Consider the following 144,179-nt stretch of genomic DNA (forward strand, 5'->3'; position numbering starts at 1 on the left):
AGCTTATCTAGGGTCTCGTCTTGGTCAAGAATCCAGGCCTACTGATTTGCATCATTTGCGTATGCTAAAGAGGAAAGTAGGGGAAGTAAAAGAATGTAGATTAATCCTAAACTAAGACAAGGAAAATCTAATTAACTTCACTTTTGCTTCTGTATCCTTATTATCCTACCTGTATAAACTGTATAACCTAGGAAAACTATGTAAAAAATAAAGACTGTAAACTAACCATAACTGTAGCAGGTGTGGAGGGAATGGTTACCCCTGCTCCTGCAGCTGTATGCAGGAGTATAATAAAATGCTTTTCTCTGCCCAGTCGGGTCTTGAGTTCTTTGGGCAAGAATGGGCAAATTACATGATCTTCCTAAGGTCAAGTGAAGGGAAGCAATAGGTAGCAAAAGCTTGTTCTAGGCTTACTCCTGGATCTTGCCTTGGGGTGTTCTGTGATCCGTACTGGGGGGGTAAGAGGGCTACTACTTCTGATTCCCTTGGGGAACCCTGTGGTCTACACAGCCTTCTTAAGGGGACACCACTTGGGACTTCTGGTCCTGTCTCAGGAGCATGGTGATCTTATTGCCGTTCTAAAGGGGCCATCACTTGGGTCCTCATTAGGGTCTGACCCCTAGGAGGCCCTGTGATCCTCGCAGATTAAGGGGGGCTACCACTTGGTCTTCCTCTGGGAGTCCTGTGGTCTGTACAGCCTTCCCTAGGGATTATCGCAGGGTTCTTCCTCAGGACTTTGGCCCTGCCTAGGAAGTCCAGTGATCCCCAAAACCACGTTTCTACCATTTCCTATTCACTAATGCATAGTCATTTTCATTGTTTATGCTATTTTTGGTGCTTTCTATTTCCAACACCTTCTGACTCTTTTCTGGAAGAAAACATCCATGATATACAGGCATGAGGCTTTTGATTACCCTGAAATATCTTTCTACCTTTCATTTCTTAAGTCTCAATCACATTTTCAAGCATTTATTTTGCACTGTCTTCCCCCATGCAGACCTTTGCATCAAAGTCACTAAGTATCAAAGCATATGTTGATTTAGTTTAGGAGACCTTAAATTCTTTACAAAATTTTCTCTCTTCAGCTTCTGCAGCAGATCTTAATGAATAAACTACAATTAACTTCTTGGAATTACTGTAATTTAGGATTAACATTAGCGCTCCAAGATATGATGATCAAGTCTTTCCTCACATAGCATTTCTAGCTGCCTTTGTATTCTCCCATTAAAGCCTAAAATATTTTGTGGGACTGCATTTCACCTTCATCTCACCTTTCCATTGTTAACTACTTCAAGGTCCATGTCTTCTGGCCAGCCAGGGCAGGCCTTTGTCTCATCCTCCTTTCAATAGTCTTCTTCTCCAAGAAGAATATAATTGCAGAAATCCTATCCTATTAGCACCTCCAAAAAAGTATGCATGATACAATTTTAAATTCAATCTGCATTAGTAACATTTTCTCCACCACTTTCTTAAGTCTATAAAATAATAAATCAAGCCCTGATTTGTACCACTTGCTGATTTCCTAGATGTAAATGCTCACATTGGAAATTTAGTAATGGGCTATCTTGAGTAGATTCAAGCCGGCTCCAGGATACCCCTGCTCATGGTCTAACCCATTCACTGATTCAAAAGGAAAAACTAGAATGTTGCCCATGATGAAGACCTAGAAGTCTTTTTTGTCTAGAAACAAGCATACTGGAAGGTGAATAACGTGAAAACCAGAAATATAAGTTAGAACCAGACTGTGGAAATACTCAACTGCCATAGTGAAGAGTTTATATTTTTCCCTAGAAGAATTAAGGAGCCACCATAGCTACTGAAAACAAACAAACAAAATGTATCACTGAATTTTCTCAGGTCTCAAAGGGTAGAAACACAATTGATTTAACTAATAAATTTGCTTTAACACATTTTTATTTAAAAATCATTCCGTTTATGCTGCTAAAAATGATTCAAGTAAACAAAAACAGTGAGAGAATAACTACAGCAATGCAAATGAAAAGATTACTAAAGGGAAGTCAAACTGAGTTAATTAAGGTCCCAGAGAGTAGATAATGTTAACAAGTCAAGTCAATATGCATTTGTTAAGTGTCTATTATGTGCCAGAGACTATGCTAGGGGCTAGGGATACGAAGAAAGGCGACAATTGTCCCTACCCTTATGGAGTTCACAATCTGAAACATTTCCCCCTTCACAGCTGAGAAGCAGAGGACTATCAGGAAAAAACAGAATATATACAGTCAGGGATGGACACTATCAGAGAGTGTAGTTAATTGTTTTTCTTTATATCTCTGAAAAGTTCAGTCTGGAAGGTAGTCATATGACTTCCATAAAGACAAATGGCATCAACAAGGTATATTTTTTTTAATTACATGTGTGGACATATATATTTACTTCTATGTGTACAATATATGTATATTTACATATGTAGTATCCCAAAAATCTCAATGCAGTTTTAAGCTTTAGTAATTTCAGGTACATAGCTGCTATAAACTTATAAAAATATTTAAAGACTATTTAAATGATTAAAATATTAATATGTTTCTTATTAAAATTGAATATAACCCTTGGCTCAAAACTCATTTGTCTCTCCTCACTGGTGAAGATCAATGCTCCACCGGAAGGCAGAGGTGGTGAGAGCTAGATAGAAGAGGTTTCCTGGTCTTCTGGGTTCTAACTTCAAGAGGGAAGTCATGCCATTCTAGGCTCTTTGGGTCCCTGAAGGGAGAAAGACTCTGGGAAGAAGCTGACATAAACAGGAGCCAACACTTCTAGACTAACAATATTTAAGAAGCAGAAAGATATAATTCTAGCCCAATACTCCTTCTCTCTAAGGAGAGAAGAGTTGTAGCCAGCCTCTGGATCCAACCTCCTGCTTTCTTTCCTGGAAGGAAACAAAGTTTCACTTGGAGAAGGATAGGAGGAAGAGATGTTAGGGATATCTAGTCTTGCCACCCCGAAAGCCACATCTAGACAGATCTGTGTGAATACAAACAACCTACGTAGGCAAAAAAATCACAGCTCTACACACCCTTACATTAACATAAGCACTGCCTTATTCTTCATATAACTCTAGCCAATTTTCAAACTTTATACATAAAAACTTTTATCAGCTGCTGCTCAGTGAATGGTAAGATTGCACTTTTAATCCTAGCCTTAAGATTATCCAAAGAACAAGATCTTAATGTATACGTGACACTTCTGAAGTGACCCCACAAGAAAAAAATCTAACAGAGGTGGATTGGGTAACTGAGATGGCCAAGCAAGGACTTCCTCTATCAATCCACTAGCCTGAAAAAGTATCATCCAGAAAATTCTATATTCCATGCATAATGACATGTCCCATCTTGTTTAAAATTAAAATTAAAAAATTGCCATTCAAATTCATGAAACTGAGTGTAAAAGAAACTTAAATAATTAGATTTTTACTTGATTTTTGTAAGCTTGTAGCATTTACACTTCTGAAGTTATTAAAGCTTATAATAGTACTAAGACTTTTGGGACATCCCGCATATATTTAATATATGTGTGTGTACATACATACACACATGAATAAACCAGGCTCGAGAAAAACAAACAACAAAGAAGCAAGTTCAGCACAGATCCAGTGAGACCCAATTTCAATGATTTCCCACTAGGTTGTTCTCTCACTGAATTTTGTCACACACTTGTACTAAACTATTGATGTATTTTTTTAAGAACTAGGACACATCCCCATGGTCCATAACAGTCAGACAAACTGATTCAGTGGCCTAATTCCATTTTCAAGATTTGAACATCCTGTATTACACTGGTGCCTGCTGTGTCTCTCCCTTCCTTTTCACTGCTGCCAAGCTCTTCTCCATTTATTTGGCTTTTTAAAAATTGGCATGTGTGGCTTAGAGCACAAGCATCTGTGAAGGTAAATTCACTGTCCAAATAACTACATACATAAAGCCACATTTTCAAGAATCTGAAAAAGACAGATTAGGCTCAGCTAAAAAGTCCAATCAAGGTTCCATCCTGAGCCCCTCTTCACCAACTCCCAAGGGTTCAATTATCATCTCTAGTCAGACTATTTGTAGATCTATATCCAATCTTACTCTGTCTTCCTAAGCTCCAGGTAAGTATCACCAACTGACTGTTAAACATCCCTAATTTTATATACTGTAGGCATCTCAAACTTAACACATCCAAAACAGAATTTACTACCTTCCTCCCAAACTCGCCCTTCTTCTTCTGAGATTCCCTAATACTATCAAGGGTACCACCATCATTTCAATCACACAGACGTGTTTGATTTCAATCACTATCTGGAGGTACTGGGGATAGGAGGTGGGTTGGTAGAATAGTTTGGATGTTCCCAAATCAGAATCAAAAGGAAAATATCCCCTAACCCACACCCAATAGTAGAGGGCCTCACAAAAGTGAAATCTCCTTTGGAAAAAGCCAATCCAAATACCAGTAGAAGAAAGGAGTGGTGAAAGCTAGCAAAAACATCCTGAGGTTAGTCTCCAGGCTATGAAGTTAGCTGCTATTCCTGAAATGCTGCTGTGGTGGCCAGAAACGCCTCAAGACAGTTTACTTATTTACTGCCAAGTAAACAAAAGGTTTTCCTAAGGACTACCAAAAAATAAATTACTCAGTAAACTATCTTTAAACTATTTTGCTAAAAAGGTAGTTAGCTTGCTCCTACTATACACAATCATTGCTAAGTCTTATCAATTCTACCTTAGTAACATCTCTTATACAGGGTGTCCCTAAAGTCTGGACTCATAAGCAAAAATGCATATTTTGAAATATTTGGAATATTAATAGACCTTAGCTCCCTTGACTTCTTTTTCTGGGGTATGTTAAAGGAGAAGATGTACTCAATGAAAATCACAGATGCAACACACTTGATTGGATGCATAAAGAGTGAATGTGCTAAAATTGACGGCAGTGTGGAGTTATTGCATCGAGTTCACATGAATCTTGCAAAGTGCATCAACCTTTGCATCAAAAATGATGGAAATCATATTGAGGATGTTATTTGTTAATATTCCAATTAAATAAAATGTTGTTGAAAATTTCATTTCTTGAAAATATGCATTTTTGCCTATGTGTCCAGACTTTAGGAACGCCCTGTATATGCCCCTTCTTTCCTCTGACACTGTTTTCACTGTGGTGCAGGCCTTCATCACTTCACCCTTGGATTATTATTGCATTAGTCTTCTGGTTGGTCTCCTTGCCACAAATCCAGTCTATTCTCTACTTGTCTATCAAAGTAATCTTCATAAAGTTAATATCTGGCCATGTCACACCCATATTCAATAAACTCAAATGAAGTATTCACCATCATTAATAGAGAAAATGGTTTAGAATTGGTTTATTTTTTTAATTTTGTATATTCAGTGCCTGACATATACGAAATGCTTAACTTAATGCTTATGGATTGATCATCAAAATCTTGAAAAGTCTTTTGTTTGAAAGTTTTTTGTTGTTGGTTTTTTTTGTTTTGTTTTGTTTTTTTGCTATATCATCTTGTTATCTTTTCCTTTCTTCTAATTTGACATTGATATTGACCTATGTTCTAATCAGTCAGTGATTGGAACACATTAATAGCTGATTCAGAAATGACTCTAACATCAATAACTAACTCATTTACTGTGTGTTAAGATATTGTCAGTTTCATTTTTTGTGATTGTAACAGGGATTAGCCCATTTGCATAGAACCTCTGATAGTGTCTCCATGTAAAGGAGGATGAGGAGCCTATTTTTGAAATAATGATGATGACATGTAATAGCAATGCCTAAAAGAGATGTTGGAACATATAACTGGTTCCGATCTGCTAACAATGTAATTAAAAGAATTGGTTACAGAACTGGTACTGGGAGCACCTTAAAAAATACTTGATCTCCCGTGGCCATTTACTCTTCAGCTGACCTGCTCTTGGTTTAACTCCTTCTCTGATGGGATTTCGTGAGAGACAATGCTGGAATGGAAGAGGCTTTGGACTCTCCCCAGTGAAGCTAATGTGGCCTCATAAAAAGAGGCCCTGATCCTTTGTTTTTCTCAGTGTTTGTTCTTTCATTTTAGGTAAAGACTAATCTGGAGACTCCAACATTATGAGTTTCAAAAGGTCAGGAAATCACGTGAGCCCCTGGGATTCCAGGAGTTGGTATCCATGCCAGGTTTTTGCAGCCAGACCAGAACTGATGTCCTAAGGAGAAAAAGTGACCTTTGGGACCCATTCTAGACATAACTGGGACAAGGATTCATATATTGGTCATGCTGCATCTAGATATCAACTTGGTGGGACCAATGTTAAGTAGAACCTGTGCGCTAATAGTTTGCCCATTCTCCCCAGAGACTAACGTGAATAGGGGAACCCCCCCCCAAAGTGTTGGAGGGAATTGTTTGTACTTTGGACTTGTTATATCTTTGAAGTAAATATCGCTTTGCTAAAGCTAATTGAAGTTAAGTCCTTAAATGGAACTGGGACGCTAGTCAGTCGCTGGCACCTAACAATGGGAGGAACACAACCAATTGGTGCTTAAGCTTATGGCATTAGTGAAGTTATTTCTTAAACATCCTAAGGTAACTTAGAACTTCAAGAGGGAAATGTAGTGGCTTTGCTCCCAGAGACTGAGACCAGAATATACTTACTACAGGATGTTATTTAATGTGTGTTATTTCTATTTCAATATATCCTATTATCCCCATGAAGAGAGTATTCATGATATATAGACATGAGAATTCTGCATAAACCTTTGATCTCTTTTGTTTGCTGGGTACATAGTAGGTGCTTATCTACCCTATTACCTTTACTTGGTCCTGAGTCATTTCCTCAATTTTTTTTTTTGCTTTTGTCCCATATGCACATCTTTGCATTAAAGTTACCAAGTAGTAAAGTATATGTTATTTAATTGGGAGCATCTCATCTGATTCATTTTAGAATGTGTCTACTTATTCATCATCTATCAGACCAGATAGAAAGATAGATAGATAGATAGATAGATAAAGAAAAAGCATTTTAAGCACTTACTATGTTCCAGACATTGTGCTAGAAATATAAATGCAAGCAAACAAGACAGTCTCTAGTCTCAAAAGCTTACATTCTGATGGAGGAAGATGAACACTTGGAGGAGAGCTGGAAAAAAGGGCATGGGTTTGCTGAGGAGGTAGAGAAGTACAGAGAGTGAGCTGAAGTGAGGATGAAGTATGGCTACAATCCACCCTAAAATGGCAGTCAGGAAAAGGAAGCCACCAATCAGAAAAGCAGGGCCTCAGGCAAAAGCTTCTTACCTACAACTCAGAGACCTAGAGACTTTCTTGAAACTGAGGTAGCCTTCCCTGAGAAATCCACATACAAGTTTTGTAGGGGTAAAAAAAAAGGTACTATGAAGTTCCATTTCAATCTCAATTCAATATGCATTTAGTAGCTACCTACTTTCCTAGGTGCTGAGAATACAAATATAAAAATGACACAGTCCCTATCCTCATGGAGCTTATATTAGCGACCTTATCAGGTAGTTAACTCTGAGTGAAGACCAACTGCCTTTGTGTACTACTTTCTCCGGCTGCTATGGACACAAGCTTTGACGTTCAGCCTAAGGCTGTGATAAAAAAAAAGGAGCTAGGCTTCTAACAACGCAGCCATAGACACTAGCAAAATGCCCACCAAGGTCAACATACTCCATCTCGCATTGGCTGATCAGAATTTAGACATTTTAGCTTCATTCCTGCACAGAATCAGTAAAATGATTGACATCTTTTAGGCGCTCAGTAGGCCTATTTAAACTGCAAGGTTTTTACTCCTTGATAAAGTTTCAGAACTTTCACAAATTTCTACTACTCCTGCCTAACCTAATATCTCTCTACCCACTCACCTGAACTCTAACCCCTTATAGGAAATGGGGTGGTAGGTGAGGAAAGGGTGGCACCAAAATCAGAGAGAATGAAATTTAAATAATGTAGCTATCAGGCAGATAGGAAAGGTTTTTTTTCATTTTTAAGTTATTGAAAGGCCTATGGCTTCTGCAGTAGAATTGAAGAGATTGGGAGGGTGTTTCTTCCCCACTTCTTAGCCACAGAAACAAAACAGCAATGATGGTATAATTTCCTCAGTAATGGTGGGTGTGTGGAGAAGACACTCAGTCTCTACCAAAACTTTAGGTACCCTAGGTTTATAGAGAAATTGCAAAAGTGTTGCATTTTTAGCTTACCATAATACTTCAACACTTCAAAGTGCCATCACTGTGTATGTACCCTTCACTGATACAGAGCAGAATTCCTCCATTCCTTAGCTGACAATTCTTCATGAGTCTAGAGTTTTAAAAAAATGCCTTGTAAGTTCTGATGATGAACTTCTTCATCACAGCTAGGCTGGTCTTCAGATGAGACACAGAGTCCATCCCAGGGCTTATCTCCAAAGCCTTTCTTGCTTGGTAGGACCTGTCAGAGTTGGCACTGCCCAAGCATTGGCTCTGAAAACTCAAGAGAAGGACTTCAGTGGAATGTTTTCAACAATGTTCAGAAAGCTCTCTTTTCTCCCCCAATAAAGAAAAATTATCTCTAAGGCTTCTAACCAAGTACATCTCAAAGCATTAAATGTACAAGGAAAAAAACTGACATCTTTATACAACTTTATTCAACTTTCTCTGCTCACCATCTTTTAAATCTCCCAAGGAAACTCCAGCACACCTGCTTTTTCACGTAATAGCAGCACTTACCCAGCAGGTACATTTAGAGAAAGCAATCTATCAGCACACTAATAACAGGCCTGACAAGGAAGGAAAAAAAATTTTGCCAGTCACCATAGGAACTGTTGTCTCCAGGAAATTAAAACAGTGTACCATAGTGTGCACTGGTGTATGTCTCTTTACATCCTTGTTTCTACCACAGGCGATAGCTGCTGTCAATCCATAAGTGTTGTACCATGTGTACAGTCAAAAACTGCCTTAGAGGAATACTGCATAGAAGGATGCTGGGCTAATGACATGGTGATATCAAACACAAACTTAGATAACTCATACCTACTTTCCACTTGGCCTAAAGAAGTTGTAGAATCATCTCGTAGAAGATGATCCACGGTAGGGAAGCAAAGATAAAAATATTTCAAATTGGGATCATTTTTTTTTCAGAATGAATTTTTAGGATTAGACTTGGTCAGGGCAGCTTACCTCTTGCCATGGGACATAATTTCTGTCACTCTGGACAAATTTCCCAATGCCACTGGTTTACGGAAGTGTGCACAAGAGAGAACAAGGAAGACATGAGAGGCTTTGGTTCCCAGCATACTCTTTCTTCTTCTTCCCCCCTACCCATTTTTTATAGGTAATAGGCTTTTTTATGTCATTCTCCCCTCCCCCCATTAATGATAATAGAAGTTGTAAATAGTTGAGATCGGAAGATGAGTAGAATCCCAGAATCATTAGAAGTTTGTCATCATACTAGTTATGAGAATCCTGAACATTTCCAAGCTATGCCACCTTCAGTCTTGCCATCTTGCTCATCCTCTTCATCTGCCTTCCACTTTGACTCTCCTCCCTGAGATACTGGGCTTTGTTTGGTGAACTTCTGCCTTTTTTTTTTCTTGGAACCAGGTCTTGTCACTTCCTGGTCATTTCCAAACTGTAAGTCCACACACACATCCCCCACCCTTCCGCCCTTCTAGCTTCCATTTATGTGTTGTCTTCTCTCATTAGAATGTAAACTTTTTTAGGGCAGACGCTGTCTTTTGCTTGCTTGTATTTTTGTCCCTAGCACTTATAGCATAATAATTTCTTAATAGGTAGCACAGTATATGGGGTCCCCGGCCTGTAGTCAGGAAGACTAATCTTCCTGAATTCAAATCTGGCCTCAGACACTTACTAGCTGTGTGACCCTGGGCAAATCACTTAACCCTGTTTGCCTCAGTTTCCTCATCTGTAAAATGAGCTGGAGAATGAAATGGCAAACCAGTCCAGTGTATTTGCCAAGAAAATCCCAAATGAGGTCATAAAGAGTCAGACAAAACTGAAACCACTGAACAACAAAATGTTTAATAAATGCTTTATCATTCATTCATTAATATCAATAACTAGCATATACATAGTACCTTATTAACTTTGAGTACTTAGAATGGAATTAACATCATCTAATATGAAGTCCATTCCCTCTATTAAATGCATTCCTACTATACCTATTTTAATGCATACTGCTCTCATTAAAGCCTTTAGGTAACACTCATTACCAAGAATATTTAAAAATCACAAAGAAAAATTTTCCAAATGTTCTATTCAACAAACATTTATTAAAGGTTTACATGTACAAAGTACTATTTTAGTTAAGGTCTTTGAGCTCAGGGAGCTTACAGTATAATTGGGGAATGGGAAGGAAGAAAGACAAATAATAAATAATGGTGATACAAGGGAGACATTGGTGTGTACAAGTGAGGAAAGGTCCAGGAAATGTTTTAAGAGAAATTTGAAGAGGAAGAGAGCACTTTCCAGCCATGAGGATCACAGTAGGCAATGCTGGGGTAGGGGGGAGATGGTACACTAATTATGGCCTGACAATCAACACCAAGAACACAGAGGTTCTCCACCAGCCAGCACCACACCATCCCTATGCTGAACCATCAGTTACAGCAAATGGAGAAATTTTGAATAGTGTGGATAAGATCACTTGCCTTGGCAGTATACTTTCTAGGGATGTCCACAATTGCCAGAGCTAGCTCAGCATTTTAGAGGCTCAGAAAGAAAGTGTGGGAGAGAAATGTTGGGCTGCATACCAAAATGAAGGTCTTACGGAGCCATTGTGCTCATTCGACTGTTGTATGCCTGTGAAACCTAGACAGTATGCCAGTGCCATGCCAGAAATTTGAGCTGCTTCCATTTGAATTGTCTTAGGAAGATTTTAAGATCACCAGGCAAGATGAGGTACTAGACACTGAGGTCCTTTCTCAAGTTGAACTGCCAAGCATTCAAACTCTCCTGCAGAGAGCACAACTCCAATGGGCTGGCCACAGCCTGAAGGCCAAATGCAAGTTTACCTAAAAGGCTTACCTAAAAGAACTCACACAGAGGTCAGAAAAAGTGGCACAAGCACACTCTCAAGGTTTCCCTGAAGAACTTTGGAACTGATTTGTGAGACATAGGGGACAGTGGCACAGGGTCACCCACATCAGAGAAAGCACCTGTGCTCCATGAGCAAAGCAGAATCCACATTGTTTAGTTATTTTTCAGCCATAGCCAACTCTTCATGTGACCAACCCTATTTGGGGTTTTCTTGGCAAAGACACTGAAATGTTTTGACATTTCCTTCTCTAGCTCATTTTAGAGATGAGGAAACTGAGACAAACAGGGTTAAATGACTTGCCCACGGTCACACAGCTAGTGTCTGAGGCCACATTTGAACTCAGGTCTTCCTGACTCCAGGTCTAGAGCTCTATCCGCTGCACCACCTAGCTGCCCAGAATCCCAGTAGCACCAAGAAAATATGAGATTTGCAAACCTGGAGACTTGTCCATCTAAAATGTTCAAATGAACTATTTGTGACCAACCTATGGTAGAGCATTCTAAGCTAGTATTGGACTGATCAGCCACAGTCAAACACACGGTACCTTGACCTCAACATGATGTCCTCTTAAAGTAAGAAGGATAGACAACAATAACACTTAGAATTATTAGGAAAAATTTTCCTTACATAGAGACTCAATCTGCCTCTAAAAGTTTCATCCATTGCTCTACTTGTGGTGAGGACAAATAGAACAAATCTCATTTCTCTTTCATGTTACATGCCTTCAAATGTAGCTGTCACATTGCTATAAGTCTTCTTTTCTCCAGGCTAAACAACTCTTGTTCCTTTGATCAATTCTACATGTGGAAAATCAGAAGTGATTTGCAAATGTTAAAATTTTATAATAATTATATAAAATATATACATATATATATGCAAATACATATGGATGTATGTGCACATATATGTGAGCTATTTATTTATATTCTACCTAATCTGAGAGGTTACTTTCTAAGTTCCCACCAGATTCTTAACTGGGTATCACGTGACAATCCACTTTCTGCAATAGGAATGTTAAAATTTTCTGCTATTACTCAATTCTTCTAATGTAAGTTCCATAATATTCCAACATTATTCAGTTGTTTTTGATGGATCTCATGACTCTTCTTGACCTTTACTTTAAATTTGCTATCAGTCTATCAACATATTCTTTTATAGCTCATCCCTTTGACATTCCACTAAAGCTATTGACGTTATCCCACTCTATCTCCTCTTCCCTCTATTAAGTATGGGATGCACTTAAATAGTATATTCTTTCTCACGATTAAGATATGGAATACTTGTAGCAAATGTTTAATGATTTTTTTTTAAAAAACGCTTGACATTTTTCATTTTTTGTTTTTATCTATATTGTCATAAAATCGGTCTTTAATTTCATTTTATATTTTGTAATTTACTGATATTTAACAAAATACTCATTGAATCCCTGATAGATTCCCTGAAAACAATTGACTTGTCAAATGACAAAGCTTCTTCTCACACTTACTCCTCCATTTTCTACAGTTTAGAATAGTTTTGCTTAGTAGAAAGCAGTATATTTTGAGTTATAGCAGCTTGGTTGCATTCCCAGTTCTGTATTTTAGTAGCTGTGTGATCTTGGGCTAGTGGGCAAGTGAATTAACAGCTGGGCAGCTAAGTGGCCTACCCCACAGCGTACTGTACTTAGAATCATAAAAATCTGATTTCACATCCTGCCTCACTATATTACCTGGGTGACCCCGGATATGTCACTTAAACTGTTTCAGCCTGTTTCTTCATCTGTAAAATGAGGATAATTGCATATAACATCTCAGGGTTGTTGTGAGGACCAAATGAGAGGTTTATAAAAATATCATATAAATGCTAGTTATTACGTCCCCTTCTCCTACTCAATAAACTCTAGTGACTCCCTAGCACCTCCAAAATAAAATGCAAATCCTTTTTCCTACCTTTCAGTTTTCTTAACACCTTACAACCTTCCAGTGCCCGGCTGATCCAGTCATTAACCTCCTGCCTGTTCCTCACAAGACACCCCTTCCCTATACTCTAGGCGTTTACACTGACCTGTACTCCATGCCTAGGATGGTTCTTTTCATCTCAGTCTTCTGGGCTTCCTTTACGTTATATTGGAAATTTAAATAAAATACCACCTTCTACAAAAACCTTTTCCTCATCCCTCCATGCCCCACCAAGATAATCTCCAATTTATATTTCGTTTTTACATTTGTTCTAGGGATGCACCAAACCCCCAATACAGTTGTCTGCATATCATCCCTCCGACGGCCAAAGAAATAATGTCACAGAAGTGTAAGTGGTAGAGGCAGGATTTGAACATCGGTGCTAGATTGTAAGCTCCTTGAGGGGAGGAACTGTTGTTTGTTTTTGTTGTTTTCTTTTACTTTCTCTGCATCCCCAGTGCTAAACCCAGTGCCTGGTGTATAATAGGTGACTTGACTCCTTCATTTTACTGGATTATCACCCAGTTCCTCTGACTTCAAAATCCAAGGTTCTTTCCCTCGAACTTCGCTGCTGCCTGAGAAGAATGAGTCTGATCTCGCAGGTTTCGGGGTGCGATCAGAGCGCCCCTGTGCGGAGGACAATCTATGCGTGCATTAACGAGCTGGGAGGGTGACAAAGATGACCGTGTGCGGCACAGCTGCAGAACATTCACCGGACGGTCAAGGTCACTTTTAGAGGCGGTGTAACGGTCCGGGTTTAGAGGGACAAACATAGGCGCATCAAAGCCGAGATTGGGTCCGGGATCTAGAAAGGCCGATGCCAAGATGCGGCTGGCTCCGAGGCTTTGGGGAGGGGCCAAGCTGTGTGAGTGGTGGGGGCCCGCGTGCCAGCAATGGAGAGAGACTCGGAGCCAAAGAATCGACTTCAGATTCTTAATGGGCTGGACAGCCTCCCGGGGCCGAAAAAATGGGGCTAATCTGCACCAGGTGAGGCTCGGGGGAGACCCTTGCTCGCCCGTGGGTTCCCGAATAACTGGAAGTAAAGGAGGAGAAGGGGAGAGGAGGGAAAGGAAGGTGTACTCCTCGTGGGTTGAAGGGGAAATTGAGGTTTGCCTCGATACTACGCAGGCGCAGGACCTACACACCGCTCAGCCCGGTGCCTGGCATACAATAGGCGCTTAATAAGGGTTTGGTGCTGTAGATAGGGCTCCTCCGGGTTTAGTAAACAGGCACTGGCAACCTCGCGTGGGAAGGTTTTCCCCGGTGGGCGGTGTCGAGGCCGTGCAAGATTCCGCCGTCTCATCCCAACTCTGCTCAGCCTGGCGAGGAGGGACGGGAAAACAGCGACTCTAAGGAGAACTCCAAACCCAGTGGAGAACCTAGGGCTCCAGCTCGAGCGCAGTCAGGCCCGTGCGCAGCCAGAGAGCGGAGATCTCGCGATAAGAAAGAGCACGAAATCTCCCGCCCCGAGGTGGGAAGGGGCATTGTGCGTGCGTGCAGGGGAAGGGGGGGTGGTGGTGGAAACTGATGAACTATGAGGCGCGGGATGGGCCATCTCAACGTCTAAAAGACAAGGCAGTTAGAGGCACCTTCTCCCCGCCAGGCTCGGAAGCCGCTCCTATCTCTTTAACAAACTGACAACCAGGGGGGTGGGTCCCTCCGGGGCGGGCGGACACTCCCATTGGCCAGAGCGGGCGAGGAGTGGGCGTAGGTAGAACGCTTCTGCTGTTAGGGTCCGAGACTGCAGGTGAGGGGGTTAGGTGCTTCATCCTTTTCTTTACTAGGAAAAAAAAATAAGGAAAAAGAGGGTGGGGAATGGGGGAGGGGGCAGGGAAGGTACTGGAAGAGAGGCTGGCTTGGTCCCAGGTGCGGGTGTTGAGGAACCCCCGTGGGCTGCGGGCGAGGCCCTTCCCGGGAGATGCCCCACCCGGCGGTCCCTGCTGGGGCCTGCCTGACCGAGTGACTGCGACGGTGGCCGCCCCCCAGCCTCTGCCCGCTCCAGCGCTCTCTCTTGCCCCTGTTTTACAGGTTCGCGGCTGGCGTCATGGCAGAAAGGGCCTTAACGAATCCCTATCCAGATTATAACAAATCTCAGACCCTGGGATACTTTGACTCTTCGGGGAGGGTGAGTTTTTGCTTTGTTTGTTTTGGGGTGAGATGCAGTGGGGGTGGGGATGTCATTCTTGTCCTGCCCCTTTCTCCCCATCGCCCTCGCCAGAGCCTTATCTCTGCTGTTAGATTTTCCTGCTGGTAAGTTAAAAAGAAAGAGAAAAGATTCAGTCAATCAATTTATTTAGTGCTTACTACAGAGGCAAAAGACAGCCCCTGCCCTCAAGCAGCTTACATCTAGTAGAGGAAACGTCAGTCAATAAACACTTATTAATAACCTGCTGTGTGCCAGGCACTGTGCTAAGTGCAGGAAATAAAAAAAGGCAGAAGACAACCCCTGCCCTCAAAGAGTTCACAATCTAATGGAGGAGACAACAGGCAAAACAACTATGTACAAATAAGCTACATGCAAGATAAATAGGAAGTAATCAAGAGAGGGAAGGCACTAGAAATGAGAGGGTTTGGGAAAGGCTTCCTGTAGACAATGGGATTTTATTTTGGACTTAAAGGAAACTAGGAAGATCAACAGTCATGAGGGGAGAGCATCGAAGTCATGGGGGGAAGGAAGGAGATGTATTAAGTACCTACTATGTGCCAGACACTGTGCTAAGCACATCCCCTTTCATCTTTACAACAATCCTGGGAGGCAGGTGGTGTTATTATCCCCATTTTACAGTTGAGGAAACTGAGGTAGCGGTTAAATGACAGGAAGATGTGAAGGCAGCTTTGTTGAGCAGTGAGTGGTACAGTGGATGTGGAGTCAGGGAGCCCTGAGTGTAAGTGCTGGCTGAAGATATTCTGTAGCTGTGTGACTGGACAAGTTACTTAATCTTCTGCAAGTTTCCTCATGAGTAACATTCAATCAGTCAGTAAGCATAATAAATGATGGCCATCCGCATAATGAAAACAGTAATAGCACCTATCCTCTGGCGTTGTTAGGATCAGGTGAGATTTGTAAAGCACTTAGCACAGTGTCTGGTACATACATAGTATGGGTTTTCTTCCCTTTCCTTGCCCAGGATCACAACCAGTAAAAGTGTCTACAGTGGGATTTGAATTCATGTCTTCCTGACTCCAAGTCCAGAGCTCTGTGCACCTACCTAGCTGCCTCGAAAAAAGCAAAACAAAACAGAGCTAGCCTTTTTTAAAAATTATTCTAAAAGAAGGCTTTCCACCCTAATTCATGTAACAATAGATGGATTTGTCATTTGCTTTATAAATATGGAGGATTTTTCTCTGGGGAAGCCTGGGGCTTTTATTTAATTCCTGATTTGGAAACCCTCCCAGCTATTCAACAATTTGTAGTTTTAGCCTTGCCCTTGGTAGCCCCCATCTTATATGTGTCAAAGGTAAGACTTGAACCCAGGTTTTTTTCATTCCAGGAGACCCCTCCCTAAGTCCCTCTCCTGTACCCCCTCTGCCCCTCATTCTCTGCCTTTTGTTACCTCTCAGGTTTGGAAAAGGTAGTGGTATTGGTTTGTTTTTTAATGACAAGTGGGAGTTTTGTTGTGTTTGATGACACCCACAGCTTTCATTTTTATGATTGGTTATTATTTTAAGTTTATATTCTGATGAAAACACAGGCAGTCAATAAACATCTGTTAAGCACTCTTACATTTCAGGCACTATGCTAAGCTTAGGGGATATAAAGAAAGGTAAAAGACAATCCTTGCTCCCAAGGAGCTGATCCAGGCCTGATGTGGTGGTTGTCATTTGTTGGGGATTAAGACTGAAAATCTAATTTTTTAGATTGACCTGAAATTTGGGATAAAGGCTTAAACATCCTTCCTGTCCTTCAGTCTTGTGTAACATCTCCCTACTCATTGATGAAGAAATTGATTAGCTAAATTTGTAGGTACTCTATGAGCTACTTTAATTTACTCTAAAATCATACAAAAGTGAAAATTGAAAATGTGTGGGGAATTAATAGTATATATATATATATATATATATATATATATATATGTATATGTATGTTAATGCCCTAAGGTACTTCTAAGAGTAACCAGTTTTAAGAAACTAATCCAAAAGCATATTTACTTTGGGGAATTTGTTCTTTAAAAACACAAACTAATTTTAAAAAACTGAATTTTGTTTTACCAATTAGTCCTCTAAACATCATATATTCCAGTACCATACAACATTAGAATTTATTGACCTCTAAAAACCTTATAGATCACATAGCTTGTCAAGTTAACTTTGTAGGACTCGGGTACCTTTTATTAAAACACATACATGGGTGCAATAAGTTTCATATCTAAAGGTAACTGGTGTAGGAAGATGCAGGGTGGTCCGATGGAGATCTCTTTGTCATGTCTCTCTCTGTTAGGCAAAAGAGATCTCTGTTGGACCACCCAATACCTCCCTACCTGAGTCTGCCCCCCCCCAAAGTTACCAATGATCTCTTAGTAGCCAAATCAAGTTACTTTCTCAATCCTTTTTCTTCTTGACCTTTGACAGCCTTTGACACTGTCAGCCCCTCTCTTCTGTGTACTAGCTCCTTGCTAAGTTTTCAAGACGTTTTTCCCTGGTTTTCTTCCTGTAACTATTTGATCTCTCCTTCTTAGTCTCCTTTGTTGCATCTTCTTCCAAATCACTCCTACTTATTGTGAGTGATGCCCCAAAGCTTTACACTGTGTCCTCCTTCTGTACTATCTTGCTTGATAATCTCATCCCCTCACACAAGATCATTTATCATCTCTATCCATATGATTTACAGATATATATACACACTAGTATCTCTCTTGAGCTCTGAGTGCACATTATTAGCTGCCTTTTGGACTTTAGAACTAGACATCTCCAAAACTCTTATCTTTTCCCCCCAGACGCTCTCTTCTTCCCAACTTTACTAATACAGTGGAGGGGACCATCATCCTCTGAGTCACTCAGGCTCATAACCTCAGTGTCCCTCATCTCTTTACTTACACTCACAACATATATCTAATATGTTGTCAAATCTTGTCATTTCTATCTTCACATCCCGGTGAAGGTCCTCATCTCCTCTCTCCTAAACTATTGCAATATCCTTCTCTTTGGTGTCTGCCTCAATTCTCTCTCCATTCTAATTCACGTAAAGAGCAGATCTGACCATATTACTGAGCTCCCTCCTCTTTCTTCCTCCTTACACACTATACTCCAGTGGCTCCCTATTCCCTACAAGATCAAGTAGAAAGTCTCCGTTTTTTTCCAAGTCCTTCACAACCTAGTCTCTTTCTGCCTTTCCAGTTATCTTACACTTTACTGCCCTCCTCATGCTCTGTGATCCAATTAACAACACCAACTTGTCTTCTTCATACCTGACACTTATCTCTGGATTTAATATCTTTTCCCTATTCCTCATTCCTGGAATGTTCTGCCCCTTCACCTCTGCCTCCTAACTTCCCTGTCTTCTTGTAATACTCAGCTTAGATCTTATCATATTTAGGAGACCTTTTCAAGTCCTATCAACTATAACACCTAAAATGGATTCTCAGTATTTGGGCAGCCATGCTGTGCTGGTGAAAGGACTCTGGATTCCATTTCAAATAAGGAAACACTGGCAGAACTCAGGATGTTTAGCCCACAAAAATCTAGACTTAAAAGGGTCTTCAAGGGTTTAAGGGGCTAACAGGTAGAAATAGGGTTGGGGTTTTTTGTTTTGCCCCAAAGGACCAGACTAAGAGTACTGGTTAGAAGTTGCAGAGAGTCAGAGTTAGGCCCAATAAAAGGAGAAACTTGCTAATACTTTGAGCTGTTAAAAAGTAGAATGGGATGCCTGGGAGGTGATACTGGACAATTGCCCTCAATGAATATCTTCAGGTGGTGGCTGACTGAACTCTAGTCAGCAATGCCTGAGAGGCTATACATTGTTAAGTACAAGTTGCAACGAGAAGGCCTTGTAAGACTCTTGCATTACTAAAATTATTTGTGATTCTGTGGTGCATTAAAGGAAAGGACTGTGATTGTGATTAGGGTGATGAGGTTGGATTTTAGTCTTTAAATGTCCCTGCAGTGAGAAGGTCTTTCAATCTTCTTGAAATCTCATAGCTCTGTTTAGCAGCTTAAGACTAATTCTGAATCTAGGCTAACTGTGTGTTGAGACACCGCAAAAATAGGTCCTGACTTGTTCCATAAAGCTATTAAAACATTGCTTATGTTACATTACTTCATGCCAGAACCTTAGCGCTAAAGGCCCTGAGGATGCAGGGTGTGCTATAATAGCAAAATGGTACCTCACATCCCAGGTTGTCTTATGTGTAAAATGTTTTTGAGGAGGAAAGTGGTATTCATAGTTCCTTTGATGTTATGTATTTAATTTTATGCTGTGCTACCATTTTATTTCTTTCCATTTTTACTTTGCTTTACTTCTAGTATTTCACCACAATAAGTTTGATTCTAAGTCACTGAAGGCTTTTTTTCTTATTTCTTAAAAAAAAAAAGGATTTAATAGAGCACATTACTGTTGTGCTAAATCTAAGGCAGATTCCCCAGACCCAAAACAATAATCACAATTTATTACACAATACCCTTTTCCTGACAGGCCACAGAGAACAAAATCAAACAACAGAAACAGTTCCAAAAACATTAAAACAGAGGGAATCAGACACCGGAGATCTGCCCTCTTAAACATGTTAACTCCCAAATTTCACCTTAGGCACATAAATAGCGGAATGTATCTAAAAAGGGATATTCTAGGAATAAAAGAAAGTACTGGCATCCTTATTGACTCTTAAGCTAGTCTTTGAGAGTTTCTTCAGGTTATTTATTGCCACAATATTAATTAATAACTTGCTGCAAATGAATACTATTTTACATCATAGAATCGCTTTATTATACATTATAGGCCAGGCAGAAAACATATTTCTCTAACTGAAACGTCCCCATCCAGTCTTTCTTTTTCTTGAAGTGAGGATGATAACATGTATGTTGGATAGGTGCATGAGATTTGATGTACTCATCAGCATATATTCTCATAGACTTTGTGTGACTACGTAAGTCCATTTCATCCCAATAAATATGTAATATTCTTAAAGCTTCTAACCTGATAGAAACTTAAAAGATATTTCTTATCTTAGTGAAATGTAACATTGGATAATCGCTCCACAGAAATGTGAATAATGCAACAAAAAAAGTGATTTAGGTGTGTTGCAACTGCTAGTTGTGTGGCACTGGTACTTGAAATTTAAACGAGGTCAGTGGTTTATTGCACTTTTTTCTGCCATACTACTCTTAACGAGTTTTTAATAACAAAAGTATTTAAAATGTACCTTTAGGGGAAATAATAATGTTGCCGTTTGACTCAGAACATGGCAGATTGGAAAACCACCGTTAATGCCTGTAATGCTTCAGTTTTTAAAATCATTGTAACTTAGTAGTTTAATAGACTGTAGAAATAGGGAAGATAATACATGAAAAATTAAGCTGTAAAGTATTCCCATTTTCTGGAAATTTTTTTTATTATTTTATCATTAGCTTTTTGTTTGGTTTATTGAATCTGAGAAACCTTTGTTCTATTGAATTAAATTAGAAACAAAAAGAAAAGGGCTATTGTCCGTGTCTCAGTACTGAGAGAGTATGATGTAGTGGAGAATAGAAGAATCCCAGCTTCAACATTTATTAACCATGTCACCTTGGACAAGTGGGAGCTTCTCTGAGCCTTTGTTTCATCATCTGTAAAATAGGGTTACTGAAACTTGAACTCTCAATGGCAAGAGTTCTTGAAGGGAAAGTGCTTTATAAATTGTTAAGTGCTGTCATCATCAGCAATAAGCATTTATAAAAGATTATGTGCCAGGCACTGTGCTGGCGATACAAAAAAATAGCAAAAACACAGGCCCTGCTCTCAATGAGCATATGTTCTATGAAAACATGTTTTACTTGTATTATACACTTGAAACTTTTTAGGAAGGCCTAAGGAAGTTACGTCAGCAAGGCCCACCCAGAATGGCAAGCAATAATGGAACTCTTGAGTAATTTAACAAATAATTGGATGGTTTGGACAAGCAGAAAAATGTACTCCTATGGGAAAATCAAATGTCAGCCTATTTATTTGGAAAAAGTTCTCTTTAAGTGCCCACCATATGCCAGGTGCTCCAATGGGCTCTGGGGATACAAATAGAGAGAATGAAACAATCCTTACTCTGAAAGAGCTTACATTCTAATGGAAATACATACTTAAATACCATCTTAAGGTTTACATATATAATCCTACTTGATCCTCATAACAAATCCTGCAAGGTACATACATTATCTTTATTTTACAAATGGGAAAACTAAAGCAAAGAGAGATTAAGGGACTTCCCCAAAGTTACATAGCTAATAAGCAGCGGAGGCAGCATTTGAACTCAGGTCTTAGACTCCAAGCCTAACACTTAGTCCATTACATGGCCAAGAGAATCAGTCAGCCTGTATTTTATCACATGTGTATTTTTTTGCCTTTTTTAATATTTACAGCTTACTACTGAGTTCTCACAACGTATAAACAATAAGATTCGAGAGCTTCTTCAGCAGATGGAAATGGGCCTAAAATCAGCCGACCCTCGGGACTGCACCACCTACACTGGATGGGCAGGTATGAAGATCTCACAAGGAGCTATCTTTTAAATGAAAAGAAAAATATTTGCTGATCATTACTGTCAAGTTGCGTAAGCTGCTAGTTTACTTCTTGCTCCCTTTTCTTTCAGAGAATTTTTATTAGCAGATCATTATCAATCTGGTGGGCAGAGCCTCAAAGAATTGTCACTTTTGTTGGAAATGCATGTGTGGACAACAGTGATAAAAATCATAAGCATTTATGGAGCGCTTTAAAGTTTACAAAGCACCTGCCTCTCAACAATCATGTGACAGTCAATGGAAGTCTCACTTATTTTACAGAGATTAGGGAGCCTTCTTGAGGTTGGGTCATTTGTCCTGGGTCACATAGCTGGGAAATATGAGGCAGGAATCAAACCCAGGTCTTTGTACTCCACATCTCATGTTCATTTGTAGAGAAAGCATGCTCTTTAATTTCACAGAGGACAACCACTTTGGAATAGCCTAATGCAGAAAGGAATTAGGATTCAAAATGACCATGAAAAGTCACCTAAGAAGCAAACAATGAATTGTAGTAAGGACACTTAGCCATGAGATGTGGGAGTGATCAGACAGATGGAAATACAGTTAAAGGATACCTTATTAACACAGAACTCATGAGACAGTGGTATCGCACTAGTTGAACCTATATAGGATGGAGGCTCTATAAATTGATCTTTCTATTGCACCTAATGCTAATCACGCTAAATTCTAGGTATTCTTAAGTCTGTGACAATTTAGAAAGCTCTGAAAGGAAATTTACAAAGATGACTCAATGGTTATACAGTGAACCAATGAGAGAAAGTAAAAGTTCTGAAATTTTGCCTAGAGGAAGGAGTCTGAAAAGAAACTTAATAGTCTTGAAAAATACCCATTTTAGTGACCTCATATTTTTCTTTTTCTCTGAAAATAGAAAAAGAAGAAATAGGCTTTTTCAGTATGTGGAATTTAAATTAGGCATGGAGAAGTTGGGTTTTTTTGATACCAAGAGTAATTAAATATTAAAATTAGAATAACTCATACTTGCTGAGAGACACAGTGACATGGGGGGAAAAAGGCTGGCCATAGGGTTAGGAAAACCTGGTTTCAAGTCTTACTTCTGACAAATGCTGGCTATGTCAGTGAAATTTATGATTGTTTTTCTCTTGGTAGTTAAAACAATAAATCAAGCCCAGATTTTGAATTCTCTTCCTACCATATCTAACATTTATGCTGCCATTCCATTCCTAGAAAGAAGAAAATCTTGAAAAAGATGTGAAGGGTGGCTAGGTAAATTTAAGGGTTGATAACAAATAACTTTCTTTTGTAAATCACCAATTCAGGCAGAACCTAGGGTACTAGCGTATGATGATTAAGGGTATCCAAGTAGAAGATGGAACTTCTATTTCATTTTTGATAAGTGGTTTGTCCTTTTCATGAAAGCCTTCTTGAAACCAAAATTGAATTGTCATAGAAACTGAAAAGTGATTTTGTGTCAAGTTAGGAGAGGCTTCTTGGCAAGATTGGATTTGTAGAATCACCTCCGTTTTGTCCATACAATACCTCTTCTCTATGCCAAGTTTACTTCATCTTTGTCTTCCCAAACAGTTATAGCATGTATTGCAGCTTAAATAACAACAATATGAAGCAACTTGTCATGCTGAATATTTGAGTATGATTTCTATTGCTGGGTATTAGTGCTTCATAATGTTAATAGTCATCTAGATAAATTCGTTTATTATTTTGAGGCAAGTATCCTGATGCTTTCTAGTGTTTTGATAAGTAAAATGCTTTGCAGTGCCTGTGTACAAACAACCTAAATTTTTATTATAAGATACAACTAAAACTTGCCACTTATCATCCTAGACAATATTATTAAGTATCTTATTCTTATAAGAAGATAACCTTACTGTTCATACTAAATTATTACCTAGAATTTCATTTTATAACAAAGGCATTCACGGTTGTGCTTAAATATACTCTAAATATATGATTAAATTATGTACCTAAATATTGCTTATTCAATTACTGATACATTTTGTCTTGCTAGAGATCTTCTTAGTCCTTTTCTGTCTTGTGTACCGCACGAGGTCCTGTGTATCTTGTGTGTTGTCCATGTTACTTATTTTTGATACATAATTGTCCCATTTCCTTTTCTGAGCTTGCATATTATTTTAATTTTGAATCTTGCAAGCACATGGCTGTTAGTAATATACAACATGAAACCTACAAGACATTGTAGTATGCCTTTTTACGGTGGTGAAGCCCTTGCTCATCCTCTAAACCTAAGGTGCTAATTTAGCATCCTGTTCAGTATTTGAAAATACTCCACTAGATCTGTAATGACAAAATCATAGCATGTTCTTTCAAGATACAGATCATAATTCATTTATACTTCCTTTTCCTATGCAATGCCTGTTCTTACCTAAGGAGTCTCAAAAGGAAAAAGAGAAGAGCATAGCATTACAGGAGTGATGGCCTAGAAAAAAAGAGTTGGAGGATTGAAGGTCATGGTGAGGACAAAGTACAGAATTAGGGGTCATAAGACAGAGGAACAGATAAAATATTATGATCATATAAAGGAACTTCAGGATTCATGAGCATGGAAGTAGAATATGTGTGAGTAATGGCAAGAATAAGGGTATGACTCTCTGTCTGAAGGTGGGGGAACTAGGAAATTAAAGTCTTTGAGGGAGTATGGATTGAAATCTGGATTTTGAAGTCCCTTTGTGTAAGGACAGAAATTGGGGTGGAAAGAAAGCCTGAATGGCATTGAACTTATTGAGGAGGGAGGGTGACTGTCCTTGCTGTTGGTAGATACCAGCTACAAGAATCTTGATTGGGTGATAAAGTCAGATTGAATAACCTCAAAGGAGCAGAGTTTAGTCAGTGCTGGTTGTATTGAGAGTATCTAGAAATGGTCATGGGGAGCAAGAAGTGTTCTACCACACCCAGGGAGTTAGGTATAAATGCATGTATGACCAGTACTGGAAGACTGGTGAGGGATGCATTGTTATCAAGAAGAGACTAGGTTTCAGTGAGAATCAGAAGATTGAGGGAATAGAAAAAGAAAAGGTTAAGATGAAAGTAAATTTGTTAACTTTGGAACAGACATTCCAAAGACTACAGTGGAAGGGGTAGGTAGATGTAAAGTGGACATTGGTGAGGAGGATGGGTTGGGATGGAAGATGTTAAATAAGTATTTGAGGGGGAATAGGAGTAAGAGAGTAGGCAGGGGATATGGGATGGGCTCTGTACAGTGACAGCCAGGAGTTCAGAATCACTAAGAGAGGGAGAGTCTGGTAGGGTGGACGTATACCAGCATTTCTTAAACTGTGGGTCACGACCACATATGGGGTCATGAAAAATTTGCCAACAGTAAAATGTTTCTGAATGCACAGCAACCAAAAATTAGTTAAATCAAACACATAATGAATCCAAGGTGTTTCTGGCAGCGCTTGCCCATGTTGCGTCAGACAACTTCACTGCAGCCTTGGTTTTGAACACAAAGCATGCACACTTTGCACTGCACATGCCCTCAGGCCGCACAGCACCAAATGGAGAAAGGGGTCAAGAGTGGAAAAGTTTAAGCCCTGAAGTATACTACCCATTATGGAATGAGTTCAGGTACATTATCAGTGAATGAATAGGGGTCTATTGAGGAAGCAGGTGATTCATGTCTTCAAAATCCTCCCTTGAGGCCCAGCCTGTGGCAGGTTGTCATGCCATAAGGCCCAGGGGACACAACTTGTGTCAGGCAGGAGCAAGTAAAGGTCCGGCCTGGGAGAGTCTGTTCAGGAGGCAGAAGCAAGCAGAGGTCTGGCCTGGGAGAGTCTTGGCAGAAGACAGGAGCAGGCAAAGCTCTGGCCTAGGAGAGTCTGGTCAGGAGGCAGGAGCAGGAAGAGGTCTGGCCTGGGAGGCTTTAGTCAGGAGGCAGGAGCTAGCAATTCAAGGTGCATCTGATCTAGAAATAGCCTCAGTAGCACTGCAGGAGGCCCTAGAATGAAGCTAGAAGTAGTAGATCCCACACTAACACTGTGTTTTCTGAGAAGTTTCAGGGATGAAGATAAAGGCCAGAGGTGAGTGTTAATTTATTTATGCGTTGGTAAAAAGAAATGTTTCATATTTTAAAAAATGTTAACTCCTTTTAGTCTCACCCCATATTTTGGACTTCATCTAAAGATTGAATTTAGACTTTTTCAGCAGAATACTAAAAGTTCATGTTGTTCACTATGCTATGTGAAGTAAACTTCAAAAAACTCCCCCATAGACTTAAGCACACTCACTGCTGTCTTTGGTGATGTTGGTGTAGGTCATTCCTAAATACTAATTTTTTAAAAGTAGGGAAAAAATCTTGAAATTTTTACTTCAAGACTGAGTTTTCACACTCAACATCTTCTTGCCTTTTTGGAAAAGAAGCAAAGGATATAATAAAGTGATTAGAGATTTTTTTTATAGGCTTCAAACATACTGCTTTTTCCTTAAGTTTGGCACATTTACATAACTTGTATTTTATTATCGCCCACAATTAATTTAAGTCCCACATAAAAGCTGTGTACCTAGCTTTCTGCCTCCTAGTCCTTTGAAAAATCGAGAGAGCGAATACCAGATGGTTAGAACTTTATGAGCAAAAAATCCATTATTATCTAATGCCCATTTTGGAAGTTAACAGGGCTAATTTTAAGTGATTTTCGTGCCAAGTTGGAGATGAGCTATTTTGTTTATTCTAATGAAGAAAGTAACATATGCCATGCAAGAATTATTGATTTTCAAAGAACTGGAAATCAATAAAATATACAAAACTAAAAAATACTGAACAATTTAATCTTTGATTCAACAAGCACTTTAATATTGTGTAGGACCACAAGATAATCATTGTCAATGTGAGTTATCACTCAAGTGATCAGTGGGAAAAGTATTCCTTAATAGAGAGGTCCTATTGACAGAATAGTGGATATCATCTTTTGTTTTTATTTTTTAACATTTGAGCACCCCAAATTGTGATAATATATTTCAGTTGCTTTTCCTATCTTTGGAGTTTATGGCCTAAATTTTACAAATGGAGAACATAAAGTCATAAGGACAAGATAAGACAGTTCAAACAATGTCAGCCTAACATCAGCAATGTATAGAGCAGGGCCTCAAAGCCACATGAGGCCCTCTAGGTCCCCAGCCCTTTGATTGAATCCGAACTTCACAGAACAAATCCCCTTAATTAAAGGAATTCGTTCTATAAAACTTGGGCTCAGTCAAAAGGCTGCTCCCAGGGACCTAGAAGGCCACATGTGACCTCAAGGCTGCAGGTTCCCCACCCCTGGTATAGAGCTTTCTAATCTAGTCTAATTGATTTTCAAGATTTTATGGTGAGTCAAAATAAGGTGCTCAGGAAAAAGACACAAAAGGGAATCTGAAGGGGTAGGCAAGGGTACAATGTCTTTAAAAGTCTGGGGTGAAAGTTTTTTTAGGATTAAAATTAAACCTTGGAAAGATTCCTATGGTTTGCACCTAAAGAAAATGGAATCTGCTAGCATTCTTTTGTATAATTTTTTCTTCCTAATCCTGTATTAATTTATTCAGTGTGATTGCTGAATAGAAAATTAATTGGGCCAAGACCAGAGCCTTTTCTCATAATTGCTTATGTAGAAAAGGGTTGTTGAGTATCTTCTCATGTAAATCATCACCCAGTAGTCTGAAATCAATCGGTAGCTCTTGCAGCTGTTAATAAGAGATATAGAAAATGAACAGCATCAGCTCTTTTCACCAAAATCCCCTTATGAAATGTGGTACAATGAAGTGTAATATCATACCTAACAATGTATGACATGTGTAGGCAGTAAAGTTAAGATGTTTGTTTTACACTTTAATTCTTCCACATTGCTAGTCTCCTTCAAGTGCTTTGGTGGAGTAATAGGAGAATGATAGAACATATTTTCATCTTCTTCTGGTCTCCAAATCAACTCTTAAGCTGTACCAAAAAGCTTATTCCTCTTCCTAACTACTCCTCCTAACTACCCTATTTCTAATTTTTATATTTCTGTTCCACTACTTCCCAATCACCCCAGGTCATAACCTGAAAATAATCTTTGATTAGTCCTTTTCCTTTATCCATGTCCACATCCATTCTTTTATTCTTCTCTCATCCTTAAAAGTGATCTCTCCATTCTCAGATTTCTCCTAACACGCTGAATTCAGGCTTTCCTGACTCCATGTCTAGTGCTGTACCAGCATGATAATAGGCAAAAAGATAATGAAGTCTTTCATGATTCTCTGGTTATTAGTGCTCTCACCTCCCTCCCCCAAATTACTTCATTATTTATTGTTTTTACTTTGTATACATTGTGTATTTACTTATCGCTGTACACGTTTATATCCAGTAGGATAGAAACTTAAGGACAAGAACTGTTTCATTTTTGTCTTGCATATAGTAGGTGCTTAATAAATATTTGTTAAATTGGCATACATTTCTTTTTTAACTATTAGATGATTTAACTATTAGATGGGGTGTATGGCATTTTCAGGGAGGACTAGCACCTCTGGTGTGAGGGCTTACTAAGCCCTTTTCAGGGCTGCTCATCTACCTTTGGTGTCCAGCCATTCACTCAGCTCTCACCTGTGGCTCTAAGAAGCTGTGTATAACTGCCTCATTTAAATCCAATTCATGCACCGTCCATGTCACTTGTCCTTTTAGAAAACGATGAACAACATTAAATGATATTTTCGAACAGCAACATTATTATATCTTAAGAGATATTTATTCCTCTGCTTTGCAAAATACATAATCTTTGAGCAACTGCCTTATAATGGAGGTCTTAGCTGCTGCTGATACCAGACTTATCTGTTGTTTGTCCTTTGTCTTCTAAGAGGACCAGTGACATCCCCAGGGTGATTTCTTGACACATGTGAGGCACAGTTATGGAAAGTCATCAGCCTCACTCTCTCTTCCTTTGAATTCCAGTGGCAGGACAAAAGAAAAGATGACTGGTGATGGCCCAGGATGCAGTGAATGACCTTGGTATCTTCGATATCTGACCAAGTTCTCAGTGCTCCACGGTACCTGCTTTAGCCACTTTCATGGCCTTTGGTACAAATTGTTCTCATAAGCATATTCCGCCAGGGGGAGTCTTCACACGCTTGGGATAGACATGCCTTTAATTTCACGATGGGTTTGAAGCCTGTCGCTTACACTCAACCTGGTTTATCCCATCTACTGAGACAGTTTAACCAGGGTGTGGCCACTGCACATGCTACACCTTCTTGGAGCCACGGGTGAGACTTGGGTAACATCCACCAAAAGTGGACGAGCAGCCCAGAAAAGGGCTCAAGGCAATTCCTCACATTAGAGGCACTAGTCCTCCCTGGACAGCCCATATACCTCAGACTTCTCTGAAAGGAATGACAAATTGCTGCTAAGTGACTTCATTTTGTCATTTGATTCTTTTAATAAGCAGCTCTTCATCAAAGATGTAATTCATGCTAAACTTCAGCAATTAATCAAACATCCTTCAGCTTTACAACAAGCATATTCATTGCCACCTACCACTACTAGAGTGAGTAAATAAGATAAAGAACACAGAACTGTAAAGGAGGGCATTTTGGAATTCATTGACACCTAATTATCACTTTTTACATTAAGTGCTAGATGCCTGTGATACCAGGGTCAAGAAAGAAAGAGAGGCTGATTGTTATTTTCTCTGTGCTCTTTTAAGTAGATGTTCTTTGCATGCTTGGTAAGGTAAAGTAACACTTGGTTTTCTTCATTGTGTTCTAAATTACTACACCCAAGTAATATCCCAAGCCAGAGGCTGATGAGCACAACAGTTATCCCCACTGTGTACCACTACCTTTTTCTACTCTTCAGTCTTCCTGTCTACTGGTTTCTTTCTTGATGTTTACAACATACTCTTATATCTCCCATCCTTAAAAAAAATCATTTAACCTTACCATCCACTCAAGGCACCTCCCTTCAGCTCTCTTTTATTTTTCCTACAGCCAAACCACTAGAAAAAGCTTTCTCTATCCATTGCCTTCATTTCTTCTCCTCTTACTTCTCAACCCTTTGCAGTCTGTTTTCTGTCCTCTTCATATAGTTGAAACCGTTCTCTGCCAAGTCACTAATGATCTCTTAATTGCCAGATGTGATGGCCTTTTCTCAATCCACATTCTTCTTGACCTTGTTGCAGTATTTGTTGGTATTGACCACTATCTTCTATTTACTTTCCAAATTTTTGCGACATTGCTGTCTCTTGGTTTTCTTCCTTCCTGTCTCGCTCCTCAGTCTCCTTTTCTGATTCTTCTTGATCTCCATCATGTCCCCTAACTCTAGGTGTACCCAAGATTCTGTCCTCACCTTTATCTTCTTTGTATGCTCTCCCTTTTTCTTCTTTTTTTTTTTTTTAGCAATCACAGATTTTATTGTCACTTAACTACTTTGATTCAAGGCACCAGAGATAAATCTTATGCCAAGAATTTCAGTAGCAGAGCAAATAACCCCTTGCTTTGGTTTCCACATTTCTAAAATGTAATTTCATCAGCCTCATTACAGTAAATGGAGCCATTTAAAAATGGATCACTCCTGAATTGCCCTCATACTTCATAGGACTAGACATTAGGAATGTTTAATCAATAATTTAAAGCACATTATGATTATAAAGTATTGTCAGTGTTTTTAATAATACCTAGTTACCTCCTCAAAGCAATGTTTTGAGATTAATGAGATAATGTTTATGAAGGACTTTGTGCTCCTTATATAAAATGTAATTCTGTTCATTTAAGAGAACACGATTCTTAAATTTTGCGTTATTGAAGTGGTTGTCCTCAAGTTCTAGCTGCACTTCTCACAAACATGGTAAGTATACCAATATGTAGTAGCTTGAAGTCGTCTTGAGGAAATGCAGTTTGCTACCCCCACAGAATTTATAAAAATTTTTATATGGACTCTTCCCTCACATTTTTTGTCTCTGTTTCTGGTACCACCACTGTCCCATTCAATCAGTTTCAAATTCTTGGAATAACTCTTTGACAAATCTCTCTCTTCCATCCCATAAACTTAGTAATTTCTTTTGACTTTTAAAATGACTTTTTAATATCTTTTAATATTTATATTGACTTTAATATTAATACTGACTTTTAATATCTTTCAGATTTCCCTTCCTTTCTGTCCCACTTCCACTACACTAGTTCAAACTCTTTCACATTTTCAGTTCAGTTCAGGAAACACTCGTTAGGCATCTATATGCAGAGTACTATGCTAAGATATGAGAAGATTAAAAAGAAAAGAAAACCCATGATCCCTGCCTTCATAAAACTCATAGTCCAGTAATGAGCTTTGATAGTTCACAAATAACAGTAATATAACATTGAACATGATAAAGTGGTCTTCAAAATCCCAGGAAGATCCTTTCCAGTTGTTAGGTTCAGGAAAGACCATGTGAAGCATTTAAACTGAACTTGAAGGATTTTAGGCAGGAAGTGATATGAGGGAGACATTCCAGGCAAGCGGAGAAATTTATGTGTTGTTAAGATATTTGGAGACACCCTGTTTCCCAGAACTAAGGCCCAGCAAGCAGCCTGTGCCCTGAGCTTGGCATAACAACAATCCTTTGTACTCTGGATGATCTCACCCTCTGAAAAAGTGTGTTGCTTTGACCAGAACCAAGTGTTCACTGAGGGATTTATCCCCTCCTGAGAGCCACTGTGGTACAGCCTAAAACCATCTATCACCTTTCTTGACAATGCCTGATGCGTTCGATACAATGACATGTACAAACAGGAAGAACTTGAAAACCTTTCCATCCAAAGGGAATTCTTCCTCGACCTGGATTCTGATCTTTTTCCTAATAGAGTATATATTGATTTAATTTGGAGAGTGTTATCAAATTAATTTCTTCATAGAATTTCTCTACCACTTTATCCTCAGCAACTAATGTTGGTGCATAAACTGCAGTTATTTTGTGGGAATGTTTTTGCTAATAACTTAACACCTCAATACATGATGAATAAATGTTCCATGAAATAAGTCTTAGAGATTTTGAGCATATAGTTAAATACAATCCGCTTTGCCAACTCTTGTCTTTGCCTCTCCAAGTAGTTCCTCTGAGCCATCCTTCCTTATAGCTGGATGTGGTTTCATTTATAGCAAGAATGTCCAGATTGATGTGATTCAGCTCCTCCAACAAAATAAACTGCTTATTGATTATTGGACATTTACAAGGCCAGTAGTAAAATTAAGTTTTCTTGACAATCCAAAAACTGATCTTAGGACCCTCTGCCACCTTCGCCCACCATTAACCATAGAAAAAAAAAGAGGCTGCACAGGACTGGGAATCATTTTTTATTTTTGTCTGTTTCATGTATTGGCCATGGCCAAAAAAAGTGTCATCATCAGGCAAGCCAGGCTGTCAGTGATATGCCTCTCTATGATTAGCAGAGCTTGTTCTTATAAAATAGACCCAGTGTCTTCCTGGGCTCATAATGACCACCTTTTCAGTATTGTAGAACCTGCAGACCTTTGCTCTCTAGCATAGCCTTTGAAAACCCAGGATCACCTCTGTGCCATGATAAGGCATTAGAGTGGGACTCTTTGTTAACTGGGACAACTAAAATGCAGAAAAAGTGTAGATAGTTGAAAGAATTCTAGGCTTAGAGTCAGAAGACCTGGGTTTGATCGCAGATTATATCCCTTATTCCCATGTGACCTTTTGAAAGAACACATCATCTCTCTGACCTTCAATTTCCGCATCTATAAAATGAAAGGAGTTGACTAGATGGTGTTTAAGGTCCCATTAAGCTCTGAATCCTCTGCCTCTACAAAATGTGTTTGAGTAATTTAAAAGTAGTAATCAGGGAGTAAGCTAATTAAGAAGTTGGTAAAAGTAGTAGCATATTTCATCCTAGAGTAAATGCCATAAATTGAATTATATTCAAAATTAATACAGAATTTCTGATTATAGATTTTTATCAACCTCGGAGGGCAGCTAGATGGTACAGTGGATAGAGCATTGAGCTTGGAATCAGGAAGACTCATCTTTATGAGTTCAAATCTGGCCTCAGACACTTGCTAGCTGTATGACCCTGAGCAGATCATGTGACCCTATTTGCCTCAGTTTCTCATCTGTAAAATGATGTAGAGAAGGAAATGGCAAGCCACTCCAGTGTCTTTGCCAAGAAAGCCCCAGAATTGCAGATCACAAAGAGGCAGACACGACAGAAACGACTCAACAACAAAGTAGCCTTGAAAAAGGGAAGGGAAAATATAGTTTAAAATACAAATGCTTTTTTAAAAAAAATAGATGTGTAAATGAAGCAGATATTATCACTTAACATTCCTATAATATTGAAATGTTTCTTGAATAGAGGGAGGAAGTGAAAAGATAGAATCAGGAAATAGCTGCCCATTGTTTCTTTAAGACTCTACTTGATTAAAAGTGGATTGTCAGATCTTCAAGAATTAAGACAAATGTGCATTGAAGAACAAAAGAAGGGAAAAGGATAAACCACATAAAAATTATGCATCCTGCCTAACAGCAACATAGCACTTGATACTAAATCCAAATGACCTATTAAAATGACCTTATTTTACCCTAGAGGAGAGTAAGACTTTTTTTCTCCTCTTTATGTCTCATCTAGAGAACAGAAATAGTGTTTGCTAATGAGGTTATAGATACAAGTATAATATTTTATACTCAAATATCCCGGTACTTTTCCCACAAACTATTCCTTTATTCTCAACAATGATGGGTAGCAGATCCTAAGGACTTCTTGAAGTCCTTACATCTTCAGTTTACATTTGCCCTACAGGTTATCATGATTATATTTGGGAAATTAAAATCCATTTTATCCCAAGGCAACAGACAAACAGTAACCTTTGGAGATACATGATTATTTATTTAAATAGAAGTAAAGTAAGTTACCCCATCTGTAAAATGAATAGTATGGAGTAGATCAGTACTGTCAGATTCAAATAGAAATGGGGCTGTAATGATACTTGACTTAGAAAACCACATATCAGCATTACCTATGTTCTCTTGTATTTTTTTAAATGTTATATATTTTAATCTGAGAATGTAGGCCTGCAGCCTACATTTTGACACTTTTGGACTAGATAACCATGATAGCCAGTTTCAGCCCTAAATCTATAATCTTATAAGTACCTTTTTTTTAGGTGATTGCTTAAGTCTGAATGAAGTTGCAGGACATTTGTTTTGTTTGAGAATATTTGTTGGTCTGTGCTTGGTGTTTAGCAAAGTATATAGACTTTGGAGGAGGAAGAGGAGGAGGAGGAGGCACTTTCCCTACTTCCTTGATGAAAAGCTGTATCTTCAAGTGAACCAAAGCAAATACCAGAGGTTTAAGATTTCCTCTGAAAAAGAGTGATTCTGTGTCTTTAATATTCAGACCTTAGAATTACTAAGATTTTACCAAAGGGGAAATAAACAACTTGATTAACCAGAAATCAAGTAGGCCATTTAACTGTAATTCACTGTCACAATAGCATTTGTACTTGCTGCAACTTTATTATTCAAAAAGAGGTACTTATGGTATTAGTGTAAAGAGAAAATCACAAAAGAGAAGATAGCCTCTGTGAGACATGATCATCTTTAGAAAAGCAATATTGACTCTAGCTTCTGCAGCTGAATATCTAACAGTAGCGACAAATAATGGAGCATCCTTAATTGTGAATGTCACTTATGTAGTTAAATTCATTTGCTTGGAGCAGAAACTGACCAGGAATTTTCAGGAGCTTTCATATTCTTTTTTTAAAAAACATTTTTATTTAAAGTTTTGAGTTCCAGATTCTATCCCCACTCCTGCCCCCCCCCCCAGGTAGTAAGCAATCAGATACAGGTTATTCATGTGCAATTATGTAATACATTTCCATGTTAGTCATTTTGTACAAGGATACTCAAAAGAAAAAAGCGAAAGTAATCATGTGAAAAACAGCATAGCATTCGTCTTCTTAACATCACAACTTTTATTTATGTTAGACTTTCAATCACTAATCCCGCTTAGCCATGCTATAGACATCCACTAGTTAGATATGACATAAAGGAAAACATCATACTGAAGCTCTTTAATGATGCTACATCATACATTAAACTCTCTTTTATCAAAATCCAAATGACAAAAAAATTCAAATAATTACCATTTGTCCCATAGTATTCTGCAGTGAAATTGATGTTTATAATGATGACCTAGAGTGTTGCAAAGTCCTGAAGGACTTTCTGAATCAAAGAGTGATAAAATTGTGTTTAGGACACTTTAGATTTTATATATGTTCTATTCTTTAGGACCATAGCTTTAGAGTTGGAAAAGACCTTCAAAGTCATTGGATCTGAAGTAAGGGGTGGATTAACACCAGTAGTAAGGAGCCTTTGACTCCACATCCAGCAGGCTTTCCACTGTGCTATCCTGTCTCTAATTCTTGAAAATAAGTGAAAAAAGTCTGCGTGTGTTATGTGTGGTAATACTCGGTTTACCAGAATGTAAATTCATTAGATTATTCCATTTCCCAGCCATTCTGGATAATGGGAGTTTACTTTCTATAACTTTGGGTGGCCATGGACAAGTCACTTGATTCTGTGTTTCTTTTTCCCTATCTCTAAAGTGAAGGTCTGCACAAAATTACTTTTGAAGGTCCCTCACAAACCTTTCAAATTATGGAGGTTTCATATGCAAGGAGCATAGGCCCTTGTATTTACTGAACAAGACATTTGACAAGTTACTTGTGACTCCTGAAATAACCAAGTTTCAAAATTCATCTCAAATAGGAATTTCAAGTTGGAATCAAAATATTGAAAGAAACCTTACCTTTTTTTTTTTTGTCTTGGCATCAAGGGTAAGCTATAAAGGGAAGATGCCTGCTGCATTTCATTTCTTTCTTGGATAGTTAGCATTCTGCTTGGTTAGTCTCATAAACTCTTATCCCTCTTCCTTCTCTCCCTTTCTCTTGACACCAAAAAAATAGGATAATACCATTTTCTACTCTCCTTGAGAAATCTTAATATTTTCGTTTTTCTTGTCCATTGACCAATGAACTTGAACAAAACATGCTTCTGGCAAGAGACTGAGGTGAAATAAATGTTTAACTCTTAACTCAGGGTGAAGGGGGTAACCCCACATATAATACAGGTTTTCTTTCCTTAATTTTGGAGTAAGTTTATTGCTCGTAAAAGTGAGGATTTTATAAAGCATTATCTGGGTCCAGAAGTAAGGTACATATAAGTCGGATAGATGGAAATATGAAGCCTCGAAGTTTTCCCAGTACAGCCTTAAGGAGATGCCTACTTTTTAACCCTCAAATCCCTTGCTGTTTCTGTCTAGAAATTTTCAGTTATATAGACGTGATGTGATGATCTTTGTATACGGAACCTCCTTGTGCTGAGAGCAACATACATATCAAGTTTAAGCCATTTCACCCAAGAGTTTTAAACATTGAAGAACTGAGGATTTAAAAACTTCTACCTTCTTATGCTGTTAAAATTTGGTAGGGAGGAATAGAATAGCACATTAAATAACTTCATCTTATTGTGCTTTTTACTGGCCTTGTAATTTTCTGATCTGGCCACATTATAAAGCCTTTGCATCAATAGAACTGGTAACTTCTTTCCCCCTTTCTTTTTGTTTGTTTAAATCATTTTTAATACTTGAAAGTTTCAGTGCTTTTTAATCTCATGAGTAAAATGAAGGAAATAGAAGAGCCATTATTTTAGGAATTTAGAAAGTGCAGCACATGGAAAGTATAGCTAAAGATAGAAACTTGGATCTTAGAAATTTTTATAGAATCCTAGAATTGGAAAAAACTTCCTCTAGTTCCCCCCTGTCCAATTGTCTTCCGTCTTGAGGCCTTTTGTCTATACCTAAACTATAAATTCTGAACAGCATTGTTGTGCTCTTTCACTTTAAACATGGCAAGGTTTGAGAAATGAAATGTACCAAACTTTACATTTAGAGCTTTCAGATAGCTCAAGTTGCTTTAAAAAAAAAAAAAAAGAATTGATGTTTTGGGGGCAATGAAATTGCTGAAAATGAGATGGGAAAGGCCTGTAGAAAGAAACAATTATGAGGCTTGTATTTAATCCCTTTTTATTTTCCTAGACTTCAGTCACGTCAGTTATCTGGCCATGGTGCTTACATTACTTAATTAGGACAGTTGAGACAGCAGTGGGAATAGAAGCTGCCTGCATAGTGAAAAGGTAACAATTTAAAACCTATCACTCTCTCACATGAGTTGGGTGGATGGAGATAAAGCCTATTAAGGACCTCATTCAAGGAGAGAAGCACTTGACATTGATCACTTGTGAAAAGGATTTTTTTTCCTACCCCAAAACACAGTTTCATGTGCTTATACATACAAACCCCAAGCACTGGTACATCTGATCATCAGCTTGTGGAATTACTAACATTGAGCTGCCTTGAAGGAATGGACAAGGTTATTAACTTTGGCAGGAAATGGAAATTTGTCCTCAATATACATGTGAAATTGAATTGTCTGTAGCACGAAGCTTTGGAGATTACCCATGCAAAATGAGAAAACGATCTAAATTTAAAATTGGCCTCAGTACAGTGGAAAGTAATTTTGTAGGCTGAGTTCTTCCTGCATTGAAATCTGTGCAGAGATGGGCTCTATTAATTTAGACTTAAACACAGAACCTGTGTCTTCTTAGAAATGGTTAATGAGACGGAAAGTGTACCATGAGGAGAAAAATGAGAATTCTATAGAAATGCTTCAGGCAAGTAGGTTCTCTACTTCATACTCTTTGAGTCTGCCATGTGACCAGTTGGCTTTAGAAGGGAGGTTCTACCTACTGTAATAGGCATTTGGAATAAGAGAATCCTGATGATTCCTCAATTTTGTATGACAGTCTTCAAAAGTAGGCTAAAAAGAGAGTAGAGAAAGGCTTAAAGACAGAGTCACTGACACAGCTTTTATAATGTCAGTGCTAATGTGGCTGAGTGCCTATAGAAAAGAGCTGGGGGAAGCAGTATATATTTTCCCAGAGAATGAATAACTTTTATGTGTTTCTTAAAAGGCCTGCCTATGGCAAACAAGAATACAGGATAGGAGTAGGGGAGCATAGTATTTCTCTTTATTTTTATGAAGAGAAAAGCATCTTCCTCCTAAAGATAAACTGAGCTCTTCCTACTTGGGCATAAAGCTAATTTTTCTTTTTGTGCTCAGATTCCTGATCATTTGTTCATGGAGTTGGGCTGTCTGTTTAATTACTGACAAGGTATTGAGAGCATGGCATAGAGAGATATGACATTGGATTCAGGAAGACCTGAGTCCCTGTCTAACCTCTGACACATACTGGCTGTGCCCCCAGGCCACTCTCTAAGCCTATTGGTAATGTGCTTAGTAGAGGACATTTCCTCACTCAGAGTTTGCTGCACTGATAAAATTTCAGGTCCAGAGAGGAGAAAAAAGTGTTGATGTACTAGTCACTGTGTTACAAAGATCAGTAATTTTGCCTTTCTCGATGAGGGGTCATCCTGTTGTCATTGAAAGAGCAGTGATCGTGGAGTCAGAAAAGGTAGGTTCAAGCCTCAGCTCTGACACTTGGATATAGGTTCAATTCCCAGCTCTGCCTCTTACTTACCATGTGACCTTGGACAAGATACTTAACTCGGTTTCTTCATCTGTAAAATGAAAGAGTTGGGCTGGATAATTTCTCAGTTACCAAGGAGCTCTAAATTTTGTGGGACTTATTAACACTCAGACCCTGGGCAAGTTACTTAAGCTCCCTTAATCTCAGTTTCTTTGTCAAATGGGGATAATATTACTTATACTGTCAACCTTACAGATTGGCTGTGAGGAATATTATTTGAACTATGGAACATTATTTTAATTGAGTTCTTAGTCATTACTATCATTTAACTCAATTCTTTAATTCAGCTATTTGGCAATATTTATTGAATACCTTGTGTACTAGTCGCTATGGGGATGATCCAAGGATATACAATTAGTTGCTACATTCTGTTTTGACTAAGGGAAGGAAAGGAGGGAGGGGAATAAACATTGATATAATGCTTGCTGTTATGCGCCAGGCACCGTGCTAAGCACTTTACAAATTTTATCCCAAGTGATCCTTCCAACAACCCTGTGAAGTAAATGCTGTTATTTTCTCCACTTTACAGTTGAGGGAACTGAGGTTAAGTGACTTGCCCAGGGTCACACAACTAGTAAATGTCTGAGGCAGGATTTGAACTCAAGTCTTAGTGACTCAAGGCCCAGCACCACCTACCTTCCTGTATCAGACAGCATACCAAAAGACAGAATCAATTGGCCCATCTTTACCTTAATAAATATTTCCTTTCCAGGGATTGCTGTACTGTACTTACATCTCTATGATGTGTATGGAGACCCAGTCTACCTAAAGATGTCCCATGAATACGTAAAAAAGAGCTTATCCTCCCTGACCAAGCGCACCATCACCTTCCTTTGTGGGGATGCTGGCCCTTTAGCAGTGGGAGCTGTGGTGTACCATAAGGTGGGGAATGAGAAACAATCAGAGGACTGCATCACTTGGTAAGTTTCACTGGAGGGGGATTGTCTTATCTAGATATCGCATATTGCACTGATTTTACATGAGTAAGCAGGGTTGAATCAAGAATATTCTAATGACATTACCTTGTATATATGAAGTCCTTGTCTTCCAGTATCCCTGCTGTGATCATCTAAGTAATCCATGTACAAGTCCCTTATTGTAATTAGGGGTTAATGCTATAATTTCTATCTCATAGCAAGTTATCTTGACATTAGTATGCTCAAAGCTTAGCAGCAATTCAGTGACAGTGCTAGGAGCAGAACCAAATCTCTTGACCCCTAGTCCAGTTGGGAAGCTCCCTGTGTGGTCATCACCAGCTAGTTTGGCCCAGGTTAGCAATTACAGTTAAGAAACACTGATTATTACTCTTAAAGTTAGCATGTTTTCCTTCTGTTGAGGCTGAATTACCTAACATTAACCAACAGAGAATACTCTGTGTCCAATGATGAAACAGAAAAACAGAGATAGACTATTTCATTTTCAGCTAAGCAAGTTCAGAATCCTTTGGAAACTATTTTTTTTAGGACTCACTCTTATAGATTAAAAAATAATAAATTAGGCAAGCTCAGTGTCATATATTCCAATTTTAGTATGACCACCACAGTCATACATTTTTTATCAAAATTTTAATCCATCCCCCCCCCCTTTTTTTAAGCATTTTTCTTCAGGTAAGAGTACAAAATGTGGATATATGATAGGAAAATGCATTGTGGTAATAGCTTTCTTTTCTCAGTTTTTAAGACTTTGTAGCAGAGCAAGGGAGTTTATAAGAATTTGGAAAAATAAATTACAGATTCTGTATAATTCCTTCTCATTAACGACGCCATAAATCACTTCATCATGAATCTAGTAGCATCAGAACTCTGTACTTGATGCATCCATTTATCTTAATGCTTTTATCGCAACTAGAGAAAACTTGAGTTTTTTCTACTTATGCACCAAGCTAATTCCTCCTCTGGTCTTCCCTTTTCTGTGTTGCCTCCCTTTTGCTTCCCAGCTAGTATGTCACACAACAATCCTTTTATAAAATAAATTTAGCCCCCCAGCATTACACCCTAACCAAACCCTCTGAGATGTTTTAAAGAGATGGTCTTCTGGGAGTGAAGAATTCTAGAATGTTAACATCATGGTGTGCTACAAGAATATGGGTATGTTGGAAGCTTATATTACTTTAAACAAAAAGTTGCAATAAGCAGCACCAGACATTCCTAGTTTATACTATGCCCATTTTTTCCTAACTCCTTCCACCCAGTGATCTCAAAACATGCCCATTTTATAATCAGGGAAGTGATTTGCTCTTAAATAATTTATTATAGGCAGTTTTGAGTCTTATCTAGAACTTTTACTTTGTGGTTTTGTCCAAAAAGTATAATAGGGTACCTCCTTTATAGTGTGATATGTCTGGAAAAGGCTTCTTGGAAAAATTTGCCCAGATGATTTTCTTGTACAATACAAAATTTCCCCCAAACAACTTGTCACTCTGAAAGATGTCTGAGATGGCAAACAAAATTGTTTCTTTTTTATGTTTTTATTTTTCCTTCAATGCTATTTCATTGCTTTATTCCCTGTAATAAAAAATGTTGTGTTACAATCAATACCACCAGCATTTCAAAACAAATAAATGGAGAAGCAAATATCAGCTCCTGGATTCTGAGGTTTCCAAAACATTTAAAATATCCATTATGCTTTATAAATTCCATTATCTCTTCAGTTTATCACCATTGTGCAAAATATAAAACATGCAGTTAAAAGAAAAACATTGCCTTTAATGATCATTGAACCCAGTTGATGACTTTCGTGACTTGAATTCAAACCCAACAAGTATGAAATAGCTGTTTTCTCCAAAACTGTTACAGTATAATTTTAATGGGATACTATCCTTTATTATAAAGTGTTTAGAGAGGATTCACTTCTTTGTTGAACTTTTTGTAAGGCAGCTAAGTTTGGCTTCATGCCAGTCAGAATTCTAATTCTGCACTGCCACCTATTGGCAGTTACTAAGCTCACAGCCCTGGAAAATAACAGGCAACTAAAAAGTTACTCCAAAGCTTCATTGACGTCTTCCTTGACAATTTGATAGTTTATGTTGGTAAAATAGGAAGGAAGCCAGATTATTGAAATCATTCCTCTGCAGGCATTTAGTTTTTGGTTTGGGTTTTTTTTTTTGGTATTTCATGATATAGAAGGTCTACTAATACACTTCGAATCTCATTGAATCTTTGCAACTACATGTTATTTTCATTTGTAATTCTATAGAGTATCATAGAATCATAGTGATAGAGGTGGAAGAAACCTTAGTAGAGATTACCTAGTCTATCTCCCCACCCACTATAATTTTAGATGAGGAAAATTGAGCTCATAGAGACACATGAATTTTCCAAGGTTACAAGGAACCTTAACGTTGGAACTCGAGTTCTCTAAATCCATTTCCACTGCACCACATTTTATATTTTAAAAATATCTCGTCGTATCTTTATCATGGAACATGGATTTCCATTAGCTTATAGCTAATAAGTAGATTTTACCTTAAAAGTATTCAATGTTACTTGAAAATGTTTTACCTGATTGCATATGTATAACCTAGATCAGATTACCTACCATCTCAGAGAGGGTTAAGGAAAAGGATAGAATTTGGAACTCAAAACCTTAAAAAAAAATGAATGTTAAAAATTGTTTTTATATGTAATTGGGGGGAAATAAGATATTATTTTTTAAAAAGCATTCAGTATTACAGAATTAACAAACACAAGAAAACCTAGAACTACTCACAGAGGGAAAGTATCACATTCTTGAAGAATTCCTATAAAGCTGCAAGATGCCAATTTTTGCTTATAACATTGTTTATATCCTAAAACATGTCTTGCAACAAAGCTGCTAGATTTCGTTTTATTTATAAGTGATCTAACATTTTATGAAAAAATAATCCATATTTTTATAAGGAACTTGCTTCTGTGGAGCTGGTAGGAAAAAAAATGGACCTTTATGAAGTATTTGGATTAAGTCCATTTGACTTATTTAACTACTGTTAGGGTAAAATTATCACCAAAAAATTCATGTGACGTTCTGATGCAAAGGAATAAAAAAGACCTTACGTTCCAGTGCCTAATAACAGCTACAGAAGGTTTGTGTATATGCAAAATGTAAACGTTTAGCTTGGCAACTAACTTTGGTGCCATTTTTTTCTGCAACCAAAAGAATAAGCCCCGCTGTTAGTCATGACTTCCTTAGAGTTCATATAAGATATTTCAAGTGACTGATTTCCTTGAGTAGCCTCTTTATTGGCTTCTGCATACAACTGTGCCATCAGGCCCTGTGTGACATTGGCCCTGTGTGAGATTGTTTTAAAAGGCATTACACCAAAGTTTTTAATGGGAATATCATAGATTCTATTGTTTAAACATGTCCAATAAAATTTTTTTCAAGCTTACTCTAAAATATTTGTTAAAATTACATCTCCATTTTCATACATATGATAAAAATATATTTAAGATTTTATAATACTCAGGTGACCTCAGTGCTAGAATCTTGCCTGTGCATTTCTTTTTGATGTGTCCGTCTTTGTAGCTCTTCTAGTTTCACTCTTAGCCAACAATGATGCCATCATGAGAATTGGCATCACAGAAATGCGTAACTTAGGACGATCTCTGAGTACAAACAGGCGGAATCCATGAAATACAAAATGAGAGTCTTTGACCAAGAAGAGACAATACAATCGCCTAAATTAATCCTTTTATTCGTAGGTAAGAAAACCGAGGATTTAGAGAGGATAAATATCTTTTCCAGAGTAACTGCTAATTAGTGGCAGAACTACAAGACTCCTAAGCCTTGTCCAGTGCCATGCTTTTTCCAGTACCTTACGCTGATGTTGCCTATTTTAATTCTCTGTTATACTTTGAGAATCTTGAAGAAACATATCTGCAATATTGAGATTTGTAGAGTCAGATTTACCTTTTGTAAGTTGGAAACATCAGCAGGTGCCACCTCAAAGAACCATATGATGTCCGTGTTCTTCAGAAAGTGGCAGACTGTCAACTCTGCTGGAGAAGAAAGCAAAACCAGAGGAAATAAGATTTTTTTAATCGCATACTTGGTTTAAATCTGTGGAAAGATATCTACCTTGTCATGACAGCAACAGACAAAAGGGGAGGTGGTTTTCCCCCTCAAAGTTTAGACTAAAAATACAAATGAAGAGTTGTCAGTCGTCTTACCATTGAAATAATAGGATGCTGTATTTCATTTTTACTTAAGTCTTACTCATAGATGAAGTGGACAGAACACAATGGATAGGGCACTGGCCTGGAGTCAGGAAGATTCATCTCTCTGAGTTCAAATCTGGCCTCAGATACTTACTAGCTATGTGACCCTGGACAAGTCACTTGACCCTGTTTGCCTCAGTTTCCTCATCTGTAAAATGAGCTGGAATAGGAAATGGTAAATCCCTCCAGTATCTGCCAAGAAAACCCCAAATGGGATCAGAAGAATTGGGCATGACTGATCAGCAACAACAACATGATGCAATCTTCAGATACATTGAACTACTTCAAGTTTTCAGTATCTAGATAGGCTAGCCCTTAAATTTGAAAAAAGTGTAGGTTATTTAAATCAATTTATTCTGTTTTAGCAGGTAGTCCAGTAGATAGTGTAATAGTCTTGGAGTCAGGAACTCCTGGGTTTGAATTCTGTCCAGACATTGACTTAACTGTCTGACCCTGGACAAGTTATTTAACTTCTCAGCCACAACTCCCTCCTCTCTAAAAGGGGGTATGAGAATCAAATGAGACAATGTGCACAAAGCACTTTGTAAACTTTAAAGCCCTGTAGAATGTTAGTCATTAGTATTAGCACACAACTTGTTTGGGATGTTGGTCGGTTATAACAGGATTTAACTGGATTCTTCTTTAGAACCATTCAGCTTTGGTACTTTTTCTTTTAATTTGGTATGAACCATTTCCTCTATTTTTTTCTCTCAGAAGTTTTACCATCACACAGGGCAAACAATGTTTCTAAAACGATGTGTTTGGAACCCAATTTTCTCAGTTTAGAAAAGTGAGAAGTATCAAGGTCTCTTGAATCTAACAGCATAATTTTTTTTTTAGTTTTTGAAGTTCTAATATGGAGTCAGCTATATCCTTTTTACTTAGAAATTGAAACAGAGATTTTTGCATCTAGGATCATAGATTTAGAACTAGAAGGTACTTGAGAAGTCATATAGTCCAAACCCCTCATTTTACAGATGAGGAAACATAGTCCTTACCTAAGGCCATTTTCTTAATTAACTAAGGACAGCAGTAGTCTGCTTTTTATAAAGGTCAGGGATATGAAGTTGCTTACAAAATAAAATGGTACATATTGTTATTAGAGTTTTATAATAACATCAAATTGCTTTTCATATATATGTTACTTGAATGACAATTGATATAGGAAAATACCCTGGAACCTTGATAAAACACAATTGCATGATTCAGTGTAAGAAAAATCTGACTTATATGGTTATTAACTCCATCCAGGAGGGAAGTTAATTACTGAAATATCAGAAGTAATTCATTTTAAGGCATTTTCATCTTTAGAATGTACATCAAGAACAGATTTTTCAAAAAAATTTAATAGCATTTTCAGAGTCATGTAGGCCAATTAAACCAGGCCTCTTCCCCCAGAAAGAAGAGAGAAAGACACAGAGATAGAAGCAGCCAGAATGATGGAAGTCTTTATCCCTGACACTAAGGAACTCTTGTGTTTTTCTTTTGCCGATCTCTTCATGATTGGTGTATTCAAAGGCACCAGGGGTATGCTTTCCTGAATTTGTTCATTGTTAGTACTTCACCTCTCTTTTTCTGTCTTACCGTAAAACTACATATGCCCTACACAACAGCCATAGACCGTCTTGTGCACCTCCCAAAAGAAGTGAACAGGCTTATGGACAACGCAATTGCCATTTGCTGGAAATGCATCGTCCGTGCGTATGCCCCCACCGTGACAAACCCTGATGAAGTCACAAAGAAAAATGTTATGAAAACCAGCTAACCCTCATTATCAGTGTGCTTACAGAGGACAAGCTTGGAATTATGGGTTCCTTTAACGCCAAGGTAAGCACAGACTGTCAGACATAGCGGAGAATCCTTGGGAGGAATGGAGTCAGAAACAGCAACAGACACATACCATTGAAGAACTGTGCATCTCATGACCTCATCACCAAAACTCTCTTCCATTTACATAAACAACAATAAAACTTCATAGATGCACCCTCACAGCAAACATTGGTATGTAATAGGACTGTATCATTCTAAGGAGAAGAGACAGATAGGATGTGAGAGTCATAAAGACAATGTATGGTTCACAGGGTGCTGGACTAATCATAGACATAGCTTCTCCAAGCTGAACATTCACATTCAACAAAAAAGGTGGCCACAAGGCAAGATGAGGACCAGAAGACTTAATGTCAACAGATTAGAGCACTTCTCTGAGCATAAACAGTTTGTCACTAAGTTGGAGGGAAAGGTAAGCCAGCACGATTGGCAAAAGTGGAGTAGAAAAGGAGCGGGGGACTTTCAGAGATTCGATGTACAACGTCACATTTACTCATTTACTCATCTGGGCCAGAACACTTGCAGATGTCAAGATTGGTTTGAAGGGGAATGGGGAAAATGATGGGGAAATTCAAAAGCTGCTAAACAAAAAACAAGAACTCCACAGGATTTACCAGTGGGATAGTTCATTCATTTCTAAGAAAGCAGCACTTAATTCCATCAGAAGTAAAGTGCAAGGAAAGCTTAGGGAGGTGCAGGATTCTTGGTTCAGTAAGAAGGAAGGTAAAATTTAGTATTACTCTGGTAGTGACAATCCACAGAGTTTTTATGATGCATTATGGGCCAGAGACCTGTGGTGCATCCCAACTACTCAGTGCTGATAGAGCCACATTGATCAGTGATAAGGACATGATCCTGAAGAGGTGGGCTAAACACCTCCATAGTGTTCTCAGCAGACCATCGTCAGTCAGTACTGAAGTCAGTGACCATACAGCTGAGGTTGAAGCTGGTCCCTCTCTAGTCAAACTTCCAACTGAAGAAGAGGTTTTTTAATGCTATCGGGCTCATCTCATGTGGCAAAGTGCGTGGTGCTGATTCTATTCCAACTGAGATTTAGAAGGCAAGGGGGGGGGCTCCACTGCTCTTATTGTATGGTATTGTATGGTAAGAATTCAAGGATGCTTCCATTGTCCAGCTTTGTAAAGGTCAAGGAAACGTATTGTGCTATGACAGTCACATTGTAGTCTCTCTGTTTTAATCATTGCTGACAAGATTCATGCTAGAGTCCTCCTTATTGGATGGATTCTTCACCTGGAAGATGGTCATATACCTGAGAGCCAATGCGGCTTCAGAAAGGGCTAAAGAGCAGTTGATAGGGTATTTGCTGCTGGACAATTCCAGGAGAAATGCCAGGAGCAGAACAGAGGTCTGTACACGACGGTCATTGATCTGACCAAGGCTTCTGACACTGTCAGTCATGAAGACTTGTGGAAAATCATGGCACGATTTGGTTGCCTGAAGAAATTCATTAGTGTTGCACATCACTGTCATGACAAAATGCTTGCACGGGTTCTGAATAATGGATTATGCTCTTGCACTTTCCCAGTCACCAAGGAGTGAAAGCAGGGCTGTGTACTTGCTCACGTGGTTTTTAGCATGATGTTTTCAGCGATGTTGTCAGAAGGCTTCAATGAGGACAAAAATGGTGTCAAGGTCAGTTGCTGCGCTGATGGTAAATTATTTAACTTGAAAAGGCTACAAGCCAAAATTAAAGTGGAGGGAGAATTGATGTGTGACTTTTTGTTTGCCGATGATCATGCACTTGTTGCAGCCTCTGATAATGAGATGCAACCAAGTAATGGATTGATTCTCTGCTACTTATGCTAATTTTGGGCTAACATTCGACACCAAGAAAACACAGGTTCTCCACCAGCCAGTACTGCACCATCCATAGGTGGAACCATTGGTTATAGTAGATGGAGAAATTTTTAATGCTATGGATAAATTCATTTACCTTGGTGCAGTATACTTTCTGGGGATATATTCCTAGATAATGGATGTTGTGTTTGTATGTACACATAGATGATGAGATTGATGCGTGCATTTCCAGAGCTAGCTTAGTGTTTGGAAGGCTCTAAAGGAGAGGAGAGCTATTAGACTGCCTGTGAAACTGAAGGACTACAGAGCTGTTGTGCTGACCTCATTGTGGTATGCCTGTGACACCTGGACGGTATACCAGCGCCATGCCAGGAAACTGAATCACTTCCATTTGAATTATCTTGGGAAGATTCTAAAAATCATCTGGCAAGAGAAGTACAGGACACTAAGGTCCTTGAGCTAAACTGCGAGGCATTCAAACTCTGTTGCTGAGAGCTCAACTCCGATGGGCTGGCTATTTGAACAGCACACATACATTTGCCTAGAAGACTATTTTATGGAAAACTTGCACAAGGCACGTAAGCACATGGAAGTCAGAGGAAGCAATACAAGGACTCTCAGAGTCTGTCTGAAGAACTTGGAATTGATTTGGGCAACACTGGCATAGGACCAACCAGCATGGCATGCCTACGTCAAAGAAGGCACTGTGCTCTATGAGCAAGGCAGAATTGCAGTAGCTTAAAGGAAATGTGAGATGCACAAATTTGGAGACATCTCCATTCCAAATTTTCATGTGGCCTATTTGTGCCCAACCTGAGGTAGGTCAGATATAGTGTACCTTGACCCTGACGTGGTGATGTCATTTTGGTCCTCTTTGAGAACAGAGGACAAAAACCATAGTAGAGATGGGAAAGGGATCTTTATTTCATTGACATAAGGAACCTTTATGTGAGGAAAATCCCTCTGCCAATGCAGATCAGCACCTTCTCTGCATTGTACAACCTTAAGAGAGTTACCTCTTTTAGATAACTACCCAAGTGTGTCAGAGGCAGGACTTGAACCTAGGCCTTGTTAAGGCCAGATTTCTATCCACTGTCATGTTGCCTCTTTCTTGGCCCACAGAGCCAATTTCTTGGGAACAGTTATATGTGGGTTCATTTTCCAGAGCCTGATGAAGATTGGAACCACAGGACTGGTGGTGAAGCATCTCCTTACACTTTCTGTGTAAGTCAGTATTTGTTGTTGGTTTGTACTCAATTCATGGACATTGTAGTTAGCTTAAGGTGTATATAGCTATATCTCTCTTCCTTGAAAGCCCTGGCAGGACTAGTTGCAGAAGAAGTTCTATTTACATGTCTACCTTTACATTCCACTCAATTCCCTTTCATGTATCCTTTTGTTTTCAGCCTTCTCCACCTGAATAACCTTGACCCCCGAGTTCCTGATGAAATGCTCTATGGACGAATGGGCTACATTTATGCTTTGCTTTTTGTGAACAAGTACTTTGGACAAGAAAAGATACCTCAGCACAATATTCAGCAGGTACCCTGTCCTCTACCATTCTCTGTATATTGGCTTTTAAAAGTTTTTTCTTAATCCTCTTGATGAGCTGCTCCTGCTCACTGTTCTTCCAAAATATGACTTTGTTCCTGCTCAGCACCTCAGGGTTTTCAGATACATTCAAGAAACACAACATGACATTGAGAGCTATTAGAGACCCTCTTATATAGAGACGCCAAGTGACAAACTGTCACTTCTTTAAGAATTTTTATCCCCTTTCAGTGGCAGATTAGAGTCAGATGGCTCCTTCTACATGAAGATCTATCTTCTTTATTATAAATATTATTTTCTTCTAACAAATAATTCATTACCTGAAAACATTCAGGAACCTTTACTTTTCAGAAAAGAACTGTGAATGCTTTCATGCACAAAATTGTAATAATATGTACATATACTAGTGTCGATGGCCCTAGTTCCCCCATACTTCCCAAGATAAGCTACTTATCCCATGCCAGGATATTTTTATTCTTATGTCTCAGTTATTCATGCTTGGTTCCCCCCTGCAGGTTTGTGATGCGGTAATATCATCAGGTGAGACTCTTGCCAGAAAGAGAAACTTCATTTCAAAGACACCACTGATGTATGAATGGTATCAAGAATATTATGTAGGGGCTGCCCATGGACTGGCAGGCATTTACTACTTCTTGATGCAGGTAGGAATGGATTAAATTAAGAATTCTCAAGTTGTTTTCTCTGTTTTGCAGATCTTGATTAGTAGCATAAGTTCATTGGTTCCATGAAAGCATGACTTTAGAAGAAATATGATTGGAGGCAATGGGGCAGTTAGTTCCATAATTTTAAAGGGTTGTACCTCTCAAAGCTAATTTTTTATAGTATGCTCTTTAATATTAAAGTCATATAAAAATAGGAAAAAAAGACCTATTAAGGTCATGTATCTCTTTAGAATGTATTGTAGAATATGATATTATTTCCAGCCTAATTCTGTCAAACTGCTTTCCAGTTTTTCCAGCAATTTTTATCAGATAAATAAGGAGTTCTTTCCTAAGTGGTTTATGTTTTCCACTTTATTGGTTAATTGAATTCTGTTATTTCTGATTCTCTCATGTCTAGTCTGTTCCTTTGATCTACCTCTCTTTTTAACCAATACCAAATAGTCTTGATGACTGCTGCTTCATAATATAGTTTGAGGCCTCAATTTCCATGTTTTAAATGCATTTTTAACCAGCTAAAATTTAGACCTAAAAAAGCTTAAAATTGTACATTATAGACACCTTAGGTTATAAATAAGGAATTGTGGAGAGCAGTCTAGGCTAGATTAGGTAGTACTACTTAGATTAGTGAACATTCTTCAAACTCAAAGTCACCAGAGGGAACCCTTACAGCTGGCAGGTTTATGTGCATGGCAGAGCATATAGTGTGCTGAAGGGAGCAATGGTAAGCAACTGATTCATGGACAAGAAGCAGCAGTGAATGGACCCTCCTCAGGACATTTGCAGAGACTGAAATAGAGAGCTAAAAAAAAATCTAATGATATCTTAATGAGGGAGTACATGACAAGGAGCTAAGCCTTTCTTTCTCAGGAACCTTCTTAACCTTTGGTTTAAGATCTGAGAAGAGAAGAGTTTTATATATGGTTTCTCACAATCCTGTGATCCTCAGCTGGATAAAGTACAGTCCACATCCACTCCCACCCTCACCCCCCAAAAAAACAACAGAAAGGGGTGCGGAGCCAAGATGGTGGCTTGAAAACAGGGACTCACTTAAGCACTCCCCCAAATCCCTCCAAACACCTGTAAAAAAAGACTAAACAAATTCTAGAGCTATAGAACCAATGAAATAACAGAGGGAAACAAGTCTGCTGCCCAAGATGGCCTGGATAGTCACTGTAAAGGATCTATTGCACCATGCTGGGAGCAGAGCACAGCCCAACATGGGCCTCACCAGGACAGACCAGGCCGGAGTAGATCTATTGGAGCAGGCCTCAGGGCCCTGAATCACTGAGCTGTAGCAGTTACCAGACTTCTCAACCCACAAACGCCAAAGACAACAGAGCAGGTCAGTAAGAAAATTGCTGGATCTGCGTGAGGGAAGTGCTGGCCACAGCCCCAGGGCAGTGGAGGTAGCTGCAGCAGCTGTGGCAGCAGCAGTAGCAGCAGTGGCAAGTGGCTGCTTCCGGCCCCAGGCTTACACAGTGGGAGGAATCAAGTGGCTGCAGAGTGGGAGTGCAGGGATAGCTTTGCTGGTGCTGAGGCAAGGTTCTCTTGTTTTGCCCCGCTTGGATCTGGTTGGTGGTTCTTGGGGGAGGAGGAGCACTGGTGTGGTAGAGGTTTGTGGTGGCTGCGGAGAGGGAGCCCTCCTGGTGGTTACATGGCAAAAAGGAGTGCCTGCACTCACAGACCAGAGCACAGGCCAGGAGAGGAGGATCATACTACCTCAGAGTAGAAGTAGCTCTGAAAACAGCAGCGCAAAACCCCTGAAGCTTGGGACATAACACTCTCCACTCTGAAAGCAGACATACCCTGACAAAAAGCTCAAAAGTCAGGTATTTGGCTGGGGAAATGAGCAAGCAGCGTAAAAGGACTCAGACTATAGAATCTTTCTTTGGTGACAAAGAAGATCAAAACATACAGCCAGAAGTCAAAAGTCCAAGATCCTACATCAAAAGCCTCCAAGGTTAATACAAATTGGTCTCAGGCCATAGAAGAGCTCAAAAAGGATTTGGAAAACCAAGTAAGAGAAGTAGAGAAAAACTTGGGAAGAGAAATGAGAATGATGCAAAAAAAAATCATGAAAAACAAGTCAATGACTTGATAAAGGAGACCCAAAAATATACTGAAGAAAATAACACCTTAAAAAATAGACTAACTCAAATGGCTAGTTGGAATACTTGATGCCTCTTTGTTTTGAATGAGACTGCTACTGATAAAGGCAGCTCTCTTTTCAGTGAATTATTTGTATAGAGTATTTCACATCTTTTTGTATTAATAATGAAATATATAAAGTATTTCACATTTGTTTGTGTTGTTTAATAACGTGTGGAGAGCAAAAGCTGCAACTGGCTGAGATAGACTGGCATTTAGAGCTCTAATGTCATTATTCCACACATTGTTAGTATAGGGCTTGGTTGTAATATGAAAGACATATGAAAGGTTGTAGTATGAAAGACAAATGAAGTTGATAGGGAAAACTGTGTGTCTGTATTGTTTCTGAGAAGCCCATTATACTGATTTAATGTTCTCATTGGCCACCCAAGTGTCACATTAATGCCAATGAACTATTGTAGATATATTCAGGTAAGTTGTTTTTCACATAAATACTTAAACTAATTAAAGATAAGGAAAGAAACAGAATATTGTAATGAATAGAGGTCTGGCCTTGGACTCTGCAACACCTACATTCAAGTCCTCTCTCTGACATATATAGTTCATTGACCATGGGACAAGACATTTAAATTCTCAGTGCCCTGGACAACTCAGATGAATTGTCATTTTGTATTGATGGAGAAAATTTCTACATCAAAGAGTTCCCTAAACTTCTTCCACACTGACGAAATCATGGTTTAGATTAATATGCATTGTGTAACATGCATGTATATGTAAACCTATATATTCCACAGGTGCAATACTTGTGTGGATTGTTAGTGTGCATGCATGTGCAAGTATGTATGTATTATGTAGTAGGCATGTAGCATATGAAGCACTATACCTTTATTAGGTTACTAAAATTATATCAACGTGTAAAGCTTCCTTGGGACTATGGAAACTGAAAATGTTGTGACTTGGACTTCTGTATTAAATGCTTCTGCTATGGAATTCACTTGTTTTGGTAAATGTCTTAAATAGAGAAAATCGTTTCTCATTATAAGGGACAATCTCTTGAAACAAACCCTGCAGGAAAAAGAAAATCCATATAAAACAAATGAGCACATGTTACTTGAGCATAGTTTCAGATAACAAACCTTAAGGGGCATTCAATGGATTTTGTGTACTCACTTGAAAAAATAGCTAAATTTTATATGTGTAATAAGTCTCAGAACTTAATGCCATTTGGGGATACCTACCTAAGTAAGATAAACTTGGCACAAATAGAATTCACATGGAATGTGAAGAAGAGGATTTTGTATAAGGTTTCTCCCATTATGCTGTCTTTCCCTTAAGACAGGTGAGTGTTTTTTGCCTTTCTTTGTATTCCCAAAGCTTAGCCCAGTTCCTGGCACATAGTAGATTCTTAATAAATGCTATTGATTGACTTCTCTGTGAGTTGCATAGCTTTCCTTAATTAGAGTTTGACACTGGTTGGTGTTCTTGTATAGTTGAGGGTTTTATGGTTAAAGATAAAAGATTTTAGTGAAGATAATGCCCATCCATAAGCGCTATATGTCATAGCGGAGTAGATTGTTAGTAATTAATAATGTACAAGAAGAATTCCAGCAGGTTAAGCAAAAGAATGGAATATAATAAAATCAAATCCAGCACAGCCCTTCAGTGAAGTGGATCATTACAAGGTTGTTTATGCTGTTGAATGCAAATGCTTCCTTCAGTATCTAAGGAAGTGAATTTTTCAAGTATATAGTAAATTTCCTCTTCCTCTTAATTTAGAAATTCCTAAAGTATTATGAATGCCTATTTGGATTTAAAGTATCATTTTGTTTTTTCTGGCATTCGTTCTTTTGGCCTCTATTTCCAAAGGTACATAAGGGCCTATAAACCTTCAAGAAAGAAGAGTATACTCCTTTAAAACTTTCTAAATGAGACTTGGGCTTACGTGTCACACAAAACAGAATGTATCAGTTGACCTCACACTGACGCTGAAAAACAGATCTTCAAGTACTCTGAGTCCTTTTTCTAACTTAACAACTGTGGTTCAAACGTTGATTTTTCCATTTGCAGTTGGTTAACTATTCAAAATTTTTTGATTCTTAATCTAAAAGATTCATTCTACCGGGTTGTCACCTGTCAAAGCAAAACAGAATTATGTTAGTTCGGGGCCTCTACCGTGTATAAGGTCGGGGAGAGAATACTGACAATACCAACTTAAGCGCAGTCTGCTTGGGATTGAGTAGGGAGTTGGAGATATTCTGCTTTTGCTAAAGAATTTAGTATTCTTTTGGTAATCATGAGGTGTTATTTATCCCTCATTTCCCTTCCTTCATTCCATCTTCAAAAGAAAAAAAACAGAGCTTGAATTTATTATTTGTAGGGAAATCAGTGAACAAAGAATCGAATTGAAAGCTGTGGAGTAAGAAAGAGCTTACATCATCTGTGTCGTTGGATCTCATAAATTGCATTTAGGTAGACATCGTTCATTTGCTGTACATGTTATTCTAAGATGAAGTATGTACAAAAGAGAAGATTTTGGTCCTACGTTATGCATTGCTTCCATGTCTGTGTGTTTCCCATCAGACATTTCACCTCTTATTTTCTTAAAATAAATATAACCTGTGATAAAAATGTATCGTGCTTATGGACTTCTTTGGGGTACTTTGTTAAAATCCAGTATCCCTCTTACGTAGCAGAATAGCATGGACAAATCCATGAAATGCTAGCTTCTTCAGGGATTCTTCTGAAAGCCTAGAATCAAAAGTTTTGTTTATTCAGACAGAGGTAAATGTTAAAAAATAAAAAGTACATAACAATCCTTTAGAGAGCTGGACTGATTGCCTAATTAGAAATGTTCCACTCTTCAAAATTAAGAAATAACCTGCAGGTACAAGAAGAGATCTAGACATGGAAAAGCAAAATAACTAAACCCCCAAATTCCTTAATGATACCAAATATCTTTTCTTGTGTTTTGCTTCTGTTTAAAATTGTTCCTCAGACCTCAGAAGAAAAGGGGTTTTTTTGTGGTTGTTGTTTTTAAAAGTAGGATTAATAATATGCCCAGCATTTCTCTTTAACAGTGAAGCTGATTAAAAATGGCTCTGGTGTTTATACTATTGAGTGTAAATGTTTCCTTAAATGTCTAAGGAAGTGAATTTTTCAAGTGTATGGTAAATTTCCTTTGCTTCTTAATTTGGAAATCCTTTAAGTATGTTAATAACTATTTGGATTTAAAGTATCATTTTGTTTCATAGCCTAGCCTTCAGGTAAGCCAAGCGAAGTTGCACAATGTGGTCAAGCCCAGTGTAGACTACGTCTGCCAGCTGAAATTCCCTTCTGGCAACTACCCTCCGTGTGTGAATGATTCTAAAGATCACCTTGTCCATTGGTGCCATGGGGCCCCCGGGGTTATCTACATGCTCATCCAGGCTTACAAGGTACGAGCTTCTTTCTTACCCTTGGAGAGGCAGTTGAAAACAACTTTAAGCTAAAGTATAATTTCAGTAACTAGACAATGGGATTTCTCCTAATATTTTCAGAAACACTGTGCAGATTCCCCTCTTCTTAGAAGTTCTTTACCCAAGAACTGAAACGATTTTTCTAAATGTATCACCTAAGTCAGGAAACCAATTAATGTAAAATGGAAGAGATCCAGGTTCAGTCAAATCAGTGTCACTGCCAAGGGAGACTTTTAAAAATGTCTCCTGGCACACTTCAGTAGCTTAATTTGAGATTTAAAAACACCAGAAATCCTGATGCTCGGGTGGTGCTGAATATACTTGATTGTCCTTCTTACAAACGAGAGGGGAAAAAAGACTACCATGAAGGATACTTAGCATGTTGTACCTAGGTAAGCATTTATTTGTATGGTAATCTGTATTTTATAAATGATAGACACTAATTGTCTATAGACATTGCCAGTTTCCAATTTACTAAATTCTGCATTTTGCAATATTGTCTATAATGCATAAATGCCCAACAGCTACCTTTTTCTCTGGTCCATGCTGTCCCTATTCTTCTTAACTTTGAATTATTGCATGTATAAGCATTCTTCCTCTAGCTACAGAGGAGCCATAGCAAAAAGGAAATGCTTGATGGTGTTTTTCATAAAATCTAGTTTGGTATGAAAAGAATCCTCTTTTAAGGGATCTATTTCTGCTTCTTTGGCCAGAATTTGAGAGGTGGGAAGGATAGAGCAAGCCAACCCCGGTATAGCTAATTATAAGCCCTTTGTATTTTTTTTCATTTTTTATAAAATATAATGTTCAGCACTTTTTGTGTGTGAATCATAAATGGCACTGTGTTCTCCCAAATAAGAAGTAAACACTACAGAAAAGGTTCCTTGCATATACCTCATCCTCATTTCCTAGTAACTGGGCATCTTTGTTACTGAAGAAAGCAGCCATGTGTTCTGTGGAAGGTGACTAATGATGACAGCTTGATGTGAATTAGATAATGTTAATGCTACTTCATCGATCACTCTAAAAAACCTTTTGCAAGTACAAAGTCACAGTCATTTTTAATAAAGTAAGTAGAATCACTGAGTGCTAGTAAAATGAACCACCATCCGTGTAACACATCTTTAGTCATCAGACCTCTCATTGTCTGTGACCCTCCCTCTTGCTCCATTTCTCTTAACTCCCATGTTCCAGTATAGGAATCACACAGCACCCTGGTCAAAGAGGTTATCTACCTTCAATATAGTGATTTTCATTGTCTGGGAACTCTACCTCCTGAGACAGTCTTTTCTGTTTCTAGACAACTCTGATTATTAGAAAGTTCTTCCTTATCTGGAGCCTAAAATCTGCCTCCTTGTAGCATCTACCCACTGATCATAGTTCTCTTCCTTGTGGCTAAGCAGAATAAGCCCAATTCATTTTCTACACGCCAGACCTTCACATATTTGAAGAGAGCAGTCACATCGACCCTCAGTCTCTTTTCTAAGCTAGATGTTCCCAGTTCTTTCAACTATTCCTCATAAAGCATAGGTTCGCCACCCCTATTATTTGCCATCTGAATGAGACCCCATTTATCAGTTTTCTACCTAAAACATGACACACCAAAGTGGACGCAGAGGACCAAAATGGACCAGGGGTGGGGAACCTGCGGCCTCAAGGCCACATGTGGCCTTCCAGGTCCTCAGGTGTGGCCCTTTGACTGAGTCCAAGTTTAACAGAACAGATCCTTTTATTGTTTGTTCTGTGAAGTTTGGATTCAGTCAAAGAGCCACACCTAAGGACCTGGAAGGCCACATGTGGCCTTGAGGCCTCAGGTACCCCACCCCTTGTCTAGTAAAACCATCTCTTCTCTCCTTCTGGACACCACATTTATGTTAATGCAGCTTATATTAAAAATAAGCTATTTTTGACTACCATATCACACTCCTGACTCCCACTGAGCATACAGTCCACCAGAATTTTGAGGTCTCATTTACAGAAACTAATAACTAAGCATATCTTCCCCACCTGCTAGTTTCGCAGTTGACTCTGATAATCTAAGTCTGAGACTTTACGTTTATCTCTACTAAATTTTATCTTCTTTGATTTTTACCTATCATTTAAGGTTATCTAGATCTTTTTGGCTCTTTTTTCTGTCATCTAATATATTTTAGTTGTCAGTGAAATTAAAAATTATCATTTGTAATAAAACTAGATTTTCCTAACTGCCTCAGGTATTCAACGAGGAGAAGTATCTTAATGATGCCTTGAAATGTGCTGATGTGATCTGGAAGTTTGGGTTACTCAAAAAAGGATATGGGCTGTGCCATGGTGCTGCAGGCAATGCATATGCCTTCCTGGCATTATACAAACTCACCCATGACATGAAATATCTGTACAGAGCTTGTAAGGTAGGTACTCAGAACTTCCAGAGAGGAAAAAAATCTTTTCCAGGCACTTTCAAAATTCTGGTTTCATTTTTTACCCTTTTTGGGGTAATCTACAGAAATGAACAGTTAAAAATAGCCTTTTAGAAGTTTATTTAATTTAATTTGCCTTTTAAAAACAAATTATTATGTTTAACAGTCTAATTAGGGCTGGAGATGGAGTTGCTTGTTTGTTTTGTTCCTGTCTTCCTTTGGCAACTTGTTTATAAAGATTTCTGTCAGTCAGGCCCCTAAGTCTAGTTTCGACAGCTCATAGATTTCTCTTTGGGCCACTGACATCTCAGCTTTCCTTGTAGTTCCCATTTCATTAGATCACTATGATCCTCCCTCCAAACCCTTTAGTTTCTTAGATGAATGCTGAGAATTGGTCTTGATCAGAGTTTCATCATCTAAGTGAGTATATATTCTGAGTAATTTGACATGGCTTTTTTTTTTTTCAGTTTGCTGAATGGTGTCTAGATTATGGCAAGCATGGATGCAGGATTCCTGACACACCTTTTTCCCTCTTTGAAGGTATTCTTTTCACATTGCTAGTTTTATTCATAATAGAAATACACATTTGGACCCCCAAGGCATTCCTCTCCACCTAATGTAAGCTCTCTGGTCCTTTTAATTTTTTAAGCCCCTCCTTCCCCACCCCCTTTGCATTTAGTGGAAAAAATTATTGCACCAATTCTTGATTTCTTTATGTCATGAGTCCTGAGCAGATAAACTAGAGCATGCACTGCTGTAAATGTAAGCCAAGAAACTGAGAGTGCTGTAGTGCTTTCTAATGCTAACAGAAACTTGGGAAAGATGCTTTTAATTCTGCTAAGGTCATGCTGTTAATTTCAGAATAAAACTAGTGTGGAAACCTAGAACCATGCTAAAGTAGTCACCTTAATGTAACTCCTTATCTCTTTTGGTTTCTTCAGGAATGGCTGGAACAATTTATTTCCTGTCTGACCTGCTTGTTCCAACAAAAGCCAGATTCCCAGCTTTTGAAATATAAAAGACCAAACACATCCCTACAGCTCACCGTGCAAACACTGGGATGAATGAGCCCATTACTTTTCACCCACCTTTCTTAACTAAAGAGAACAGATTCTGTGTTTAAAATAATTGGTCTTTTCCACACTAATCTTCAGCTCGACTGTGTTTTGGGAAATTTTATTTAAAAAGATCAGGGGAAAAAAAGGCGGGGGTGAAATATACAGTATTTCATTGGAAACACACATACACATATTTCAGAACTTGCAAGAAGCTGCTCACTATTTAAGCTTTTTAATATGATTTAATGTTGATAACAGTTTTCACTACTGTATTAAAAACAGAATTGTAGTTAAAGATTAATACATAACTGTTAGTCTGTAGTACCACTTCTTAAATATTCATTTTCCTTTGGACTGTAGAAAAGATATTATTATAGCCATGCTTCTTTGTGGTTAGCTGACTATCAAAGGGGAGGGGAGCAGAGATTTATTTCCTCTGGAAAACTGCAGAAGCCACAAGCTGGACCAAGGATACTGAATCCTGTCTTAAACTCTCATTGTCTATTCAGAGTTTATTTAGTGAATGCTTATCTTTTTATTAGTGGATATAAGATACATTTGTATGTAACTCCAAAATTTTTAAAATACCTTAAAAATATGATAAATCAGTTTTAAAGTTTTACTTTTATGTTTGGATAAAGTTGAAAGCATGCTAATAAAATACATGTTTATTATTTTTGGCTCTAGAAAAATGTTCTGAATTTTGGAAATTCTTATTAAAAGGTGGATATTTTTGTTGTTACTATGTGATCAGTGAGACACGTTTTTGTTTACTACTATATTGTGAATTTTTCACCCCCCCTGAGCCTTTACTTCCATTTAGCCTTGTAATCACTGTGCTTTAGTACTCCTTGTTAATGCTGTAGAATAGTTTGATCTCTATCAAGTTGTATGAGCCTGATTTCACTAAACAGAGAAGTGCTTATCCCACTTTGTTACAGAGGTCAAGAAAAATCCACCTGGCCAATTACTTGAAAACAGGGCCCCTCAGCACTTGGTAGCTCTGTTTAGCTGTAAGTATTATCTGATGAAGGCAGTCAGATGGCACGGTGGATAGAGCGTCAAGTCTGGAGTCAGGAAGAACTGACCTTGGGCAAGTCATTTAACCCTGTTTGCCTCAGTTCCTCACCTGTGAAAATGAGCTGGAAAAGGAAATTGTAAACCGTTTAAGTATCTGCCAAGAAAACTCCAAATAGTTCGTAAAGAGTTGGACACAACTGCAACAATTGAACAACAACAAATTATGTAATGATTGTGTTCAACACAAATTGCAGAATAATCTTAGGCACCTAGTTTGCACCTGGTTCCAGTCTCACGAACAGACAAAACTGGTTTTCCCGCATTAGGCAGCTGATGTGACTGTAGAGGGTTTATTCTTATGTCTGTGCTAAATTTTCCAGTAAAAAAATAGAAATTCTGCTACACGCTCAGGGGCCATTTTTTTCAAATTGTCGGCTATATGGCATTTTCCTGACCTTTCTCATGGAAATTAAATGAGTGCTACTATATTTGACTGGAAGACTAAGATTCCTGTAAACTGGAAGGAAAGTATCCTACAGCCATTAGCAAAAAGTACTAAAATATAGTGATCCCAGAGCAGATAAAACACAAATCAAAGCTTACAGAGTTGTTAAATCACAAATGAAAACTTGTTTCATTGACTTAATGATAACAAAAATATACACTTTTAAAAAATATTTCCCCAGTACAAAACATTTGTGTTGCAATTCACCATTTTCTGAGTCTTCAGAATTAGGGAAAGAACCATTGGTGCCTCAAAACCCTCCCACAACTCCTGGCTCATTGGCACCCTCCTCTACTGCTGTCTCGATGGGGTAGATTGGACCTTGCCTCTTACTCCTTTTTTCTGTAGCTTTTTACAACTCTTTAGGGGCATAAAAAAACAAAGTTTAGGAAAATAGAATGTACCTATTTGACCAGCATCCCCTCACAAGAACAAAAACATGCTACTTCCATTGAAATCTGGCATTTGAGCTACTCATTGGTTCCTGGTGTTAACATCCCTATTTTTTTCCTTGAAGCCTAAAAATAGCTAATATTAGTGAAAATAATCTGGACCTTTAAATACTGCTGATGGTAGAATCTAAAAACACTTAACTACACAATTTCCTGGTTGGTCCTTCTGTGGATTGTGCAAATTGTGGGTAACCCCCTGCCATGTATCTTTCTAAAGTGCTGTGGATAAGCTTCCTTGTGAAAGGTTTCAGATCAGCTGTGTGGTCAGATAAAGTAATAAAGAAATGTAATGCACATCGTAGCTAATCTGCCTTTGGCTGATTGTCCAGGTTGGAAGAATAAAGCTCATTTGGTTTAGCTACATGTCTGCTGTACTGTTTTTTGCACTTTTCAATAAACAGTTGCTAAAGTTGATTTCATGAAAACTCATTTGCATTTTCCTGGATCTGCATTCTTTGTGTATTCTATGTGGACCTAAGACAGTGATCTAGTTCAGCATGTACATTTAAAGCATTAATATTTATTTATGATATGTGCCTGTATACAGTGATAAGAAATTGAAGTAGCTAATTTTTCATCATGAAATAAAATTGACTTTTAAAAGATAATTTCTGCAGGTCTCTATTGGACCTAGAGTCACTTGAGTTTGCAACCGTTAATCATCTTTAGAGTCTTTTCCCTTCTCTTTTCCCCCACTTTGATGCCAGTTATAATTATCTGTCATTAGAAATCTTCATGGTGAGTAGGATTTTAGGTGAAAATAGTTAGATCTGAGGGTGCATTTAGTATTAATGAGTGTTGCGAATAAATGAAAATAATTTTTTTTCACTTCTACCACCTTAGTTTTCTTTTGTTTCAGATCCCAGAAATGCCTTGCATTCTATGAACAGATAATAAAATTATAAAAATCATCTTTTGTACACCTACAATTATTTCTTCTGGATTTCTTCAGGAATCCATTATTACTTTTGCTAAAAGCATTCTTAATAACATTTTTACTTTGGTACTTCCAAAGTCAAAGCACTCTGTTTCTGTACACATATGTCCTTGGTCTTTAGAAGAGCTATTTCCCTCCCACAAATTGGTTCATTCCCTTCTTTTTTATTTTGTCATTATGTTTTGGGAAGGGCTGGAGACATAATTATTTTAGCTTATTAGTTCTCAGTAAATATTAATATTGCCATAATAATGTGTATTTTGTGGAAAAACTTGTCATAAATCAAACTACTTTATTTCAGTGGCAAAAGTCAGATCAAAGAATACTAGCTTCCCTCCTTTTTCTACACTCTATTCTCTAAGGTATGTTTCTGACCTTCTTCACCTTGGACCAGAACTGATTTTCCAGAAGCAATATTTTTTGAGACAGCAGATATTTAGGGTAACAACTAATTTTATGGGTACACATATTCATTTGATAACTGCATTGTAAAGGAACCTTTACAAGGTTATCTAGTTAATTCCCTCAGCCTTCTGGCCACAAAGAGTGTCTTGAACAGCTCATACATGTGAGACTCCATCCTGTTATTAATAAAAGAAGTTTTAATTCTAGAAATTCATTTCCCTGGTCCTATGGATTATTTCCTAGATAAATCTTGAATTGGAGAGGTACAAGAAGAGAGAAGGAATTGGGAATAGGCTAGGCATGGTTGTAAAATATGTTTTTGTAGTATGAAAGAAGAGCTTTTGTCCTCCCTAGTTTGCTACATACTACTGTAGTAAAAGGCTAGACATTTCAGTGCCACCTACAAATGATAATTTCCAAAATAAATATTAATTTTGAGTCTTAAATTATTTTGTATCCTTTAGCGAGTTTAATTACATTTTCCCAAAATTTTGTTTCAGGTTTTCCCTAACATTTAAAAGATTATGGCTAAATATGTAGTTATACCAATTAATTCTTACATTTGAGAAAGGGATATGAAGCACAGGATGGATTAGGTCATAAGACTCAATAGTGGGGTCTAGAGCAGTGCCCCTTTCTCCCATGACTCAGCCACGGAACACACCAGAGTCCATGTCTCCTGACTTCTCCTCTTCAGTTGATTTCTTCCCCCCATTTCTTTCCTCCACTTGAGAAAGACTTACAGAGGCACCCATTCCCAATCTCCGGAACAAATAAAACTGGGTCCCCAGTGTTGTAGAACTGATTCAACTGGAGTGGATTAGTTTACAGTGATTTGATTTGTTCAGTCTGTTTTCTGTCTTTGCCTTTCAGAAGTCTCTCTTCTCTCTTTGTTTTACTGTCTCCCTAGTAATAACAATCTGAAGAAAAGATCATGATTGTCACATTTCTTTTTTTTTTGCTATATTTGTTACACTATAAATTCAATATTATAAAAAGTTTCATGCGACCTCTGGTCCTACATGCATCAAATTAATAAAAATCTAAAAGTTTAATTCCCTTGGTGTCTCATACCTAATTTCTACCACATTCACCTCCTTCCTGCTCAAAGCTGTCACCTAATAATATGTGAGAACATTGTCAGTTTTACACCAGAGACCATGTTGGTATCATTGGTCTCATTGTATAAACTGTTCAAATACTGTCTTTCAGAATTCTCTCACAACAGCATCCCCAGGCACTTATTTGACAAATTTGTAAGTAATAAGAGAAAACCAGATACATGATAAACAGAGGTGAAGTAATGAAAATAGAAGGATGAATGTACACAGTGCTGCTTATAGTCAACTAGTTCAATTTCACATGTCTACATTATATTAACTTTTCATCTGCGTTCAAATTATAGCCATGGTAACAATAAATCTGCAGTTAATGTTTTATCACACCACAAATAAGTATTGGGGAAAAAAACATTATTAGGCAGTCTGTCACTATGCAGGCAGATACAAGACTTGTTTGATAAATCAGTTTATAAAGCACTATTATAATTGTTCACTTCCTCTCATGATGAAACTTGGACCATAAGGAAAACATTTTAAGGAAACATTGATGGGATTCCCAGTAGAAGTTGACAGTTCCTATTGATGTTTCTTTGAAATATGATTTTAGAAATCACACATACACCTCCTTGCTTATAAATCTCCAATTGCGTGTTAAAATTTTGATTCTTTGTCGTATTTTTCATGGTGCAAAACTTGGTGCTTGACCCTCTAGTGCAAATTAACTTCTAATAACCAATATTAGTAGGGATTAATTTTAATAAGAAGTCATTGACTTTCCATAACCTTTAATATTTCAGCTTTCCCTTTTCCCTCATAAGAATTATGGCAAAATTTACAATCCTTTTGTAATAGAGCTAAGAGAAATGGTACCATCTTTATCCTGTCCACTTATCTCATGAATGATCTTATTTTCTTGTTCTGTAGCTTATCTACTTAAGTTTGAAGATAATCTTGACCTATTGGATGGAGAGAATATGTTTGTAGGCCTCATAGCAACCTTCAAAGCTTTCAGGATTCCTCCCTGGAGACATCTTGGGTGGGCAGATTGAGATTAGAGGGGAAGAAGGTGACACTTGCCCCTAAATGCTAAAAACCCTCCTCTATTCCAGAAATTCTCGCTTTTAATCCCTTTATGAAAAAGTATTGTATCCCAAAGTCCTCTGTCAAAATAGGGAATAACAAAAATAACCATTAAGACCCCAACACAGATTGTTTATAATAACTATTGTCAAAAAAACATCATGAAAGAATAGTATGTAGGGCCAATAAGTTTTGATGATGTTAGCAAAAATTTCTGTTTTAAAGTTATTACCAAGTATGCTGACCTGAGAAAACTGTTGTGTTTGGGTTTGACCCAAAGAAGGATTCTTCTCACTACTCAGCCAATCAAGGCTGGCTATTAGTAAGGACGTTGAACAAGACCCAGTAGACTTCAGCCTATGATCACCTATGGCACTCCAGAATAACTTAAACATTGGATGGTTTTCACTTCTGATGTTAGCTCTTGCTAGGTAATGCTATAGCTTTAGCTTGTAGTCCAGCACCATCAGAGATTCTTTTCTTGCTTTCACGTGGTTCGGGACACACTGTCCAAAAATAAGGTTGTAAAAAGTGGTGCCTGAATGTGCAGTTATAAAGAAATTAGCAAACGTCAGTCTGGAACCAATGAACCATTAGCTTTCCCAAAATCATCCAATCCTAAGCAAATACCACAGAATGTTCCAGTTGTCATCAGGCTTTCCATAGTGCTGCAAGGAATCCTTTTCAGTCATATTACAAATTTACATATTACAGTCAGCATAATGCTTAACAACCCACTAAGGCAGAATTATAGATAATCAGATGCATCAACTCTTCTGAGGTGGAAATCTTATTTGGACCAGATGTGGAATACAAGTGCAGAAAAGAAGCAACTCCAGGAGTTGCCGAAACAGGTATGCATGAGGAGGACTTATACAAAGTCATTAAATAGACAACATAACAAGAAGCCCAGGGACTTTGTTTGCTACACTAAAAAAATTTGGGATTTCTCTTAAGAATTCCAGGAAGCCAATCACTTTCTGGTAACGTGTATATCACAAGGTAGATACCTACCAAATTTGGTCAAAAGTGATGCTCGAATAATGAAACAAGGTCAGTTGATCACAGCACCTGCATGCTTGAACCGATTGCTTCTTGGCACAATAACAACCAAACAGGGAAGCCAGTTGCCAAGCTATGGTCCTTGCTCATTTCCAGTATGTAATGTGACTTACTGTCTCTCCCAGCTACCTCAGGACCTCACAAAACTGCTTCTGTCCCCAAACTACAGACATATCTGACTTGCTTGATTTGGGCAATGTCTAGCAAAATTGTAATGCACAATCTTAGCATCTTCCTTTGGAAACATTAATCCTAAACCTGTTTTGAGGTCTTCATGGGAGGGTATGGAAGGGCTTTATCAAAATTCCATCCATTTGCATTTTAGTATTGCTACTTATACACTGCTACCTGTCACTGTATTTTGAATACTTAACCCTGAAAATGTCATAGTAGTCTGCATTTTCAATTTTTGTTAGTTGTTCACGTGTCTACATAATCATGCTCATGTGCTTCACCTGCCAGTAAGTCTTCTTTATCAATGGAAGTGACATAAAGACAAAAAGTGTGAGTGTTTTTTCTTAAGTATAAACAAAAACAATGTGTAATCTTCTGTTTTGCATGCCAATATGCATTGTTTCTCATCAGCCAGTGAAATGTTTTTGTAGTCCATCTGCTCTCTATGATGATAAATTCCTAGGCCATAGCACCTCCCTACCTGTATATACCAAGTCCCAGAAGGATCTCCATCGGTGAGAAAACACTCAGTGACAAAATTGGAGATTCCTTATGTACTAATAAGATTATTCTGTGTCAGCAAAAATGGTATATGCATGATAAAATAATGGCCCACATTTACACATGGTGCTTTAAGGTTTACAGAGCATTTTGTTCCCAGCAACCCAATGATGGTAGGTATAGTTAAGTATTATTCCCCTTTTACAAACAAAGGAAACAAGTCCCAAAGTTAAGTGAATTGGCTGAGGTCACAAGGCTAATAAATAAGAGCTCCTAAGCTTGAACGCAGGCCTTGGAGTCTTAAGTCCATTGTTCATGCCATGCTCCATCGCTGCGAAGTGGTGAAATCAGCTTTAAATTCAATGACTGGGCCAAAAAAAAAAAAGCAAAAATTAATTTTAATTTCCTTTTTTTCTTGTTAATAGATTATTGGTCATTGATATGCACATGAGGCATCAGTTGCTTTTGCTGAACAGAGTCTTCTTCCTCAACAGGAATGTCATGAGGCACTCTACTTCTGAAGTCCACTAGAATAGTTAATTCAGGATTAGCAGTTGTAGTGAAAAGTGCTGGATTTAGGCCAGAGAAAGCCTCCTCCTGCCACTGATCTAGGTGATCCTGGGCAAGTCCCTTCCGCTCCCAGGGCCTCAGTTTTCTAATCTGTAAAATGAGATGTTTAGGCTAGATCAGTTGGGCCAAACTCAGAACATATCCCTGCAGACCTCACATTGACTTAGAAAACCACAAATTAGCATTATGTTTTATTTTTATTTATTTTGCTAAACATTTCCCACTTACATTTCATTTCTTTTACCCCCAATTACATTTTAATCTGGCACTTTTGAGTTTTGTAAGTCGTTTAACACCTCTGGGGTAAATGATCTCTAAATTCTATGATTCTATGAACTGGGTAATTATCAACAAGGTAGACCTGAGTTGGGAAGGGGAAAGGAAGGGGAGGGAGTAAGAATTTACATAGCACTTTACCAGTGTTACCATGTTTGATGCTCAAAATGACCCTGAGGTAGATACTAGTATTATCTCCATTTTACAGTTAAGGAAACTGAGGCAAATAGAAGTTCAATGACTGGTCCAGGGTCACACAGCTGGTAAGTATCGGGGCCAGTTTCAAACTCGAGTTCTCCTGACTCCAAGCCCAACACTCTATCCACTAGGTCACCTAGCTGCCAGTAAATTACTCAGAAGCCACATGTCTGAAAAGTTTTAGAAATGAGGAAAATCAAATATCACTGTTCTTGTTATTTCCAGTCTTCTATTCCCTGAGTGTTATATAGTCTAGAAGTTGGTTCTAGATCATGTATTATAAATTTACTTCCCACCACTCCCTAATGTCAATATGCATCATCATATAAAAGAGCTTTTCTCTTATGTATACTCAACTGCTTAGTTTTAAAAATGGTATTGGTTTTACTTTTTATTTTAATGGATCCTCTGATAGTGAAGTTCACTTACCCATGTTTCATGAACCTCTGTTTAAATTTGTTCCATACTAATTCAGTAGCTTATATTTGACTTGGCTCCATCTTGAATGTATTTCCTTTTGCAGACTTTTGCTCCCCAGACTAGTTTAATCAAAACCAGTTCTGCACTAAAAGCAGCATTACTTCTGGGGCTAACATAAATAGCTTCTCTCCAGCAGATGTCAGTAGAGTTAAGTTCAAAATGTTTCTTCTTGAGCTTTGCAGGATATCCAGACTTTGGTAGTCCACTACTGATGATCGATCGATTTTATGTATTTGTGTATTTGTAATTTCACTCAGAAGAGCAGGTAATCCTTAGAGGTCATCTCTAATCCCTTCTTCCCTTGGGCTATCAGGGATCAGGACTTGCCAACCCCCAAGCCTAGTTTACTCTCACCATTCTCCTCTGAGGACCTTGCCACCAAAAGAAGTGAGAACATTTTAAAAGAGCTTCCTCTTCTTCCCCGCTCACCATCTCTTCAGACATCTTTTCCCACTAGCACTCCTTCACTCGGGTCTCAGTTGAGGAGGCGATCCTTCTTGCCCAAAACAACCTATATCCTTGATTCAATCCCCTTTTGACTTCTCTGAAAAATTGCCCCCACTATTGTCCTCATTCTCCTGCCTTCAATCTCTTCCTATCTACTGGTTCTTTCCCTGCTGCTTACAAACACACCCATGTTTAACCCCCATCTTTAAAAAAATGCTCACTCTGTTTTCTTCTAGTTAAAATTCTGGAGAGAGCTATCTACCTTAGGTGCTTTTTCTTCTCATTTCTAAACCTTCTGCAGTGCCTGGCTTCTAGTCCTCTCATTCAGCTGAAACTTCCCTTTCCAAAGCTAAGCCTTTTCTCCATCCGATCCTTCTCGACCTCTCCTTCCAGACAGTCCTCACAAGGCTTTCATGGCCTTGTTCTCTCTTAGTTCTCCCACCTGACCAACCACTCCTTTGGGGGCTCCTTTGCTAGTTCTTTCATGTTGCATCTGCGAACCACAGTTTACTCCTAGGCAGTCCCCCAAAGCTCTGACCCAAGATGTCAGGAGGTCTTCTCTCGCTTTACTGCCTTGCTTGGGGATCTCATCAGCTCCCATGGGTTCAGTTATCATTTCTATGCAGATTATCTATGTCTATAGATAAATCGTTGTAGATACACACATATCCAACTCTAGTCTCTCTCCAGTGCCCTAGCCCTGCATCACCCATTGCCTTCTGTACTTCGAATTGGATATCCCCTGGGCATCTTAAATGCAACATGTACAACAAATACAAAACAGAAATTGGAATCTTTCCCTCAAAACCTTCTTCTTTTCTAAACTTCCCTGTTATCATCAAGTTATCACCATCCTCTCAGTTACCCACCTTGCAACTTCATTGTCATCCTTGATTCTACTGCCAAATCCTGTCTCTTCTACCTTCATAACATTTTTCATACATCTTCCCTTCTCTCCACTCACAGAACCACAACCCAAAGGAAGGCCCTCATCATCCCTCACCTAGACTATTGCCATAGCTTTCTAACTAGTATCCCTAGTAACTCCAGTGGCTCAAATACAAGCTCCTTTGTTTGGCATTTAAAGCTCTTCAGAACTTGACCCCTTTCCACTTTTCAATTCACCTTGCTCTTTCATGTACTCAGCATTTCAGCAATTTGTAGTTCCTTGAATGTGACCCTCCGTCTCCTGTCTGCATGCCTTTCTGTCCTTCATGCCAGGGGTATCCTCCCCTCTCCCCTCTCCCCTCTGCCTCTCAATTTCCATTACTTCCTTAGTCCCACCTACTCCAGGCTGCCTTTCCCTGTCTTTCCACACACACACACACACACACACACACACACACACACACACACACACACTATTATGCCATCCTTATAGTCTCTTACTATGTATCTTGTATCTCCCTAGTTGTTGTCTCCCTGATTAGAGTGCAAATTCATGGAGGGCAAGGACTGTTTTGTTCTGGTTTCTTGTCTTTCTTTATATTCCCAACACAGCACAGTGTCTGGTATATAAATGCTTGTTGGCTTGACTTGAGATAAATTTTTAAGATATCCTTAGATGTAAAGATTTTTTTTAGAATGAAACAGCCTTTGATAGTGGTACATGCTTTCATACACCACTGATAGTGCCTCAGTGATCACATCCACCAGACCTAGTACCTGTGATGTAGTTCATCAGAACTTGGTGATGTAAACTCATCATACCTGAATGCTCTCTTGCCATTTCCCCACCAGCCATTTTTCTTTTCTCACTTTCAGCTCAGTGAGGGTTCTTGTTGGCTGAAGAAGACAAGCAGAAAAATAGTTGAGAAGATCTGCCTTCTCTCCGTCATGCATTATCGTCATCCCACCCTACTTAGGGAGTCCTACCATTTCTTTGATCTTCCCCTTTGAGCCTCCACTTTCCCTCGATATTGCTAACAAGTCTGCTGAGTTTGTTCTGAGCTTTCACTGTTGGGATGCTTTTTTATAGGACCATGCTATACTTTTGTTTTCATCCTCCTACCTGCCCCTGCTCTACCTGGGAAGGAGGGGAGCTTCCTAGTTTCTCTGAGCAGCCATTCCACCATCATACTGACATTCTCTCTCCTAAAACTCCACAGCAGTTGTCTTGACCTGCCACTGAACCCTCAGCCTTTACACTTTCTAGCTCTCCACAGCTTCCTGATGCCCTAAGACAACAACCCCTGGAGGCTGGACCCCTATGGCCAATGACAAACTACCTGAACTCATTCCTCAGTGATTAATGTACTCCTCATAATGTACCCCATCATACCTGGTAGGGATTCTAAGTACCTTGCTGCCTTTATTCAAAGCCCATTCTCCATTCCCCCATTGAGCACTCCCTCAATTCTATTTCCTGAAACCCAACTCCCCCAACCCCAATGTATTACCCAAAACTATACCTCCCATTGTGCTCTCTGGAATGTCTTAACAAACTAGACTTCGTCTAGTGAATGCATCTTCTTGCATTCACTGAGACCTGGATCCCTCCTAATCACACAACTTCCCTGACCACCCTTTCCAACATTGATTGCACTCCACTCATGTACTCTGTCTTGTCCACAATGATGTACTGAGAGATGTTGCCTAGTACTTTCCTAGAAATCCAGGTTTACTCTGTTTGCAGCATTTTCCTTATTTATCTACCAGTTTAACAAAAGAGATAAATGTAGCTTAGCAAAAATTATACTTGCTAGCTTTCTGTGAACCTTCCCTCCCCTTTAAGTGCTTACAAGTGATCTTTTTAATAACATTCTAGAATTTTGCTATGGATCAAAGCTCACTGTTTAAAAACTTCATCTTTTTTTCCCTTTCTCAGTTTTCAGTCTGCTGACACCTTTCTATTCTCCATGATTTTTCAAAGATCATGAAGCAATGACAACCACATCCTACATCTGGTATGCAAGTTCTCGAGGCATCATAACAGTCCGAGACCAACTAAGACCTCTCTTCTCACTTATCTTGAGTTTCAAAATGCTACAAACTCACTTTACCTCTCTAGTCCTGGTTCTTCATTTGTAAAATGAGAGGGTTGGAAGAGATGATTTCTAAGGTCCCTTCAAGTGCTAAGATTCTAATTCTATGACTCTAAGGCTATTATTGGAGTGCTAACTATGGTTCAGAGTCAGTGGTTGGAGTTTCATCAGCTCCAGGATACAACCAAATGAAAAAGTTAGAAGGTCAAAGGATAAGTAGAAGTTTGCTACAGGTTGGATGCTGTACAGGCTTCCTAGAAATTGTTGTTGAACTGGTGCCAACACTGGAAACATTTCTAACCGTAGCATGAATCACCGAGGAAATAATGAGTCTTTACCTGTAGAATGAGTCTAAGAATTTTTAAAAAATAGGTTATCCTGAGCAGAAATACTATGGCCTATATTTTATTATACATTACGGAAAATTTTGGATTATAGGCCTGTTTCTTCCACTGACCAGCTACATGACCACAAACACACTTATAAAATAGAGGAATTAGATTAATTGATTTCTGAAGTCCTTTCCACTCTTAAAATTCAACAAATCTGTGATTCATGTCTTGCTATTTTATTGGGTCACAAAATGATTCTGGAAAACTTAGGTTAATTCAATCTGCTTCTGCTAATCCAGCAGTTAAGTAAATGTGATAATTGCAAGCTATCATATGGGGGTAGAAGTGAAGCACAGGTGGGAAGGTACCAATTCCTATAGCCAGTCTGCCACAGCAATGCCAGCTTCAGAGCTGGTCCGCTTTGGAATGCCCTCATCTGTCTATCTAGACTAATGTATAGGATGAGGAGAAATCCCCTTTATCCTTGAATTCAAATAAGACAAAATTGGAGTTTTTGAAAATGAACTTTAAACTAAGGACAACAAATGATAGAAACGATAGTTTACAGAATGAGCATCCCTAGCCTAACTTTAACGTATAGCCAAATATCGGTTTGACTAAAACAGCTTATAAGGCGGTAAGTCCATTCCTTTCCCACCCTCAATCCTCTATGAGAGTTGGATGCTGCAGAATAAATGCTGTAAACAGAGATTCTCAAAATCCTAGCAAAGATAAAATGGGAGTCAGATTGCTTTTAGGTCATGTCCTCTACTCCCCCCCCCTGCCCCCCTGACTCCATGCCCAGTTTTCCCTGGATCCTACTACCTAGAAATGGCCCTTAGCCACTTCACCCTCCAGGACTTCCCTCACTGTGCTTCCAAAGATTTAGCCCCATGGGCAATCGTGTAGGCTAATTACACAGCTTTGGTATTAAGAATATGCCTTATCCCTGACCCATTTTTCTTTGATCTTCCGTTTGCTGAAGAGATTCATGGGGTGGTTACTAGGGTAGTATCATGATGTCATTAAAAGGCAATCTGAGAATCTGGCAGTATGAAACAATGGAAGGATCGTTGGATTTGGAGACCTGGGTTCAAATCTGGCTCTGTTCCCTACATTCTACAACTTTGAACATGTTTTAAATTCTGGGGGTCCCAGTTTCTTCATCTATAAAATAAAAAGGCTCAGCTAGATAGTGTCCAAGATCTCTTCCAGCTCTAAAGTTGGTTCTCAGATATGGGTACAGGTCTAAGAGTTAAGCTTAACAGATGTGTGACCTTGAGAATGCCCCTTTTCACTCTCTCAGCCTCCATTACTTCATTATAAAGTAAAGATAGTAATTCTTGCCCTAACTACTTTACACAGCAGTTGTGAGGATCACATGAAACAGCATATAAAGCACTTTGTAAAGAAAGTGTAACATAAATATGAACTTTTTGGTTATTAAGATTGCTTCTAATGTTCAGTAAAGGCAAGTCTCTTCATTTTCTATTCTAAACTGCCATTTGGAAATAGTCTCTTGAGTAACCATGCCATCTAGAAGAAGGCTGCCATATTTCCTCAGACCTTTGGACTGAATGCCAATGGCACCAAGCTCAGGCTACTTGTATCTTCCTATTTCAAAGCTTCCACCCTCTTTCAGTCTTTTTCCCCCTCCCAAGTTCTTGATTCCTGTCTGAGAGGTGCTCATTTTCAGAGTAATGATGAGGATAAACTCGGTCCAAAAACTGATCCAGCATTTGTCAGCTTAGAAGATGAATCCTATCTGCCAGGGTAGGTAGGTGCTTTCCAAATGATGGAACCAACTATGACATGTTAGCAGACATACTTTACAACAAGGGAAGAGGAAAAGCATTCTCATTCACACAATGGCACTGGGAAAATGAATGAGATGACACCTGTAGGACATGTTTTGCTATTGTTTTTTACCTACTCAGGAGAAAGAAGCCATAGGAGCATTTCATTTGCAAAGTTAACAGTGTCTTTCATTACTATGTTTTCCTAATCATTGTCTCAGTGGATTTTTCATTTTATGGATATCAGTTCCTATTGTAGTATAAATTTTCTTTTCTCTTAGTAGCTTTGAATAGGGATCATCTATTAAGCTTATTGCACACAATTTCTCTAAGGGTAGAACCTTGAGATTTTCCTCTTTCTCCTTTTATATCTCCATGAATAAAATAACCACTTTTTTAAAAAAGGAAACTGAACATTTCTCAGTGGGATGGACATTTTCTTCCTCAGTCACTGAAACCAACCACTACTCTCTGTTAGCAGAAATCTGAGCAATAAGCCTCTTAAGGGAATTCTACCATAGCTCTAATTGGAGATGGTCATGAAAATCCATTTGATTCCAGTCTTTACACATGATATCCCTGAAAAGATGACATCTATTAATATTATTACAAAAGACATTCTTTTTTTTTCCTTTTACACATTTGAAAAAAAAAGGTATCAGTTTTTATTTCTAGTTTTCAAGACTACGCTGATATGTTAAATGGTCTGATCCTGGGCTTTTATTTTCATAAATAAAACCTCCATGGTTAGGAGTGCCATACCACTAAAGGATTTACCATGGGATAATGTACTTGCTAGGAGGACTGTGGACTGATATAGAGGAAGTTGTGCCACAACATATATTTACTTTCACTAAAAGTTTTCTGATTTATATGAGCCAATGTAACTTTCACAGGATACATAAATAACAACTATAGTGAGCTGTTAAACTTGGCTTAAAAAGACACAAGAAGCATTTAGAAGTGGGAGTAACTATTGGCAGTGCTGAGTTGGTCCAACCATTCTGCCTGGCAGTCTAGAGTTATGCAAGACAAGTGAAGTGAAGTTATGCAAGAAAAGACTAAATTAGTTCATACCCTTTGATCCATTGATTCCACTACTGGATAAATATACCCAGGCAGATGCAAAGGTCCAGTCCTCTTTTTGTGATAGCAAAGAACTAGAAACAAAGTGGGTCCCCATCAAATGTAATGGAATATTATTGTTCATAAAGAAATGGCAAATGTGAGGAATTCAAATAAAAGCATGGAAAGATCTATATTAACAGGGTGAAATAAGTAGAAGCAGGAAAACAATAAATGCAATAATAACTAATACAGGTGAAAAGATCATTTTCAGTACTTTTTAAAAAAGAACAATTGATGAAAAATACCTCTTCTCAGCAAAGAAGTGGAAGCTCTCTAGGGGAGAATGTTATATCCACTGTAAGGCATGGTCACTGCTTCAGGTGTTTTTGCTTCATTGTTCTTTTTTACAAGAGAAGGTTCAATGTCCAGGGGTATTGCTTCCAGAAATGGCTGCCATATTAAAATGAAGGAATCTATAAAGCATTTTATAATACCCCCTAGAATTTAAGAAAAACTTCTTTTAAAGTGTGGTTGAGTGATAGTGAAGAATAGAGGGCACTTAATTCTCTACCTATCCACAAGTTTATGAAGTGATACAAAGAACTTTATTCCTTGCACCTGTTTCCCTACATGCCCTGAGATGTTAGTAAGAATAACATTTCCGTTTTCACAAGAAGAAATGCAAGTGAACATAAGCCCTGCTTATTTCAATTTTAAAAATAATAGAAACACATTAGGAAAACACAGGTTGGAAGTTATATTGAACATTGCCTAGAGGGAAGAAGCGCTATGATGATGACAAAAGATGTAAGTGGAACCACAGTACAACCATCCCCTTATCCTCTTACATTCACAATCACCAATTCTGCCTTCCCCAACTGAAAAAGCATGTGATAAAGTAATACAAGCAATGGCCTTAATAGAATGGTGAAAAGGGAATGTGCACTTCCAGCCAATCAAGGGTGCTTAAGCCAGAGGCAGGTTACCCAGCTCCCACAAATTTACCAGCATAGCCTTGAAGTTCATATCAGAACAAATAACTTATCAAGAAGTCCAGTGAGAAATTATAATAACTTCTTCCACTCTGGGACTTCCCAAGAGGTTAGCCAAAAGTGAAGCCTGAAGGCAATAGAGAAGGAGATGCCTGGCAGTAACATTTAGAAACCTCCCAGCTATAACTGGGGACTGCCAAGAAAATATGTAGCTTAAAAGGATTTATTTCCCAGGGTAACAAGAGCAAAGAGCTCCCACAAAAAAAAGCTCTTTGGTAATCAGGAAGCCCTGGAATGGGAACATTGGAAGTTCCAAGAAGTAGCAATGGGTAGTAGCAACCAATGCATAGCTTAGCAGAGGTATGACCAGAACTTTCAAGGCCCAGAGACTCAAAGGTTCCTAGCATCCTGTTCAGAAACACCTTGTAAGTGACAATACTCAGCACTCTGAACCTGAGGGACCTAACCCCAGGAGGTGGATGTCAGCACAAGAAACCAGGAGACCCAGGATGAAACCAGGCAAGGTAGACTACCCACCCAAAAGTGTAGCAAGAGACAAAGCCTGACCCTGGTGCAAAACTCCAATTCAGGAATGTAATCTGGAGACATGAAGTAGCATAAAAATTATTGCAAATATGAAGGTCTACCAAAAGAAGGAAAAAGTTAAAGCATAAAAATTATCACAAATATAAAGGTCTACCAAAAGAAGGAAAAAGTTAACTCTGTAAACAGCAAAGACAATGATGCAAAGGGGGGAAAACGGATTTTTGTCAAGGACTATACGAATATCTAAAAGCCATCAAGCAAGAGCTAAAGAAAATTAAATATAAAATTAAGAGCTCTTGAGGAATGAATTAGAAGAACAAGTAGCTTAAAATGGAAAGCAAATAATGGACATCTAAATGAAAATGAAATCTAAAATAACCCAAACAGAGAAATCAGTGACTCCTCAAGATATAAATATTAGAACAAAATCAATATTGAAAAATAGAAAAAATGTAAGATATCTTTTATTAAAAGACAACTGACCTGGAAAATAGGTCAAGGAAAGAGAATTTAAGAATCATTGATGTCTTGAAAATCGTAATTTTTTTTAAAGCCTGGATGCTATATTTCAAGAACTCATACATGAAAACTTCTCAGATCTATTAGGTACAAAGTGAAGATAGAATCCCCTGAAAGAAACCTCAAAAAGAACAGTTCCAGGAACATGATAGCCAAACCCAGAACTCTCATCAAAGAAATGCTGTACCATCCATCCATTAAGAAGCAATTCATCGGGGCAGCTAGGTGGCGCAGTGAGTAGAGCACCAGCCCTGGAGTCAGGAGGACCTGAGTTCAAATCTGGCCTCAGACACTTGACACACTTACTAGCTGTGTGACCTTGGGCAAGTCACTTAATCCCAATTGCCCTGCCAAAAAACAAACAAACAAAAAAAAAGAAGCAATTCATTTAGGAAGGGAAGATAATCAGGTTCACATGAAACCTGTCAGCTTCAATGTTAAATGAGAGGAGATCTTGGAATACAATATTCCAAAAGGCAAAAGAGATAGTCTTACAAGAATAACTTACCTTGAAAAGCTTAATATAATCCTACAGGGAAAAGGTGGATTTTAAATGGAATAAAAGACTTTGAAGCATGTCTGATGAGAAGACTAGAGCTGAGTAGGAACTTTGATATGCAAATGTGGAAGTCCAAGGAAATTTAGAAAGGTAAGTTTATTTGAGCAATTAGAATAAGCTGTATGATGATTTAGTACTAACATTCTAATTGAGAGAGAAAAACCAAGTGTCTTCATAAACTTAATGTCTTCAAATGGTTTTGATGAAATTAAGTAAGAAAAATGAAGATCCTGAGAATGGATTGGCTTTGTTTTGAGAGTATAAAGAAGGGGAAGAAAAGCAAGAGTAAAAGGAATAAATATGTGGAAAGGAAGAAGTGGGTAGAACATATTATTTCTCATAAATAGGGTATATGAGAAGAATATACAAAGGATGTAGTGGAGACTTAGATGAACCTCACTCTTACCTGAAGTGGACAAAGGAGGATTGAATACACACATGTACACAAAGAACCTAGAGTAGAAATAGATCAAATTCAACAGAATTTTTTTAAAGGTATAGGGAGTGGGAGGGGATTAAAAGGGAAGATAATACCAGGGAGGAAACAAGCAATTTAATTACTGTTATGAAGGGGAAGGGGAAGAGGAAGGAAGGAACTAGAATCTAAGGAAGTACCTTATTTGCTTCTTAGTTGGAGAATGGCTGAATAAATTGTGATATATGAATGTAATGTAACAATATGGTACTATAAGAAATTAGAAATAATTTCAGAGAATCCTGGGTAGTATGAAGTGATGGAAAATGAAGTGAGCAGATCTAGAAGAACAACTTATACAATGACAGCAGCATTATAAAGAAACAATTTTGAAAGACTTAAGAATTCTGTTCAATGTGATGACCAACTGTATCTCCAGAGGACCTATGATGAAGCAAGTTACCCACCACCTGACAGAGAAGTAAAAGACACAAGGTACAGAAACAGACAAACATTTATGGACATTGCAATTGTATGGATTAATTTTAAAAGCTCGACCATACTTATTTATTATAATGAGGATTGGATCCCCTCCACAGGTTGAGGTAAGAAAGGGAGGGTGAGAAGGGAAGTTAGCAAGAGTGATGCCAATAAAAAGAGAGCCACTGAAACATTTTTTTAAAAATACATAGTAAAAGAAAACACAAACAGAACAGTTTACATAACATGTAGAATCAATTATGTACTTAAAAAATCAAGTGGTATGAAATGGAGATTTCACTTTTTCATAGGGAATCCTGTTTTTATATTTGGCTGTGAATGTGGAAATGCTCTTTTTTTTTGTTTTGTTTTTTGATTTTTGAGTGCTCAAGTTTAGAATTAAGTAATTTTTTAAGATGTGTCCATCATGTGTCCAGATGTTTTAAGAAGAGCCTCATAAGCTGTTAGTTGCAAAAGGAGAGGGTATCACCCCAACTGAGGGTCTGTGCAGGTCAAGGAATTAAATTACATCACTTGGAGGCAACCAAGTTCTGAAGGGAAGATTCACACTATGCAAAGTTGAAAGATATAGACTGATAAACCAGAATGACCCTATCAATTTACCCTGAAAAATAGAACTGCCAACAAACCAGAATGCTCATGTCAGCTGGCCAGTATATTCTCTTCCAAGCAGGAAAATCTACTTGAAAAACCAAATTAATAGCAAAAAGTTGCTCAGTGACTGTAGAATTGAAATAAAGGGAGTTGGATGATCTCGCGAGTCTCACCTTGAAAGACAGTGTTGTCAAACCCAGTCTTTCTCTATTCTAAGAATATGTGTGTCAAGCAGGCCAAGATATTTGTGTCTGCCAGTCTGAGGATCCCTTCCCCTGGACAGTACTGGATAAATATTAAGTTCCTATATTATAGTTCTCATTTCCTCAACAATTGATATAGATGCCACCCTTTGGTTATAAAATTTAACAATTAAGAAAGCTTTACCTTTGATTCCCCTGAATTATCCTGAGTCATAACCCCTGACTTTTCATTCAGTTTAAAATATAAAATTCCAAGTTAGAAGGAATTTCATAAGTCATGTTGATATCATTACCCTGGCTCAAAAATTTTCAGTGACTCCCCATTGCTTACCAAGTAAAGTTCAAACTTCTTTCCTGGCATGCAAGGCCATCCACAGCTTGGCTACATTCAGCCTTATATTATTCCTTATCTATTTGCCCTGTATTCCAGCCAAATAAACTACTCTTTTTTTAGTGAACATACCCTGTACATTTCTACATAGCCCTTCTTCACAAGGCTCCCTATGCCTAAAATGTTCTCACTCCCCCCTTCATTTGTTGAATTCTTATCCATTTTTTAGAGTCCAGCTGTAATGCCAAATCCTCCAAGAAACTGTCCATGACCTTCCTCCTTGAACATCACATAGCACTGGATTTTTTTCTTTTCTTTTTTTAAAATAACTTTATTTTTTATTCTTAGTTTACAACATTCAGTTCCACAAGTTTTTGGGTTCCAAATTTTCTCTCCCTTCCTCTCCTCCTGCCTCCCCTGCAAGAGGGTATGTAATCCAATGTAGGTTCTACATATACCTTCACATTAAACTTATTTACATAACAGTCTAGTTGTAAAGAAGAATTATAACCAATGGAATGAATCATGAGAAAGAAGAAACAAAACCAAAAAAAGAAGGAAAAAAAGCAAATAGTTTGCTTCGATCTGTATTCAGACTCCATAATTCTTTCTCTGGATGTGCATAGCTTTTTCCATCATGAGTCTTTTGGAGCTGTCTTTGAACCTTGCATTGATGCGAGGAGCCAAGTCTATCAAAGTTAGTCCTTACAGATACCATGCATCTGTAATCGTGTATAATGATCTCCTGGTTCTGCTCCCCACCCTCAGCATCAGTTCATATGAGTCTTCCCAAGAGGTAATGAAGTCTGCCTGCTCCTCATTTCTTATAGCACAATAGTATTCTATTACATTCATATACCACAATTTATTTAGCCTTTCCCCAATTGATGGGCATCCCCTTGATTTCCAATTCTTTGCCACCACAAAAAGAGCTGCTATAAATATTTTTGTACATACTGGTCCACTTCCCACTTGTGGGATCTCTTTGGGTTACAGCCCTAGAAGTGATATTGCTGGGTCAAAGGGTATGCACATTTTTGTAGCCCTTTGGGCGTAGTTCCAAATTGCTCTCCAGAATGGCTGGATCAGTTCACAATTCCACCAACGATGTAACAGTGCTCCAGTGTTCTCACATTCTCTCCAGCATCTATGATTCTCCTGTTTTGTCATGCTAGCCAATCTTACAGGAGAGATATGGTACCTAAGACTTGTTTTGATATGCATTTCTCTAATCAATTGTGATTTAGAGCATTTTTTCATATGACTATAGATATCTTTAATTTCTTCCTCTGAAAACAGACTGTTCATATCCTTTGACCATTTCTCAATTGGGGAGTGACTTGAATTCCTATAAATTTGGCTCAGTTCCCTGTGTATTTTAGATATGAGGCCTTTATCAGAGACACTAGTTGTAAAGATTCTTTCCCAGTTTTCTGCTTCCCTCCTAATCTTTGTTGCATTGGCTTTGTTTATGCAAAAATTTTTCAATTTAACATAATCAAAATTATCCATTTTGCATTTTGTAATGCTTCCTATCTCTTTTTGGGTCATAAATTCTTCCCTTCTCCGTAAGTCTGACAGGTAAACTATTCCTTGCTCTGTCAAATTGCTTCTAGTATCAGATTCTATTCCTAAGTCATGAACGCATTTTGACTTCATTTTGGTATATGGTGTAAGATATTGGTCTATGCCCAGTTTCTGCCATACTGTTTTCCAGTTTTCTAGCAGTTTTTGTGAAATAGTGAATTCCTAATCCAGAAGCTGGATTATTTGGGTTTATCAAAGAGTAGATTGGTATAGTCATTTTTTTTTCTTTTCTAATGCACTTATGTAGTAACGTGAAGTGTAGTTCTAATATGTAACTTACTAGACTAAGTCAAGACAGGGTAGGAGGACTTCCAGGTCTTATAAGCAACAAGATGGAGTATTAAATATTTTCTTTGATCTCCATGACCTCTCAAACCTCTTCAAAACAGAAATCATGCACCAAAGATAAAGTAACTTCAGCTGTTTCCCTGGTCCAGGGCACCCAGAATCTAAAAGAATGTTTAAAAAAACCATGAAGTGATGCACAGTGACCCTAAGTTCACTCAGCACTCCTCCCCCACCACCTACAAGGCTGCACTAGCAGACCCAAGGACCCAATATGAGCTTGTGAAAAAATCCACTCCTCTCCATCTTCCTAATGCTGTGGGAGACCCCAGACTGTGGAAGTTTGAGCCTTGACAGAGTAGGCAGCAAGCCCATAAATTGGGAAATACAATCCCAGAGCACCAACATGGCAGCTTTCTGCCAGTGCCAGGCAAGAGCGCTAAGGAAGAGAGGGAGCAGGACAGAATGCCAGGATAGGATACCATGTATATTGGAAGGAGGGTGGGGAGAAACATGTACCACTCTACTAAGCCTAGAGAAAAAGCATAGCATCCAGCTGGGGCCAGTTCTGATCACCCATAAGTCACTTGGGGCAGAGATCTGGTGTTGGAGTTGCCCACATGAATTGCCCAGTGTGGGAGGAGACTAAGATCCTCTAAGATCCAGACCCCAAGGCAACCACCATCTGAGGAAATAGAGACAGAAAGTGAATAGGAGAAAATCAGGGAAGGAAAAGACTGAAATTACCAAATATCTCAAGAAGAAGAAAGCTGAAAGACCTTGAACAGTAATAATAGAAGGGAAAGTGCCTCCCAGATATAGTAAACAAATTTAAGCATCTGCGAATAAATGCTGGGAAACAGGAAAATTATCCAACACTTGATGAGACAGAGGACCTTGTGGAATGTGAGAAACATTGAACCACAATATGCTATTTCTAAGTGGTTCAAAAAAGAAATGAGAATTATGTAGCAGAATGTATGGTATGCACAGCAAAAATAATGGGTGGAATAGAAAAAGGATAATCCATAATGTCAAGTCTCTCCAAAGAAAAGAAAACAATAGATTATAAATGCAAACATACGTAAGTGGGGGACAATCTACAAGAAGCAAAAAAAAAAAACATTAAAAGAAAATATGCTCACTCTAAACAAAAAAAAATACTTATCTCAAAGACAAGATGCATAGAGAGAACCTAGGGATCATAGGTCTCCCAGAAGAGCATGACAGAACAAAAATCATTAACACCATGATGCAGGAACGTAGAAAATGAAGTACCAAATGAAAGAATTCAAAGATCACCTTTAGTAACTATGTAAAAGAAAATTATAATGATGTAACAACATACCAAAAGCAGTCCTCAGGAGGAAAAGTATACCCTTACAATCCTGCATTGACAACATAGAAAAAGAGAAGATTATTGAACTGAATGCGCATTTTAAAAAAATTACAAGTCCAATAAATAAACCTCAAACAAACACAGAAGTGGAGATTTTAAAAATTAGAGAGGAAATAAATAAATTGGAAACAAAAAGCAACATAGAAACGGTAAATAAACTAAAATATGGCTCCTTGAAAAGACTAATAAAATTAGTAAATCCTTAGCTAATCTAATTAAAAAACGAGAGCAGAAAATCAAAACAAAATAGCAAATGGGCAAGGTGAAATCACAGCAAAACCAAACGAAATAAAAAGAATAATCATAAGATTATGCACAATTATATGCTAACAGCTCTGAGAACACAAAAGAAGTAGAGGAATACATTCAAAAATGTAAAATACCCAAGCTTTCAGAAAACCCAATAGAGATCTTGAATAACCAAATCTCGAAAAAGAAAATAGATCTAGCTGCAAAGGAACAGCCAAAGAAAATAACCCTGGACCTATTCACAGGAGAATTCTATCAAACTTTTAAAGAACAGTTAGTACTGATACTTCACAAGTTATTCTCAAAAATTGAGAAAGAAAGAACCCTACTAGAATTCTTTAATGAGACAAACATAGTCTTGATATGATCAAGTGGGATTTATACCAGGGATGCAAGATAGTCCAATGTTGGGAAAACATTCAACAATTATATTAAAAAACAAAATACCCAAAACCATATGATAATCTCAATAGATGCAGAAAAAGCCTTTAACAAAGTACAACACTATTTTATGCTTAAAAACAACCAAGACAAAATCCTACAAAATATAGACATAGAACGACCCTTTTTTAATCATAAAAAGAGTCTATCTAAAACCAAAAGCAAGCATCATATGCAATGAGGATACATTAGAACTTTTTCCAATAAATACAGGAGTGAAGCAGGATTGCTCACTTTCCCCACTATTATTTGATGTAATTCTGAAAATGATAGCAGTAAGACAAGAGAAAAGAATTAATGGAATAAAGATAGGTAAAGAGGAACGAAACCATCACTGTTTGCTGAGGATATGATGCTTTACTTGGAAAACCCCAGGGAATCAGCAAAGACACTAATTGAGACAATAGCTTCAACAAAGTAGCAGGCTACATGGTCCTCAAAAGCCAACAGATTTCTATATAATAAGAACAAAATCTAATAAGTAATAATAGAAAGGAAAACCTCACTCTAAATAACTACAAAATGTCTAAAACATCTTGGGATTAACCTCCCAAAGTACACAAAAGACTTGTATAGATTCAATTACAAAGTATTCCTTAAAGAATTAAAGAACAACCTACAAAACAGGAAGAATATCCAATGTTCGTGGCTATGCCATGCAAATATAATGAAAAATAATAATGCTACCAAAATTAGTTTACACTTTTAATGCTATACCAATCAAATTACCAAAATGATACTTTACAGAGCTCAATAAAATAATAGCAAAATTCATTTGGAAAAACAAAAGATCTAGAATATTGAGGGAAATAACAAAAAGAAATAAGAACAAAGGAGGAATGGCACTTCTAGGCCTCAAGCTATATTAGAAAGCAGTAGTCATCAAAACCATCTGGCATTGGTTTAAAAGTAGAGATAGACCAGTGGAACATACTAGACAAAGGAGATTCAGAAACAATAGAATTTAATAACTCAGATAAAGTGGTGTATATAAGTTGCCTGGAGAAAAATTCTCTGATTTAAAAAAAACTGCTGGGAAAACTGGAAAGCATTCTGGCAGAAATTAGGCTTGTACCAATACCTTACATCAGGTTTGGGGAACATGCCACCTTCTAGGTCTTTGGGTGCAGCCTTTTGACTGAGTCCAAGTTTTACAGAACAAATCTTTTTATTAAGGGGATTTGTTCTGTGAAGTTTGGATTCAATCAAAGGGTTGTACTTGAGTACCTAAAGGACCACATGTGGCCTTGAGACCACAGGTTCCCCACCCCTGCCTTACACTATACTCCCTAATACATTCTAAATGGGTACATGACTTTAATCATAGAGATCATACTATGAAAAAATTAGAAGAGAAACAGATTGTGTGACTCTTTCAGCTATGGGTAAGAAATGTATTCTAAACCAAACAAGAGATAGAGGCAATTACGAAAGATAAAATAGATAAATTTGATTAATTGAAACTGAAAAAATACTTCACAGACAACATTAAAGCATCTAATATAAGAAGAGAAGTGGTCAAATGGGAAAAAAAATCTTTGCATCAAATTTCTCTGACAAGGGTTTGGTATCCAAGATATATAAAAAATTAGCAAATATAAAATATGACTAATAGTCATTCCTTAATAGATAAATGGTCGAAGGCTATGAACCAACAGTTCTCAAAAGAACTGCAAAGTAGTTATAGCCATATGAAAAGAAAATGCTCCAAATCACAAATAATAAGAGAAATAGAAATCAAAATAATTCTAAGTTCTACCTCACACCCTGCAAATTGGCAAAAAATGGCAACAATGTCAGAGGTGTTGTGGGAAGATAGGCACACTAACACACTGTTGGTGGAGCTGTGCAATTGTACAAACATTTTGGAAAGCAATTTGGAATTATGCAAATAAAGTTATTAAAATGTCCCTACCCTTTGAACCATAGACTCCATTACTGTGCTCATACCCCAAGGAAGCCATTGATTTAAAAAAAGCCCCTATATACTGCAAAATATTTATAGCAGCACTTTTTTTTGTTTTTTTTTTTTTGGCAGGGCAATCAGGGTTAAGTGACTTGCCCAAGGTCACACAGCTAGTACATGTGTCAAGTGTCTGAGGCCGGATTTGAACTTAGGTCCTCCTGATTCCAGGGCCGGTGCTCTACTCACTTCGCCACCTAGTTGCCCCAGCAGCACTTTTTTAGATAGCTAAGAATTATAAACAAGGTAGATGCCTATAAATTGGGGAATGGCTAAACAAACTGTGGTACATGAATGTGATAGAATACTACTCACTATAAGAAATAATGAATGTGATGAACACAGAGAAGAGTGGGAAAATCTATATGAACTGATGTAGAATGAAGTAAGCAGAGTGAAGAAAACAATATATGTAGTAACAACAATGTAAATGGAAAGAACAATGATACACCAAAAAAATCAAAAGTAAGTGTAACAAAATTATAGAGATCAAGCGCAACTCAAACGAAGAAATATGAGAAGACACCCCCAACCTTCCCCTTCTTGTAGGTGGGAGGTCCCCCCATGTTACACATTGCACAAACTTTTGGACTTTCTCAATGTAGCGATCAGTTGTGCCAACCCCTCCTAAATATATACTATTTATTACATGTATGGGACGGCTCTCAGGGAGGTAGAGGGAGGAGAGATACATGGGATACCATTGTGATGTAAGAAGCCAAAAATATCAATAATAATTGTTTTTACCAAAAAAAATGAGGGGACAGGAGGAAGGAGGCCTTGCTTGGGTGGTAAGAGGGAGTTCCACTGATAAATGCTGCTATGGGTAAAGAGAGATGGTTTGTGAAGGGAAACGGGGACCTTGAACTGGGTATGACCTGGAGAATTTTGTGCTTGAAAAGTCTAGTCACCCTATCTCAGTGGCGTTGGAACCCCTGATGGCAATGGACACCTGGGGAAGAGGGAGAATACAGTCCCAGTGAAAGGATTTTAGGCAAATTAGGGGGAAAAAGATTACTAGGGTAGGTTATAGATCAGTGGTGGGCCACATTACTGGGGATGTGGTGGGGGAGGAGCGCTATTCTCTTTGACATCTACAATAACTGGCATTGTTTTGGAAGTGATGCATAATAGAAAAGGGGAATCTACCACGCAAGCTTTACAGGGCAGTGACAGAAACTGCCGAAGGGGAAACTCTAGAATGGATATGTTGGACATTTTGATTGTGCAAGGACTATAGAGAAAAGAGAAATACCAGATAATTATAGGGGTCATGAATCAGAATGAGAGTCTAGAGTAGACAGGGAAAATGGACAATAAAGAGAGTGAGAGAAATCCTTTTTTTTTTTTTTGAAAAGCGTGCCAAAAAAACACAAAGAAATTTGAATGACTAGGTGAAGCCAATTCAATTCAAATGAAGCAAGAATGAAGATGACAGATGTAATAGTAGGAAAGAACTGAAGCATTAGAGAGCTCGGTGAGGGCAAAGAGAGGTTTAGTGTGAAGGAGGAGGTGGGAGAAGTCAAAAGATAGGAGCTGGTAGCTGGAAAATGGAATTTTGGAATTCATGCTCTTAGAAGTGATGCAAATCTATGTGATGGTAAGGTTGTAGAAATGAAGATCATTAGAGTTTCTGTGCCTCAGATCCACAGTTTGTCAATATTGACAAGTATGGTTAACACCCCACCGTAGAAATCAATAAAATCATCTTCTTCTGTAACCACCAGCTTAGCGCTGAAGGTTTCAGCTTTCTAATGTAAAGTTTTGATTCCCAGTGGATGTAGGAGAAGAAACAGAAAAAAAAGACAAGACAACTTGGCTGAAAAGTGGCAAGGCAACATCTGGAATAGATATTATCAATTTGGCATGCAGCTCGTCTCCTCTGATAAGATTCAATATGACAAGCACTGTTATAAGGAAATAAGCTCCATCTAGTTAAATTAGAATGATTAGGGTCATTTACGCAGAGGAAGTTTAATTTGAATGGATCTAAAAGTTTTGTATAAACCAGAATACATAAGTATTTAATCTTGCCTGAAGCTTGTTTTAAAATTGAAAGTGATTATAGCATAGACCTATAAGGAGTGGAAATATATTAGAAATTAATTTTTAACTGTTTCGCACCACAGACTTATATGTCAGGAAATCAATCCAAGAATGCTTGCCTTCCATTTTGTACGCAATAATAGAAGAAAATGTTCTGCCAAACAACTCATTAACCGTTTCAATATTTGATTGATTCTTAAATGTTAAGTTGATCAACTAGAGTATGCCTTAATTTTTTGCTTGCTTTTTCTAGCCGGCAACTAAACTTTCACTGTGACATGAATCAATATGATTTCAAATAACTAATTTCTTCCATTGCTTTCTATAATTAAGTAGTAGGTGTGGTTGAAAGATCTCAGGAGAGGTTATATAGCTACTGGAATGGACTGAGTATACGTAGCATGATACAAGACAAAGTAGATTTGGCAATTCTCTAACTTGAATGACTAACAATGATAGCCAGACTAGATTTGGGGGCTTGAATTATCTGGCTTTGCTATCAGTATAAATACCAGAGGTCTATTTTGTTCTGTCTCATGTTGTCCGTTCTTTTAGCACTCATCTAGATTTTTTTGTGAGAGAATAATGATTCTGATTAGCTTTGAGTCAGACAAACAGCCACAAGTATGCATCCAATCAGTGTGCTATCTAATGACTAATCTGAGCCTAAGTCTTACTTAAATTATCCCTTTTCCTGGAGCCCAGTAGTTACTGATCCTGAAATGGCCTTTGTAGGCCATTCATCATCATCACCATCTTCTTCAAAATAGAAACAACATCAACTTAACATTTTCTCTGCAAAGACCAATCACTTCCAAACCGTCTTCGGAAAACCTGCCGAAAGAGAGCAGCAAAACTCATTGGCCATGTGTCAACCAGATGGGACCACCTGATCAGAGCCTGAGTGTGCTGGAAATGATTGCGCAAGGGAGACTTACAAGGTAAGAGGTTGTGTGTTTGTCCTTTGTTTTTGAAGAGGACCATGACATCAGGGAAATGATGACATGACTTGCAGTCGACTTTGATTTGAGTGAGGGAGGGCTATGCAAGGTCACCAGCCTCACTTTCTCCTCCAGAGCTATCTGGGTCCAGTGGCCTGAGATTCACCAGGACAATTGGAGATGACCCAGGATGCATTAGGAGTCCCTGGCCCTTTCAGGCTAAGTTCTTTTCAGGTTCTCACTTTGAGTGAGGTAATGCCCGTTCAGTGAATAGGCCTCTAAGAAGTTAATCAAGGGATGGCCCCTTTAATCAAAAACTCAAAAAAAGAATCAAACTAGGAGGGGAAGACCCTCGAGTTCCTGCCCAAAAGAGAAACAGTTACTATTTAATATTTATATTCACTCTGTGCTAGGAGGACAGGGACCTATTGTCCAATCTGAGCACCAGAGTGAGTTGGGTTTAAGGCTTGGTTTTTGAGAAAGAAATCTAGCCAGTAAACCCAAAGTTAAGGAAGCAGCCTTTGGCCCTGGAAACGTACCTTCCTTTGGGCACAGCACCCTCAGGTGAGGAGACAAGGTCAGAGGTATTTATTGAAGGGCACACAGGATCAGCAGCCTGATGCTCAATTTCTGCTAATGCTGCAGTGGAAACCCCATCATTCAACAGATCTCCATCCCCAGCTGTCAGCTTCTCGAACACTGAGGTTTGCTGTGTAGCCTCATTGATATCAAATGTGTCTGTCAAAGGGCAGAATGCTGTCCTACTTTGTCCCATTTCCCTTTTGTTGCCAATTTCCCTTACAATTTCCTTGCAGAAACTGTAGGGAAGCATCCACTAGAGTAGGTCATTTTCAAGAGAAGAGATTCATCAGCTTCTAACAAGTCGCGATCCTGAGCTGTGCCCCACACTGACTCTGTATTAGACCTATGTCCAGCGTATGCAATAATCCCTTGGCCAATTAGGAAAAGTCAATATCATTTCCCTTTTGTACCCATGTGGCCACCCAGAACAAAAAGGAAATGATAATGACTTTCTTCTACGTTCTACTAAATTCTCTTTTCTATTCAAAATGAAGAACAGGGTAACAGAACACTCAAAAAGCTTGTTATAATTTGAGACATTTTGGGAATGGGGGAGTGTTGTGAGTTAATAATGTAGCTGTCTTTGAAGAATCTCATGCCTACAAGTTTTACCAAACTGTGACCTCCTTTAGAGAAGAAATCATGTCTTTATACACCTCTGTAGTCCTCAAATTGTTTAACACAATGTCATGTAGTTGGTAGGTACCAAGTATTTGATAAATGAATTAAGGAATGAAGACCATTTCCCCATTTGTATAATAAAACTATAAAAATCCACCTAGTTAGAGCAAGTAGTGAAACATCCTATTATAAGAATATTTCAAAGGTTCCATAATTTTATCATGGTTGGTTTTCCCTCCCCTGTCAAAGATTACAATCCCTCTTATCACAGTGTAAACTTTTTGAGTTGCTGTGGCCAAAAAAAAATTTATAATTTTATTATATTATTATAATATTATTTATTTATTATTATTTATAATATTGTTATTATACAGTATTATAAAGGCTTAGCAATGGTCACAAAACAAAAAAATAAATTAGTGGAATAAATTTTAATTTTTTTTTTAAAAATCAACACTGAGGCTAACATGGTGATGAACTACTCAATGTTAGAAAAAAAATTAGTATAACTAAGTACAAAACAAGGATGCTTTCACTCCACTATTATTTGGAATAATTCCAGAAAAATTAGATACAGCCAGAAGCCAAAGAAATTTGGGATATAAAATATTAGCAAAGGACAGGCAAACTGCACATGATATGATATTACATTTTTCCTTTAAAAAGTCACCAAAGAAACTAATAAAGATCATTAATAGCTTTAGTAAAGTAACAGTTTACAAAATAAACCCATAAAAATCAGCACTATCACTATGCAGCAATAATACAAATCAAAAATGATTTTAAAATATTATTTAAAATAGTTATAAAATGCAAAAAAATTGATACTTGACCTACCAAGACAGGCCTTATATAAATATAACTACAGAGTATTGTTACAGAATAAGAAGTTAAATTATTGAAGAGATATTCACTGTTAATGGTTAGCCAAAATTACAAAATGATGACATTATGTAAATTAATTTACAAATTTTACCAACCAAATGACAAAAGGATTACTTTATAGAACTAGGTAGAAAATAAGGCTGGAATCTCTTTTAAACTGGCATTACAATGCCTCAAACAGTATTCTACAGGCTTAGCAATGGTCACAAAACAAAAAATTAAATCAGTGGAATAAATAAAATAAGCAAGATCCAGAAACAATTAAATACAATTCCCTGGTGTTCAATAAACATAAGAATACAAATTACTAGGGTAAGGACTGCCTATTCAACAAGAACTGTTAAGTAAGCTAAAAAAGCATTTAATCAGAAATTAAATTTGCTTTATAACCTAAATATAAAGTCAGCTCATAAAAAGAAATTAGAGGAGAACAAAAGACCATACCTTTGTAATACATGGATAGGGGGATGATTTGTAACCACAAGGGAATAGAGGAGATCACAAAAGAGATTGTTTTCATTATGCAAAGTACAAAAGCTAATGCACAAACAAAATCAATGGAGCTATAATAAGTGAAACTTGAGTGAGAAAAATATTTTCATTAGGTATCTCTGATAAAAGTCTGATATCCAAGATAGATGGGGAATCACCAGAAATATGTAAGATCAAAAGGCGTGTTTCAATTGTTGTGGTCAAAGGTTATAAAGAGTTTTCAAAAAATAAAAGTAAATTACAAGCAACCAGATTAAAAATTTCTGCAAATCATGAATAATTAGAGAAAAACAAAATAAATCAAGTCTAAGATTTCACTTCACAGAAGGTAAGGAAATTTGTAATTACAGTAAATTACCAAGTTGATAAAATAGCCAGAACTTTACAAAATTAATAAAAATAGTTTTAGAGCAGCTATGGAAAGATAGGTATACTGCTGCTGGTGGAGCTATAAATGGGTTCAACTGTTCTAGAAAAAAAAATGGAATTATGCAAAAAAAAAAAGTCACTCAACTGTTCATGTTATTTAATCTTTTGATCCCACTACTAGGTATGTGCCCCCATGGAAATAAAAGACTGAAAGAAAAGTTTCATATATATGTGACCTAAAATCACTTTCTGCCATAACAGAAACAAAGTGGGTCCCCATCAAATGGGGAATGGATAACCCTAGCCCATTCCTACTTTTCCAGTCTTCTTATACCTTACATCCTACTATGTATTCTGTGATCTAGTGACACTGACATTCTTGTGGATCCTCACACAAGACACCTCATTTTTAAACTTCAGGCATTGTCCCTCATGCCTGGCATTCTCTCCCTCAATTCTGTCTCCTGACCTTCCTAACTTACTTCAAATAGCAACCATAATTCCTGCTTCTACAAGCAATCTTTCCCATTCCTCCTTAACATAATGCCTTCTCTCTGTGCTAATTTATCCTGTGTATAGCTTAATTGTGCATAGTTGCTTGCATGTTGTCTCCCCCCTTAGACTGTGAGCACCTTGAGAGCAAGGACTTTTTTTTTGCCTTTCTTGTATCCCTAGTGCCTGACATATAGTAGGTGCTTAATAAATGCTCATTGATGAACAATGTGATATATCAACAGATAGCAATATTTATCTGGGCTTACTTCCCAAGTTGCACTGGTATTAACAGATTCAGTCTCCAGAAGGGTGACCACTACTACTTTCAGCATCCTAGGGAAAACTATGTGGAACACTATCCTTCTAATCCTAGCTCATAGCCCCCTAATTTGCTTTCCTTTCACACTCAGTTAAGAGATTAGTTTTTTTTAAGCAAAGACATTTTCTCAAATATAGAAACAACACTGGTTACAAAGTAAATCCTCCCACCTCAAAAATAAGGGACACTCTCCCATATATTTACACAGAGCCCAAAGAGGAAAGAGTAGGCATGCAATTAAAGTACAATGTACTAAAGTATAGAGAATGCACATGTCCTAGCAACTCCTCAATGTCCTTTCTGCCTCTAGAAGGTCGTCATGAAGTTTGCGATCACAGGACGTGGTATCTCCACAATATTGATAACTCTGCTGAGTTTGATCAAACAGGTCCATTGACTGCTGTTCTGGATCCTCATCCAGAAATTCCCACTAGCAAGCTGGTTTGGAGAGGTCACTTTTGCCGTCTGGCAGCCACTGCCAAACTGGTCTGGAAAGTCCAATATGCTACTTGGCTTTTCTTGAAGAGTGGCACATCTGGTGGACAGGGTGATCCATTTGACTCCCTAGACTCACTCTTCAATGGGTAGTTGCCTTCTTTTTTCTACATTCAGAAAATGGCTTGGCTGCAATTCACTTGCGTGTCATGGCATCACTTTTCTGATGTCATGGTCCTTTTCAAGAATGAAGGACAGACAGCAGCAGCAACAGATTTATACTGAGAAATTAATTTGGTGTAAAAAAAAAGCATTAGTAAAACTTTTTTTAAATTTAGCAAGACTAATCCTTAGAGCAGAGCCCAGTATCTGTGAGTCTGTTTTTTTTTTAAGTTTTCCCAACTATATTTCAATATAATTGATTTTCTTTGTAAGTTTATGCATTATTCTTTGTTTTAAAACATTACTCTGAGAAACTATCTATAGTTTTTACCAGATTGCCAAAGAGGCCCATGACACAAAAAAGATTAGAAACCCTTGCCTTAAAGAAAAGACACATTCTCTCTAGGCCCATAGTCAAAAAGCTTTTCTAGTTTGACATAACCTACTGGAGCTTACACTCTTCTAACATAATCTTCAAGAATCTCACACCTCCATAAAGCAACACTGAAGTAGGACTTTAGTAGAGGTAACTAAAGTTAGTTACTTAAAGTAACTAAGGTTAAATACTTCTGTAACTTTAGTGGAAGCTTTTTTAATTCTTTTAAAAGAATTTTCTCATTAAATAGCTCGTTTCACCATCATGATAACACTTTGCTTACTGTACACAGGATAAATATGATTGTTTAATTCCCATTTGACTGATTAAAAAAGTTAAGTAGTTGTCTAAGTCACATTACTAATTGGAATTGGATCTGTAATCCCAGGCTACAGACCAGAACTATGATCTTCTCACTAGACCATGTGGATTGTCTTTTGAGAAAAAGAAACTATACTCTTACTTATATTAGTTATTTTTCTTCCATTAGCAAATACCATAATCAGAGCAGGGATCAAGTAGTTTTATGTAATTTTATAATCCAGTATTTAGCATAATGATTTGATGAATATATATTTACTTGATTATGACGAATAAAAGTAGTACCACTTTTAAAACTCAATGTTTGTTCTTTATTGCATTGGTTCAGTACTTTCTAAACAATCCTCAATCAGGAATTCCAATTTTTGTGCCAGAAATTTTGCTTTTTTTTAGTAAAGTAGAATAAAAAGAGGAAGAGAATGAATGAAAGACGAGAGAAGAGAAAAGAGAAGAGAAGAGAAGAGAAGAGAAGAGAAGAGAAGAGAAGAGAAGAGAAGAGAAGAGAAGAAGGAAGAAGAAAAAGGAGAGAAGAAGAGAGAAGAAAAAGGAGAGGAAGAGAGAGCATACGATCTAACTCTAAATATTACTACTTTGAAATCCTTGAGGCTGGTGAGATGTGTGCTCATTGGGTACATTCTGCCAGGACATTTTGCAGTGGCTGCAGTCTATCACAGTTCGTGCAGTGACTCCAGGCTGTAACCAAATCCTCTGTTAGTTCATCTCCCATAAATTTGGAGTGGTGCCTAGAAATAGCTCCACTGCAGTCTATAATGGCATGCAGAATGAGAGCAAATGTTCTACATGGCGGCTGTCATCTCTGATTAGATAAATTAAGGAGTCGAGCATGTTTCCACCATTTGGTTCAGTTTTATTTTAGTCCCAGAGGTCCATTCCTCCCATTTTATATCCTGGCACTTTCCCATTGGTGAAGGGAATACTACCATATCACTGAATGCAGCTTCCTCAAGCAGAAGTACCATGGGACAATATCATGCCCTAGGGATACCCACCGTCCAACAAACCAATGGTGCAGCTGTTTTATAATTGATCACAAAGTTGTTTTTTATCTCAGTTTTCTTAAACTTGTCTCTACTTAAAAATAAAATAATTAAGGGATATTTGGGAGCATCTATTAAGCTATTTTCAAGAATAATTAATTTATTCAAAATACACATCAGGATATAAGATACTTAATGAATATACTAGTTAAATTTACATGGGCAGAATTAAGGAGAATGAAGCAATCACCTAGATAATTTCATTATTGTAAAGGGCTAATGTTAAGGTCCCAGAGTCATTAATCCTTAATGTCATGATTTCTTTTTTAATTCTGATAATTTCCTCAACTCTCTGTTACATAAATATATACGCCCAGTAGTATGGTATTTCTATCCATTATGCATTCCTGGTACTTTTTTCCCCTTTAGGCAGGCACTTCAGTGTTTTTTTCCCAGAATTAGAGTAATTTTACAGCAGTTAAATTTAGTTAAACTGAAGGTTGACTTGTCCCTCAACTCTTCAATGTAGCAAAGCAACTCCACTCTCAAACATCCTAATAAAGATTCAGCCCCCTACCCTGGGTAGACCTGTATTTAAAATAGTTGCTTTGGGTACTGTAAGGGCAGACAAAGTGGGATTGTTTACTGTTTTTTCTTTTGGAGTGCTTCTCACTACTAAGGCAATCAAGTGCCTTTGATTGAGTCTTGCCTGTGTTTCTAGGAAGGCCCACACCCTTTTGCTAATTAGGTCACAAGAGGTGTGAAGCCTTCAGGCCCTGAAAAAGGGTACATATACTTTGAGGACAGCTCTTAAGCTAGAACTCTCAGAACTGTGGGAGGAGAGGTTTTGCTTTGGGAGCTCACTCACTAAAAGAGTGTCTCTGTGATTTGACCAGATGAGACTCTGGGTAGCTGTTAAGGAGCCCCGCCCCCCCCCAGCTTTGAAAACCCAGATGTTGATGCTTCTCTTCCCTGATAACTGTGTATGTATTGCTATGGTCAGACGGATAGAAGCCTGTCTGTTGATTTGTGTTATTTTACTCTGTTTATAATTTCTGCTTGTAATTTCTGTTCGTATTTGCTCTGAAGTTCAGGGTGCTGACTTTTTTTCCTTGAACTAAGTGAATGATATATGTATGTTTGATTAAAGTGAGATTGTAAACCCCTTTAAGTTGCTTTCCTTAGAAAAGCAGATCAAAGAACATGTGCTATCAGCCCTCCTGTGTGCTGGTGTTGTTGGCCTTACACAGCCACAGTAGCTGTAAGTAAGATTGTTGCTACAGGCATATCAAAGAGTTGAATGCTATCATGCCACCAACTCAAATTCTTATATGAAGTGACTTTGTTTCTATTTTAAACAAAATTGAGGGTTTCAAATAAGATCATGTTATGCTATTCATAGTCTCTACAATCCAAGCATAAACCATAATGTGATTACTCACCACCTGGGTGTCAACTGAGACTAAGACTTTTAATGAATTTAAAGGATTAATAAAATCTGCTTTCTTACCAGTACCATTAGTCATTGTCCAACAGAATGTAAGTTCCTTGAAGTCCAGAACTGTTTTCCTTTTTCCTTTGTATTCTTAGAGGTTAGCACAAAGCCTCAAACATAGAAAACAGGTATTTTGTGGAATTGAATTAAATTGAATTACAAGAATTTAAATTTGTGAAGCTTCATCAAGTCTTAATGAGGGCTTAAATCACAGAGCTACAAGATGGCTTCAATACTGCAAATTGGGGAATTTCCAAGATGACATGTTACAGAATCACCTTGAATGTGGAATTCACAATGAAGCTTTCTAGTAGTCCTTCTTACCTAAACCAAAATTTATATCATATAAAGGCCAAAAGCAAAGCTTTAGCTTCTGTTCAGGCTATAGAGGATTATGCCAGAAACAGTTCATAGATTCAAGGATCCAGAATATAGATTCCATCTGAAAGATCATCTCAAAAGACTATTCTATTCTAAGGCCATTATAAGCAGAATGGTTTTTCACTTTATTTTTATTATTTCACTCTCACTTTATCTCACTCTAGCATCTTGAAAAATACTTTCTACACAACAGTTGCTTAATAAATTCTTGTTGGATTGGATTTGAAACAAGTCCAGGAAATTACATGACAATTCCTGTTACCTAGCACAATGGTTTCCTGTTGTCTCCCTTATTAGAATGTGAGTGAGCTCTTTGAGGACAGGGACTGTTTTTTCCTTTCCTTGTATCCCCAGCTCTTACTACATTGCTTAGATCTTGGTAAGTGCTTAATATATACTTACTGACTTTAAAACCCTAAAATTTTATCATATTCCAAAAGCTGATGCCAAGACACTTCAGAAAACCAAAGTATTTGTGACAATTACTCAGAAATGGCCATGAATACAGAATAGAAGTTGTTTCCTTCTTTGAAAGAAATAGTGAATGTGATTGCTGAGCCACTATTTGTGATCTTTAAAAGATAATATAGGCAAAGTACCTCAGAACTGGAGAGGTGTAACTGTCCCAGCTTTCAAGAAAGGAAAGAAAAGAAAGTCTATAACCCATTGAGATTGACTGTTAAAATGTATTATTACAGGGGGGCATTAGGAACATCTAGAAAAAGAAGTGATTACAAAGAACCAGAAAGTTTTCATCCAAACAGGTTGTGTCAGGCCAATATTACTTACATTTTTTATAGTTTTTCTAGACTGGCAGATCAGGGGAATGCTTTAAATATAGTTTGCTTCAAGTAAAGCCTTTGAAAAAGTCACTCAAACTAGTTGTATGGAAAAGATTCAGAAATACAAGTGAGAAAACGGAACAGTTAGGTGGATTTGTAATTGTTTCAGTGGTAGTTGTTTGTCATCAATTGTTTGTCAAATGTATTGTTTCAAGTAGTAGCCATTAATAAAGGAGTAACCTATTAATAACTAAGAATAACTAATATAGTGCCTACTATGTGCCAGGTCCTATGCTAAGAGCTTTACAAATATTCCCTCATTTGATTGTCACAACAGCTCCACAACTTAGGTTTGTTACTATCCCCATCTTACAGTTGAGGAAACTGAGACAAACAGAAGTTAAGTGACTTAACATAAACAAAATGTATAATGGTAAAAAAAGATAAACTGGTTGTGTGAAAAGATTAAAGGATATAACCAAGAAATAGCCTGTATGTTTCGATGGTTTCTTCCTAATGTTAGGAGAACTTGAGCAAAGCCCTCAGCACGTTGAATGGACCTCTGTAGTGAGCTTATACAAGGATATGAATCAATGTTGTATAAGATGAAGAGAAATACATGGGTTGTCATCTACATTTTTGGAAGGATAGCCATATAAATGAGATCATAAAACTTTTAGAGTACTGGCAAGGAATCAACATGGAAACAAGTCTAATTGGAATGTCCCATGGATCCATGCTTCACTTTATGCATGCTATTTAACATTTTATTAATGGCTTAGATAAAGACACAGTCAGCATATTTATCAAACTTGCAAATGATACAAAGTTCAAGAGGATAATTAGTACATTAATTGACAGTCAGGATCCACAGAGATCTTAACAGGCTAGAACATCTGGGTTGAATCTAACAAGATGAAATCTTATACAACAAATGCAAAGTCTTACTTGGGTTCAAAAAATCAACTTCATGAACATAGGTTGGGAGATATATAGCTAAGCATCAATTTATCTGAAAAAGATATGACAATTTTCATGAATTCCAAATTCAATGTGAGTCATAAATATGATATGACCACCAAGAAAGTCATGTAATCTCAAACTGCATTAAGAGAGAGAGACATAGTACTCAGGACATAGACTCCTATTTTGCTTACCCTTATCAGACCATAGCTGAAGTCTTGCATTCAGCTCTGGGTGCCACATTTTGGGACATTGGTATCCTAGAAAACACCCTATGGAAGTGAGCCAGGATAGTAAGATAGCTGGAGTCCATGCCAAATAAGGACTGGCTGGGGTCGGGGGAAGGGAGAAAAGCTGATATATGTAGCCCAGAGAAGAGCAGAATTAGTGACAACAAAAAAGTTATCTTCAAGTATCTGAGGAACTCTTATGGGGAAGGAGTTACCTTGTTCTGTTAGATCCCAGAAAACAAAATCAGAGAACACCTGGCTGGACTCTCAAAGAGACAGATTAAGAATTGATGTAAGGACAAACTTCCTAACAATTAAAGTTGTCTAAAAGTCCTTTCCCCACTCAGTAAAAATCTTACATCAAAGGTTAGATAACCATTTATGGGGCATGATGTAGAGGGAAATCTTGCTCAGGTGTCATTTAGAGGTACCCTCTAAGCTTCCTTCCCCATTCTTGTAGTCTAATTCCATTAATCATTTACCAATAATCCATAGATCTCTTCTGTGATTTTTTTTCTTGGTTAGCTATCAACCAAGAAAAAGTAATCATAGGTGAAAGGAAGGCAGGTTTTCTGACCAAAACTTCTGAAATGAAATTACCTGGTATTTCTACACCTATGAGAGTAGCCCAGACTAGCTGCCTTGAGGCATAAGTTGATAGCAAAAAAGACAAAGTATCTAGGATTTATGCCCAGGTGACAGAGTTGTGCAATGTTGGGTAGGTATTCTTTTAGGATTTCACTTCCATTATAGTATGCTATAGCATTTTGTTCCCTAAAGTATGGTTTTTGTCCAGAGTAGTTTTGTAGAAGTAAGGTTCAGTCATGTTGAAGGTCTGTTTGTTCCCTATCTGTTTACCAATACCAGACACGAAGGACACTATGGTACAGAGGAAAGTGTGATGTACTGAAGTCAGAAGCTGACTTCAGATCTCAGCTCTGCCGCTTCTATGTGACCTTGACTAAGTCAAGTCATTCGACTTCTCTGGGGCTCTGTTTTATCTTCTGTAAAATGAGGGGGTTCAACTAAATAACATCTAAGGTCCCTTCCAGCTCTAGATATGAGATCCTAAGAATAATACCTCCCACTTTTTACTTGTCTGTGTAGATCTGGTAGTTGGAAACACTGAATTAATGATGATGGCACCTAATTATGTTTCCCTAGTATTGTTAGGAATCTTCTCCAAAAAGAATTACATTGCATTCACTTCTGACCTGAAATATCTTCAATTTTCTAATGGTAACTGCCCCTCAAAAAATTAGAGAGGGGGAAAAAAGGAGAGTGTAAACTCCTTGTGGACAAGAATGCGGGTGTCCCTAGAGCACAACACAGTGACTGGACTATAGAATGTACTTAAAAATTTATTGTTGAATTGCCTGAGAAGAAAAGGAGGGTGAAGGATAAAGAAAAAGGGAAGAGGAAAGAGGAATATGCTGACTGATGTTGGTTTTGTTCCTCCCTTTGCATAGCTGCCTAGCCAGCTGTGATCCATAAACAAATATCACTGATTTGAGAATGCCTGTGCCAACCAAGTATTTTCACCAGTGATTAATCTGTCAAAAGCTCTTTAGATCATGGGAAAGCTAAAATAATTTCTGTGTTAAAACAGAAATTAAACTGAATTCAATGATGATGGCAAATGCCAGGTTACCAACAATATAAAACCTAATGTCTCTATTTATCCAAAGACAGTAGGACTTAATTAGCATAAGAGATGTGATGTTCTATCACCCCATGAGTTCAAAGTTGGGACGTTCCAGTAACAGCACTGTCCAGGTGTTTCCTCCCATTCCTAAACACCAAGTTAGCAGAGGTTACCCAACCATGCGCCTTTCTGTTGACCTGGAGCAGGGCAGGTTTAGACATAAAAATAGTAATTGAACTATTTATATTTTGTGCTTAGGGACATATACTTCCAAAGTTCGTTATGAGTGAATAAAGAACGCCAAAGCTAATCACTTATTGAGACAGGAAAGGAGGGAAAAACACAAAAAAGTAAAAGATACTTTTTCTGAACTTCTATTTAAAAGGGTGTTTTTTTCCTTTGGAAAAGGGGGGCATAATTATGAATTTTGATAATAAAACAATGAGAAAATATGGTTTAAAAGGTTAATTATTCTACAGTTTTGTTTTGCGAATCAATGAGAATTCTATTTTATTGTTTCCATTATCAATCTCTGACTCAGATTCCTTTACCAAATTCACTAATACGAGTGAGCCTATATGTGGGGAAAGAAGAAGTGGTAAATGGATAAGGTATCAGCCTGTGTTAAGGCTGGATTCTACACATGGGTATGTGTGGGTAAGAAGAGCCTTAGTGTATTTGTGAATCAGTCAGTAGCAGGGAGATGAACTGCCCCTTATGCCTAAAATCTCCTCCATCCTTTTCTGCACAGAGTTCTTTTCTTTCTTGAAGACTCAGATTAAGCACCATCTTCTGCATGAAGCCTTTCTTAAAAAATATGTGTATATATTTAATTATATAGCTATATTTATTTATATTGATAGATTTGTTTATATTTTATATATCATATATATGTATGATATAGATTATATTTTATTGATACTTTTTGTTTTCATAATTTGTATCTCTTCCCTTTATCCCCTGAGAACCAGCAGATATAACGAAGTGTTTTTTTAAGTAACAAAAATATAACCAGACCTCATCAATTCACTGAAAAAAGTCTGACAACATATACAGTGCTCCATCCTCATGGACTTCCTATATTGGCAAGGGAGTAGGGAGGAGGAGTCTCGAAGTCTTTCTTGACTCTCAATTCCTAATGCCCTGATCCCCAAGCTACCTTATATTTATTAACTACTTCAAATATAATTATTCACTTTGTATTTATGCTACATATGTTTATATGTACTTATCTATATCATTTGAATATAAATAAGATCATTGTAAGTAGAGATTGTTTCATTCTTGACATGTGATAGTATCCAATTGATAGATTGATTGGCCTGAGAAGAGCAGCTATATTCTGCATTACGTAGCATGTTGGGAGGATAAGTTTATGGGCTACCTGTAGTCCTGGGAGATAGACACCTGGGAAAAGATTATGTGTTGAGAGTGGAGGTGTGGTGCTTCACAAGGAAAGAGTAGGAGGGACAGCAAAATACTCAATATTAGGATGATTTTCATCCAGTCTACATCTGCCTCCCTCCAACTTCCACTAATTTCTCCTAGTTTTGCCTACAGGCACTATGTAGAACAAGTCATATCTGCCTTTGTAATAAAGTCATTCAAATGAGAGATGTCATATACCCTCGAAAGGGTCTTTTCTTCTCTAAGATAATCCTCCTGACTTTCTTCAAGTAATCATGATGTAGCATGATCCCCAGTCACCTCCCCATGATGTTCCATCCTACGAATACAAAACACTTTCATTTCCACCTCTTTTCATTACTTTTGTTTCTGGCACCATCCTTTACCTTCTCTTCCAGGTTCAAAATTTTTGATTTATCTTCGATTCTTTTTTTGTTTTCCCTAAAGCCACAACTCTGACTAAAATCTAATTCTTACATTTCCCACCATATTTTAAAGGGAATTCTTCTGAGAAATAATTTGGCAAATGAACCCCCAAATACAGCTGGTAACACATTATCCTTTAGGCAGCTGGCAATAATAGTATGATAAGCAGTCTGAATTCCCCTATGTAAAGGACCCAGACCCACTTTCTGCTCAATCATAATTATTCTCAAGCTTAGTTCCTAAGGACTTCTTAAACATGTCCAACGTTCCAAAACTGACTATATGGGTTTAGAATTTGGGGGAATATGGGTTTTGGAAAGTAACTGTATGGGGTTTATAATTTCCATTCTAAAAATCACTCTATCACTGTGCCAGCTCTTCCAGGAAGGTCACAGAGCAAATATACAAACAATCACCTCATAGCAGCAGAATACATGGTGCTAAGGCTACTCCAAAGAATCTGTGATCTCATGGATGTAGGCCCTCCCTTCAACAGTGTAGATGAATATAGGCCCTCCTGCACATCAATGTCCTCCTCTACTCTGTAACTGTTATCCATGTATTCTGATATCAAAATATCAGATATTTTTAAGTCTACCCTGTGCCTACCCAATGTGCTAGAAACCTTCCTCATATTCTCTGGACATCATGTAGATACCGTTGGCACATTTGAACTATCCGTCGGTAATAACATCATGATATAATACAATTATTACAGTAATTATATATCACGTATTATAATAATATTAACAGTTGATATTTACATGAAACTTTAATATCCACAAAGTGCTTAATGTACAATTCTGATTCCCTTGAACCTATCATAAGAGGCTGTCCATGAATCAGGCTTAAAACTCAAGTGGTCCAGAAAGCCTTTTCTAATGGACCACTTGACTTTGATAACTGCAGTCCTTGACATGCTGTCCCATACAAATTATACAATGTGAGATGGTCACTTTCACTTCATGACAAGACCCTCTGTAGTGACAAAGTATTTTAAGTGTTCTTCTTTTCAAACTAGATTGTAAGCTTCCTTTCCTGTACCTGGTACTGTCCTGTTTATGGAGCATCCTATTGATAAAGGTTGTGGTATAACTGTAATACAAATGCAAACGTCTGCCTGTGTAAGAGCTGATAACAATAGCAGGAAAAAAGCTGAATGGCCAGACATGCTGAGAAGATTAAGATGAAAAACTATTGGAACATATCATGTCCCTGTGTGACCTTGGGCAAGTTGCTTAATCGCCCTGTGCCTCAGTTTCCCCATATGTAAAATGAAAGGTTCAGACGTCATGGTCACCAAGATTCCTTCCAGCTCTAACAGATCCCATTCAGCTCTATGATCCAGGATATAAAATTCTAAATATATATGTTTGTGAAATCTCATGAAATTGTTTCACTATCCTATTTTGGCAAGATGATTAAACAGCTGAGAATATTTTCATTGAATTAATGCCACAGAAACCAAGCAGTTAATATTTTCTCAACCGAAGTGTATTTAAGAGGGAAAAAATAATGTTCCATAGCATAGAGGAAGCAAGATTTCTAGTGGAAATGTCTTCCTGACAGATGTCTTATTACCCCAAGAGTTACCCACCATCATTCTCTTTGACTCTTCCCTTCATTCATTTCACCCTTTGCTTCTGCAGAGGAAAGAACATTGCTCACATTATCCCTGAGAACAGAGAATAAATAGACTCAGAAATCAGAGTGCAGAGATATTCAGCTGGTTTTGACTTAATTCCCTGGCAGAAGCTTTTGTCCCTTTTCCCTTTGAAGAGATCCCACAATCAGCAAGATGCGCTTTTAGAACTAATTAGACAAATACCAGCTTAAGCTCCATTGTATTACATAATGGCCTTCCATTAAATGTAATGATGCTGAATTTTGGACAGGGCTTTCTGCCATTTCAAAAGCTAAGGCTGGAAAGAGAATATGCATGTCAGAAGTTTCCTACTGCATATTCAACATTAATGCTTCCAAAAAGGTCATAGGAACTTAGCAAATCTTTTCCATTGAACTTGATTTTTAAAAGAAAGATTTTGTGGGTGTTATTATCATTAAAATATTTCAGTGAATAGAAATGCAAATTGATTTTCATTAAGAGTTATTCACACGAATGGGGAAATATACTAAATAAATGTAAATGAAAGGGGGAGATGTACTTATAAATAGATCTATATTCAAATTATAACAATGGTAATAACTAATATTTATGTAGCACTTTGAAATAAGCAAAGCATTTCATATGCATAATCTCATGTGAGCCTTATAAAAATCCTTGAAGGTAACTACAAGAATATTACCATAATTTTAGAAATTAGGAAATGGAGGATCCAAAAGGAAAAGTGACTCGCTCTCGATCACACAACCAGTATGTGTTGGGAGCGGAATTCGAACCCCAGTCTTCCTACTTCCAAATCCAGCACTGTATCTGTTCCAAGATACTGTCTGTAAGATAAGGCTAAAAAATCTAATCTAATTTTAGTCTTAGAGAATTCTCTGGGGCATGAAGATGTTAACGGACTTGCCCAGGGTAAGACCATCAATACATTTCAGAGGTAGAAAATCTGAACTCAAATCTTCTTAGTGCCAAAGAAATGATGTGCTAGTAAAGACTAAGCAACCAGATCTTCAAAGCTGAACACATTTAATCTGCATTTTTTACACTCTCTCCAACACTTTCTTTTTTTTTTTCTTTTTTGCAGGGGGAAGGCAGGGCAATTGGGGTTAACTGAGTTGCCCAAGGTCACACAGCTAGTAAGTGTGTCAAGCGTATGAAACTGGATTTGAACTCAGGTCCTCCTGACTCCAGGGCTGGTGCTCTACTCACAGCACCACCTAGCTGCCCCACTCCAACACTTTCTTAATTCTAGACAATCAACAAAACAAGTCCTGATGTGTGTAGCTTTTGTCCAAAAGTAAATGTTCACACCAAAAATATAACAATTTGCTTTCCTAAGCAGTTGGACCACCCCTCCTGCTCCAGTCACTTGTCTATACAATACACAAGCTGCCTTCTTTGCTTATCATGTTCTAATTTATTTGTCAGGGGCTGGTATCTTATCTACCCTACCAGATTGTAAGCCCTCTCAGGTCAAGAATTATTTATTTGTCTTTTTTTTAAGTCTCTTCTAGCCCCAAGCATAGAGAATTGAATGTAATAGGGCTTCAATGAGTGCCTGAATAAATGAATGAATGAATGAATGTAATGAATATCGTCAAAGTGACAGGTTAGTGAAGTTTTAAACTTTGACAGCTTAAAACTGCACTAAGACTCTGGAGATACCCTCTACACCTAGCATCCCCTTCTCAACCCTCTCCCTTGATCTGCTCCCCACCCCCACCCCTGCCCACACACATTTTATAAGTAGCATCCTTGGAAGGATGTATAGTCCCACACTCCATAGTATAGGGATGTTCTTTGGGAGGGAAATACAAATGATCCTGAAAATAAGTTGTTGTTTATTACTCTCTAACCCATTCCCATCTCTGGTGACATGAAATATAAATAGTTGTCAGTGATATTAATCTTTCTTTTTTAATGGAATTTTATTGTAAACACTTAAGGCTACCGGAAAATGATACAAGGTTGGTTTCCTGTGAATGCTACAATAGTGCCACTTAGCATAAGCATATTGAGGGAATATTAATAGCCTGATGCCCAGTCATTCATCAACTGTGACCTTCAGGCATACTTTTTTAAAAACTGAATTCAGAAAAGGAAATCTAATAGCAGGGAGTCTACATTTTTCTCTCAAGTATGAACTTACTAGTTTTTGTTGTTGTTTAAACTAGAGGCAGTGGGAGAAAGACAAAGACCCCAGTCTCTGTAAAGGGTTTCAATACAGCACCTTCCATGATCTCATTTTACTGGCACTGTGCAATATACTAAAAATATCCTGAAAAAAGAAGTGCATCTGCTTCCTGCCCCCACACCACCCCCAACAGAAAGGAAGAAAGGAGAGAAATTATTATGCAAAGATGCAGTTAATTGAGGAAATACAGTGTGCAGTCTAATAAGAACATAAGGAATTAAAGCTACGTAATACACGAAGCACTAATGCTGCCCCTGACTTATCAACTGACCTTTGTAACCTGTGGAATATTCGTTTTCATTTAAACACCCAGAGACTTAGGATTTGTACATAAATATAATTTCATTGGCAGTAAGGAATTCTTAATGCAAAAGCTCCCTCCACTGTTGTAAACTGACAACTCATCTGAAACTTAGAGCCTGAGAGTTGCTTAGAACACTAAGGAGTTAAATGTTGTGCTCACCATCATCCAGATACTTTGTGTCAGAGACCAAACTTGAACCTAGGTCTTCCCAGATCTAAGCTGACCCTCTAATTCACTACTGAGAACTGCCTCTCATCAAACTATTGTCTGTTGATTAGATGATGCCTGCCTCTGCAAGAAATTAATAGTCTTTTCCCCCTTGGGTCTCAAAAAGCATCTTGTTTGCCCATATCAAATGCATCAGTCTTATATTATTTTATATCGGGGTGGGGAGTCTGCAGCCTTGAAGCCACATATGGCCCTCTAGGCCCTCAAGTGCAGCCATTTGACTGAATAAGGACCTCACTTAAGGACCTAGCCAGCCACATGGGGCCTCAAGGCTGCAGGTTCTCTACCCCTGTTCTAGGTTATCAATGTGAGTCACACCCTCCACCCAGAACATAAGCTTCTCTTAGGCAAGAACTGTGTCTGATCTAAACTTTTAACTCTTTCAGCTCCTAGTAATGCCCTGTACACAGTAGATGCTTAATAAATGTTTACTTAATAGAATTATCTAGAAATTACTTTGAAATCCTCAGAGAAAAGTAGCATATCAAGTATTGTCAGTTTATGAGAACACAAAACACACACAGGGATTGCTTTTAAATATGGGAGAAAATCCCTAATTATTTGCTTTCATGCAAACTTTCACAATTGAATCACTCATTGTCATTCATTAATCACAAATCAGGTTAAAGCTGGCAATGTCAATCTTCTCAAAGACTTTTTGTACTATTCTAAAACTTTACTGTTAGCCAGAGTGTATGCCTTGCCACCAGATAAAATATTTTTTTTCTTCAATGCTTTATTGTTATTATCTAATGCATTAATTTGGTACCTGATTGATATATGGCTTTTTCTGGACCACAATCATTGCAAAAAAAAAAAAGTTAAGATACGGTCTAAGTCCTGAGTCATGTTTATTGTTCCAAATTATATTCATGTTCATAAACACATAAACCTGATCTTGGTGACGAGTACACAGACACCAATTTACTACTTGAGGCATCAAGATGTGGGGCTTGTTCATTCACTATTCTTTTTAAACCATTAACAACTGGGATTTATAACACTATAAAGTTTACAAATCACTTTATGTGATTTTAGCCTCACATCAAACTGCAAGACAGCTACTGCAAGTATTCTTATCTCCATCTATTAGTAGAAATAATTATAATAGCTGACATATGGCTTATGATTTGCTAGGCATTTTTTATCTACTATTTCATTTGGTTCTCACAACAACCCTTTAAAGTAGGTTCTATGATTATTCCTATTTGACAGGCTCAGGGAGGATAAGTGCTTACAATAACATAGCTAGGAAGTATTGAGATTCAAGGCAGAATTAGAGCTCAAATCTTCCTACCTCCAAGTCTAGCCCTCCATTCACAATGTCCCACTCCCTACAAGACTCCCTAACCCTTCAAGCAGGCCTTTCTGTCCTTACTTACCAAAAAAAAAAGTGCTTCAACAATAACTAATCTCACCAGTCACACCCAATCTCAATGGCCTTCCAAACCTTCTGTTCACCTAAGGGAAGTTCTTCACTCCTATCTGTCTTCTAGACCATTCCCTAGCTTTCTTTCTGCTTAGGGACAAACACCTGGTCTCCTAGAGCTCTCTCCTAACTGAAGCCTCTGAAGGCTTTCAGTACTTTCATTAGGGCCACCTGATCCCTTTGGTAGGGACCACTACTTACTTGTCACTGTAGATGTGCAACGTATGAAATAAAAATATTAACTCCAGGTTCCTAATAGTGTAAGGCCAGTAAAATAGACTAAAACAATTCAAAGGGGAGAAATTTTGAGAGTAAAAAAGGAGCATGACTAGACCAAAAGAGTGGGAGAAACCAAGAAAGAGACAGAGACTGAGACAGAAGGAAAACTTCTGTTAACCAGATAGCGAAAGTATGTGTTCCAGAGGCAGCTGGTGGGACAGTAAATAAAGCCCTGGGCTTGGAGTCAGGAACACCTGAGTTCATATCTGATTTCAGAGACTTAAAGCTGTGTGACCTTGGGCAACTTAGCTTCTGTTTGCCTCAGTTTCCTCAACTGTAAAATGGGGATGGTAGAATGATAGTGCCTAGTTCAGAGGGAAAAAAGCACACTTAGCACAATGTCTGGTGCTATATAAGTGCTTATTCCCCACTGCCCAATTTTTTATACCTCTGCAGCTCATTAAAATATATCATACTCAATATCACCCCAATGACAATCTCCAGTTGGGTTCCATTCTATTACATAAATATCCTTGAGGTTCTCATTCCCTGTCCTTGCAGAAAGACCTTTCATAGTCATAAGAGCTAGCGTTTATATAATGTTTTAAGATTTGCAAAATGCTTTACATTACCTTGCTTTAGCCTCACATCCCTAGGTCAGTGCTATTATTATCCACGTTTTACAGATTGGTAACTGAAACAATAAATGACTTGCCCAGGATCACCCAGCTAGTAAGTGTTCAGAGGGCCAGATCTGAACTCGGATCTTCCTGTCCAGAGCTCTAGTCATTGGTTCACCTAGCTAACCTGGAGAAGCTTCTGCTCAGATACACTTTACCTCCAGGGTCCTGAAGGATATACCCCAACAGAGAGCCTCAGATACTTCCACCAAGATTTGTCTCTATTCAACAAGACCAAATAGGTTCAAATTTCCTCCACTTAGAAGCTGCTCATCCATATGAGAAGCTTTCTCCTCCACGAGCAGCTAATTCATCACCACTCCCTGCTGTCTAGAAACAGACAAAGCTGGGCTGCGATAGGACAGGCACATTGGCCAGCCAAGATCCAGTAAAGTCACTCTGGACAGCTTTCAACCAAAGGCTTTGTGCAAAAAGTTCATCTTGATAAGTTTGGAAGGATGGAGGGGACAAGGTTTGGGAAAGGAGAAAGGAGAAAAGAGCTCAGTTGGGCATTAGAACTTGGCACCCACCACTCCTGATGGTGCCAGGAGTGTTGTCACTCCTGAAAATTGCAGGATAATCCTAATAATGATAGCTTGTCTTCTGCACGATGTTTTACTGAGTACAATATGCCATTTAGGTCTAGGGAGGCAAGTGAATAATAATGAAGGTAGCAATTGTCTCTCTGAGAAGTCACTAAATGTAGAGCCCAGAGTTCAATTTGAGAAATGAAGACTAAGCCACTTTTTTCAGTATAAAATTCATTCACTCTCTTGCTCAACAGACATTTGTTAAATGCTTACTGCATACCAAGCACCGTGCAAGGCACTAAGGGTAGGGAAATAAAGTTTACCTAAATCTCCTTAACCTTAGAGTGATTAGGGTTGGATGCTACAAATAAATTGGCAAGGCAATTATCACTGAAACAAGCAAGCATTTATTAAACCCTTACTATGTGCCCCTGGTGGAATGGGTAGATGAGAACAACTTGTTCCAATAGCCACAAAGGGAGCTGAAGCAGGTGCTGCGCAGTGCTTAGGGCTTGGTTAGACGTGGAATATGCCAAGGTCATCCACTGCATTCTGGGTCATCACTAGTCATCTTGATTTTGTCTTGCCATTGGACTTCAATGAATCTGAAAGAGAGGAAGAGGCTGATGACTTTGTGCAACTCTGTTTCACTTAAATCTAATTCACGCACAAGTGGACACATCACCCGTTGAAAACGAAGGACAAACAACATGTATCTTGTGAAGAACATGAGCTTCTTGAAGGCTAGGACTATTTTTTTCCATTTCATCTTTGCTTTCTCAGTGGTTTGTTTAGTAGATGCTAATTGAATTGACTTGAGTCCCCCCTAAAGACTGAACAAAAGCCCAGACCCTTTATCGCTCAGACAGATCATAGAAGGTCTGATTTTCAAGCACTTAAAGCCTTCACAACCTGATTCCAGGCCACCTTTCTAGCTTTATTCCACATTACTCCCTTTCATGTACTCTAAAATCCAGCCCATCTGGCTTATTGCCATTCCTCATACCCAACATTCCATCTCCCTTCTCCACCCCTTTGCACTGGCTGTCCTCCATGCCTGCAATGGACTCACTCCCTCCTCCCCTCCCACCTCTTAGAATCCTTAGCATCCTTCAGTGCTCAGTTCAAGAGATAGGATCACAGATTTAGATCAGGAAAGGATATTAGAAGTCATAGAGTCCAAAGTCATGTTAGAGATGAGATAGACTAAGTGACTTGCCCAGGTAATAAGTATTTGAAGTAGCCTTCAAACCCAGATCTCTAGGATTCCAAATCCATCACTCTATACATCATAGATGCCCCCAGTGGTTAAGTAATTACCCATTATTTATTTTATACAAAATTTACTATGTCTTTATATATTCTAACTCTCATGCATGGGAGGCCCCATGGAAGAATCAATTGTCCGTCAACCTGTTAGACAGCATATGAAAATCAAAAGATTATCTCAATCCTCATCTCTCCCTGACCCCTTCACCCTGCAAAAAAAAACTCCAAACCCAAAAACAAACAGCAAAAACGCTTCTCTTCTCTCATATTCTTTCCTGAGGCAGCCAGGCAGTGTGGGGCAGATCATAGAGTGAGTAATACTTGAATTCAAATCCAGCCTCAGACACTTACTAACTGTGTGACCCTGGGCAAGTGAGTTAACCTCTATTTGCCTCAGTTTCCCCAATTGTAAAATGTGATAACACAGGGTTTCTGTAAGGATCAAAAGAGATAATATTTATAAAAGCACGTAGTGCCTGGCTCATAGTAGGTGCTATGTGAATACTTATTCCCTTCCCTTACCCTTGTCTTCTAATGTCTGATCCTCACTCACCTTCTTGAAATGATTTTACTATAATTCTATCTAATTAAGTGAAGTAGAAACTGGACCCTGCTGCTGAATGACTGGAGAAGAGAGGAAGCAGAAACTTTACCATTTTCCTGTGTCCCTTGAGAAAATATATGGGAAATTAGTCAACATGACGTGCTATTCATATGTTGGTGGGAGGTTCATTTCCTAGAGTGTCACATGGAACCAAACAATACATGTTCTATCTGTTGTCAGAGAAAGCAGACATTTTGTTTAAAACAAAAAAAGATTTACAACTATTTGGGGAACCTGTTTTCCAAAACAGAAATTTCATTTGTTAAAAGATCATTGTTTGCATTTTGGGATTATGAGCTAAAGTGAAGCCCTTAGCCATTTTACTTGGGGAATCACTTGGGAAATATAAAAGGAAAAAAAACCCTTCTTATCATGAAATATTCTTCCACTCACACTGTTTAATTTTTTAATTACATATTGTAAATTGGGATCATTCTTATCCTGGGAGAGCCATGAGGAGATATCTTTACTCTCCTTCCTGGGAGGCAAACAGAGGATAGGGATATTTAAACTATTGCTTGAAGAGAAAAAAACCTTCAGTCTTGTTTTTCAGGGAGATAGGAAAGAAATCAGTGTTACAAAAATGTCTCTTTTTACAAATACTAGGGCATGGATGGCACACTTGTAGGAAGCTCTCTGCTTCTTTATTTTGCCAATTTTTTTCTCTAGATATTGTTGGGAAGGGCACCCAATATCCCAAAAGACCATTAAAAGTTATAAAGAATCCCACAGGATACAAATGCCTCTGTGCAGTTAAAGCATATGAAATTAAAGAATGGAGCATCCAAGAAAAATGACCTTGGAAGATTCTTTTGAGTACTGAAAAACTTATTCCACTCACAAATGACCCAAAATCAAAAGTCCTTTAGAGGCCCGACATAGTGGTGCATGCCTGAACCTCTTTTACTGGGGAGGGTGAAAATGGTGGATGCTTGAACTCAGAAATTCTGAGAGGTCTGGCACCAACATGGTGAGCTCCTCGGGAGTAGGAGGAACAACAGGTTGCCTAATACCACCTTAATGTATTAAGAATAGGAGGTCATACCTCCTATTCTGATCAGCAGTGAGTTTTGCTGTGAATGACCACTGTACTTCCAACCTGGGCAAGAAAGGGAAACTTAAGTCTCAAAAAAAAAATGTGCTTTAGAGCACGTGTGGTTAAGAGTTCTCTCCCCGTTTTATACCGTACTTTCTATTTCCCCTCTGCCATTTCCTTTCCCCTCCTTCTCTTGAGGCTGAGAAAAATCAGACAATGGAGAATATACAGGAGCCCCCCACCGTGGCTCACACAGATTTCATTCATTCAGCAAAAGTGTATTGAGCACCTACTACCACAGCGGGTACTTTGGGATTTCCCAGCCACCTAAATAGTCAGGGATGATTGCTAATTGTTTCTGTCTCAACTCACATAATTGGACATAAAAGACATTTTCTTACCACCAATTCCTTTCATTTTTCTGGTACTGCTGGGAGAAGAGGTATATTTCATATGCTGCCTTGCTTTGAACAGGCAATGGCTAAGCAGGTCTTCGTAAGACCATCTCTTCTTTCTTCCTGTAAAACTACGCAGGCCAAAACCTACCCTAAGAGTTAGCATTTAAAACTACCAGAATGATATATTATCATTTTACCAAGTCTATTCCTAACATTGCATAAGGAAAAACTTCCCAACTATGAAGACTATCCAAAAGCGCGAAGGCTGCTTTGTGGGATTGTAAGTCCCCCTCATTGGAGATCTGTGAGCAAAGGTTGAGTGACTATTAGTCCAGTATGTTGTGGCATGGATTATTCCTTTGGGTACAGGTTGGACGACTTAACTACTCAGGTCCATTCTGAATCTGAGATTCTGCAATAAAACAAATTGTTCAGCCAACTAAAGTTTGTGCTGCTGTTTGATAAAAAAAATAATAATGTTGATATTTTGATGGAAAACTTGCTAAAATGTATTATACCAGGGATGGAGAACCTTGTATTATACATTTCCTGATAGTCTTAAATAAAATACACTAAACATATATACATTATAACCCAGAGACAACATTTTAAACACCAGTTATCATACTGGGCTGTGAATTCTACAATAGTAGGATTGATTCTCCGTTACCGTCTGGACTCAACTATTGTTTTTTGCCCAAAATATATTTGGTTCTTGAGGTTCTATCTTATAAATTCGTACTTTTTATCTACTTTAGTTCTAAGAAATCATGTGTAAATTAAGTCTCTAAGCTCTAAATGAAGTCCAGAGGGTGTATTCCATAAAATAAAGTGCAAAAACTTTAGTATACAACACTACAACTCTTTCTGTAGCAAATTTGCCTTTTTAGCTCTTTGCTTATTTCTTGATTCTCCACCGTGGCCTCCTTGGCTAGACTTACTCTGCATTTGCAGTGTTCTAGATGGTTAAGATTGTCGAAAAGTTTGACCTCCAGAGAAGTATTAATGTACAAGGACCTATTTGTTTTCTCTCTGTCTGAAATTCTCAAGATTCAGAATGGATTGGCCATTTTCAGGGTAGCAGGACCATGGTAAGAAGATGCTCAGAGTCCAATATTCAAACTATGGGGCACAGCACAAAGAGATATACTGAAAATTTCAAACCATCCACAGAAACATGATATTCAAAGGTACAAACATCTGTTGGTGATGGCAAATGGTAACCATATTAGTTAAAAAGGGTAAATGGGACTCATTTATTTATAAGAGTTGTTCTAGTGCTCAGAGGGATGTAAGAGCAGCCTTCTGTCCCCTAAGCCAAGCTGCTTCTCTTTTAAATTACTGTCATTATTAGCCACAATTAATGATCATAATGATAAAAGCTCAACTTTATTTAACACTTCCAAACTTACAAAAAACAATTGAAAATATGTGCAATGATGCCCATCCATGGACCAGCCACCACTCCAAAGCAGTGGAAGGAGTTGTCTTCTCATATCTCTGCTTTGGGGCTATTTTGCAACGTTTGCTGTCCATTTTTTTTGGTGGTTATTGTGTTTTCCATGTGCGTCGTTGTAGTCATTGTTTTTGTTTTCTTACCTCTGCTTACTTCATTCTATAGTAGTTCATGTGGATCTCTCCTTGCTTCTCTGTAATTTATAATACTTGTTTCTTACAACACAGTAATATTCCATTACATTTATATACTACAATTTATTTAGCCATTCCCCAATAGATGGGCATCTACTTTGTTTCCAGTTCTTTATTATCACAAAATGTGCTTCTATAAATATTTTAGTATATATAGGAATTTTCTTCTTATCAATAACCTCCTTGGAGAATATACCTAGAAGCATAATCTGAGACAAAGGATATGGACATTTTAAACACTTTATTTGAATAATAATTGCAAATTGCTTTCCAACATACAGATGATCATATACAAGTATTTTTGTAGATTGACCCCTAAATATTTTATATATCTGTAGTTATTTTGAATAGGATTTCCCCTTTCCATATATCCTCCTGGATTTTGTTATTGTTACAGAGTAGAACTGATTTTTATAGGCTTATTTTTTAACCTGAAACTTTGTTGAAACTATGAATTACTTCAAGTAGATTCTGTACTGGTTTCCTAGGATATTCTAAGTAAACCATCATGTCATCGTCAAATAGGAGTGAAATAGTCAAATAGTCTTATTCCTTCTTTACCTATCTTTATACCTTTAATTTCTCTCTCTTGTCTTATTGTTACAGCCAACATTTGTAGAATTATATCAGATAACTGGAAAAATGGGCATCCTTGCCTTACTCTTGTATCTACTGGGAAAGTTTTGAGTTTATTCCCAGTGTATATGATCTTTGCTTTTGTTTTAGATATTTTTATGCTATTAAAAAAATCCCTCTATGCCTATACTTTGTAGGATTTTAATGTAATTTAGTTCTGGACTTTGTCAAAGGTTTTTTTCTGCATCTGTTAAGATAATCATTTGGTTTTAGATGTCTTTGTTTTATAATTATGCTAATAATGTTTATCTATCCCTGCATCCCTTGTATAAATCCAAATTGGTAATGATTTCTTGGATGAATTGCTAAAGCCTGTTCGACATGACTTGGTTTAAAATATTTTGCTTGATATTCACTAATGGAATTGGTCTATAGTTCTTTTGTGCTTTATCCTTCCCTGATTTAGTTACTAGGATTACATTTGTCTCATAAAAGGGAGTTTGATACAGTATTTTCTTTTTCAACTTTTAAGAATATTTTGTCATATTGGTATTAGCTGTTCCTTCAAAGTCCTATAAATCCATCAGACAAGATTAGGAAGGGTTTTTTTTGGTTCATTTGCTTTTTTGTCTTGTTTTGTTGTTGTTGTTTTTTTTTTTTACTTTGGCATCTTCTTTATAGTTAGTTTTATTTCCTTTTCTGAGATTGGATTATTTAAGATTTCTATTTGGTCTGTTAATTTGATTATTTTATATTTTGGAAGGTAACCCTCTATTTATTTGGTGCTTTCAGTTTCGTTAGCGCATCCCTGTGCATTGTGGTTTCAGATTAACCAACAGTTTCTATACTTGTCTGTATGTTAAGCTCTTCCCACTTCTGAGCAAATACTCAGAGTTCTTTGAATAACTCAGATCTTCATTTAGACTTTAGAGCTATGCTATAGTAAATTCTTTCAGCAAACCCTGGCCATATAAGTTACATGAGAACCAGAATGACATTCTTATAATCTACTATGCCACAACCCCCCCTTTTCTAAAATTGGATCTGAGACTCTGTGGACCATTTAAAGAAATTTGGCTTGCATAGATATCAGAGTAGAAGTAATTCAGTCAAATACAGCTACCATTGGAACTATGAACATTTAGAAATTTATAAAGCATTTTGCAAAAGAGTCAGCATTTAAAATGACAGTAATAACAATCATAAGAACAGAATATAATAGAGAATTTTTGATAATGTTTCAGTTGACATAATGAGTGACAGGCGAAATATGTAGAGAATTAAAAATGAATGTTCCATCCACTGGGCAGTGAAGTTAATGTCAAGGGAAATTATCTAAATATACAGACAGTTTAAATGAGAATTAATGGGAAAAAAAGAAAAGGTGAAACTCTCCGTGAGTGAGAGTGAAGGAAGTGATTGAGCTAGAAACCACAGAATTTGAACTTTGTAGGCAACTATTCATTTCAGAGGTAAAAACTTAATGACATTTTAAATTATTTTGAATTAAAATAGATGTGTACTTCTGTAACTCTGTAGATAAAGGTCCTAATTTATGATAATGTACAGTTAGATGCAATAGATTCATTTGACTGTTTCATTCATTCATTCAATAAATATTTACTGAGTATCTTCTATGTCCAAGGCACTGTGCCAGATGTCACGGTAATCAGGCAGATATCTTTGTTAGGTCCAGGCAATTATCTGTGAAAGCAGAAAGTTCATTCCAACAAACAAATGTATAGGGTATGTTGCCTCCCTCCTTGGTGCCAAGACAGTTGACCTTTAAAGGGAGAGGAATAAGACTGCTATTATACGGCCTGTAAGACCAAAATGTGCCGGTGATTGAAATATTCACTTGTGCTGGAGATGTAGGGCAGGACCCAAATTGATATCCAAGCAAAAATAATCCTAAAGGTTAGCCAGAGTCAGAAACCTATGCTTTTCAAGACTGCTAGCATCAAAGGACTGAGGCCACATTGGACTCGGGGTACAAACACAGAGATCCAAGCCTAAAAGGTCAGAACTGTCTCCAGAAGCAGGATACAAAGAGTGTCAGCAAGCTATTTATCTGAATCAACCTGTCTTTCTAAAGTTCTGGTGGCTTGATGTGTTTCCTGCCTCTGCTTTATACTGACTTCTTAGTGTGCTTACAAGAAGAACATTCTCTACTATTCCTTCCTGACTCAGTTATCTTAAAAAGGCTGACAGCCCAGAATGATTCCCCATTCTCATTGTGGTTTAATGAAATGGTTTTTATGAATCCTAGGGTATATATGCAATGCAGGAAAGCATTGCCACCTTCTCCTCCCTCAAGAAATCGCTAGAACTCCCACTATAAAAGGGAACCTCACCCTCTAATCCTGATTTCATGTTAACTTACTCTCTTCTCAAGCTGAGAAGAAATATAACTCTTAGGGTCTTTAGGACTTGGGCCCCAATCCAATCCTTACCAGAAGGCCTGTGATATAAACATCATACACTAGCCCATGTGTCCTCTACAGAGGCTAACCTTGGCTATTCCAAAATGTGTAGGTGGTGACTCCATTATCTTTGTGACATGAGAATATCACAGGATCTCAGAGTAAAAGGGATATGTATTCTGATCATACCCATTCCCTTATAAGGCAATTTCAAAAAGTACTCATCCACTTTCTAATTAAAAAACCTTCACTAAGTGATCTCCTTGGAAAATATGCCCCACAGTGGGATAGCTCATTCAAAAGGTGTGATCAGTTTAGTGACTTTTCTTACACAATTTTGGAGTTTGTTTTCAAAAAGTCCTACAATGTCACTATCAAGTACTTGATCTGTGAGTAAAGCCAGGGGTTCTAGACTAGGTGGATCATGCTATTAAATGCTGTCAGTAGGTACCTCTAACTATACTAAAATAATCTGGTGGTCCTGGTCTGGTAGAATGTTGCAACCATTTGTTTTAAGTAATTTAAGTAACAGTAGAAGGCATTTGGGGGCTATCTCCAATCATCCTGATCTATATCTCTCCACTGTACCCAGATGGCTCTAACAGAGAAAGTGAGGCTGGTGCCCTTGCACAGCCCTCCCTCACTTAAATCCAATTCACTTACAAGTCATGGTATCATCTTCCTGATGTTATCGTCCTCTTCAAAAACAAAGGACAAACAATAAGAAGGCACTTACCTTCCAAAACCTGTTTGATGGCTAGATTATGCAACATTAGCATTTTACTCCAAAAACTCATGCTAAGCACCTATTTACGGTCCAGGAGAAGGTGGCATATATCCTGGCATGGTCCCTTGTCCCAGTTGGAGCAATCTCAGTTCTAGGGTGTTAAAGACAGCCCTGTAGCCTGTTAGTTCAAGTTCACTGTTTAGATGAAATGGGGTATTTGCAACTCATTAAATGATTAGCAACAAGAGGATTACTTAGCCCTAACACAGAAAGGATATGGGTCATTTAACTTCTGTAGTCAGAGATCTCATCATCTCCATATGGAAACAGGCAGGCAGTGTATAGCGACTAACACAGTCTTCAGAAATTCACCGAGTTGTAGGGACCCCAGTCCCACATGGATGGGACCTTTAGTGCCCTTAGGTGATCCAGACCTATCAACACAGCCAATGGCTACCAGGAAGCTACATCTAGGAAGGCACAGCTTGAACCTTGCTCTACCCCCAGAACTAAGTCTTGACCTTGTCACCTTTTCCTACTCTATTTAGGGCATGGGAGGTGGGAGGAGGGGTGGACTATGGTAGATACTGGTCCTATGACCCAGTATCAAATATCTCCTTATTTCTTAAGGAAATCCCTCTATATTGTCCAGTTGGGGGGCTATTTACTGTGAAGTAAGAGGCAGATCACTGGACGGATTGACCCTCTATTCAGGATACCATAAAGGCTACCTTTGCCTGATTAGTTGGATAGCTACAGAGATGGAGTGAAGTTCATAAGCAGATTAGCCAGGAATCCTTTATAGGTTTTCTGCCTCCTACAGGTGCTGTCAAGGGAAAAGCGGCTGACTCCAGCTACTACATGAGCCAGGAGTTTGCTTCCCATAGAGTTGCAAATATTCTCTAGAATTGGGCCAATTCTATACCTTGGCAAGAAAGTTCCCTGTAGCTCCCAACTGGTAGGGCCAGTGTTTCTACCATTGATGGAGCCAGTATCTTTGTCAGAATCAAGCAATACTGTTTCAGTCTTTGTTTAATCACCTAGAATAGTGGTAAGCAGTCTCCTCTTGGGGAAGGTAGGGCAGTCCCCCACTCAGGATCAGTGACTGACCTTGGCCAAGTTTAAACTTCCCTGGACCTTGGTTTTCTCATCTGCAAAATGAAGGGGCTGGACTATATAGCTTCTGAGGTCATTCCAAATCTAATTCTGTGATCCTAAGGGTAAACCAAGTCCAAAGGTCTGAGACAGAACTGGACACTGGTGTGGAAAACAGAGATTCATTCTAAAAGATTCCATTCGATATATTTATTAAGCATCTATTAGGTGCCAGGCATTGTGCTAAGCACTAATGATACAAAGACAATAGCAGCACAGTCCCTGCCCTCAGCAAGATTGCATTCTACTCTCAGAAAATAATATGAACACAGAAAAGTAAATGCAAAATGTATGCCAACAAAATACAAAATAACCTGGGGAAGATCTGGGAGGGGAAGGCAAAGCACTAATAGCCAGGAGAATCAGGAAAAGTTCCTTGTAGGAAATTTGTTCTTGGCCCTGGAGGCAGGGTATAGCAAGCTGACTTTTTGTCTGACTCAACTTGACTGACCCAGAGCCTCTGACTCTTATTGTGGTTGTGCATAGGTCCCACATAAAGTCATAGGCCAGATCTACTGTGCCCACTTCCAGTTAACCTATGCCAATCAAATAGGCTAGAGGTTTGGACAGATCTCATAAGTGGGAGGAATTTCAAAGAAGAAGAAAGGGAAATAAAAAAGACTCAGAAACTTAACCAAAAGAATAGTCATAAAAGATGGTCTGGAAACAGAGAACATGAGTAACTTCCATCTTCTAAGACTCCCTTACCCCAAAGAAGCTGTCAAATTTTTTACCTTACTGCATCTGCTCCCAGAATTTCAGAGTTACACAAAAGGGAAAGAACTATCTAAGGCACAGGCTCCAGAGCAAAACAGAAGTTCAAGAGTCACTAAAAAATTGCCTTTCTTTTTCTTCAGTCCCTTTGGTAAAAGAATATGGTGATGATGTAGTAATTAGAAGTAACACCACCCACCACCTCCATCTTGATTATAGTCCTGGCCCAGCCCAGCATGTGGAAAAATCTATAGTGTTATAAGGGGACCAGAAGAATGAGGTAAAGATTCAACGTATGTGACATCTACTCGTGGCCCAAGCAGCTTTGCTGGTATGAAATCAAATACACAATAAGTGTTTAATAAATGCTTTTTGACTAACTGACCTACATCATTAAAAAAGGACCAAAAAAGCAAGCTCTGAAGCTCAGATTATGTTTTTAACTCTCCTTTCCCATAATGCATTCTACCAAATCCATATGACCCATGTAATAAGACTTAGCCTTTCTCATATCTTCAATAGACTTAAGATGGCAGAACTCTATCATGAGTGGGGCAGAATATAGAGAAGATACTTTTACCTTTTGTGTAATCATTCATTTAAGACTAATATGATTTATACAAATAATTTCCTTCTCTACTGAGGGTTAGAAACATAGATTTAGAAGTGGGAAGGGCTTACAGGTTATCCAGTCCAGCCTCCTCATTTTAAAGATAGAGAACCGAAGCCTAGAAAGGTGATACAACATGCCCAGTGTCACACAGGTAGTACCGCAGAGCTGGGATTTGAACCCAGATTTCCCGAAATCAAATCCAGTATACTTTTCCATTGTACATTGCCACCTTCCTGGATGGCCTTGAAGGTCCCCTCCAGTTCCAGCAATCATTCAAACAACAAATAAGTGACTGCTAGGTGCTCAACATTGTGCTAGAGGCTAAGGATACGAAGACAAAAGTAAAATAGTCCTTGTCTTCAAAGGAGCTTATATTCTATCAGAGGAGAGAATGCAGGCATCTAAATAAGCAGCTAGATGGCATGGTGGACAGAGTGCCAGATCTGGAGTTAGGAAGCTCTGAGTTCAATTTCAGCCTCAGGTCCTTCCTAACTGTGTGACCTTGCATAAATCATTCAACATCTCTCAATGTCAGTTTTCCCACTCACGAAAACGGGAATAATACACCTGCTTTACAGATTTGGTTTGTTGTCGGGGCTGAATGACATGACCTATGTAAAGTGCTTGGCAAATCTGCAGTGCAATATAAATGCTAGCTATCACTATTATGAATGTCTATATAGAATATATGGCAAATAAACCATCTCCACAAATAAAAAGGTTTAGTTGTAAAGATCTAGCATTCCTGAGGGTATCAGAAGAATTCTTCAGAATTAGAAGACTAAGTTCCTGAACTGTTTAAACTGATTCTGATTTCGTGGATGACCTTTAAGTTTTTGTTTAATGAAGAAAAAGACTGTGGAATTTAAAAGTTGTGTGTTTGTCACACTGTAACACTGTTGGCTAGCCAGGTGTTTGGGGACACTGTGCTATTTATTTAGCCACATTTTCATGCCCTTTCCAATCCTAAAGTCTTTCCAGTCTCTGGCATATTATCGAAATGGGACTTGTGAACGATGTCGTCCATTTCAACGAACAGTAATCGAATTTTTCCTTTACACATTCTGGGGAAGAAAAAAAGGAATCCTCCAGCTGGAGCACAGGCTGTGGGGCACCGAAACTACAAGAATTTTAATTGCCCAAAGTAGCGCCCAGGGATTTTTAATATCTACCACGTGGCTGTGTCAGGAACAACATCTTGGGCAGTATTTAATCTGTACATTTGAAACCATGCAGCATGACCCCACCCCATGAGGATGCTCCCAGAGACAGCCAAAGTTTCTGAGCCTGAAAAAAAAATCCCACTTGAAAAGAATCAATATGTGTGTTTGGTCTTGGCTGCAAATCTCTCATTAGAAGCTGAGAAAGGGCCTGTTGCAAATCTTTTCACTGTGTTATCTTCTACTTGCTTCTTATGGTCTTGGCCATTAACATGTCCAAAAGCCACTGTTTATTTTTGATAACCCAGGAGGGTATAAAATAAATTCAGAATTCTACAAACTGTGAGTTGGAAATTACAAAGGAGCCTCTTCACATTAATCCTGAAATAGAATGTGATAAAAATTCTGAAGCTTGGGTTAGGTTTCCAGGTTTTAAAATCTGGGGCTCCATTCTGAGTCTGGGTACACGGTGAGACCAGCATGCCTTTCCAGGTTTTAAAATCTGGGGCTCCATTCTGAGTCTGGGTACATGTTGAGACCAGCATGCCTTTAGTGATGTGCCCTCCCTGGTTGAGGTGGAGGGATTTGGGCAGAGGGAAGAGCAGGATTACTGAGGCTGGGATTAAGACAGCAGAGAGTTTTCTGGGGCATGCCTGACATGCTACAGGGGGGCGGGGGGAGGGGGTGTCTCAGAAGCACAGATGCCCATTGCCTTATGACCAAATTAGAAAACCTTGAGCTGGGGGCACAAGGAACACCAAGTGCAACGTCAGGCTTAGGCTATTCAGGGCACAGCAGTTGCTGCCTTTACTCCAAATGGACTCAACACGGACTCATGGTATCTGACCCACCCTCTCCCCACTTGATTGGAGATGGGCATGGGGTGCTTCTTAAGAGAGACCTGTTTCCTCTAACTCGGGCTCTGCTCTTCATTTTATTTTCCTTGGGTTTTTCTTCCTTCCTTTCAGTCCCTGCAATGACTCCCAACTCATATCGTTGCATGACAAACATCATTTTTAATAAACGTTTATTAGTCAGCGCTGGACTTGGAGTCAGTCATGAGCTCAAATCCAGCGTCAGATACTTACTAGCTGTATGGCCCTGGGCAAATAACTTAACCTCTTGCTCCATCGGTTTTCCCGTCTACGAAATGGGAATGGTAACGGCACCTACCTGGTTCCCAGGTTTATTGTGAGGGTTAAATGACATAATGTATGTGGAGTGTTTGGCAAACCTTCAAGTGCTTCATAAATGGTTTTATTGTTCAGTAGTTTCCCTCATGTCCAACACTTTGGGACCCCATTTGGAGTTTTCTTGGCAAAGATACTGGAGTGGTTCATCATTTCCTTCTCCGGCTCATTTGACAGATGAGGAAATTGAGGCAAGCAGGGTGAAGTGACTTGCATTTATTATTAGTTTCTTCACGCTGTGCTGAGGCTAACAAAATGTGGGATTTGGACCTAGAAGGGACCTTAGAAAGTCATCTAGTTCAACTGAAGGCCAGAGAAATTAACAGTCGTAAAGCTAAGATGTGGCTGAGCTGGGTCCTGGATCCAGGTCCAACGGTTATTCCATTATTCATTTACATTCTATGTCTCTTGTATGCACAATTTTTTTTGCATGTTGTCTCCCCCAGGAGAATATGACTTCTTCGAGGAGGACAAGGACAGTGTTATTACCTTTCTTTGTGTCACTTTATGTAGCACAGTACCTGACACTGAGGAAATACTTTTTTTTTGACTGACTTTTTTGACTTATTATTTTGGTGTAAGCCCTTATTGCCTGGGAATTTACACTCTGAGCTTTCCTGCTCAGTGTCAAGAACAATCTTTGAATAGTCAGTCAATCAACAAGCATTTATTAGGCACCTACAATATGCAAGACACTGTGCCAAGCTGGGGGTGTGCTGGTAAAAGACAGTCCCTGCTCTCAAGGACCTCACAGTCTAAAAAGTGGTTTTGCCCCTAAGGGTTCTCTGATCACCACCACCCCTTCTCCTTGAGTGGCACCTGAGAGACGTGTTCTCTTTTGCCACCGTCTGGGATTCTGTGTCCTCCGACTTGTCTCTCTGCCCTTGCCAACATCACATACTACAGTATCAAAATTCTTCTCAAGCTGTCGCTAAACTAGGGAACATGACACAATGAAGCAAGCTCTGAGAAATGCTAATTACTCCAAATGACGCTCCTTTAGCAACTGTACACCACTGCCTTGAAGTAGAAGGCCCTGATTAGCGTGGATAATCATCCCTACTTCAGGGCCCCATCTTGCATACTGGCTTCTCGGGTGCTGGTCCTGGCTCAGTCCCTGCCACTGCCTGACCTCTGACAAGACATTCTGGGCTTCAACTCCTTCAGCCACAAAATGAGAAAAATAATACTAGTCCCCTGCTTTCACTGGGATTTATGGAGTGTGAAATAAACAACATTACAAAGATCCAGTGATGAGAGGGGGTGTAAATACGAAACATCTTCCTTATTAGAGAAGTTGCCTGGTGCCCTGGAAAGAGCACTGGTTTGAGAGTCAGATGAGCAGTGTTCGTATTCCAGCTCTGTTACTTACGTGATCTTGGACAAGTCATTTAACTTCCCTCTTGTTCAGTTTCTTTATTTGTAATATGAAGAGGTTGAGCTGGAGGATCTCTGAGGTTCCTTATAACTGTATCTGGGGAGGGTGACCCTGAAAAGTCACCTAATCTAGCCTACTTCCTCTTGGGTATCTTACACCTAAATACCCATCTACCTATTTTATTCTTAAGTAGAATATTACAGTCTTTCAGAAACCAGTGCTGCTGTCTTGTACCCACCAATAAGGAAATTATTTCCTTTTAACTAAAAAAAAATCTTTTTACCTTGTCCTCTTATTCTAAACTTATGCAGAAAATAACTGAAGACTATCCTCTATAGAATATTCCTGTATATAACTAGATGTTGTAGTGAAGTCACCTTTTGTCCTTCTCTTCTGTTGGCTAAATTTTTTTAGTTTTCCTGAATAGAGTCTTATCTCCAGTGTTTTAAAATTCTTTCTTTTTTTCTCTACCTTTGAGATTTTTCATAGGTCTCAAATTATGGAGTCACCAATTAACATGAATCTTCTAATGGTAATCGACCAATACTAAATGGCTGGGGCTGCATTCTGTAGTCTTCATGAGTAATTCTCAGCTATTCAGGTCTTACTTGTACATGGTCCTTTTATGTACCACAATTCAATTCGTAGCACTTAGGAGTAGAGTCAGCAGTCCTGACCTCAAGCCCTGTATCTCTAGCTCAGCCTATTGGACATTTAATAGCAAATTTCTTATAAGTATCTCAAACTCAACATGTCCAAAACAGAAATTATTACCTTTCCCACCAGTCTCCTATTCAAAACTTCCTTATTTCTATGGAAGACAATATCATCCTTCCAGTCTTCCAAGTTTACAACTTCAGTGTTATCCTCAAATCCTCTCTCTCATCTGCCCCCCCCATATTGAATAAATTGCCAAATAGTACAATTTCTTTCTGCACGCCATCTCTCACATAGGTGCCCTTTTCCCTATTCACATAAGCAACACCTTCTTCACCTCTCTCTTGAACTATTTACAATAGTCTCTGCCTCAAGTTGGTTCTCGTTCCAATGCATCTTCCACACATAGCCACTAAAGTGATTTTCCTAAAATGAAAGTATAAATGTATCTTCCCTCTATTTAATGAACTACAATATCTCCCCACTACCTCTAGGGTCTAGGTGATATTTAGGCCATTCAAAACCTAGCTCTAATCTACCTTTCCAGCCTTATTGCATATTACTCCCCTCCACACACTCTGTAATCTATCCAAATTGACCATCACACACAACATTCTGCCTCCCATCCCCGTGCCTTTTTCTGGACTTTATCACATGCCTAAAATGAACTCTTTCCTCATCTCTACTGCCCAGAGTCTCTGGTTCCTTCAAGATTTAGTTCAGTGCCCACATCTTCATGGGCCCTTTCCTGATCCTGCCAGCTGCTAATGTATTACTCCCTAAAAATGCCTTGTGTCTTCCTTGTAAATGTTTTGTACATGCCTAAGATAGGTGTGTGTTCTCCTCCATTAGAATGTAAACTACTTGAGGGCCAGAACCATCTTATTTGTATCTTTGTATCCCCAGCCTCTAGCTCATCACCTGGAACATAATAGGTGCTTGATAAACGTTTGTTGACTGATTGATCAATTAAAAGGAAGATCTAGGTTCAAATCCTCTCTCTCACACTAGCTCTAAGTCTCTGGGCAAGTCATTTAACCCTTGGGCCTCAGTTTTCTCATATGTAATGGAGGATAGTAAAACTAAACAATAAAATATTATTATATTATAGGTAAATTATAATATTTAAAATATATATAATTAAAATATCTACCTCTCAGAGTTGTGAAAAGGTTGAAATGAGAAAACAAAATGCTTTGGAAACTTGAAAGTTCTGTATAAAACTCATTTTTAATAGGATATGTAAATTTTTTTACTAATAACAATAATGATATTGGCCTGTTGGCTATTTGACAGTGTAGGTTTTTTTTAAAGCAATAATACAAAAGCATTTTTTTAAAAGTTTAATCAACTTTATCCATACAAAAATGAACTGCCGAAGACCTAGTGCTATGCACTGAGAAATTTTGACCAAGTCAAGAAGAATATTTTTATTGAAGTATTCTCAAGGACTGTGAGAATGGTGAGAGCCCATCTCATTCATTTCTTCATCCATTTACTCAACAAGTATATTATTAAGTATCTATTAGGTATCATGCACTGGAGATACAAAGCTAATTAATAAAACAGTAACTGCTTAAAGGAGCTTACACTTAACAGGGAGAATAAGATATACATAAAGTACAAAGTAATAGGAAAGACTTTATATTAACTCCAATGAGGGACCCTAGCTACAGGTTATAATGTGTCTGGGAGTTTTAGATTAAAAATTTTTATACACTTCAATCTAAAATTCCCAGACACATTGTACCAGAAGAAGAAGAAAATTTCCATGTACACAGCACAATATAAAAAGAGAATTCAATCTAAAACCATGAATTTCCATTTCATATTATTTACCTTTTCAAAAAAACTATGTAATTAATACTATACATCATTTTCAAAGCTAGCCTGCTTTTCTGTGCTTCCTTCTAAGTTTTATTTTGTTTTCTGATATACACCATTTTTTCCCTCTCCACCCTGCACATTAGACACAAATACACACACATATATGTACATACATGTAAAACTATTCTATACATATTTCTATTATAGTTCTTTCTCTGGATATGGATAGCATCTTCCTTCATAGTTCCTTTGTAGTTGATTTGAGTATAATACTCAAAATGACTTAGTCATTCCAAGCGGTTCTTTGAACAACATTGCTGTTACTGTGTAGAACTGTGTTCTCTGGGTTCTGCTCATTTCACTCTTCATTATTTCATGCAAGTCTTTCCACATTTTTCTGAAATCAAACAGCTCATCATTTTTATTGCACAGTAGTATTTCTTACAGCATGGTTGCACACAATCATATATCACAAATTGTTTAGTCATTCTCTAAGTGACAGGCATTCCCTCAACTTCCAATTCTTTGCCACTAAAAAGAGAGCTGTTTTAAATATTTTAGAACATATAACTTCTTTTCCTTTTTCCCTAATCACATTGGGAAACAGACTTAATAGTGGTATTACTGGGTCAAAAAGCGTACAGAGTTTAATAATGCTTTGATCATAATTCCAGATTACTCTCCAAAATGGCTGGATCATTTCATGGTTCCACCAACAGTGAATTAGAGTCCCAATTTTTCCACATCCTCTGCAACATTTGTCGCTTTCCCCTTCTACCATTTTAGCCAATCTGATAGGTGTAAGATGATATCTCAAAGTTGTTTTAGTTTGCATTTCTCTAATCAATAGTGACAGAGCACTTTTTTCATATGACTATGTATAGTTTCGATTTCTTCATCAAAAAAACTGCCTATTTGTAGCCTTTGACCATTTATCAATTGGAGAATGACTTGTAGTCTTATAGATTTGACAAAGTTCTTTTGAGACTTTTATCTAAGAAACTGTCCATAAAAAATTTGTCCAATTTTCTGTTTTCCTTCTAATCTTGACTACATTGGTCTTATTTGTACAAACATGTTTCAATGTAATGTAATCAAAATTATCCCTTTTACACCTCACAATGCTCTCTATCTCTTGCTTATTCTTAAATTGTTCTACTATACATATGTTCTTCTAATTTTCTTATATCTCCCTTTATACCTAGTTCGTGTATGTGTTTTAACCTTATCTTGGTAAATGGTGTAAGATATTGGTCTATGCCCAATTTCTATCAGATTGCTTTCCAGCTTTCCCAGCAATTTTTACTAAATAATGAATTCTTGTCCCAAAAGCTTAAATCTTTACATTTGTCAAACACAAGTTTACCATAATCATTTGCAACTGTATAGTGTGTGTTTACTCTGTTCCACTGATCTATCTTTCTATTTCTTAACCAGTACTAGACAGTTTCAATAGTAACTGCCAAATACTATAGTTTAAGATCTGATACAACTAAACCTCCTTCCTTTCATTTTTTCATTAATTCCTTTGATATTCTTGACCCTTTGTTCTTCTAAATGAATTTTGATATTATTTTTTCCAACTCAATAAAAACAATTTTTCAGTAATTTAATTCAGATGGCATTCAATAAGTAGATTAGTTTAGGTAACTGCCTATCCATGAACAATTAATATTTTTCCAATTTTTAAAATCTGACTTTATTTGTATAAAATGTTTTTATAATTATGTTTATGTAGTTCCTGGGTTTGTTTTGGTAGTTATACTCCCAGATATTTTATACTGTCTACAGTTGTTTTAAATAGGGTATCTCTTACTATCTCTTCTTGCAAGGTTTTGTGGGTGATACATAGAAATGCTGATGTCTTGTTTAATTTTCTTATTCTGAACTTACAAACACTAAAAAATGAACATTTCCATATGTCCAATTTCATATACAAACCAGAATAGAAAAGGGAGATTATATGTGAAATTATTAATCTTCTAAGTACAGCTTACTTTCTAAAGTATAATAAATTCAACATGCTACTTTCACAGTTGTCCATTGTGTCTGTTTTCTTTTCTTTTGAACTTCCTTCTGTTCTCCTTTGTGCATTTAAAAAAAATGCTTTAATGACCCTCTTTTTTTCTCTTTTATTTTTTTGGGGGGCAGCATCATTACCTCTCTATTTCTCCTCAAATCCTACCCCCATACATACAAAAAAATGAAAACACTATCCTTATAACAAAAAAACCCACTCAAGGAAAACCAAGTATACATCTGCCATGTTCCTATGTCAGGAGGTGGGTAGCATGCTTTCTCATCAGTCATCTGGTATTATGGTTAGTCATTTCACTTACCAAAGTTCTTAAATCTTTCAAAATTACTTTTTAAAAAATTTTATTTCTTAGTACTGAAATGATGAGCTCAGTGATCTTAGAAAAACATGGATAGACTTGAACTAAATAATGAAGAGTGAAAAGAGCAGAACCAAGAGAACATTGTATACAGTAATGGCAATATTGTTTTAAAAACAACTTTGAGCAACTAAGTCATTTTGACTATTATAAATATCTAAATTAACTACAAAGGACATAGGAAGAAATATACTATCTGCATCCACAGAAAGAACTGATAAATAGAAGTATGCATAGACTGATTTTACAGATAGATAGATAGATAGATAGATAGATAGATAGATAGTTGTGTTTAATGGTAGTCATCTCTAGGGCGGGTTTGGGAAAGAAGAAAAAAAAGAACAAGAAATCTACATGATAACTTTGTTATATATTTAAAAGGAATAGTAAGTTGTACATAATAGATTTGCAGTCTTATTTGCAGTATCTTTTTTATTATACTATGTTATAGAAATACTTGTTTTATTCCATAAGTTAAAAATAAAATAAACACAAATTCAAAAAATAAAAAATAAAATAAACTTTTTTCCCTAAAAATCTCAGATATATTACACTGTGTACTTAGGACAGGACTTGATCCATGGGTTGCATATTGTACACATAAGATATAATTCAATTTTTCAGATGAGGAGATAAAGAGCCATATAGGGAAGTGAATTACCCAAAATCCCACCATTAGATATGGGACTAACAAGGCAAACCAAAGTCATAATAGATGAGCATGGGTGAAAAGTTGCAATGATATTATTCACCACCAAGTCTCTCACATATGGGATTTAATTTTATGTTCTTCACATTCATTCTCTGAAATGACATAAAAGTAGCTTGATTTCTGATGGGATAAATTGGGATTGGATTAGTCTGTGGTTTCAATAAATGGTACTTATTACTGCCTAAAAGATGCACAACCATGAATTCTGCTCTCCCTCCCCCCCCCCCCAATTCATTAAGGAGGGGGAAAAAGTAAATAAAAGGATGTGATTTCCATATAGATCCCATCCACCAAATTTGGACTGCAATTTGTACACGCTGCTCAGACAAGAAAAAATAGGTTGCAGGTGGCAGAGCTTTGGAAGCACATCATTGAATATAAGTGAATATGTCAACTAAAGACTAAAATATAAAGAGGGTTCAGAGCTGTTTTGGGAGAGAAAAGTAATGATAAAATAAAGAGGTTTATCCATCACCTAAAGTTATCTCAGAGTTACGTCAGGTCACAACCTGCCTCTCTCTTAGTAGATAAATCTTAGAGAGAGCTGTCTGAAGTTTAGAGCAGTGACTTGTCCACAATCACACAACTATTAAATACTCATGGCAGAATTTAAACCCAGGACTTCCTGAGAGGTTCCGCACCAGATCCAGTGCCATTATACTGCCTTGTAGTTGTCATATAAGTATGATTGATATATATATATATATATACATATATCATATATTCATAAGTTGAGTTGTATATGTGAAAATAAAAGGGAAATCTTGAGTTTCAATTAAAACATTTAAGTTGACAAAAGCTATATGTATATTTAGTCTTTTCATCTATTTCTTACTTGTCCTACTCAGTTATAACAGGAACAAATGGTCAGTGCAGTAAAGTGGAATGCATGTCACAGAGTACTTTCTAGACACAGAAAGTCTAGAGAAGAGTACTTTCTAGAGTCAGAATCTAGACAAGAGTACTTTCTAGACTCAGAGTCTAGACAAGAGTACTTTCTTGACTAAGAGTCTAGACAAGAGTACTTTCTAGACTGAGAGTCTACAAAGATGAGGGTTTGAATTTCTCCTTCAATGCTTACTGTGTGACTGGACAAGTCACAATCTCTCTGAGACTCAGTTCTTACATCTGTAAGATATAATAGCCCTAGTACTTATTACTAATACATGAAAAACTAAGTGGATAAAGAATAACTATTTTTCAGACTATAAAATTCATTTGGATATACAATCCATAGAGTTTGTCTATCAGAATATATCTTAAACAGACACAGAGCATGGACAATGAGCTAGGCTGAAATTTGAACAGGATAAGTAAAAGAGGGACAGATTGCCTTTAAGAAATTGTGCAGTGCTTTTACTGACCCCTATGTTCTCCCTGAGATTAAAAACCCTTCTCTTTAGCATCAATATTCTTCAGGTGATATCATATTGCCATGGACCTTGGAATACTACAGGCTTTGAAGAATTAAAGTTGCAGGTCACCCAGTGGCCAAAGGAGAGGCATATAGGATGTATATACAAACCAAGAATTGTACAGAAGAATTGGTCTAAAGAATGTCACTGGAGAGAAGTATGAGGGGCTGTTGTATAGAAAGAATGATGGATAACTGTTAGAAAGTCCACTTGATCCATTGGTATTCTTGCAATGTCAAAAATAGATCACAAAAGATGAAATGGACAAATTCAGTTACATAAAATCTAAAAGCACAAAATCAATGCAGTTAAATTAGAAGGGAAACAATTAATTTTGAAAAATTTTCTGGCAGCATTATCTGATAAAGCCAAGTCAATAAGCATTTATTAAGCACCTACTATATTCCAGGTGCTGTGGCAAGTTTGGGAGATACAAAGAAAGGCGAAAGACAGTCCCTGTTTTTAGGAGCTTACAGTCTCATGGGGGAGAAGATGTTCCAAAAACTCTGTAAAAAATAAAACTATGTACAAACAAGTTATATCTAAGTAAATTAGAAATAATCACAGAGAGAAGTCACTAACATTAAAATTAATCAAGAAAAGCTTCTTGTAGAAGGTTGGTTTTATCTGGGACTTGAAGGAAGCCAGTGAAGTCAAGTGACAGAGATAAGGAGGAAAAGAATTCCAGGTCTGGATATGTAATGAATTGATTTAAATGTGTAAGAATGGCAGCAGTTCTCCAATAGATAAATGATCAATGTATGTGAACAGGCAGTTCTCAAAAGAAGAAATCCAACTTATCACTAGAAAAATATTTAACTCTGAAATTCCACCTCATATCTGTGAGATTGGCATAGATGACCAAAAAAATGGAAAATGACAATTGATGGAGGCATTGTGGGAGAACAAGTACAGTAATATGAAACTGGGAATTTATCCAACCATTCTGAAAAACAATTTGGAACTACAGTCCAGAAGTCAATAAACTGTATATACCCTTTAATCCCACAATACCACTACAAAGCCTATACCCCAAAGAAAGAGAAAAATGGTCCATGTATACAAAAACATTAATAGCTGCTCTTTTTTTGGAGGAGTGAACTGGAAACTAAGGGGGTGCCCATCAATTGTGCAATGACTAAACAAATTATGTTATGAATGTAATGGAATATTATTGTTCTATAAGAAACTGTTAAAGGGACAGTTTCATAGTGTAGACCAGAGGTCCTAGAAGTGTGGGCTGGGGTCCCCTGGGGAGTGCCTTAGACCCTTTCAGGAAGTCTATAAGGTCAAAACTATTTTCATAATAATACTAACATGTTTTCATTTCTAATATAAATATAACTATAACCCATAGAATCAAAAGCTCTTTGGGAAGTGCTCAATAATTTTTAAGAATATAAAAGGGTCCTGAGGCCAAAAAGTTTGAGAACTACTAGGCTGATCTAGATAATAGATATTGCCTATAGACCAATGTCTTCTGGATGAATGATGCATTGATGGGACTCCCAGAATTATTGATATACCCTCTGCAGTATATTGGAACCTCAAAGTAATCAGCACAATGTCTGATAAATCTGCAAACAGGAATATCTGAAAACCTCACTCCCCTTTAGAAATCCCTTTTCTAATTGTATGTTGCACATAACTTAATAATAATAGCTAGCATTTATACAAGATGTCCCAAAAGTCTTAGTGCAGCACTTTATGTAAAGCACTTTACATATATTATATATATATATACATATATATGCATGTATATATATGTTACTTCATTTGATCATGAAAATTTTACAAGAAGGGGTCAAATGCCTTTGGTGAGCATAAGTCTCCCTATTTTATGTCTCTCTTAATATATAAATAAGGATAGGATTATTAAACAAAGTTAATTTTGTGGTTCCACATCTCTTATCTTAACCTATGCTTCGGAGACATCTTGTTAATTTTTGCATTACTTAGTCAAACGTTTTACTAAATTTTGCTTTAGTAATTAAAGTTTTAAATCAACAAATAATAAGCATAGTAAAATCTACATAGTCTGTGCCTCTCAATCATTTTTGTGACTGAAGAAAGCCTGTGAAATCCCTTCTTTCATCAGACATCCTCAATACACATGGAGAGGGTGCTTATATTTTTTAATAGAGATGAAAAAACAGGCATGTGAGTTGACCATCCAAACATTTTCTGTTTTAAAATTTTCTGTTTTATGTCAGGGAGGATCTATAGTATAGCCATTCATTGAGTTGCCATAGGATTCTCCCCCTGCCCCCTCAACTTTGCTGACTGACATTTTAAAAGTTTTCATTGTAAGCATCAAATTGCATTCTACATGTCATCTCCCCCTTAGAACATAGGTTTGCTTAGAGCACAAAGCCTGTGTTTTTTAAAGTTTATAAAATCCAGAATGACGAATTCTGGCAATCAATGGTAACAAGACATTCTGGGGATCCTGGGTAGGTCACTAAAAATGACTAACAATAGATGGACAATTTGATAAACCGACTGGATCCCATAGAACCAAAAACAACCTCCAAGAAGCTGAAAAATTGTGTAAGATAAGACAGTGGTGATGGTATTGTGAGAGTGAGATAGGATGACATGGGTAAGCAAGAAAGAAAGCATTTATTAAGCACTTTCTATATTCCAGGCACTGTGCTAAGAGATTCAAAGACAAAAGTAAAACAATTTCTGCTCTCATTAAACTTATACTCTAATGATGGAGACACATTAAAGCACTGTATAAATATCAAATATCATTGTTGCACTAATTTGACAATTTCCTGAATAGTTAAAATATTCAAAACATGTTCTCTTTCACAACAATATGAACTTCTTTGCTTGATCCAATTCTCCAGGCTAAAGGAAGGGAGATCAGGGAAAGGTCAGTCAGTAAACTAGCATTTATTAAGTGCCTACTATCTATCAGGCTTTGTGCTAAGTGCTGGGGATGCAAAGGAAAAGAAAACAGTTCCTGTTCTCAGTGAGCTCATAGTCTAATGCAAATATATGTATGTATGTGTGTGTGTATACATACATATATACATATATGTGTATACATATTTATATAGAGAGAGAGAGGGGGGGGTGAGAGAGAGAGAGAGAGAGAGAGAGAGAGAGAGAGAGAGAGAGAGAGAGAGAGAGAGCAGGTAAATTGGCAGTAATCTCAAAGGGAAGGAGCTAATATTAAAGAGGACTGGAAAAAGCTTCTTGTAGAAGGTAGGACTTTAGTACAGACTTGAAGGAAGCCAGGAAAACCAGAAGGCTTTCTTCAAGTCTCAGGTAAGGAAGATGAGTAGAGTATTTCAGACCTGGAAGATAGCCAGTGAAAACTTTCAAAGTTGGGAGATTGAGTGTCATGTGGGAAAAAAATCATGAACACTTCACAAATTTGTATGGCATGGCATAGAGGAATGTGGCATGATCTGACCGGTTAAAGAGATGGTCCCTCTATTTTGTCTCTTATCCTTGCTTATCTATGCAGCATCTAAACAGGAGAGAAGATCATGACTGACCTGAGATGTGGACAGTGGTCACAGATACCATTCCAAAGGCAAGCACTGAAATGAATCTTGCCCCTGCAAGCCTGCTCCACACTAACCCAGTTTGAAAGAGAAGCATTAGAGATTGTTTTGCTTCTTCACTTAGAAATGGAGGCAGTTGAGACTTCTGTTACTCTTCTTCAATTGTCCAAATATTATGATCCTATTCTCCTCAAATGACCAGAAATAAAAAACAATAAGCCAGAGTGGCTTCTTCTTTGGGTTGTTAATGCCCAAATTGACTTGCTCAGCTGACCCTTCTCCCTGCCCTGGTTTATAATCCTGCTGAAAAAAAGTAAATGTCCGACATCATTTTAATCTGTCATTTGTCATCTGAGTTGCACTGCCTTTAAAACAAATTGAACTAGAAATGAGGAATAAGGAAAACTGAATAACAGATTTAAAAAAAAAACCCAACTTAACCAATTAGGCTAGGAAGTTGCCTTACTAAAACAGACAGGGATAATCTAAGGCTTTCTGTAGCCCCATGTATAACATTTGCTGCTCAACTTAGACCACCTTCTTTCTACTTTTCTAAGCCCTGATGCCTCCCTTGCCATGGCTCTTGGCTTTATAAATCTTTCTTTATCTGCTAGCAGGAGGAGAGATAAACAAGTATGTTGTAATCCATCTGGCACAAAGGCTGCCAAAGGTGTTACCTGGTCATCCTCTTGGGTCACCCTGGCCCTGAAGAATGGAAGAGACTTGCTGAATAGAGACAGAGCAAAACCTGTTAGAATCAATGCAGCGATAAATATTTATTAAGGAGCTTCTGTGCGCTGGGTACTAAGAGATGTGCTGGGAGTACAAAAATGACTACAGCCTAAAACTGGCGCTCAAAGACCTCACAAGCTAGTGGAGAGTGATGGAGGAGGGGTGGGCAACATGTAACCAGTGGTAAGGAATTTCCCCCTTTCATCTCCTTCTTCCCATTTGAATATCTAGGAAGGACAATCTTACCTTCTCTCTAACGATTAGAGAAGCTGGGGAAGATTGTTTTAAAAAAGAAGAGAACCAGAGAGAGGAAGGGATGTTAGCTCCTAAAGATGGGAAGAAGACTCTGGAAATGTCCACCATTGTCTTGCATGCATCAATTAAAGTTAAGACTTGTTGAGGTGGGGATGAGGGAGACCAGGGGTTGAGAAGTCTCTGCCAAAGGAGCCCTCAAATTTGGGACTTATAATTGTGAGAATTTTTGTACACCTTTAGGACTAATGATTATTCATTCAAGGCTCTCATTTATTTTCCTTCTTTTAAGAAAAAGCTTCTCTGTGAACTTTAAGCTTGTACACAAGGAGTGTCCATCAGTCTGTGATGAGGCAGCCATCAGGAAAAAAGTATTATTCATATGCTTTCCTGAATTTTCCAGATGGGGGTTATGAGCCAAGATAAGTGAAAAAAAAAATCCTACATATGGTGCTCCAGTCTTTCATGTCCTAAGCCTTTGACACCAGGGTTAAACAAACAAATAACTGTGATCCAAGGGACAGCGAGATAAATTTGGAGGAGTAGTCCAGGCAGAGGGCTTCATGATATTTGAGGAGGGAAAGATCGCTTTCACCTTGGGGCTTTGGGGAAGATTTTACGAGGAAAATGGAACCTTAGCCAGGCCTTGATGAAAAGGAGGAACTTCAATGAATGAATATGGAAGTCTTTTTTGTTTGTGTGCTTTTTTTTTTCCAAAAAAGAGAAGAGAAAGAAACTCAACCACTAAGGGGGAAAAATTATTATCCTCTTTTCCAATTAAGCATGGAATTAATGTGTTCTTTGGAAGTTAGTTTATATAATACTTTTTAAGAAGGAAATAAGCATTCATTAAGCACCTCCTATGTGCCAGGCACTATGCTAAGCACGTTACAAATAATATCTCACATGATTCTCACAACGATCCTGGAAAGTAGGTGCTGTTATCATCCCCAGCTTCTCTAATCATTAGAGAGAAGGGAAGACTGCAAGAGGCAGATGAAAGGGGGAAAATATCCCTCCATTGGTTGCATATGTATGTTTGCCCCCATCCCTCCTAACCTTCTTCTACCATTCCGTGTTAGATTGTAAGGTCTTGGAAAGCCAGGTTTATGCAGAAATCATCTTCTGCCACTCCCCAGCACATCTGTTAATGCCTAGCACACAGAAGCTCCTTAATATATATTTTGCATAAGAATCTGAGGCAGAGACTAAGAAACTTGCTCAGGGTCACACAGCTAGCAAGTGTCTGAAGCCAGATTTGAAGTCAAATCTTCCTGACTCTGGGACCATCATTCTATCCACTGTGTCCCCTAGCTTTCTCTGAATCTAAAGAACTTAGTACGGTTGTTACAACTTAGCTACACCTTGCTTCTGGTATCTTCTCTTACTTTTAGTTCCTGAAAAACTAGAAAACCACTTCTTTTCACTATTTCTTCCAAGCTTCTCAGAAAGTGTCATTCATGAACTGTAGCAAAAACAAATATTCCTTGGTAATTGGCTAAATGCTTGGTCCTAATAAGAAAAAGAAGATGAGAAATATAGAGAAATATGAATGTGTGTATTGAGAATAAGCATGGAACAACCCACAGGAGTATAGGGATGAGAAAACCAAAAATTAGATAATTGATTTCATCCTCTAGCCATGAAACCTCTAGATCAAAGACAACAATCCTGGCCAAGAAGAAGATATAAAGTTGTGCTATGACAATAAGGAGCAAATTAATTTTTGATAAGTCTTTACACAATGAAAACCATCCTCAGGGGGATGGAAAACTAGGATTTAGAAGAATAAATTTGATCAATTCTCCAAAACTTTGGTAGGTATTTCTTTTCCTCTCTTCCCTTTATTCTTCTTCTCCATTCCCTTATGCTTGGGTAAGCAGCTAAAAAAATGTATACAGCAAATGGTACAGTTAAGCGTGAGGGACACTCAAGATCTGGGCACAGAGTTCATCAGCTGTCACTAAGAACATGAATCCTCAGCTGTTGCCCTTTCTTTCTCTTACAAGGGAGTCTTGTCACATAATCCTGTCAAAGGAGGGGGGAGGGAGGAAAGCCCATGTTGATGCTGATTATTACTTTAAAGTACTCAGGGTCAAAGTTTCAGAAACTTCTCCGTCTTCATGTACAATTTCTGCATATCACTAAGAAGGCACGACATTACATGCACATTTCAGTCACTGAAAAGAAAATTTAGCACTGCAACTCCTCAAAATTTATCAGCTTTTCTAGTATTAATGCAGAACGCTGTCAATGGATGTTCCCAAAGTAGGGGTGAGGTCCAGCTACCATACTTTTTCTTAAGGTTTCAGACATAGTGGTTCTTTGGGTAAAGTACCTGCTTTGGAGATTGATCCAAAGATTAATCCAAGCTCTAGTACTTACTGGCTGTGTAACCTTGGGCAAGTCACTTGATCTCTTGGTGCCTTAGTTTCCTCACCGGTAAAAGGGGAGGGAATGGAGTATGGATTAGTTAGGTAATCCCTAAAGTCCCTTTTTGGTTCTAAATCTTATGCCTCAAAGTCATCTCCCTATATAGCTGATTGATCCTATGTCCACAAAAAAATGAAATCAGGAAAAGTTGCTAAATGGGACCAGGCTGTCTTACCCAAATACAGGAATACACAAATTGTGATTTAATTGGCATATGGAACTCCTGGTATGGAAACTCTCTCCACTGATGCCAAGCCAATTGTAACCTGTCAATTACTTAGTAAATATATCCCTTCCAGCTACTACCTATGAGATCTTGGGCAAATCATTTAACCTCTCAAGGCCTGTTTCCTCTACTGTAAAAGAAGAGAGTTGGACCAGATGAACTCTGAGGTTCCTTCCAAGTCTCAGTATATGATACTACTGAATTGCCTGAGACACGTAGGAGTTAAATGACTTGCATATGGTAACTACTAGTAAGTACCACAGGTCAAATTTGACCCCAAGCCTTCCTGACTCCAAACCCAGCATCCTATCTATTCCCTAGTTTGCATTAAGAAGTACAAAACACCATGCTAACTAAATAGGAAATGAAATATTCTTCTTCCGCATTTTGTCTTTTTTTTTAAAATTAGTCTTAATGTCATTTTAAAATTTTCCAGAGGAATTTTCAATCTGAAATGGGTTTATTTGGGGAATATTACTAAAACACGTAGAACAAAATACTTACTATTTCTTTTTTCATTTCTCTTGTAAATGAACATATGTGGGACCAGAACCTATAGTTCCCTCATCAGCTCTGAAATTCCTCTATTTGAGGAATGGCCATAAATTTCAGTAATGGCAAGCATTTATGTAGAACTTTCAAGTTGGCAAAGCACTCTACATATATCTCATTTGAAGCTTTAAGAATAATGGGTAAATGTAGATATAAAGAAAAGACAGTAAATAAAAATTGTTTGTATATGACTAGTGATCACAGATGCCAGCTAATAATAGAGACCTCAGCTATCCTTGGTTATGAAAAGAAAATGAAGGCTTCTATACTTGTGGGGTGGGGAGAGGAGAGGAAGTAGGGGATTAGGAGGTGGAGGAATGGTGTTTCCACTGCAAAAGGTTATCATTTCTGAAGGACTCTGTTATCATAGTTAAATGTGTGATAAGCAATTTCCTCAGATAAATATATGTTCATGTTAGCAAAGACATTTGGATATATAAGATATCAGCAGGTGAATTTGGGAAATGGTTGGCTTGGAAAGGGTGAGAAATTCGTATCTAATGACTATAAAGGCTACTGTAATCCAGAGGACCCAGCTGCAGAGGCATAAATGAACTAGAGACTAGTACCACCAAGGTGTGTTCTTGGGTAAGTCACTGATAATTCATCAGTCTCAGCATAATTCTCACAAAATACAGAGAATTATAATATTGCCCTACTCCATAGAGGTTACAGTGATAACCACTGGATCGATAACCATTTATTAACGTACCTAATATATGCCAGGCACTATGCTGAGTGCTAGGATAAACAAAGAATGAAAGCATCCCTAATTCTCAAAAAGTTTACATTCTGATAGGGGAGAGATGTAATGGAAGCTCTTTTTCAAAAAAAAAATTTTAATCTTAATCCAATTTCTTTAAAACCTAATAATACTTAGTACTTGATCATTTATCTTTTTCCTTTAGAAACATGTTTAACTTATCATTGCTTTAAAAGTTGTTGTAATGTCACATAAAGTGAGAGGGAAAAAATCAGTTGCAAAACAGTATGTGATTTTTAATTATAAAATTCCTCCAAGTATAATTTTCCAGAATACAATATATTCATTGAGTGGTTGCTTTACCCTTCTTAATGCATCTAGACTTACATAACAGGTTCTTGAGTTTGGTTAACTTGGATGGGGGAAACATTACATCTTTTTTCCCCCACCAACCTTTGGTTTCCTATTTATTTGTAATCTTACATATTTTATAAGATTATATTTTATTAGGCATTTGAAAGCATTATTCTGAGAAGTACATAGGCTTCACCAGTCTGCAAAAGGGGTCAATGAGAGACACATAAAAGGATGAGATACCCTAGAGTAGAAGCTGGCTGTTAACCAAGTGAGTTAAATATAAAAAAAAAATCAAAGGCTTAAGGCAATTACAGAAATGTGTTAGGGAATGACAATTCAAGTCTTTTCTTACCTTTATTTAGTAAATCTAGCCATCTAGGTAAAGTATAGAATTTTTGTCTCCACTAGAAAAGACCTAAGGTATAGGAGCTTCCTGATGACAAGAAGATGAAAGATCATTAGATTTGTCTCAAGGGTTTAAGCCTGCAAATAGAGAGGAAAGATTGTAAATGTCTCATTTAATTGATGGTTACATGATTGGAGTGGGGTGGAGAGGAGGAGGATTGTAAAGAGAGGCAAATCTAGTAGGCAGTCTCCTTCCTGCTTAATATTGCTCATGGTAGACAATAAATTAAATTCCAGAAAGTAGTTTTGGATTTTAAGAAGAAGCTTATTGTGAAGTTCATTGAAGAATGAAGAATTAGAGAGCTTGGTCTCTCTGGAAGGGAGATCAGGCTGTTCTCGAGGCTTGATGAGCTTTCCATATACGTCTGCTTTTTATTTTTAACACCAACTCTTTGCTGATCAACACTTTCTTGCAAAATATGGAAAAGAGGGGAGGAGCAAGAGCAAAGGGGCAGGATAGAAGTTTGGTGAGCTTGCCAGCCCTGAAAGCCAAAATTCCAAGTTGAAATTAAATCCTTTAGTAAAGATACTTAGGCATGGGGCGGGGGAAGGGAAAAAAATTTACAACTCTAGTATAGCTAAATTTCTACCTAGAAAAAATGCTAGTCAACCTGCTTTTGACTATCAGCAAGAGATCAGAAGTTGGCTTTGTCATGGTCCCTTCTTTTCATCTGAAGGAGGGAAGGGGGGAAAAAGCCAAGGGAGTTTAAAAAAATGTGATGAAGCCCTGACCCCTTAGATTCCATTTATAGTCTGAGTTGGAATGACATCCCCCTCGACTTACTGAACTGTCCAATCCAACTGCATGTGTCAAGATTCTATTAGGCACTAAGTGAAATATATATATATGCCCTTATACTACTTAACACTCTGGGTCCACCTTCAAGGCACTAGGTTGTAGATCAACCAAGGCACCACTGCTCTTTCCAGAATACTTTGACGGGTGGTGTTGAGAGAGAATCCTTTACAGGTGTGTTTTTGAAACTTTTTTTTTAAACAAAATGGCACCAAAGAAGGACGTTAAGAAAGCCGCTGCTGCCCCTGCCCCTGCTCCTGCCCCAGCTCCAGCTCCAGCTCCAGCTCCCAAAAAAGAAGAAAAAATTGACCTCTCTTCCATTAAGGTAACTAGGTGAATGGTTTGGTCACTGAAAACATGTATCACCAAGAGAAAAAAGAGACACTAGAGATTTGTGAAAGAATATATTTCTATGAAGGGTGATCTGACTCAGCAGATTCACACTTGCAAAAGAGGGGAGTTTGTTTTAGATTGCTGTTTTTAAAGAAGGTTGGGAATTTAAAGTTTAATTGCTCAAATGACTACAGGAAAGGAAAAGTAAATGTTTTAAAAGGGTAATGGAATTATATTCATTCAGGTTTCTTTTTTTTCCCCCAACAGTTTCCTTTTGTCCTGGGCTGCTTAACAAAAAGTTGTAGGTCATAAAGTTTTAAGCCCAGATGTTAGTTTTGGAAGGAAACTGGTTTTTGGTTTTTTTTTGGGGGGGGGGGGCAGGGATCGGTTACTGTATAAAAAGACATGTTGCAATCCCTACTCTTTTTGTGGAAGTTTTAAAACAGCAGATGACCTAGTTATTCTGGGCATACGTGTTTAGCAGCTATTTTATTTCTTCTGCATAAGGAAAAAATATTTTTTTTGCATTTCCAGTCAATCACCCTCTTAAGTTCTGCCAAATGAAATTTGATACCATTCTAAATCGAAATCCTAGTGGAGAAAACTATAGCCTGATGGGTTTCAGTGACTATGACTGTCATCTTTGTGATTTCTTTATGGTGTGATGTGTTGCTCAAAGTTTGCAAGCTTCCTGTAATTGACACTAATTAACAATTATTACAAGCTTATTGGCTCTGTTTGCTAATCTTAGTTTATATCTTTGGGCTCTTGCATACTGAACTTGAACTAAGAAGTATGTCATTGATTTTTGTGTTGACATTTGGCTGCGATGAAAGCTTTCGATTGCTTTTGGAAAAGAGTAAATCATCTTATACCTGTACTTCTCAGGGATGTAACTGATCAAGTGTTCCTCCCTGTCTTCCCAGCACCGTGATTGGTTCAAATACTACTTCAAAAAATCTCTGAGGAATCTTACCTTATATGGAAATTAGAAGGAGATAGACAGTCCAATGATTTGAGGAGGCCCTTTTCATTTATGCCACAGGTTGTAGGCATAATTAATTTGAAGTACTACAGCCTACTCATACCTTGCTGTTGTCTTATTTTTTTTAATAGCCATTGAAATATCTTTGGATAGTTGTAAATAATGATATACCCTTGAAGCAGATATTTTCCTGTTGTCCCTTTGGTAGATAAGGGGAAAAAAAAGAAAATAAATACACCTAAGCTTCCTCAGGTATAATTTGAACACATAGCCTGAGTGCTCAAAAGGGCAGACATTCATTGGCACTAGTTTCCATAGAAACTTGAGTGATATTTGATAAAGCTGGATTATCTGTAAGAGAATCTTGGCATTGGGAGGGATCTATACTGTATGGATATCCATTTGTGAGGAGAAATGCATGCTACACTTTCTAATAAATTATTTGTTACTTTGATGGCTGCCTGTGTACAGTTCATTAAGAGGAAATGGAATTTTCAACTCCAGTGATCCTAGCTAATATATCTTTACCAAAGTAGGCTGATTTGTGTATCACTATATAAAAAATTGAATGTGATTACAGTCACTATGCTAATTTCAGTGTGTCCCTGTTCTTTAACTATCAGCTGTGTAAGAACACTAGGGAGATGAGTATATGACAAAGCTGTCACCATTCAGGTTGATTGTGATTTATAACACAATCAGATTAGTTTGTACCTGGAATTACAAGTGCCTATGAAGGAAACATTTTACCTTCTAGCTTTAAGAAGTAAAGGATCTGACTAATGGAAACAGACATTAATTTTCTTTCCTGAGGAACTGTATAATACAAACAAAATACAACTCAGTGCAGTGGGTGAAATGTCTCCAAAGAAAAGGTTTGTCACCTTACAAAAAAAAAAATCCAGAAGTTAAAGCCAAAAACCTTGTATCTATTCAGAAAGTTAATGAGATTTCCTTTAATTCTTAAAAATGAGCTTATTCTCCCATCTGTTTCATTAAATCAATCACTTAAATGCTACTGTAGGCTTCCAGAGGCTTAACAAAAGTACTAAAATAGTATTAGATTAGAGAGAACATCTGAAAGCTGTCAGAGCTTTTAAACTCTAGCCTTTCACTTTTGTTACCTTTTTTTGCAAAGCAAGAGGAATATTGACTGCCTAGAAGTGTCAGGGGTCAAGTGTACACAAGAAAGAATTTCTCTAGGGGAGACCATTTACTCTGCTTACTGTTAGGAAGATAAGAAAAGAAAATTGGCCAAATGGAACAATGGCATTTTTGTAACACAATTCAAATGCATTGCATGCTTTGGACCATTATGGAATCATGTGTATTTTTAGGCATTTTCACATAAAACAAAGAAAGTTTATTGCATACATGAGTTTTTTTTAATTTAAATTAAAGATAAAAAAATTAAATTTAAAATACAATTTGTTTCAAATGAAATTTAAATTTAAAATAAATTTTTAAAAATAAAATCAGACAACAGTTATGACTTACTGTTCACTAGGCTGACCTTAGAAAACTTTGTGCTAGGATAATTTATCATGTCATATTTGATCAATGTTTCTATATTTATCTCACTTAAGTGATTTACTTTATTTAGGGATGGGGACTAGACCTGCAATTTCATTGGTTTAGGGAACTCACCCAGAGGAATGTCTTCCTCCAATGCAGGTAGGCCCCTTCTTGGCAATTTAGAGTCTTAGAGAGTTGCCTAGATGTTGAGAGATTAAGTGACTTGCAGGAGTCACACACAAGTATGGGTCAGATGTAAGATCTCTATCCTACTACACTCTTCCTTACCTCATATTTAAACAGAGAAAATAGCCTTTAAAAGAACGCATAGAACCTTTCGAAGAGATGTGCAGGTTTGCAAATGCTCTTTGAAGAATAGCCCATAACTAGATTAGGAGCTTTTTTTTTCTTAACCTCCGCAAGATCAAAGATTTAACTAACTGCCCATTTTTTGGCCTGGACAAAAAGAAGGAAGGAAGGAAGGAAGGAAGAAAAAGAAAGAAAGAGAGAGAAAGAGAGAGAGAGAGAGAGAGAGAGAGAGAGAGAGAAATGGACAGTTAGTTAAATCTCTAATTTTATAGAGAACACCCAATACTGAAATGAACTGTTTATCAAATCAGCAACTCATCTCTAACGTAGTCTTATAGAGTTACCTTGGGACACTGAGAGGTTTAGTAACTTGCCAATAGTTGCCCAGGTCCTAGGAGACAGAGACAGGATGGAGATTTTGTCTCTGAGGCTAACTTGCTTTCTGCTCTGCCAGATTGCCTCTCCAATTGTCCTCAAGATATGCAAAGTCATAGAAAAGGTAGTCCCTGAATACCCTTGTCTGTGCAGTGTTGCAGCCCTGGCAACACAAACATCACACTGCCTCTCCTAGCCAGAAACTTTCTTTCCCCTAACTACAAGGCCAAGTTCAGTGAAATACTGCCAGATGCTTGACTCTCCATGGTAGGATCCTGAAAATATTTCAATTAAAAAAACATGCGCTTAGCCAGCCATCACTCTGTTCTATTGCCTCCAATTACCAATTAAAGGAAACTTGAAATAAGCTGTGAAAAATCCTATAAATATGAAGATGCTGTTATCATTAAGTATTCAGGGAATACTGATGATATTAATAAGAATATTTGAGAGAGCAAGGAGTTTTACAAGGACTGGATGTGATCGTTTGTATGGTCAGCACCCATCGTTGCACCTGGTACAACATTTCCAACATCCTGCCCAGACTCCCTGGCTGTTGCGTTTGTGTAGCCCAGTGAAAAGAGGGCTGGAATTGGAGTCAAGAGGACATGGGTTCAAATCCTGACTCTGCCCTTTTGTACCTGTGTGACCACAGTCAAGCCACTTAACTAACTGCTCTTGGCCTCTGTTCTCTCATCTATAAAATGAAGGGATTAGACTAGATGAGCTCTGAGATCTCTCAGCTCCAAATCTATGTGATCTGAGTCTTCCTTAAGGATGGGTAAGTAGGTCTAGCTAATATTCACTGACATCATAAGTAAGATAAGAGCTTAACTTTATTTTCTCTTTTTTTTATATACCTGCTTAAAGTACCCTTTTCAAGAATGCTAGTTTTGCTAATAGTGAAACCTTGGAGACACCTTCCCTGTTGGTGCTCCAGAATCTTTCCTTCTACACCAGGATAGTCTGACAAAAATG

General features: G+C 37.8%; 1 protein-coding gene across 2 annotated transcripts; it reads left to right on the forward strand.

Moving 5' to 3' along the window:
• Positions 1-13,818: 13,818 nt before the first annotated feature.
• On the forward strand, positions 13,819-60,698 carry LANCL1 (LanC like 1). Of its 2 annotated transcripts, none has more exons than XM_036754621.1 (10): positions 13,819-13,947; positions 14,989-15,085; positions 21,502-21,619; positions 38,914-39,121; positions 48,448-48,583; positions 49,108-49,254; positions 54,636-54,818; positions 57,053-57,229; positions 57,706-57,778; positions 58,180-60,698. In XM_036754621.1, the coding sequence occupies exons 1-10, from the start codon at positions 13,928-13,930 to the stop codon at positions 58,254-58,256; spliced, it is 1,236 nt and encodes a 411-aa protein (XP_036610516.1). In that variant the 5' UTR covers positions 13,819-13,927; the 3' UTR covers positions 58,257-60,698. The 2 variants fall into 2 exon arrangements, with proteins under 2 accessions (XP_036610516.1, XP_036610518.1); XM_036754623.1 differs by lacking the exon at positions 13,819-13,947 and adding an exon at positions 14,439-14,707.
• The last annotated feature ends 83,481 nt before the right edge of the window (positions 60,699-144,179 follow it).

This window comes from Trichosurus vulpecula, chromosome 4, assembly GCF_011100635.1.
Source record: "Trichosurus vulpecula isolate mTriVul1 chromosome 4, mTriVul1.pri, whole genome shotgun sequence".
NCBI classification, from domain to species: domain Eukaryota; kingdom Metazoa; phylum Chordata; class Mammalia; order Diprotodontia; family Phalangeridae; genus Trichosurus; species Trichosurus vulpecula.

Bases quoted from the DNA above. Each gene is read 5' to 3' on its own strand.
- LANCL1 (XM_036754621.1), top strand. From the start codon at position 13,928: ATGGGGCTAATCTGCACCAG. The intron at 13,948-14,988 runs GTGAGGCTCGGG...CCTGTTTTACAG, and splicing joins ATGGGGCTAATCTGCACCAG to GTTCGCGGCTGGCGTCATGG. The intron at 49,255-54,635 runs GTAGGAATGGAT...TTTGTTTCATAG, and splicing joins TTTACTACTTCTTGATGCAG to CCTAGCCTTCAGGTAAGCCA.